General features: G+C 36.0%; 5 protein-coding genes, 1 long non-coding RNA gene and 1 pseudogene across 6 annotated transcripts; 2 read left to right on the top strand and 5 right to left on the bottom strand.

Moving 5' to 3' along the window:
* The window catches only part of LOC145064091 (uncharacterized), a 14,553-nt pseudogene extending 13,193 nt beyond the window's left edge, over positions 1–1,360 (top strand).
* Positions 1,361–7,947: 6,587 nt separating this feature from the next.
* On the bottom strand, positions 7,948–9,119 carry LOC145063548 (putative carboxylesterase 18). Its single transcript, XM_079011143.1, has 2 exons — positions 8,482–9,119; positions 7,948–8,364 (listed from the first exon to the last, which is right to left on the bottom strand). Exons 1-2 carry the CDS (start codon positions 9,082–9,084, stop codon positions 8,023–8,025), a joined length of 945 nt encoding a protein of 314 aa, XP_078867269.1. The 5' UTR covers positions 9,085–9,119; the 3' UTR covers positions 7,948–8,022.
* A 32,103-nt stretch (positions 9,120–41,222) lies between these two features.
* LOC145061998 (uncharacterized) lies at positions 41,223–112,415 on the top strand. The gene is made up of 3 exons (XR_013687364.1): positions 41,223–41,291; positions 41,914–41,979; positions 112,382–112,415. It is a non-coding gene; the product is annotated as an uncharacterized LOC145061998 (long non-coding RNA).
* On the bottom strand, positions 60,566–61,836 carry LOC145063380 (putative carboxylesterase 18). The gene is made up of 2 exons (XM_079010986.1): positions 61,195–61,836; positions 60,566–61,094 (listed from the first exon to the last, which is right to left on the bottom strand). The coding sequence occupies exons 1-2, from the start codon at positions 61,789–61,791 to the stop codon at positions 60,654–60,656; spliced, it is 1,038 nt and encodes a 345-aa protein (XP_078867112.1). The 5' UTR covers positions 61,792–61,836; the 3' UTR covers positions 60,566–60,653.
* On the bottom strand, positions 89,272–90,831 carry LOC145063337 (putative carboxylesterase 18). The gene is made up of 2 exons (XM_079010926.1): positions 90,141–90,831; positions 89,272–90,040 (listed from the first exon to the last, which is right to left on the bottom strand). Exons 1-2 carry the CDS (start codon positions 90,735–90,737, stop codon positions 89,600–89,602), a joined length of 1,038 nt encoding a protein of 345 aa, XP_078867052.1. The 5' UTR covers positions 90,738–90,831; the 3' UTR covers positions 89,272–89,599.
* Positions 112,416–117,815: 5,400 nt separating the features above from the next.
* LOC145063550 (putative carboxylesterase 18) lies at positions 117,816–119,178 on the bottom strand. The gene is made up of 2 exons (XM_079011146.1): positions 118,481–119,178; positions 117,816–118,364 (listed from the first exon to the last, which is right to left on the bottom strand). Exons 1-2 carry the CDS (start codon positions 119,078–119,080, stop codon positions 117,924–117,926), a joined length of 1,041 nt encoding a protein of 346 aa, XP_078867272.1. The 5' UTR covers positions 119,081–119,178; the 3' UTR covers positions 117,816–117,923.
* Positions 119,179–140,319: 21,141 nt separating this feature from the next.
* Positions 140,320–141,653, bottom strand: LOC145062805 (putative carboxylesterase 18). Its single transcript, XM_079010397.1, has 2 exons — positions 140,949–141,653; positions 140,320–140,860 (listed from the first exon to the last, which is right to left on the bottom strand). Exons 1-2 carry the CDS (start codon positions 141,549–141,551, stop codon positions 140,420–140,422), a joined length of 1,044 nt encoding a protein of 347 aa, XP_078866523.1. The 5' UTR covers positions 141,552–141,653; the 3' UTR covers positions 140,320–140,419.
* Between the last annotated feature and the right edge of the window lie 2,526 nt (positions 141,654–144,179).

The raw sequence follows: 144,179 nt of genomic DNA, 5'->3' as shown, positions 1-144,179 counted from the left end.
ATGAGATTCTGTTCCAATCAAGATTGTTTCTTGAAACAACTTGAATAACTATTGGTTTTTTTTAAATGGTGTAAAAAACAATCTTGATTTAAGCTTAATTGTGACATGCCAATGTAAGTTCGTCCAATTTATTACTTTCCTTTTTGACTTGTGAATGTACAATCTTTATACAAATCTTTATAAGTTTCTAGATCAAGCGGATGTATGAATTCTTTAATTTCTACTTCATATATTTTCACGGAGATATTATGTTCTTATGAATGGTTGAAACCATATTTGAGCAGGTGAAATTGTTGTGTTCAATATTGATGTAAGACTTCCAATTTCTTTTTGTTGCCCTATATTTTATAACTCTTATCACTTTTCTGTTTAATCTCTAAACTTTTTCATTTTTTTTTAAAATAAATTTCATTCAACATTGTGATATTCCCATTATTCATCATGTAATCAAGGCATTACATATTTATAACCCTTGATTTTCCACCAAGTAACATGGAGCTTCTTTTTATTCATTTGCTAATTTGAAGTGTATACATATTATTGGTTCTTTTTATAGGTTCATGAACGTAATGATACAACACATATTGATATTCTTACAAATGGTATTATTTTGTATAAATTTAGACCAATTCTCACATAAGTGCTCTTTGATGACAATATCTCTATATACGTCAGGTTATCAATGGCTTTAAAGGCACCATATCATGGGTAGAGCCGTTGGGTATGAGCAAAACATCTATGATATGCTTTAGATTCAGTAATATTTGGAAGTTACGCTACAAAGTCAACCAGTCAACTAACTTTTGGCTTTTTAAATTATTTCCAATATATCTATTTTTTTCAAGAGCTAAAAACACCATTTATTTATTTGTAGGTTTTTGCCTTATGTTGGTTATATTACAATCGTAATGACCGAAAAACCCATTATAAAGGTATGTTTACTTTTTGATTTTTGAAAGTATAAAGTTGTAATAATAAAAAATGAACTAATAATGCTATAAAACATAGAAAAAAGAAAGTACATTGCTATTTCTTGCATTTAGTCAATTCTGATTGATGTTGGAATCTTGTAGTATGTTCTTATTGGTGCTTTGGGTTTTCTGGCACTTACATCTAAAGATTGATAACCAAGATTCTAGAAGTTTCCAGTTCTATACACATATTTATCAGAGGTTATTTGGCAGTTGAAAATAGTGGTTCTCAATAGATTCAATCTTAACATCAAGAAATAAAACAGTCATTTGAGGTTGGATGTTATGTTATAGCTGCCCATTTTTTCATTCAAGTAGAAGAAAACAAACTTTGTTAGGTTTTAGGGGTCATTTATAAATGGCATATAAGATCTAATTACTTGCTTATTCAAGGGATTGGAGACATTGCTAAGTAGAATGTTACTCTCTCTTACTATAAAGATTTTTTTTTTAAGTTTTAGTTAATAATCAAATATTTTTATTCAAAAACAATTCCACTTGACATTATAGTTTGTTCAAAATACATGTAAGAAGCAAGGTTCTATATGCTAAAACTATTTTTAGTGGTAGCTTTTGGCAAAACTTTTTACTGTTTGAAAAAGTTCTAGATAGCTTTTAACCATTGAAAATTAAAGCTTTGTTTTTTAATAGGTCAGACCGTTTGGTAAAGTATACACACTTATTTCTCTTACTATAATTTTGTTTATTTTGGCTTTTACATATAATAACATTTCATTTTTCACCTTACTTATAACCCGATACTAAATTTTTTCTTAGTTAATCTATTTAAATAAATGTTAATGTTTGGACAAATTGTTTAATATAATTGAACTTGATGTTGCTATTTTTGGGAAGAAGGATTATCAGCAACGAGAGATTATCAAAATAAAATCTCAAAATATATATTTATTGGATTACTCGGTTTAACAAAAATTATAAAAGTTTAACCAAAACCAAACCAAACAAAGTTATTATTATTCGGCTAACCAAAACAAATTACCCAAAAACCAAATAATCCAAACATCATTTGTTTTTTTTTTCGTTTGTTTTCGGTTTTTATCTCACACCCCTAATTGTGTGAGTACAAACTTACGAACAAAACATCCGATGTTACATGAAAATGCCTGTTTGCAAACTTATGATTAATTATTAGTATTTTTATATTCTATATTCTATTATTTTTTGGTATCATCTTTTACTTTTAGTAAAAACACATCTCATTCATTATTTTAATTTATAATTTATTGTGTTATGTTTATGTATGGTTATTACATTGCTGTCATGTTTAATTTGCCACATATCATTGTCATTTGTATTATTTATTGTGTTTTTTTAACTATACGTAAATGTATATTTATAATGCCTATAGTCATACACTAAAAAATTACAATGATTCAGTCATAAAAAGTGAAATGGTGTATGTAATTAAGAGTTCTTACTATAAAAATTATAATGCCTATAATCCCAAGAATCATGTACCAAAAGTAAGGGTTTAAATACCAAATGGTCAATGGCCTAGCGGTAAGGAGTGATCATCTTATACAAGAGGTTATGATTTCAAGTCTGAGTGGAGATATCAGTGGTTATTAGGAGTATGTTAGTTGGTTTGTTGTTTCTAAAAAAAAATAAGAATAAATACTTTTTACAACCCACGTGCTTGTCTTGTGAGCGCATCACTACTTTCATGTATTTAATAGGAATAAAACTCCAAAAGTGATACTATGTTTTATTATACAAACTCATGATTTTTATAAAATATGTGGATTTACATATGTACTTAAATACTTACAAATTACAAAGTTATTAAAAAAATACAAAGTTACAATTCATAAGTTTTTCTAAATTAATCATATATTATTTTATTATATAATCAATTTTTTAATTTTATTTAAAATCAATACTCGTGAGTCCATGGGTTTTAACTTAGTTAGTTATATAAACCCTTCTTTTAGCATTACTTTTAATTTTTAAATCATATCATACTATATTATAAAGGAAGCATTTTTTCTTTCACCACATTCATTTGAAACTCTCATGTATTTTTCCTTTCACCACATTCATTTGAAACTCCCATGACTTTTCAATTTCTTTCTAATAATGATTATAAGTTGGTTAATAAGATTAAATAAATATCAGACCTAAAGTGTAATCATATATAAACTAAATTTCAATATTAAAAGAATATATTTACTTCTCCTTATAAAATTATGTTTTTAACTTTTTACAAATTATACTTAATTTATTAGTTTTAATATATTCTTGGATATAAACCATTATCATTTTAAAGCTACAACTTTTGAACAATTTGTATAAAATATTTAAATTATAAACTTAAATATAACATTATATGACCAACTTAAATATAAATTTTGGTTTAACTTAAACAACCCAAATAATATTTTGTAAATAGTTAAAAAGTGATTTATCGTAGTGTCTTTCTAATAATCATTATAAGTTGGTTAATAATGTTAAGTAAATATCAAACCTAAAGAGTAATCATAAATATACTAAATTTCAATTTTAAAATAATATCTTTACTTCTACTTATAAAGTTATGTCTTTAACTTTTAACATATTAGATTTAATATGTTGTTGTATGTAAACAATTATCAGTTTAAAGCTACAACTTTTGAATAGTTTGGACAAAATACATAAATTGTTAAATTAAATATAACATTACAATGTCAACTCAAATATGAATTTCAATTCCACTAAGAAAACAAAATAATATTTTATAAACAGTTAAAAGTGATAAATTGTTGTGATAAATGCAAAAACTAAATTGTAATCTCAATTTAACTAAAATATTTCCTAATGTTTTTTTATAATCTTTAAAAGTTTTCAAATAAGTAGTTTAAAATAATTTACATTAAAAATAGTTAAAAATAACTTAATATAAATGATTATATTGTTACCTTTAAAATCAAAAAAGAATGTTTATTGTTTTAGATAATTATAATGACAAAAATTAAAACATTAAGAAAATAAATTTTAAAAAATTAATTAACAATAACAACAACTATAAATAACATTAAGCCATATATTTTATTTAATTTTATTGATGTGTTACTTGCGGGTAGAAGTCATTCAAACGATTGAGATTATGCAGTTATTATATATATATATATATATATATATATATATATATATAATTCAAAATAATCATATATATATATATATATATATATATTATCATATAATTCAAAATAATCAATATATTATATCAATTTAGTATACGAATTATTATATCAAAAAAACATATATTTGTAAAGACTTCAACTATATAGATGTTTATGCGCAACGTGCGGGCATTCACCTAGTTTAAAATAAAAGGTGAATATATGATTAGGCATTACTTTTTAAATTTAGAAAATAAAACAAAAATTAAATTAGTTATAGACAAAACTGCACAAAAGGTCCCTGTGGTTAACTGAAAATTGCCACTTTGGTCCAAAAATGTTTGGACTAGCACCAGAGATCCAAACTTTTCAATTTGTTGCAATTTTAGTCCAAAATTTTCAAACATTTTATAATGACGGATTTGCCCTTTATTATTTTATTTTACATTTTTCTTTTATTATAGAAATTAAAAAACAATTAAAAATAAAGCAAAAATAAAATACCCCCCTCCCTCCCTCTCTCTCTCTCTCTACAAACTTCTTTTTGGGGGTGTTTTCATTTCTCATCGGAAAGCATAAACCCTTTGATTTTAAAAACCCTTCGATTTGATAGCCTTCGTCAACCAGAGAAGAATCAATGGAAAAGAACGAATATATGAAAGATCTAGGGTTTTCTGAGGAAGATAGAGAAGGAGAAAGAGATAGATTTTCCTTTGAGGGCTTTCACATTTGCGTTAGGGTTTCATGACAGTGATTGCAACACTTGTGGTTGAGGGTTTCTTAGTGGGGAAGATGAAGATGGTGCTAGGAACCGTTAGATCTAGGCAGATACATCAACGATATCGGTTGCCATATAGCGGAGTCGCCGAAGACATTCTAGTGCCAGACGTCAGAGTCGCCGGAGTCACCAATGTTTTTCTCTGTTCGTCTTCTCCAGTGTCCGTTTTTTGTTCTCCGATGGTTATTTCAAGTCAAGACTAGGCTTTATGTGGAAAATTGATGGATTTGAGAGAGAAAGAGAGAATTTTGTTCTCTGGTGGTTATTTCAAAAAATAATTGTTTTTGTTTTTTTAATTATTGTAATATAAAAGAAATAAGAAAAAAGTGAATATCAGGGGCAAATTCGTCATTATAAAAAAGTTAAAACCAAAATGGACCAAAGTCGCAACAAAATGAAAAGTTTGGACCTCTGGTGCTAGTCCAAGCTTTTTTGGACCAAATTGACAATTTTCAGCTAACGACAGGGACTATTTGTGCAGTTTTGTCTTAGTTATATAAACCCTTCTTTTAACATTACTTTTAGTTTTTAAATATATGATTAGCAAGAGAAATCTTTAGAAAAGTTTTATGATTTTAAGAAAAAACTAATGATTAATCTCAAATTTATATTTTTGAATAGAAACGCTCAAGAAACCGACAAATTTCTTTATTTTAATCTCGTTTGACCTATTCAACAGCTCATTAGACGAAATCGTTAATTTTCTCAAAATAATGAGACTTTTCTATAATTTTTAAAATTTTTTTTATATAATGTACAAACGTATTTTTATATATTTATGTATTTTTTAAGTGTGTGTGTATATATATATATATATATATATATATATATATATATATATATAACATAGTTATGTATTTTTGTAAGTACTTTAAGCTATTTAATAATTTTTTTCATGTTTTTATGTATTTTAAATGGGACGAGTATTTTAGGGTGTCTGAGCGTACAGTACGGGAATGTGTGTACAAGTTCTACAAAGCTATTACTTTAGTTTACAAGCAATGATATTTGCGCAAACCAATTATCAACAATGTCCACCAGTTGTACATGATATTTGCACAGTTCTTTTAGTGTTTATTTTATTTTATTTTCATTTTATGTTTAGTCTTGCTTATTTTAGTGTATCTTTTATGTAATTTTTAATTAATGAAGTGATTTGTATTTTTGAATTACTTTGATGTTTATTATTCATTTAAAAAAGTTATAAATCATCAAAATCAATTATTTTTCTTTTAAAAAGAAAAGAGTGAACGAAAGTGAATGAAATGATGACGACACGTACCCTCCGGTCTTAGTACCTTAGACTGCACGGTATGAACAAAGAAAAAAAAAACTATTGAAAGTCCACTTAGGCATAAAACCCTCTTCATCTTCCCACAACAATCAGGTGTGGTGTTCCGAGGCTAAAAACGCAGTTATGAGACAAATTAAAGAAGAAAAACAAAGGGATAACACGTTGCATTTCGTTACCACCACCACGCAGCATCACATAACGGTTAGGGGGCGGTGTTCCCCGTGTTCACGGCATGAAGGTGCAGACACGTAGGCAACAACAAGCCATAACGTGCCCACACCCAATGGTCTTAAGATAATGGTACGCCGTATCATATCAGTATTACGAAAATAAAACATAACTGACTTTTTAGTCTGATCCGAATAATTATTCCCAAAAAGGGAGATAAACCAAGGTCAAATTCTACAATATAATATGCTTTTGGTACAACTATTTATTCATATGTAATGGGACGACTTAGGGCTATTTGGTAGTCTCTTAATTGAAAAATTAAGAGGCAATCTCTTATTTTTTTCAGATTCAAACTGTTTGGTGGTATCTGAATTTATGCCTCTTTATTTAAAAGATACCTCTTAATTTTTCAGATGTGAGAGTGTCTCTGAAAATAAAAAAGAACACGCGTTACCTCTTTTGCCCTAATACTTCACCTCCTTTCATTCTTCTCTTTCTTCTTTACAAACAACGATCCTCTTACTCCAACTCCGATTGCAACTCTCCGTCATCCCCTCTGGCTATCGCCTCCACCATCGATGTCGTCTCCTCCATCGATGTCGTCCCCACCAGCGACGTCATCTCCGCCAGCTCCAACACACAATTTCTCTCGCCTCCATCGCACATAATCTCACCTCCCAATGTCGACTGTCGACACCATCTCCGACACTTCCCTTCGCTACCGTCGCCATCCTTTAGCCTTCCGCCAATGTCGTCGTCTCTCAACCTTCAGCCAACACTGTTGTCCCTGTTCGAATCTGGCAACAAACAGAGCCCTTCTTCTATTTCTTTTGATTGCAAGGTAAACAATCTTACATAAGCATATAAATCGTTTGATCATAATAATTTTTTTCTTTGAGCTTTTATCTTCTAGTAATGTATTGAATCGATCTTCACTATCATCTTACTTCTAATTGTTCATTTTTTTTCTTCAGATTTGCAGTTACATGGTGATGATACCTAATAGCCCCGGTTCCAATCTTCAAGCTTTGTCAATGTTTTCTTTAACTAGTTATAGCATCATGAAAGTTCTATGATGATGATCAATTTTACAGTGGATTTAGGAATAAAATGCTTAGTGATGGTATGTTACAGATTACTAGTCTTTCTCATATTTTACAAATGATTTTTGTGCAATTTTGGTTTATTGGAGTAAGTAGATTCTTAGAAATTCAAAAGTAAGGGAGGCAAAGAAATAGTATGATCTCAAGAAAAAATGTTGTATCATTGTTGAAGTAAATGGCATGTGGGCATGATTACCTTAACAGGTGTACTAGTATGAGAGCAACAATGGAACATATTTATTAGTTTTGATGTTGTTTTGGTTACTATTGGTGTTGGTTTTATGAATTTTGATGATGTTTTTATGAATTTTGATGTTTTTATGAGTTTTGATGCTATTTTCGTAAAGTTGATGGTGTTGAAAAAAATGGTTAAAAGATAAAATTGTCATTTTTATCATTATAACATTGTACTTTCTATTTCTATCCAATTAGAATAGTAGAATTGGTTATAGTTTTTAAAATAAGGAAAGGCTGGAATTATAATGTTGTATTTGAAAGAAATAATGGAGAATGGTAAAATGATCATTTTTATTATTCAACGTAATAATTCAAAGGTTTCAACCATACAACATGTTAAAATTCAGATCTAGAAAGCGTGACACACGTTTGGGTACTGCAACAAATAAACTTCTTTCCCGGACTTCTTCAGCCACTCATAGTATCTTTTTTGCCAGTCCTGTAGGACATCGAACCCGCCGACCACCAACATGATCGGCGGCAGTTTTATTTCCGATATGTCCACCGCCTGTGGGCCGCTAACGTTGATGATTGGGTGGTCCCGGTTGAACCCTTCTCCTTCTGGCAAAAATGCCTTCCACATCCAATCTGTTCGTTTAACTGAAACTATTGGTGTTCCAGCGAAGCGAGCCTCAGAGTCCGTTCGCTCCTCGCCGCCAAAGAATGGTTGAATTGCTACAACTCCGGTGACCTGCAAACATGATATAACAAGTGTATAAAAGCATTTACCAGTTACAATGAATGTGCAAGATATTATAATGAGGGTCTCGGAATCCGTTTCAGATAATTTCTCAAAAGATTAGTTTACTTTGAGTCGTCGAAAGTTGAATTCACAGGCTCGTTGAGCAACATGATGAGCTAAGTTTCCACCGGCGCTATCTCCAGCAATAAAGCAATGCAACAGATTCGCATTTTCCGGCAAAGATTTAGATCTATTCTCTTCATCATCAAGAAACTTCAGCACATCGAAGCAATCATCATGTTGGGCCGGATACCGATGCTCCGGCGCAAGGCGGTAGTTCACAGAAACAACAACAGCTGGTACTTTTCTCGCGAAGCGGCGGCACATGCCGTCGTAAGGAAAAACATCGGGGGAGAGCATGATAAATCCGCCTCCGTGAAAGTACACGATCACTGGGAGATCTTCACCGGCGTGTTGTGTAGGTATGTAGACTCGGAACCAAAGGTTACGAGTCTTATCAACAATGACATCGTGTGATGCGACGCCATTGATTGATTTTGACAATGATGGGATCCGGATGTGGATTAAGGTGAGAATAGGACGGTTGATTGTGCCGTTTTTCCGGCAAGCTGCGTCAATGACAGTGGAGAGGACGGAAAGAGTAATGCGTGGTTTCCATGGTAAGGAGAGTGACGACTGTGGAGGTTTACCGGTGGTCTCCATTGACATGAAATCAAAGGGAAATATGTGGGTACTTTAACGAATGTGTTATTTATAAGAATTGGAAATATATATTTGAAATTTGTGGCTTCGGGCCCATGCTTTCTATCTTTGGCCTATGGGTGTGTGACCATTTAATGTGATTGTAAATTAATTAATTAACTAATTATATTTTTTTTGTTTTTTATTTTTTTTGTATGATAAAGTAGTAACATATTTCATGATAAGACTATGTTTGTCGATAGAAAGTAAGAAAGGTCACCACCCAATCTTACATTAAAATGATAATTTTTTACTTTTCTATCCTTACAATCATCACCAACAACTAATCTTAACTTTTTACCATTTATCAACAACTTAAAAGGAGGAAATTATATTTTACATAAGAGTTTTAAATATATATAAAAATATATCAATATCATATTTTATTTTTAGGCAATTAAAAATCATTAATTTTGATATAATTTTTATAACTTTTAATATATAGCTTTTTTAATAAATAATTAACAAAACTAATAAGAAAAAGATAATAAAATTCATCCATTCCTAGGGTGGCATGTGGCTAGTGTGGGTTGTGATCTTGAAGTGTGATGAGTTTGGGTGGCAACCTTTTCTTTATTTATGGCTTGTGTGGATTTATTTATTATTATTATTTTGCAACAAAAGATCCAACGTGGCAATTGGAAATCACCGATAAACATGGTTTAAGGTTAGTTCGATTGTGAAAAACATTTTTAAAGTATTATGGGAAATGTTTTCAGAAAAAGAGGTTCTCTTCATTTTTTATTTTTAATAGATAATTTAAAAAATATGATTGGTTAACAATGATTGATTTCTTATTGTTATTTTAGAAAATTAAAATAATATGTATTTTTTTTTATAGTTTTTATTGTTTAATTTTCTTATTGCAATAATATATCATTTAACATATTTAACATAAAATGAAACAAAATTTTAATATAAGAATGAACGTGAAAATGAACGTATCTTTCAATTTTCACTACTTTTGGAAATGTCTCACAACGTTGTATATACCCTTTCCATAATATATCGGTAATTGAGTCTCTAACTTAATGCATTTTCTTGAGCCACATCAAACTTTCTTTGAGATCATAAGATTTTAATCATCGTGTGTAGTGAATAAAAAGTTTGATGAACAATCTTTGGATTGTAGGTTCTTAATAGACTTTATTATAATCATTTTAAAATATTTTAAGAGTTCAAAATGTAAAAAAGGTCCAAAATAGATTTTAAAATACTTTCTTAGAGTAGATGTAATGCCCCGATTCTCAAGTATTGATTATGTATGAATCCTCTTTGGTTTTTGGGTCTACTCGACGAGTTGGTCGCCCTACTCGTCGAGTAGTAGCGGGATGGTCCACGTGTTTTAGTGACCTACTCGTCGAGTCCAAGAATGGACTCGACGAGTAGGAGCTGGCAGATGAAACCCTAAATTTCGGGGCATTGCACCCTATTTAAAGGATCATTGGCCTCCCCCAGCCTCCCCTTTACAACCTCTTGTCTCTCTTTAACCCTAATTCGAGTATGTGTGTTCTTTTGGAGAGTTTAAGCTTGGAGGAAGGATTTTGGTGAAGGAAACACTTGGGGAAAACAAGCTAGTTGAAGCAAGACTTCGTGGGATTCAAGATTTGCATCAGTAAGCACTCTCTTGAAAGTACTAGACCGTTTTCTCTGGCTCATTTTCACCTAAACCCTCTTTTGCATGAGTTTAAAGAAAGGTTTCTTGTGCTTAAGCCAAGATCTGAAGTTGTAACTTCAGATCTAGACTCCCCTTGGCCTCTTGATTCATAAAGTCATCAGCTTTGCATAGTATGAGCCTTCCCCCAAGTGTGTGACTTCATTGCAAGCTTAGTTTTGCCATTTTAGGGTCTTAAACGCCTTGCATGCACGTAAAGTTCGTAACTTTTCGTGATAAGCATGCCTAAGGAAGTTGGATCTGCAATTTGGAGCCTTGGCATGGCTTAAAAAGTGTCTGTATGGTTAAAGGACTGAAGGAACTCGGCGAGTCGCATGGTCGACTCGGCGAGTCATATGAAGATGGCCATGAACCCGACGAGTTAGATGAATAACTCGGCGAGTCCGATGAAGGTTGTCGTAGACTCGACGATTTGGATGAACAACTCGGCGAGTCGGTTAAGGTTTCCCAATTGATGGATGCATGTGAACTTGTCGAGTTGCAAGAAGGAAAACTCGACGAGTGGCCTTAAAGCTTCGATCGTGAGCCTTAAGAACTCAACGAGTCATTCTGGTGACTCGACGAGTGGACGAGTACCTCAAGGAACTCAGCAGGTAGCTGAGGATACTTGACTAGTTAGGGTCAACATGGACTGTTGACCTTGACTGTTAACTTTGACTTTGACCAGGGGTTGACTAGTTGACTTATGGGGTACCTTGGAAGGTTGTGAACTTACGAGTATTGTTTTATTATGATAATAGGTGGTGGAGTTTGTGGCAGCGATCCGAGAGTTGGATTTTATCTACTGAGCCGACTTTTGCGAGGTGAGTTACCTCACTATACTAAGGGGTCTAAGGCACCAAGGCCGGCCCATGGGATATGTTATTCTAACAGTGTTAGTATGTTGAGTATGAAGTTAGTTTTGCACGCTAGTGGTTATGCCAGTTAGGTAGATCTGTAGGACTACCTATGTTGTTATATGATTATCTGCATGCTCAGTGGTTATGCTATATGTTCATATGTTATGTGGGATGGGTTGAGGTAGGACTGCTTCGTGCGTTAACCAACAAACCCGGGAGCATTCCAGTTATGGGCTAAGGGAGACTCGTACTGTGGGCTCGATGGCAAGCCAGATGTGAGTTGTGGGCCCGCAAGGCAATCCAGACTCACACTGTGGGCCCAGGGGGTAATCCAGTCTATAAAGTTGTGGGCCCATTACATGTTGTTCAGTTTGTTATGTTATGATATTGCTGACATGCTCACGTGGATTGTATGTGTATCGGTATTTTGGGGGAACTCACTAAACTTTCGGGCTTACAGTTTCAGTTTATTGTTTCAGGTACATCAGGGGATCGTGGTAAGGCGAAGGCGTGATACCGCTCTTCGTTTTGATAATTATGTTTCTGAGATACTCTGATATAATACATTTGAAAATGTGTTTGGTAATAACTATTGAATTTGGAATGCATTTTAAAAGTTTAAAATTTGTTTGATTTTAACGGGTGTTACAAGTTGGTATCAGAACCTTGGTTTGAGTGAATTGTAGGAACACTTGTGTGAATCCAGTCTCAAACCAAGGGAAGGAATTTCAAAATGATTTTTCAAAAGAAAAAAAGGGTTTTTAAAATATCAAAGGAAGATGTAGGGTGTACGATCATCCGGAGCCAGTAAATAAACCCCAAAATACCATATAGTAATTGATTATGTGATATGTTAGAACAACATGCTAGTGCTAGGCTAGGGATCTTCAGTAATCAGCCTTCAACTCGTCGAGTTGGGGCCTTCCAACTCGTCGATTGGGTCTTGAAAAGTACATGGCCATTAAAACTCAACACGACGAGTTGGCGCCTCCCAACTCGCCGAGTTGCCCTGGGAAAATACATATAAAGCTTAAAATTCATTCTTGAAAATTGGGATGTTACAACTCTCCCCCACTTAAATTCGATTTTCGTCCTCGAAATCATCCTTACGATCCTTGGTATGCCCGACATCCTGAGAGGGACCTCCATAACTTGAATTCACAACGACCTTCCCAAGTCGATCAAACCTAGCATAAAATTTCCACCTCGGAGAAACCTAATCCATAATAAGCCTTGTTTTATTAAACTGTCTGTTACTTTTAACTCCTCGTTCCGATAATAAGCCTTGTTTTATTAAACTGTCCGTTAACCTTTTGGACTGGTTAATTTATTTGGGACTTTTATAATGACTTGGTGAGGGTTGAAACAAATTAGAAACACCCTCATTAATCCCTTGGAAAAATGTTAGTTTCAACCAAGTCAAAATACGACCACTAAATCGGGTGCGACCAAAAGCCCCGTTTAACGGTAGTATCGGGTAGATTTCCACTGAGCCCCAACTCAAACCCTTATAAAAGGATGGGTGGAGTCCATTTGATACCTTTTCACTCTCTCTCCACTCTCTCTCTTTACAACTTGTTGTCGAGCCAAAAACGCCCGTTTTGAGCCCCAAATGAGTAAGCAATCTACCCTAACTTGTTATATAGCTCAGTTAACAGGCAAATTCGTGTTTAAGACATCAAATAGGGGCAAATTCATGTGTTTACGGCCCAAGAACACTCTTGGACCGTGAACACCCCTAAGTGGGGTTTTTAAGCCCCAAAACCCCTCTAAACTACCCCTAAGGCTTAGATATGACTTGTGGACTTACACATTCGAGCTTAGAACACCTTGAACTTAAATTTTGGGGAGTAAACTTGAGTTTACTGCTCAAGAACATACTTGGGCCGTAAACTCCCCTTCATGGGGAGTAAACTCAAAATCAAGTGTTAGAAATGCCCTCAAACACCTCCTATGGCCTTGAAAGATATCTAGAAGCAACCCCCATTGAACTAAAGGCTTTAAACTTCAATTAAACCAAGGAAATAGGAGTTTACGGCCGTAAACCTCCCTAGGAAAAGTCCATGGGGCGTAAACTCCCAAAAGGTGGCCAAATGATGCCCTAACACCCCCATTTGACTTGGAAAAACACATAGGATTTTATTCTCTAGCATTTAAGACCTCAAAACACAAAAAGAACATGCATATAGGAGCTTACGGCTGTAAACTTCTTGTTTAGGGCTGTAAACTCCTCAAATGGTCCATTTAATGCCTTAAATCCATTCATACACTCTGTATTTGGACCTAGCCTAATTCCTTGAGTGATATAAGCCCTTTTGGCATCCTAGAACACCCTCACCATGAGTTTACGGCCGTAAACTCATGGGGAGTTAGTCCCAGGGCCGTGAACTCTATAAAGAGTTTACTCTTGAAGATTAAACTCCCTATCTAGGCCATACACACCCTTAGATGTTACCCGGGACACTCCAAGCACTTAACCAAAGTGTTTTCCGCACTTTAGGATGCGTATACGTGTTTAATTAGTATTATATTTGCTAATTGTATGTAAACATATGTCATCATATGTTAATAGGTCACTAAGTTGTGTTCAAGTCTTTACTTGACACCGAGCACCCAACCGGCACCTCTGTCGGATCCACTTACAACAGGTGAGTTCATACCCCTAAATTAACCTTTTAAACGTTTTACATGTTTTATGGGGGGAATACAAGTTAAACATGCCAGTTATCATATCAATCACATGTGATTGATAACCCGCATGCACAAGGATTTATTACACTGTCAATTGTTTTACCAAGTATGATACTGTAAATGGTTTTTCTAAAACAAAGCTTTCCTCAAATTGACTCTTGCGCTGAATGTTTTTAATTAAGTTTCATTTAAAACTCGTTTACGAAAGGTTTTTAAAAGGTTTTCAAACTTATTTTACAAAAGAATACCAAGTCGTGAATTTCTTAAGTATAAAGGTTTTCCAAAGTTTTCATCAAAGTTTCTTCCATGTTTTTATACTCTTACTTGGTCAAGATACTACTGCTTCACTTATACTTAGTTAATGCTCCTACTTCGTGATACGCTTTTACTTTGTGAAACACTTCTACTTAGTGATACACTTTTACTTATTAACGCTTCTACTTCACAATACGCTTTTACTTCACGATACGCTTCTACTTCACGATACGCTTCTACTTCACGATACGTTTCTACTTCACTTATACTTGTTAACGCTTCTACTTCACTTATACTTGTTAACGCTTCCACTTAGTTAAAAGTATGTCTGTACTTGTATAGTTATATAAATAATGATTAAAGGACTTAGGAAGGCTAGTTTGCCCTATTTCCTTTTCTTCGTTGAGATGTGGTCTGGTGGGATCGGACCACATCAATCGGTTCAATTATGAGTCTCTACTGCTAGTCCAACACTTACATCAGAATCCACTATTCGGGATACATCTTCAGGACACGACCTTCTCCGTTGTCTAGTTGGTAACCAGAGTCTCTTGTAGGGAGAGCGGGCATTGTGTGTATAGATCTATACGGGATTAACACTCCCGCACCCTAACTGCTAGCTATAGTCCACGACCTACCAAGTCGAGGGGTGACAAATGTCACATATTTATTTTGACACTTGCAGGGCGTCGAGTTCTCTAGTGTCTATCAGTATGGTTACGAGTATCTCGGGGTTACCTTATAATTCATGGCCTTAAGGTAACGACGCTTAATATTGTATGCTGGGAATACACACCTAGAAAATACACACCTCGAATATACACACCTAGAATTACTTTGTTTTAGACCTTACTAGACGTATCATTCATTTGATCCTGTCTGGGGTCTGTGTCTCTTTGTTTTAGACCTTGCTAGACGTATCATTCATTTGATCCTGTCTGGGGTCTGTGTTTCTTTGTTTTTAGACCTTGCTAGACGTGTAATTCATTTGATCCTGTATGGGGTATGTGTCTCTCTGTTTTAGACCTTACCAGACCTATCATTCATTTGATACCATCTGGGGTCTGTATCTCCTCTTGTTAGACTGAGCCAGGCGTGTCGTTCATTCGATACTCTCCTGGAGTCTATGATCTCTTTCGCCTTAGTCAGCAGTCTTCACTGCTGAGGCATATGTTATTTTCCCTGATATTCTCCAACTTTCTTTAAAATCAAGCACCGTATTTTGGTAATGATTGTGTTTAAGGGAAAAATTACTTTTACAAACATAACTCTGTCAAGTCTTGGTAAAAGACTGCTTTTAATTAAGAAAATATAGGATTTTCTGGAAATGACTCTAATCCACTGTAGACTCTAAATTACCACTTTTATAAAGTTATTTTGAACTTACACAAATGACACTAAAGACTTATGAACTCACCAACATTTATAAAAATGCTGATACTCGCTTTCAAAATAACTTGTATTCTCAGGTCATCAATAGACAGGTACATTTCAAGAGCTTTTGGTGAAGACCGTTTAGTACCGAGCTGCGCCTACATTATTACTTGTATTACTTTAATGATTCTATACAATGTAAACCATGTAAAACTATTACTATTAATGCAATTGTTGTTGTGCTTTGATTACTATACTGCATATGTTGTGATACTTGACATGACGTCATCCACCCTAGAACGTTTCCGCCGTTCCGGTTTTGGGGTGTGACAAGTTTGTTATGTTATGATATAGCTGACATGCTCGTGTGGATTGTATGTGTATCGGTATTTTGGGGGAACTCACTAAACTTTCGGGCTTACAGTTTCAGTTTATTGTTTCAGGTACATCAGGGGATCGTGGTAAGGCGAAGGCGTGATACCGCTCTTCGTTTTGATAATTATGTTTCTGAGATACTCTGATATAATACATTTGAAAATGTGTTTGGTAATAACTATTGAATTTGGAATGCATTTTAAAAGTTTAAAATTGGTTTGATTTTAACGGGTGTTACAAGTTGGTATCAGAACCTTGGTTTGAGTGAATTGGAGGAACACTTGTGTGAATCCAGTCTCAAACCAAGGGAAGGAATTTCAAAATGATTTTTCAAAAGAAAAAAAGGGTTTTCAAAATATCAAAGGAGGATGTAGGGTGTACGATCATCCGGAGCCAGTAAATAAACCCCAAAATACCATATAGTAATTGATTATGCGATATGTTAGAACAACATGCTAGTGCTAGGCTAGGGATCTTCAGTAATCAGCCTTCAACTCGTCGAGTTGGGGCCTTCCAACTCGTCGAGTGGGTCTTGAAAAGTACATGGCCATTAAAACTCAACACGACGAGTTGGCGCCTCCCAACTCGCCGAGTTGCCCTGGGAAAATACATATAAAGCTTAAAATTCATTCTTGAAAATTGGGATGTTACAACTCTCCCCCACTTAAATTCGATTTTCGTCCTCGAAATCATCCTTACGATCCTTGGCATGCCCGACATCCTGAGAGGGACCTCCATAACTTGAATTCACAACGACCTTCCCAATTCGATCAAACCTAGCAGAAAATTTCCACCTCGGAGAAACCTAATCCATAATTCCATGTAGCGACCAATCCCACTTCACCTGAAATCTGAAGCTGGGAATCTCAAAACCGGTATGACTCTCTGACAGACCGCTCATACTGAACCATTGCTAATTTCATTCCACATATCCCCTAAACTGAGTATCCAACTTCTGATAACTTAAGGTTCCCACCAGAAAACGGAATCACAGATCACATGTTGTTGCGACAATTCAATGCCTCCTTTAACTCCCGAGTCAAGATGCACATCACTATTAGCTCATAAGCACAAACACTCGTGCCTGGCCCGATCAGCCTCGGGCTGGAATGCCATCATATCGGGTCCAATGAACCATCGGTTTGGAATACCCAGTGTTTGTTGGTCTAACACCTCAACCCTACCGCTCCTCCTGAGCCTCCATGCCTACGACTTACCGTTGGCCTGCACCGGGCCTTAACCCATCCAAACACAACATGTCATCAACTAGACAATCAGGATCAAGTATGCACATAATACCGACAAAACAACAATCATACTGCTCCCTATCGCCTACTAATTGCTCATAGTATACAATCCTGCAGGCGATTACCACAAAGCAACATGCTAAATACTAGTAGAAAGATCTAACTCAGTTCTAAACTCACAACTCGAGATCTAAGGATCTACCATTGCATTCCACCCAAAATCTTCTGATTCATCGCAACCTCTCACTAAACTTGGATGCAAATATTTTCTCCCCGCCGCAGAAACTACCAGTCCCACACCTGATCCAGCCATTAGGTTCCTAGAACCTGGAAGACAGTGACATTCTAACCCAACCAAACCTCCGATTACAACTGATGGGTTTAAGCCATAAGAATATCCTATGTTCTCATACAAACCCTAATGCTTGGATCTAGGTTTCTCTATTGTACATGCAAGTTATCCAAGACTATACACCCTAGATCTAGCATATGATAATCAATATAACATATAAATAAGGGTTTAGATCATACCTTGATTGTTATATTGCAATAAGAATCACAATTCCTTCTTGTAATGACTTTAGAAAGCTTAGAGTCACAAATGTCACTCCTCTAATGGTTCACAAACACCAAGAGCAAGAGGATGAAGAGGAGAAGAGAAGGAGGCTGCTCAAAATGTGTGGAAACCCTAACCAATTAGTTCACCACGTTTTTGGGGCTTTAGGGTCCTTTAAATAGTGAGGCTATTAGGGTTATCTAACAAGGAAACTCTAATTTGGATGCTTAAGCCCTAAGCAACCCATGGGCTCCTCCCTTAAAGGCCTTGGATGATTTCTAATGGGTTTCCCCATAGAATTCGTCCACTCCTTTAATATGGAGTCCATTAGCTCAATATTCAACTATCATACAATTGACAGTTCAAGTCCCTTAAGTTTAATTAATGTCTTTTAGTCACAAACTTAATTCTTATTAATTCCTGACTAATATTAATGAAACAATATGATTTCTTCTTTAATATATTATTCCCATAACATATTAATAAATCATATTTAATCCTTTCTCTCCATAATTCATCCTATCAAGTTGCTTTGGTGAAGGCAACCCAAAAGGACCATTTACCATCGGGTCAAGTTCATACCAAAATAGTTATGGACTTAGACACTAATCCAACAGTCTCCCACTTGGATAAGTCTAATAACTATTCGGCGTATGACTTCAGATCCTGATTTGCAATCGTAGCTTTCCAAAGCCGCTGTCAACTCTGATCTTATCAGATACGCGTGTCCTTTAGATAAGGGATCATATATTCCTCCGTTCTAGATATCGTGTAGACTGAGACATGGATCTAAATCATTCTCTCTGTCTATGTGCTATTTCCGGAATTCAGATTTATGACGACTGACAACAGACTACAATTTGAACACATCAAATTAGTCCCGGCTTGGCCAAGCACTTAGGTGCCATCACTAAATCATCGAGGGGCCCACAGTTATCGCTTTTATCCTACTTTGGATAAAAGGAACGGATAAACTTTGACTCAATGATCGCTTGCACTCACTCACCAAATCACACACAACAATATATTTTATAACACCAAGTTAGTGGTGCGTTTACATATTATCAATGTGCAACCGAATCGCAAGATACAACTCACACATCTTGGTTTCAAGAATATAAGATGTTATCGTCTCACCAATCACTCGTGATACAATCCATGAAGTGATCCAAATGAGCGTGGGTTTAATCCAATGCTCAAATCATATTCATAAGCACTCATGAACGTTGCAGCAAACATTTGCTTATGTCTAATGCTCTTTAGACAATCCACATACCAATTCACGACAGTCTTCATTGATATCTACTTCCAACATATGAACAGCTGTGGCTCGTTTGAATAATTAGACTGTTCTAAACCAATTATTCAGGAAGTCAAAACATGCAAAGTGAAACACAAGAATAATACTAATCCCATATGGCCTTAAACCTTTGAGTATAAATAAAACACCTTTTATTTATCACTATATCGATTACTCATTATTTGTTGTTTCGAGTAATCAACTTCTTACTTGAATTACAACACTTGTCCCATGTTATTAGCATGCACACAATGTTTACCTACGGTTCTTACTTTGTGAAATAGATCAAATGAACACATTTCCAATCATACTCATTTCACAACTCCTAATCCATTTTCATAAGTGAAAGAATATCAAATTCTTTCCACTTATAGAATATGTTAGATTCTAACATTTTATGCAATGATCCTTTTGTAATGTCACTGCACTAAAGTCACAATGACTATTGCCAATGAAATTACAAAGTCCTCTATCGGAGATTGTTAAAATACAATTACATAGATGTGATGTCTCTCACTCAAAGTACATTCCTTTGAACATCATTTTGCATAAAATTTCTAATCTAGACATTGATTCTCAATATCCAATTCCAAATATGGAAACCTTTCCATACTTACCATATGAAAACTCATTCTTAATAGAATCTTATCTATTCATAATAATGTCGATATGGTCCATCCAATATCATGCTTCCAACTACTCACAAGCGGCCAATCCTCGGCAAACTTTGGATTGTCCTTTGATAGTTGTCTAATTATCTTAATCAAAACCGATTCTTGTCCTTTTTCCTCTAAAAGCACTAGACATTTGGAAAATTTTAGAATGGTCAAATATTATAGCATTTTCCATCGATCCTATACCCGAAGCGTATGCGACACGATACATAATGTCTTACATAAAGATTCGATACTTTATCAAACTTCTGCCATAATATTTTATGTGCTACGTTCTCTCAATTCGAAATATAAAGAGGAATGTCGTAATCATAATCGAATTTTAAGAACGCATTATGTTTCATTGACTAAATTATTAACATTCCATAACCTAAGCCTTTAGATTTGAAATGAAGCATAATATTCTCTCCCTTAATTATAGCAAAACAACTTTACAACCATTGCGACTTTGCAAAGTATAACTCTTGTTTTCTATAATTAATATTGCCAACTTGCAATACGTGCCTTAATAATCATGCAATCATAACATTTATGCTCCCACTATCACGATGATTATTACAAACATAACACTTATGCTCCTACTATCTTTGACATGTATTCAGAAACAACTTAACTTTCAGAAAGACAATCCCTATTGAATTTCTTTAAGTTCATATTTCTAATACCCAATGCTTTGATAATCTTTTATCAAGGCTTCTTTATACACCTTTGTCTTAGATAGCTCGTATGTGTGTCCAAACAATTCAGACTAATTGCCAAATCTCATAATTCGAATCATGGAAAGGGATACCGTAACCATAATCGAATTCGAGAATCCAATTTTTACAATCACTGTCTTCTTAAAACTCTCTTAGTGAAAGCATTTCCTCACAGTCATTTCCATGAAGGAGGGAATCTTATGACACTTAGATTTTAATGGTGTATGTGTTCCTATCCATGTGAATTTGTTAAAACCAAAGTTTATGACAAATTCATACTCATATGGATCAAACTCTTAATCTTGATTTCTTGCCTTACGGTAACATGGCTACCCACCATGTCTTCCAAGTAGTCAAGCAGCTCATCCTTTCCTATCAATGTATATTTCATTGATCAAGGTGCTTGCCTTTTATGCGTTCAAATGAGAACTCATAGGGCTCACATGCATAATTAACTCAATTGGAACGACACAGAAACAAGGTAATGTCAACACGATAGGTTGTAAACTTCTACTCGTGTGCTAGTGAAGATTGATAAGGTTTATCCTTGATTAGTTCTTGAACTTTTCAAGACCATTAAGACTCCCACTGACTCCTTGACATATAAGATTCTTTTGTCAATAAACATTTCTTGACAAACCAATATTCAAGAGTTAGTGTAGCTTTTATCAAGACAAAACATTTCATAAAATTGGTCCTAGTTGTTCCTTGTCTTATCCAAGACATCACAACTTTCCAATTCCAAATGTGCAAGAATAAGAAAACCTTTTTCCAAATTCTACATTTGATGAATGTTATAAACCTTCTTAAGAGTTGTCACTTAATATAAAAATCTTAACTTTAAGACTTGTTTTGGAACGAAGTATGATTGACTTTCTGATTTAACCATTTCTTCAATTGTTAATTCCTCTTCTTAGACATACAATTGCACTAAGACTTACTTAGAGGATTAATTGAGTTATGGTTCTTAATCATTAAGACATATCATAAAGCATAAAAGATACTCTCCATTCTTCTTAGAATAGAGAAACTTTTATCTTTCTGCATACTTGATTCTTCTTATTCGTTCTGCTATTGATTTAAACCTTTCACTTAATCTTGTAAGTATAATCACATTTACTAAACTTTTAGTAAATCATGACGAATATCTTTGTTACTCTTGTGATGGATTTGATCAACACACAACTTTGTGTACTTGATCTCTTAGTCCTTCACTTGACACTTAGTCAATGAATTAGTCTAATTTACAAATGTGAAATTTCTCATTCATCGTGCAACCAAGTTGCATGGTTCCAAGTTTCTGTCCACTTGAACCTTGGGTGATCAGAAACTCTCCCTATTTGGTAAATTCTCGACGTTTTCACAATCAACATAATTAAGAATCACATCCACTTGTTGTAGAAATATATGAACATCAATTTTTCATAACGATTTCATTGCAAGGAAATTAAATAAATAAATGAGTCAAACCAAAATTTATTTTATTCATAAAAGCAGCGGAAAACATTTGTCCTTACAATGCAAAATTAACTGAAAAACTATGTAGTCAAGAAAAAATTCTAACAATTCTATCATAACTTTCTAAGCTCCAAATCTAATCTTCAAATCCATGCGATCGAGATCCATTTCTTCGTGATTAGACTCATCTTGCTCTTCCATCAAGCTTCCTCTCTTTTTCACTGATCATGCAAAACATTCAAATGCAATCTTATCACATTATGTATTAAGAATCGATGAATAGGAACTTAATGGAGTTAGATAGTGGATTTTACCTGAAGCACAGCCATACTTTTTGACTCTTCCATCTTCTGGACTCTTCAGGCTCTTAGGGCAGAGTTGTATCCAACACCCTTTCTCTTGACAGCAAATGCAGGTCGGTTATCCTAGAACGTCCTCGGAAGCATGGTTGGTTGACTTTCCTAACAAATATGCTCCATTTCTTTGCCAAATCATTTCTGATTCAGCAGCAATGAGAATGTAAGTTAAGTCAATGAGGTTTGCGTCATGATCCATCATATAATACTTTCTTTTGAACTCATTATATGATTCAGGGAGTGACTGTAGAACCCAGCCTATAGCGAACTCATCAGGGAATGACGCACCCAACATAATCAACCTATCGATGTGTGATTTCATTCCTAGAACGTGGGCACACACGGGTTTACCATCTTCATGTTTCATTTCCAATAGGGCTATAGTGACATTAAACCTTTCAATTCTTCGATCTTGTGGGTTAGGGAGAATAATTGGAGGAGGAGGAGGAAGTGAAGCATGATCTCTTGTTCCTCGATCGAATCGTGGAATATCATCTTCGTGTGGAATGCTTGTTCCACGGGATTTGGGAAGACCATAGTTGTCGGACTTTGACATCTACAAAACGGGAGAAAACAAATTCAAGTTAATTGATAGATTGAGTCCTTAATAAATCACCCAAATGAGATATTAAGGCTAGGACCCAACACAATATTCCACAACTCGGGAGAGGCATACCGTAACCCAAATTGCAGAACATTTGAAGGTAAGTGAATGACGATTCACTAATTTTCCACCATGAAAAACAAAAAAGAAATTTAAGTTTTAAATCCTTGAAAACTCCGAGATCCTATGAGATTCATTGAACATTTAAATGGCATGTTTAAATCTCGATATCCCCCTCTAGTTTGTGACTGGGATGCCGAGGATCACAAAGCGGGTGTGAATAACCATGCAAACTTACATGGTGTCCCCACATGTTATAGTCACCTATTCGATGTGCCGGTAAACCACACATGCTCCACCGAACTATGACAAACATTGAGTCACCCTTTGCTACCTTTGCTTAGAACCATTTAGTGTGTCGGTAAACCACACACGCTCTACTAACTTCTTCGCAAGGGCACAAAGTGTAATTTCATGGAATTGCATCAATTCAATTTTGCCTAAAGTAACTAAGATTGGGAATTTGTAAAACATTTTGTTACTTTTGTACTTCATTATACTTATAATGGAAGGTTTTGTCCTATCCTACCCGTTCGGCTAACGATCCTCCACTAGTCAAGAGTGCGGTGGGTAAGAGTGGATACCTATTCAATCGTCATTTTATAGGCAATTTCCTTAAACACCCTTATAGACTAGCTTCGTGAATGAGACCTACTAACGGTAAGACTGACTTTTACTCATACATATATATAATGTTAGACTTTTAATGTTATATATAGTATAGGGTGTATTTTACACTTTTAAAATACTAGGTGGTCAAGTTTAACAATTATAATTTTAATTCAATTAAATTGTAAACCAAAACTTTATGGATTTATTAAACCTCTTTTAATTATACACCTTAATTAATTAATAAAACCATAAGGGTGTGATTTGAACTTTTCAAAACAATACTAGTGTTTTAGAATTTAACATTCCTAAATTAAACTTTTAATCAACTTTTAAATTCCAAAACTTGAGGGCAAGTTTTGAAACATTTCAAAACATTAGGGTTTAGAATTTAAATATACATCAGAATTAAACTTTTAATTAAAATTTAAATTCCAAAACTTGAGGGCAAGTTTTGAAACCTTTTTCAAAACATTAGGGTTTCAACTATTTAAATTTTAAAACAAAACTTTTAAGTCCAAATTTAAACTATAAGACCTAAAGGGAGAAAATTGAAACTTTTCATACAAGATAATTCAAATCTAAATTACAAATAATCAAATTTTATCTAATAAAACAAAAGATTATCTAAATTTTGACAATTATCTTCTATTTAGGTAAGGATAATCACCAAATATTGATAAAATTCGGATTTTATAGCAAAAACATATTTATGGTAATTATCCAAAGCCAAAACAGGAAGAAAATCGCGAAAATTAGCTGTCAGACGTTTCGACTCGTCGAGTCTGGACTTGGACTCGTCGAGTACACCTGACTCGGCGAGTTCACCAAGTGACTCGGCGAGTCAAACACTCAGAACCCCAAAATTTCGATTTTCAGTGCTGATTTCGATCAAATATGCATCAATACAATAGAAACCAATCAAGGCTCTGATACCACTGATGGGTTTAAGCCATAAGAACATCCTACGTGCTCATACAAACCCTAATGCTTGGATCTAGGTTTCTCTATTGTACATGCAAGTTATCCAAGACTATAAACCCTAGATCTAGCATATGATAATCAATATAACATATAAATAAGGGTTTAGATCATACCTTGATTGTTATTGTCACACCCCAAAAACCGAAGGCGGAAACATTTCCGGGGTTGACTCCACGTTGAGTATCAAATCCAATGCACATACTAAGTAAAGTAAAGCAACCATTACATTACATATTGAAAAGTTTTACATTTTTTTTGAAAAGTAAAGTGTACATGTGATACATAGTATATTTATAAAGCTAAAGGAAACTGGTCTTCTGCGCACTCCATCTTTGGACAAAAGGATCTTCGGGTACCTGTTCTAACGCTGACCTGAGAACACAAGCGGTTTTGAAAATCAGCATAACGCTGGTGAGTTCATAAGCAATTTTGTTTTGTTAAAACGTATGGTTTCCTTTTCGTTTCTGAAAAATGTTACACACACACACCAAGAAAATCCCATATTTTCTTAAAAGTGTTGGTTATTTGTTGTTAAGATGTAAGTAAAGTTGTACACTGAAACACGTTTACCCTTGTGAAAATGTACAATTAGGTTATCTGGTTTGTTTTACTGTTCTGGTTATGTACAAGTGCGTTCCCAGTAAAGTCCCATACTTTCCTGAATGTTGGTTTCCAATGTGAAAGATGTGTACTGAAGCCTGGTTATCTTGTGAAATGTGTTAAGTTATTCATTATTACTATTAAGTAAATCTCTGTTATCCTAATTGCAAGTTCCATAACCATACAATAGACTAAATGTGGCAATAAGTAGTCCACATCACCTTATGACTTTCGTCACCCTTGAACCATTTCGGTTCGACTGTAGCTAGCAGCCAGGTGTGGGGTAGTCAGCCCCGTATAGATCTATACACTCAAGTCACGCTCCCTGTCCTAGAGATTCTGGTTACGGGTGCAGTCATCCACTCGCGTATCTCTGTGGAGTGTTCACCGAGGACGTGTCTCCAATCATATAGGACTAACAAATTTACTAGTAATAATATGACAATCCTCCACCTGCGTATCTCTGTGGAGTGTTACCGAGGACAAACAGTGTACAAGTTTTATGTTTCAAAAGTTCTAATGTCATGCTTTTAACTGATAAAATGTGGAAACCATTTGTGAAATATATAAAACATAACATTTTATAAACCCATTTCACAAATAATATGTTTACGTGATCTGCATGTTCAAATGGTTATCAGTTGTAACAATCAGTGTTAAAAGCATATAAAATGTGAAACACACACATGAAAACAAGTTTTTGAGTACAAGTAATCCCGTGTACTTTGCTTGTGTTCCCCCTGAAAACAGTGAAAATAGTGAAAAAGGGTAGGGGTATGAACTCACCAGACGAGGAAATGCGACGGTTTCGAACACTAAACGTTAGTTCGGGGCTTGATTACTCGCGATGTTCCTATGTAAAATGAAATAATGTCCAAATATATCTAATTAGATTTACAATTACTAATTAGATGGAACATTACACTCCAATGAGCTAGAACACTTCAAAACGAGTGTTTGGAGTGACCCGGGTGACATCTACGGACTTGTATTGATGCGAGGGACTTGGGATTTGAGTTTACTCCCCAAGAGTAAACTCCCTAATGAGTTTTCAGCCATAGAACCCATACATACATGAGTTCACGGCCGTGAACTCATGATTGGGTGATTTCAAGTGCTAAAATGGCTTAAATGGACAAGGGAATGTTGGAATGGATTTTTCAAATGCCTTGGAATGTATTGAGCCAACTTTTAGATGACTTATGGGAGTTCACGGCTGTAAACTTGGAGTTTACGGCCGTAAACTCTCCCATGCTCAAACTATATTTATTTTGTGGTACTTAGAGCAATCACATGTGATTCTAGTTAATTTTCCAAGGCTTGGTATGACTTTAGGGCATCAAATGACATATAATTAGGAGTTTATGGCCCTGGAGCGCATGCTATGGCCGTAAACTCTCAAATGTAGAGTTTTGTTATGTTTAAGGTCTCCAAACTATTTTTAGATGGTTCTAGGATTTACCACAAGGCTATTGGTTAAGTTACAAGGCATTCTAACATGTAAAAGTGAGTTTACTCCCCATGTTTGAGGGGTTTACGGCCCAAGCACATACCTTGGCCATAAACTCATACTAATCCCTCAAAATCCAAGTTTAAGGTGTTCTAAGTCCTGGTTTGTAAGCCTCAAGGTCGTATCTAAGTCCCTATGCTCCGAGCATGCTGGAGATGCTTAACCCTACTCAGTCCCTTCGTGAGGGGATCTGCTGGGTTCTCATCCGATGATACCCTCTTCGCCACAAGGAGTCCTTCTTCGATTCGATGTCTGATAAAATGGTATTTTCTGTCGATGTGTCTGGATCTCCCGTGATCCCTTGGTTCCTTGGCTAAGGCAACCGCACTATTGCTATCACAGAAAATCTCCATCGGCTCTTTTATAGCTGGTACAACTTTAAGGTCTCCGATGAAGTTCTTTAGCCATATAGCCTCCTTTGCTGCCTCGCTTGCCGCTATATACTCTGATTCACAAGTAGAATCAGCCACTGTCTCCTGCTTGGAACTCTTCCAAGTGATTGCTCCTCCGTTTAAGGTAAAGACCCAGCCCGACTGAGAGCGGAAATCATCCCTATCAGTCTGGAAGCTAGCATCACTATACCCTACAGCTCTCAAGTCATCACTCCCACCGAAGGTAAGGACCCAGTCCTTAGTCCTTCGCAGGTACTTGAGGATATTCTTTACCACATTCCAGTGTTCCTTGCCAGGGTTCTCCTGATACCTGCTAAACATGCTCAAAGCAAAGGCTACATCAGGTCGAGTACACGTCATAGCATACATGATCGATCCTACAGCTGAAGCATAAGGAAGTCGACTCATTTCTGCTATCTCAGCCTCAGTACTAGGGCTTTGTGACTTACTCAACCTGGCGTTACACTGAATGGGTAACTCACCTTTCTTGGAGTTATGCATGTTGAATCTTTTCAACACTTTGTCCAAGTAGGTACTTTGGCTAAGTCCAATTAGTCTTTTACTCCTGTTTCTCAAAATCTTTATCCCTAGGATATAGGCAGCTTCACCAAGGTCCTTCATAGCGAAACACTTCCCAAGCCAGGACTTTACTTCCTGAAGGGTTGGGATGTAATTTCCTATAAGTAGTATGTCATCCACATACAATACCAAAAAACTGACTATGCTCCCACTAGCCTTGATATAGACGCAAGATTCATCTTCACTCCTTGAAAAGCCAAATTCCTTGACTTTCTCATCAAAGCAAAGATTCCACCTGCGAGGTGCCTGTTTCAATCCATAAATGGATTTCTCGAGTTTACACACTTTATTGGGGTACTCTGTACTGACAAAACCCTCTGGCTGAACCATGTAAACATCCTCAGCCAACTTTCCATTAAGGAAAGCGGTTTTGACATCCATTTGCCATATTTCATAATCATGAAATGCAACAATGGCTAACAGAACCCTAATAGACTTTATCTTGGCCACTGGTGAAAAGGTTTCATCATAATCAACTCCCGGAGTTTGAGAATAACCTTTTGTAACCAGTCGTGCCTTATAAGTGTGTACATTACCATCCATGTCGGTCTTCTTCTTGAAGATCTATTTGCACCCTACAGTCTTACGACCAGGTACATTCTCAACCAAGTTCCAAACTTGATTGTCATACATGGATTGTATCTCGCTATCCATAGCCTCTTTCCATTTAGCAGCCTCAGGGCCTGCCATGGCTTCCGTGTAGCTGTTAGGTTCATCCAGACCTACTAGTGTCTCATCACTAATAAGTGTCTCACCTTCCGCAGTAATATGGAAACCATAATAATGCTCAGGTGCATTCCTAACTCTCGTGGAACGCCTCAGAGGTACAGGCACATCAACTGGCTCAACAGGAGTTTCCTCCTCAAGTTGAGGGCTAGGGTTTGAAGTTCCTTCACCACTTGACTCTTGAATTTCTTCAAGATCAATTTGCCTCCCACTGTTTCCTTGGATTATAAACTCTCTTTCTCGAAAAACTCCTCTTCTTGCTACAAAGACCACATTATCACTAGGTCTGTAGAAGAGGTAACCAAAGGATTGTCGTGGGTAGCCGATGAAAATACACCTCTCGCTTCGGGGTTCGAGCTTATCATGAGTCTCGCGTCTCACGAAAGCCTTGCAACCCCAAATCTTGATGTGGTCTAGTTTAGGTACTTTACCAGTCCACATCTCGTGAGGAGTTTTGGCAACTTTCTTTGTAGGGACCAGATTAAGAATATGGGCGGCAGTCTCTAAGGCATACCCCCAGAATGAGATTGGTAGCGTAGCTCGACTAATCATGGAACGAACCATATCTAACAAAGTTCGATTACGCCTCTCAGCTACACCATTCAACTGTGGTGTCCTGGGAGGTGTCAATTGTGAGACAATCCCACATTCCCTAAGATAGTCAAGGAACTCTGAACTAAGATACTCACCACCACGATCGGATCGAAGCATCTTAATGTTCCTGCCCAATTGATTCTCGACTTCCTGTTTAAATTCCTTAAACTTCTCGAAAGTCTCTGACTTATGCTTGATTAGGTAGACATATCCATATCTACTGTAATCATCAGTAAAAGTCAAATAATAACGATTAGCATCCCTTGTGGCATGTTTGAATGGTCCACACACATCCGTGTGTACAAGATCCAACAAACCTTCACCTCTCTCACACGAGCCTGTGAAGGGTGACTTTGTCATTTTTCCAAGTAAGCATGATTCGCAACTATCATCTGACTTTAGGTCAAATGACTCCAAGACTCCATCCTTTTGGAGTTGGCCTATGCGTTTCCTGCTTATATGTCCAAGCCGACAATGCCATAATGATGCTTTATCCAAGTTATTATTATTAATAGAATCAATACACAAAACATTATTTCCTAATTTATCTACAACAGATACAACTTCATACACACCATCACAAGGTAATGCTTTAAAATAAAGAACATTATTAAAGAAAGCATCAATAGAACCAACTTCATTATTCAACGAAAAGGTAAACCCTTGTTTGTACAAAGCATGAAAGGAAATAATATTTCTTGCCATTCTTGGCGAATAACAACATTTATTCAAATCTAAATTAAACCCACTACTTAGCGATAAAGTATAAACTCCAATCTTGGTGACAGGTGAAGCTTTCCTATTCCCCATGATCAAGTTTATTCTTCCTTGCTCCACATTCTCACTTCTTCTTAGTCCCTGCAAGTCACAACAAATATGAATACCACAACCGGTATCAAGGACCCAAGATTTAGAATGGGGTGACTTATTAGATAAGATAGTGTAAATACCTGCATGGTTGGGTTTAACTTTCCCATCCTTTACATCCTGCTGGTACTTTGGGCAGTTCCGCTTCCAATGAGCCTTTTCATGGCAAAAGAAGCATTCAGCCTCTTTTGGGTCAGAAGAAGGAGTGATGAAACCTTTCTTGGTTCCACTTGAAGAAGAGCCATCAAGGGTCCGACCCTTGGTACCCTTCGAAGATCTTTTTCTTTTCTTCCCTCGACTTTTCCTGATTGCCAAAACCGGAGTAGAGTTTGGAGTAGGAGTGTTAACAACCGACTTCCCCTTAAGACCTGTTTTTGCGGTCTTGAGAAGTCCCTGAAGTTTGCTGAGTGTGACCTCTTCCTTATTCATGTGATATGTCATGCAGAATTGATCATAGCACGATGGTAAGGAGTGCAAAATGATATCTATTGCAAGCTCCTCATGGAAGTTCACATTAAGCTTCAGCAAACGATCCACATACCTTTGCATTTTCTGCATGTGGCATGTGACGGATTCCCCGTCCTTCATCATGGCTGTTATCATGGAGCAGATGATTTCATACCTCTCTTGTCGTGCACTTTGATGGTATCTTTCCATCAAATCTTGGTGCATTTCATAAGGGTAGAAATCCTCATAAGACTTTTGGAGTTCCACTGTCATCATGGCCATCATGATGCATGCCACTTTCGTACCATCCCTTTCATGTGCCTGAAAGTCAGAGATCTCCTGAGGAGTTGCAGTGGTCTCATCAATCTCCTTAAGCTCCTTGTCAAGGACATATTCTTTGTCCTCGTAGCGGGTAATCATCCTGATGTTTCTGATCCACTCATTGAAGTTGGATCCATCAAAGGTGACTTTCCCACACAAGTTCATAAGGGTAAAGGAGCCATTAGGATTAGAGCCAGAAGCAGCATTGTTAGAAGACATCTGAAAGAAGAGAACAAGATTAGTTTAGATATTAAGAGAGTCCTTAATAAAACACCCAAATGTAATATTAAGGCTAGGATCCAATCACAATATATTATAACTTAGAAGAGGTATGTCGTAATCCAAGCTATAACATATTCGAAAGGTAGGTGAATGACGATTCACCAATTTCCACCACGAAAACCGAAACATTTAAATATTAGGTTTTGATTGGTTCTTAGAAATTCCTAGATTCTCTGAGATTCAATGAACTTTTCAAAGGCATGTTTCAATCTCAAGTGTGCCCTCCAAGTTTTGTGACCGGGATGCCGAGGATCACAAAACGAGGTGTGAAGTAACCATGCAAATCACTTGGTACCCTTAAAGTTTATCACTCAATCGATGTGCCGGTAAACCACACACGCTCCATCGATACTATAATAAACCCTAAGTCACCCTTTACCTACCTTGTTAAGTCCAAGTTAGTGTGTCGGTTAACCACACACGCTCCACCAACGACTTAATCAAAGTGTAAAGTGTGATTTCATGGATTAGCACCTTATTCACATTTTTCCTAAAGTAACTAAGATTGGGAATTTAATAAAACATTTAGTTACTTTATAATATTCATCATACTTTTAATGAGAATTTATAAGTCCTTGTCTTACCCGTTCGGCTAACGACCCTCCACCAGTCAAGCAAGCGGTGGGTGAGAGTGGACACCCATTAAGTCACCATTTTATAGGCAACAACCTTATACCCAACTTATAGACCGACTTTGTGAATGAGGCGTACTAGCGGTAAGACGACTTTGCTCTTATACATATATATAATTATTAAATCATAATAATATAAGTATAAGGGTTGAATTTTAACTTTTAAAATTCTAAGGGTTGGAACTAATGTTTTAACTTGACTTTACTTGTTCCAAAACTTGAGGGCAAGTTTTGTAAACTTTCAAAACTTTTCATTTCTTGTAACTTATGAGTTTAATAGAGTAATAAAATGAAGACTCTTCATTTTTCTAACTCTTGTGTTCTTTCAATGGTTTTTTAACTCAAGTGACTTTTGGTTTTCCATAACTTGAGGACAAGTTATGGACTCCATTAAAACACATTATGATCAAGAATTAAACTACCACATAGGTTAAAATAATTCCTATGATCATCTAAACATCATAAGATCAAGAACATGAACATAAGCACTTTCATGAATCAAAACTACACTTAAAACTTTGTAATTTTGATAACTAGTTGTTGTAAATGAATTAGCAAGACATTACACCAACTAAAACAAGTTTTCAAGTACCAAAACAGTTTAGGGTAATGTTTCTAATCCATTTCCAGCAACTAAAGTCGAAAATCTGGACTCTGTCGACCCTACTCGCCGAGTGCATGAACCTACTCGACGAGTAGGTTGAAGATACAAGTGAACTCGACGAGTCCCCCCATGGACTCGCCGAGTCCAGCAGTCAGACAGCAAGTTTTTCGACTTTTTCCATAATATTGCAACAAGTATCAAACAAACAAACCTAGGCTCTGATACCACTGATGGGTTTTGAGCATTCTAACACTTCCTAAGTGTACATGCAACCCTAATAAACCTTGGATCTATGTTTGTCTAAGATACATGCAAATAATTATTTTTCCAAGGTTCATATCCTAACTAGCATGGCATGGGGAACATGAATCAAATAAAGCTAGTAGAAATACTTACCTTGTAATTGTAGTTGATTTCTTGGAGTTTTAGAGCCTAGCACCAATAGTGTGGATGCCTCAAATGGAAATCACAGATCACCACAAACTTGGAACTTTGAGAGAATAGTCACTACTATCTTGAAATCGGCCCTCACCTCAACAAGTGTCAACTAGTAGTGATGTCAAGAACCAAAGCCTCCTTTATATAGTGTGATGGATTAGGGTTTCATCCATGTAAACCCTAATACCCATGTCTCTTCATTTCCATGAGATCCATGGGTTAAAGCTCCATGGAGTATCCATGGACTTTTCCCATGCAAGCCTAGCCCATTCCAAATAAGCGCTAGCCCACACTATATAAATATAGAAGCCCATATTTAATTAGTAATATCTTTGATCTCTAAATTAATCCTAGATTAATTATAGATCACTACTAATTAAATAATATGATCTTATATTATTATATTAGAACTTATAATATATTAATAAATCATAACTTGTACTATTCTCAAATATTATCCATAAATTGTTCGGGTGAAGTGCAACCTAAATGGACCATGCCGGGTCGGGTCAAGTACATACCAAATATAGTTATGGACTTAGACACTATATCCAACACCTTCTTACAATCCCGTTGCACATGCCCTCTTTCTCCACACTTGAAACACCCGAACTTGTGACAAGCAAATCCGTGAGTTCCCCCACACTTGCCACACACCTCATGATTCTCCTGACTTCCAGTTCCCTAGTCAGTAGCCTCAGACTCCTCGTCTTCTTCTGAAAGATCCCTCCTCCTCTTTCTTAGTTGTGTCCCCACATCCAACACTCCCCCAGTGGTCATCTCAATAGCAACACCTCTCGTAGTCTGCAAGGTTGCAATTTGCTTCTCGAGTTTGGCGATTACCCTGGCAGTAACCTGATCCACAAACAATTCTTCTTGCAAAATCTGAGAAATCTCCACGAAATCATCTCCCGTATTTGCTCAACGAACTGAACATAAACTCACCATCACGATACTGAACATAAACTAAGTAGGTATGAGTTGAAGCGCATAACATACCAGGGAAGCCAACTCCTAACAAATCCCTAAGGGTTGTGACTTCTCTGCTATGCGTACGGGTCCTGTGCTTTCAGTAGTACGAGCCCATACTACCTTCCATACCTACCCGTATTTGTCTCAGTGATCATCATAACGCCCTAACACTACTCATAAACATAGGCAAGTGCTCAATCTTCACTCCTAGAGGATGGCTAAATATCTCATAACTGGCTGACCGACCCTACATAATCCATCCTACCACTAACCGCCACACGACCCTCCATTGGTGCCAGATAGCTATTGCATGAACAACATCACATACCACATGAATTAAACAACCCTAGAATAAAAGATTCAATTCCACAACAGTTGGAATCTGACGGGAGCTGCACAGCAGGACCAAATCCCCTAACCTAAGACCGTTTAACCCATGTAGTACGTGACTTAATGTATTCATTTAATAACTAATTCACACAAGAAATAGTCACACAACAATCAATGAGGCACTCCACAAAAGATAAGGCATCAAAGATTAGGCAATTCTATCCTACGATTCCTAAGGATCCCTATCCTATCACTAGCATATTGTTCTAACGTATCACAATATCAAATAATAACATGGTATTTTGAGGTCTACTTACTGGCTCAGGATGATCATACACTTCGCATCCTCCTTTAGTATTTTGAAACCATTTGAAAATCATTTTAAAAATCTTTTCCTTAGTTTGAAACTGGATTCACACGAGTGTTCCTCTAATTCACTCAAACCAAGGCTCTGATACCAACTTGTAACATCCATAAAATTCAAGAAAAACTTAAACTTTTCAAACATTCCAAAACCATCCATTGTTTACAAATTGTTTTCAAAATAATCCAATATCAGTTTTTCCCAAAAATCACAACATGAAAAACGAGGAGGTGCATGATCAAGCCTTCGCCTTCCCATGATCATCCAAAGTACCTGAAACAAAATCCACAACTATAAGCCTGAAACTTAGTGAGTTCCCCCAAAATACCGATACATAAAAAATAGTACACATAATAACAACATGTAATGGGTCCAAAGCTTTACAGACTGGATTACCCCTAGCCCACAACATGAGTCTGACTTGCCTATTGGGCCCACAACTCATGTCTGGTTTACTCCCGAGCCCGCAACATAAGTCTAGCTTTCCCCTTGGGCCCAGAGCTTATGTATGGCTTGGTCCCTCAGTCCTTGGACTGGAATACAAAAGATTAGCCCACAGTACGAGTCTGGTATGCCCTGCCCGACCTTGAGCTCATATCTTAAATGCTCATGAGTCCTTAGTATGAGTCTGGTATGCCCTCCCTAGCCCTCAGCTCATATATGGCATACTCCAGGGTTCGTTGGCTATAACACTGAGCAGTACAACCTCAACCCAACCCACCCAACATATCGACATGTAACAAATAAATACACATACAGATAACTATATGGTATCACAGGTAGTCCTACAGATCTGCCAGATTAACATATAAAACTAGCATGCATCTCTAACTCATACTCATCATATCAATAACTACTAGGATATCAATCCAATGGGATGGCCTTGGTGCCTTCAACCCCTAAGTATAGTGAGGAAAACTCACCTCACAAGTAATGCTGAACCAGTAATATAAATCCCAACTCACAGCTCCAACTCAACTGCCTACAATCACCAATGACTACTTCATTAAAATCCCAGAATACCCTCAAAAGTCAAACTTGGTCAACAATGGTCAAAGTCAAAGTCAACAGTGAAGGTCAATAGTCTATGTTGACCCAACTCATCGAGTGCATCTTCTGACTCTCATGTTCCTTCATGTCTTAGAAAATCGTGAAAAGCTCGAGGCAACTCATCGAGTCGTTAAGACAACTCGTCGAGTTCATAAAGTGTCCATAAGATCGAGGAAACCTGGGCCAACTCACCGAGTTGGCAGAGTAACTTGTCGAGTTTTCCTTGTCTTAACTTATTCAGCCACCTCTCAAGCGAGTCTAATGCTCTAAACTACAGATCTAGTCCCCTAGGACTAAGATACCACATAAAGTTGCTAACTTTACGTCCATGCATGGCATCAAAGGGCTAAAACACTAAAACATAGCTTAATAATGGGTTTAGGGCATGGAGGAGGGCCAAGACTTGATAAAGATGGCAACTTTATGCCAAAAGAGGCCATGAAACGTCTAGATCTGAAGTCATAGATACATGACATGCTTAAATCCAAGAATGAATCCAATATAAGCTAATAATGACCATAAACTCTCAAATTAAGAGATCTAGCAAATAAATAACCAAGGTATCAACTTTATACCTCAAAATGCTTGCAACAATAGATTAAACACATAATCTACAACCTCTCCCTTCAGCTAACTTCTTCAAGCTTCTTGTTCCTTCCAAAAGAGCACCAAAACTCACTCTCCAATCTCTCTCTCTCTCTCTCTCATACACACACACAATGAGAGCAAAAGCACGAACTATGGTTTTCTATGGGCAAGGAGGTGATGAGGGAGGCCAAAAATGAGAGAAGCCCTTTAAATAGGGTACAAACCCTAAAAATTAGGGTTATCATATCCAGCCTTCAACTCGTCGAGTTGGAGCCTTCCAACTCGTCAAGTAGGTCTTGAAAAGTACACGACCATTACAACTCAACAGGATGAGTTGGCAGCTCCCAACTCGTCGAGTTACCCTGGGAAAATACATATAAAGCTTAAAATTCATTATTGAAAATTAGGATGTTACAAATATGAACTGATCACAACAACTTGACAGAGAGCTCAACACTATGTAGATTGCCAACTCTTCGTCAAAATTCAAATTGAGCTTGATTATCCTATCCACGTATCATTGCATTCTCGAAATGTGGTTGCTCACAGACTCTCCATCCCTCAGCTTGCTAGAAATGAGAGACTTTACCACCTCATACTTTTCTTGATGAGCTCGCTTATACTATTTCTCCATAAGGTTATTGTTCATCTCGTATGGCCAGTAATCCTCATAGTGCCTTTGTAGTTCTGGAGTCATTATTGCCACCATGATGCATGCAAATTTTGTGGAATCATTATAGTGTTTTCTATAGGCGACCATTTCTTCAGGAGGGGCCTTCGTTTCGTCAATTTCATCCAAATATTTTTCAAGGATATATTCCTTGTCTTTGAAGCGAAGAGCCATTTTGATGTTGCGCATCCAATCGTTGTAGTTGGTGCCGTCCAATTGCACTTTCAAGTAGATGTCCAACAAAGAGAAGTTGTTGTTGTTGTTGTTGTTGTTGGAGGAGGAGGAGGAGGAACCAGAAACATCAGTTGGAGTAGACATCTGAAAGAGTAGAAAAGAAAGTTTTAGTTAGATAAGACCAATCCCCAATATAACACCCAAAATGAAATATCAAGGCTAGGATCCAACTAAATAATTTACAACCTAGAAAAGGGATTTCATAATCTAATTGTAAATACATAAAGGTAGGTAAATGACGATTTACCAATTTCACCATAAAAAAACGACGAATATAGTTTTTACATGAAATTCCTAGATCTTTCAAGAATAATTGAACTTTTCAATGGCATGTTTAATCACGATTATGCGAACAATCATGAAAATTAACTTGATACACTCGATGTCATTTATCATCTCATTTTAGTGTGCCGGTTAGCGACACGCGCTCCATTAATCAATGATAATTTACGAGATGCCCATTGCTACTCTTTATATGTACCTATTAGTATGTCGGTTAACCACACACGCTCCACTAACGAATCATAAAGTGAAATGTGTAATTTCATTGGTTAGCATACAATTTCACATTTCTTCCTAAAGTAACTAAGATTGGGAATTTTTATAAAAAAATATGTTTAATTACTTTATAATTCATTATACTTATTAATGAGGTTTAGGCTGTCCTATCAAACCCGTTTGGCTAACGACCTTCCAAAAATCAAGGGAGCGGTGGGTAAGAGTGGATACCCAATTGCGGTCATTTTATAGGTCGCTTCCTTAAACTTCCTTTATAGATTAGCTACGTGAATGACGCGTATGAGCTGTTCGACTGACTTGTCTTTTATATATATATATATATATATATATATATATATATATATATATATATATATATATATATATATATATATATATATATATTAGACTTTTAATGTTACATATAATATATAGGTGTATTTTTAAAACTTTACCAAAAATACTAGGTTATATTTTAAGATTTCAAATTTAATATTTAATTAATTAATTTAAAAAATAAAAACAATCATGAATTCTAGATAAGGATATCAAATTACATTTTAAAAATATTCAGTTTTATACAATTAAAAAATATTATTAAAGGTAATTATCCCAATCAATTCACAAGATATCTTTAAAACCAAAATTTGAGGATCTGACAGTCCAACACGTCGTGGTAAAGAATCACCACACCGTGTTAGACGATTTCGAAAGCCAACACGCTGTGGTGGAAGAACACTACGCCGTGTTTGCAAAACAGAATGACGATTCTATTTGCTCCTTCTTGTTCAAGTTCAACCATTGTATCAATCCAATAGAAAACGAAACCTACTCTCTGATACCACTGATGGGTATTATGCAAAACATGTAATCCTATGTGTGCATGCAACCCTAAAAATTTTGATCAATGCTTTCTCTAATTGAACATACAACTTGAAAAACAAAATAGAAAACCATAGAATGCTAGTATATAATCGAAATACACAATAAGGTTTAGATGATTCATATCTTGATTGTTATATTGTAATAACAATCCAAATTCTTGTGTTGTTGAAGCCTTAAGAGCAAGCGTCACAAATGTCACACCTCTAGTGGTGCACACCAACACTAGCAAAGGATAATGATTGAGAAGGAGGAGAGAGGCTCAAATTTTTGGCTAGGTCTTCCAAAGAACAAGTGACCGAATATTGTAGGGGTTTAGGCTGTTTATATAGTGCAGTCAGGAAACCCTAGATAAACCCTAATCCAAGGTTATCTTAAACTGGGCGGTTATCTAGTTTCCTGTTTATCTACCACAGATCATTCTAGAAACCCTTAGGCCATAAGAAAACCATCCAAGGCCTATGGAGGGTTCTAGCTTGCCTCATGCTCAACTATTGAACAATTGCACTCCAGTCCCTATACTTTTAATTAATTCTTTTAATCCTAAAATTAATTCCAATTAATTTTTGATTAAATATTAATTAAATATTACTATTTCTAATTAATATATTATCTTCACAATATATAAATAAATTATTTATTTCAATCTATTAATCAAATAATAAATCAACGTCTTTCTCCAAAATCATTATGTCTAGTTGGTAGTCTTGAGGACAACCCAAAAGGATTGTCCTACTATCAATTTAGGTATATACCAATTATAGTTATGGGCTTAGACACCTAATCCAACATGCTTTGTGATTCAGATGAGTCTCCTCACTATACTATGGGTCAAAGGCACCAATGTTGGCCCATTAGCTTATGTTATTTAGGAAGACTAGGGGGTGGCCCTTGGCATTTGTTTGAAAGATCCGGAGGTGGCTCCCAGAAAATAGTATGCAAGACCAAGGATTGTACCTTGGCAGATTGGTGGATAGATATATACGTATAGATAGTATGCTAGTTATCTTTGTGATACTTGCATGGAAGACCAGGAAGTGGCTCTTGACACTTATCTGTAAGACCTAGGGTCTTGGCCCTAAGATTGGCAAGGAAAAACCATGATGTAGCTCATAGCATAATGGCAAGACTATGGTTGGCACATATAACTCTCTATTGTATGTATGGTATGTGTTATTTTAGGGAACTCACTAAGCTTTGTGATTATAGCTTATTGTTTATGGTTTTTGTAACGCCCGCAGATCCGGGCTAGTCAATTTAGAGGCAATAGGGGTCGAAAACGACTTTTTGACAAAAAGATTATTTAGAATAAATAATCTTAACCAATTTGTAGAATATGTCACAAGGTTTCCGTACATATAAAGAACGCTGAAATCCGAGTTATAACGAAGAAGTTATGATCCGTCGAAGTTTCGCGTCGGAACCGGCACGGCGCCGGGAAGCGTAAATAGTAAATTTATGATATATAGAGATTTAGCCTTAGAGCTCTAAACAAAAGTCGTAGAATATGTTAAACTAAGAACATCGATAAAAAGAACGCCCAAATCTGACTTCGTATGAAGAAGTTATGATTTTTCGAAGTTTCGGATTAGCGGTGTACAGCCCGAAATTCGAATTTTAGATCGATTGATTTTTAGCCGACACAACCTAAACAAGAATCGAAGATCTCGTTATTAGTAGCGTAACGATAAAAATACAGACGAAAATGGACATCGAATAAAGAAGTTATGAGATTTTAACGGACCAATCCTGTCCTGGCCTGTTAAAAATATAACTTTAAAAATAAAGTCAAAATTAACCAACGGAGTCTAAACGAAAGTTGTAGAGTATGTCTCCACCTACGCGTGGATATAAATAACGTCAAAAACGGAGTTCGTATGAGCGAGTTACAAATTATAGTAGTATATTTACGTATTAAAATAAAGTATAAATCATGTATACGTACACATATATATACATATGTATATATCATTAGAAAGGTATCGACGATGCGGTTATTATAAAACTAATGTTGAGTTCTTTCGACATTAGTTTAGTACAAAGATCATTAAATCCATTTAAAATAGTATTATAGAGGGGTGTTTAGTTGTTTATATAACTAAAAGGTCATTAAGTAATTATGGAGGGTAGTTTTTGAAAATTCAATTAGTATAAATAAGAGCCTTGGGCTCTCATATTTCTTGCACCATTCTCTTGATTCAAGAGTCTTTCTCTCCTTATCCCCCGAGCATTTCGGTCCCTCGTGATTCGACTTCTCTTTCTGTAGTTTTAGTATAGTAAGGTGAACGCTGAAGCGCTGCACGAATCTTTCTTAGAAAGATTCAGCGACGAAGTTCTGCCCCTGCAGAGCCCGACTCCTAGCTAAAATCCCCTTGAAAGTAAGTTATGTTTACCCTATTTTAAATATAGTTTATATTTAAAATTAGTATTGTTATTATAAATTTATAATAAATATTTGGGCTATTATTATGACTTATATAAGTGTCGTTATAATATCTTTTAACTACTCGCGGTACGGGGAATCTGGTTTAAAGGGCCGCATAGGGTTGTTGGATTTCAGAAGTGCTATACGCCAAAATGGTCCTGCCCTCCGGTGTTTTATGTCTGGCCCCTGTCTGTACATAGTAGTTGGAAAGTATTGTTTAAACGCTTATATAATAATAATAATAATAATAATAATAATAATAATAATAATAATAATAATAATAATAATAAGACTAATAATTAGTCACGGTAATATTAGACTAAAATCTAGTGGTGATAATACTAGGTTTCGTCAAAGGAAATTATTTTAAAGTAAACGAAGCGCTGTCCGAGTACCGAGTCACCACCTTCTCAGGTGAGTGCATAGTTACTTTCAGCTTACACATAGATATGAAGTATTTTATATAAATTACGTGCTGTGTGTGTATATTATCTGTATACTTGCTATCTATGCTGGATGAACGTTTTATACATGTTTTCAATGATTTAAACTGTATATGTATTTTATATCTACAAAATGTGTTGGGTAAAACATGGGTAGATGTATTAGTTGCTGTGTGATAAAATGAAATAATGAGATGCCTCGTTATAGATGTTCTTGATGATCTAGTCATCTAGCGGAGTATAGATGACGACCACGGACTATTCTAGACAGTCCAGTGGAACACTAACAGGCTCGCAACCTGTAGGTGTTTATTCGAACTTTGTGTTTAACCGAACAGTGTGTTTATTCGAACTGTGTGTTTATTCGAACTGTGTGAACTGTGTGCTCACCAGATATACTCCATCCCAATGATAGTCCTTTGACTAGGTCCCTTGTGTTAGATGTTTTAGGGACGTAATGTGAGGATAACGGGAATGGGTAATTGGGTTGATTGTTTGATGTTTAAAAATAATAATTATATTATTGTGGGTTGAAAACCCTATGTGCTCACCAGGTTTCCCAACCTGACCCACTCAGTTTATTTTTATCACAGGTGTTGATATGAAGTCACAATACACTGAGAGATTTAAAGAGATGTAGATCACTAGTGTAAATAATTGTAAGTTCTGTTTATGCTTATGTTTCTGTATTAACGATGACATCCCAAACGTTTTAAAATGAAATAAATACGTTTCATCGAAAATGTTTTAATAACGTATTTACCATGTTTTTCTGGGAACAAATTCCGCAACATTTTTATAAAATGAAGTACTCTGATTTTTATAAAGCATAAACAAAATCGGTCTTTTCTGGCCGTGAAAATGGGGATGTCACAGTTTTAGGTACTTTTGATAGAAAATGGAAGGGCACGACATGACTACACCGCATCCACCCATATTTTCACAACTTTATGATTTTAGGTTGTATTCTGATAACTTTTTTACTTTGATATACATTTAAATGATTGGAAATGCTAAATGGTGTTTATGGTTGAATTAAAAATGAAAATTTTACCTTCCAATTTTGGGACATTACAAGTTGGTATCAGAGCCTTGGTTTGAGGTATTCAGACATACTCTTGGGTGTGTATGAACTCAAATTGAGGGTTTGGTAAAAAAATTTCATAAAATAAATTTTTTAATAAAGGATTATCTTTTAAAAGAAAGGGGTAGTGCATGCGATCAGCTAAGCTCGAGTAAGTGATTCCCAGAAAACTGATACATGTTTGTTACATTAATTTTATGAGATTTGCATGCTAGATTAGGACTAAGGATCTGCTCAAGATATCAAGATTAGGAGAGATGCCTTTGTATGCCTGTTGTTTGAGCTTTAGTTGGTATGCTGGTTTGACTTTCTGATGTCCAAATGTTGCTTGCTTTGTGATTTGTGGGACTCATATTGATGTGAGATAGTTATTTCATGATTATGTTAAGTTGCATGATGCAAAGGTTAAATAATCTAAGAGTGACGGATTTTACCCGATTGTACAGCTCTTGATTTGACCCTATTTAACCTTTGCATGATGCAAAGGTTAAATAGTCTAAGCTTTGTTGCATGTGATTGTATTCATGAAGTAGTTAGCTGACGTTAGTGGGAGTCCTTCAGCAACTGATGGCAGAGTGAGGGTGAGGAACCTAGGAGAGCCTAGGAAGTTCAGTAATGGGTTCAAATGCGTTGTTTAGCGAGCATTAGGAGTACCGGTTTGAGAAGGTGACCTAGAGGATTTGGGATGATTCTTGAGGAAGGTATGGATAGGTGTGGAAGGCAGTATTGGGACCGTACTACTAAAACGATAGGATGCATACTTGAATCAAGGAGAGTCATAGAGAGTCTAGGAAGCATGTTGGATGAGGATTCTTGGGTATGTTTTGATCATTTGTATGATTGTTTTTAAGAATGATGATAAGCACACGTGGGGGAGATTTAGGTTCTGGTTCAGGCTCAGGTATAGGTGTTGAGCCGATTGATGAGCGGATGCGGGAGTTTATCTTGTCGGAGATCACCCGTGGTATTTTGGAGCAGACTCCTGTGATCTTCAATATGGTCAAGGGAGGGATTATAGAGATTTCAAATGAGCGTCTGGGCGCGTTCCGTACTGAGATTATGGTTATTGTGGGAGCTTTCACTCTTTCCTTCCGTGAGTTTCTTACTTGTGGAGATCTCGAGTTATTTGGGGAGAAGGAACCCATTGCTAGTAGGAGATGGTTAGTGGATATGGTGAATGCTTTTTGGATGAGTTTTTGCCCTGAGGAGTCTAAGGTTATATTTGCTTCCTATCTGTTGAAAGACAGATCTCGAGATTGGTGGGAGGAGGTAGAATTTGTTTTGCGAGGCAAAGCCCTAGAGATGATGACTCAGGATGAGTTTGTGACTCGGTTTAGGGCAGAGTTTGCACCAGGTATTGAGGTGTAGCAGTTGGTGAGGGAGTTTTAGGACCTTCGCTAGACCATTGAGACTATGACATATATTACTTACAAGTTTCGGGAGAGGGCTTTGTTGGTTCCGTAGTATGTAGCGGATGAGGGATGACATTAGGGAGTTTGTGAGTATGTTAGGTTGCAAGACCCTGAATGATATGATTGCTAGAGCCCCAGAATGGGAGATTGATTTGGAGCACCTGGGGATGAGGAAGCCAGAGCATGTGCATGCAGATGGGGGTTCTGCAAAGAGATCCATGACTTCAGACCAACGGTTGAGGGGTAGCATGGCCGGGGTCAGTGCATCATGATATGGTTTGCCGATATAGGGGTATGGATTGCTACAAGTGTGGTAGGGCTGATCATGTCATCATAGATTGTCCCCAGGGGACGAGCCTTTTATGTTTCCACTACAATCAAGTGGGCCGCAAAGGGCTGACTGTCCGGAGTTTATGAGAGGAGCGGTGAGGGAACCTGCTCCACGCACTTTGAGGTTTACCGATGGTCACGAGAGTCGAATGGAGGTTCTTGTGGTGAGGAGTCGAGCATTGCAGTCACATGTCGAGGGGATCCGAGTTCCATCAGTTGATGATGCAAGTATGTATTTTATTCCTTTCCTTGTTGCTCTTACTAATTGTGTTTATCATTGTATGTATGAGATGCTATGTGGGGTGTATCTAAGTCTCCGCTTATGGTTTTTTTCATGATGGTCTAGACAATTTCATCTTGAGAATCTTCATATACCATTTTACATGCCGAGAGCCATGTTTAAGGGATGTTTGGTTGAGACAGATTTGGATTTCGATGTGGGAGGCATCGGCCCTCATCGGAATAAGCTTAAAGTGAGAAAAGATTAGTAGTCGATTTGACCTTTGGTAGCTCAGCAAAAATTCAAGAAATTTGCGAGGTGGGCATGTTGGGTTCAGATATAGAATGTGTAGGGGTTCCTCGTGGTTTCGGGGCTAAAGAATGGGTTGATTATGGGTGTAAGATTGGTAGTTTTCAAGTTCATACCTTTTTATTATGGTCATCTATAGGTTCGCATGGGAACTGCTTTAAGTGCAAGTAGGTTGTGGAATCGGTTGGGTATCTGTTGCGATATTTGAGGTGTTGTTCTTCGTCATCCGGTAAGTCACCAAGGACTTGTAGTGAGGTCAACAGGAAGGATTCATCCGATTTTAGAGCACCTGTGAATGCAAAGATTGGCTAGTAATGGAATGCTTGTTCTTGTAGGTCGACGTTGTCGATAGTTTGAATAGTAAGGTTGTGAAATGGATTAGAAATCCATCAAATCCTATGGATTAGAAGAGCGCAGTCAGATCCAAGTGGGGGAGAATTGTTTGGTATAAAGGATTGAATAAGAATTGATATTTGGGTTTCATTGCACATCAGTAGTGACGCATGGCGGGTATGTGGATGGATCTAGGTCGAGGGTTGTGTTAGAGCCTCTCTGCATGTTCTTTTCTGATGGAGGATTTGGGGTTCGAAGCATAATGCAAACACCTAGTTGGGTATAGTCAGATGCGGGTTCGACTCAGGATGATTATGGTTGGAATGGTAGATGAGCGGCATGACCATAGGCGATGACCATGGTAGTATGGAAGTGCTGTAAAGCTGTGGGGTAGCCGTAACATTCACTAGAATGGAAAGTAGTGGTATAATTGCTATAAGAGTACGGGGTGGCCGTAGCATTTACTAGAATGGAAAGTAGTGGTAGAAGTGTTGTAAGACTACGAGGTGGTCGTAACATTCACCAGAATGGAAAGTAGTGGTAGAGGTGTTGTAATACTGCAGGGTGGCCATAGTGTTCTCTAAATTGGTGGATAGTATAGAAGTTTTGTAAGACTATAGGGGTGGTCGTAGCATTCACTAGGTTGGAAAATAGTATGTCTATGACAACATGGTAAGTCTATGATTGACCCGTAGTTCCTCTAGGAGGGATGAGACCATGTCAGGACAGGTCGTAAGACTGTAGGAAGGCCACAACATTCATGTAATTAAGAAAGGTCGTGGGTCGTATGAGGCCGGTTGTGATATAAGACTACAGTTAGTCATGTAGCATTTACTTATAGCGAAGTGCATTTTGTTGGATCAGGTTTGATGGTTGGTTATGCTCGGTTGGATCGGGAGGGCTATTAGAGCTATTATGGCAAGAAAGCTTGGACAACTTTTGACATATTAACACTCATTCAGGATTCATGTGGTGCGAATTTGTGAGGCTATTAACCTTATCAAAAGGTTGGAAATCTGGTGTATTAGTTAAATCGGTAGGTAAGTATGAGACCAAGGAGGTCTCGACTGCATCAGGAATGTAGTTATGGAGTAACAAGATGAACCTGAGATGGTAGTGATTGGGACTCATGTTGGGAGCTTCCTTGTTATTAAGTGAACATGTTAAGTCACTTGTTGCAAGGGTTAAATAATCTCAGAGTAATTGATTTGACCCTACTGTGTAGCTCTTGTCTGAGTCCAACCATTGTAGAGATGAGTCCTTTACTGGAAGGATTATCTAAGCCTTCTATAAAGTGGAAAGTTTTCGACAGCAAGGAATGGTCAATGATTCTTTTTCCCAGTGGAAACAACAAGATAATCAGTTGTTGGAAGTTTTATGACCAGTTTGAATACAAAGTGGAGTTGTATTGGCAGTGACTCATAGTTGGCTGTCAGTCGGGGAGTCAGATAAGGTTTTAGGATTTTAGATTTCGGGTAGAGTAGTAATGGTTATTCTCCAGTTGTTAGCGCTAGTAGGGTAAGTATCCGTTCGTCATAGGGATTTGAGAGCCTTGCTAAGGCTAGGTTCGGTTGTAGTTTTGAAATGTTGTTGTAAGCTTGAGTTGTTTCCTCAGTACGTACCGGGGTTATGGAAGAATTGTTCAAGTTGTCTGGCGTGGCTGAAAGATAGTAAGGAGTGATTTCGAGGATGAAATCTATTTTAAGTGGGGGGGGGGGGGGGAGTTGTAACACCCGTTTTCCTGGAAAAATCGAATTGGGGTTTCAAGGAGTCAAAAGTTTAAGTTTTGGAGAAAAAGAGCCTCATGATGTGAGACATAGAGGCTCATGACGTGAGATGGGTTGCATGAAGACTTTTTTCCGGGACCAAACTCACGATGCGAGTAATAAAAGCTCATGACGTGAGAGTTGTTGCAGCCCAAGCCCATGATCTTTTAGGGTTTCCTTCGTATTTAAGCATCTCTAACCTCATTTTAGGGTTTCTTATCAGCTTGAAACCCTCTTTCACATCAGAAAAACCCTAGTTCCCATCCTTGCTTGATATTTGGTGGTTTTAGAGCCTTTCTTGGTGTGGAAGAAGAAGAAGAAGAAGAAGAAGAAAACGAAGAAGAAGAAGAAGAAGAAGAAGAAGAAGAAAAAGGTATTGTGTTGTGGTTTGCAAGGAATCATCATCATCATCGCCTTCCTTTGCTTCTGGACCATTGTAAGTGTTGAAGCTCCTATCTTTATGGTTATATGAGGATAAATCTAAGTTTTGTCCAACTTTTCCTCTTGGATATGCATGTTTGAATGAACAGAAACCATAAAGTTGGCAACTTTATGGGTTACAAGGGCCTTAGGGATGTCTTGGAGTTCAGATCTAGAGAATGTTTGAGTTTTGGAGCCTTGCATAACAGTTGGATGCCTTTTTCTTCAACTTTTGACCTAAATGAGATCTAGACATGTATTGGACATATATGTCCTAAAAGCATCGACTTTCTAGTGTATTAAGAATTTATAAGACCTTCTGGAAACTTGGACTGCAAGGATTAATGGATTAAGGACTTAAAAAATGGACTTTTTGCTTCAGACTGTTCCCACGACGTGAGACATGGGGGTCTCACGACGTCAGGATAGTTCAGTTGACTTAAAAGATGGACTTTTTGGTTAGCTGCTTCGAGCTCACGGCGTGAGAGGAGGATTCTCACGACGTCAGGATAGTTCAGTTGACTTTTCAGAATTGAGTTGGCTAAGGTGAGTTGGAATTAGATCAAGTAAACTCTCACGATGTGACCAAGGACTGGTCATGACGTGAGAATGGACAAGTTGAATTTGGACTGTTGACTTTGACTTTCACCATTAACTTTTGGCTTGGTTTGACTTTTGGCCAAAATTCCATTTTTAGATGGTAAAGTTCAGGTTTACCTTGTGTAGATTGATAGGAGGTGTTGAACACCCATCATTTGGTAGGAGAACAGTTAGTTAAGGTCGGCTTTATGATTCAGGTGAGTCTCCTTACTATACTATGGTTTGAGGGCACCAATGTCGGCCCATTGGCTTATGTTATATAGGAAGACGAGGGAGTGGCCCTTGGCATTTGGATGAAAGACCCGGAGGTGGCTCCTGACAAACTGTATGCAAGACTAAGGATCAGACCCTGACAGATAGGTGGATAGATGTATGCATATAGATAGTATGCTAGTTGTCTTTGTGACACTTTCATGGAAGAGCAGGAGGTGGCCCTTGGCACTTGTCTGTAAGACCTAGGGTTTTGGCCCCGGGCCTGGCAATGAAAGACCATGATACGACTCATGGCATAATGACAATACTATGGTTGACACATAACATTCTCTATTGTATGTATGGTATGTGGTATTTTGGGGAACTCACTAAGCTTTGTGCTTATGGCTTATTGTTTATGGTTTCAGGTACTTCTGGTACAAAAGGGAAGGGTCCGGCGTGACTGCACCATATCCACCCATGTTTCCGCAACTTTATGATTTTGAGATTGTACTCTGACAACTGTTTTACTTTTATATACCTTTGAATGACTGGAAATGCTAAATGGTGTTTATAGTTGAATTAAAAATGAAATTTTTACCTTCTAATTTTTGGGACGTTACAAGTAGGGAGTAGATAATTACCAAATTTGAGATATTAATATAATATTCAAATTAGGGTTATCTAGGGTTTCCTAATTCAACTATAAAAGGACCCCATTGGATCCAATTTTTGGCTACTCCTCTTTTCCAAGGCATACTTGAAATTTTCATCTCCTCTATCCTCTCTCTTAAGCTCCTTGTTGCTACAGTTGTGTGTGAACCATCGGAGGCACAAGAACTCTGGCTTCCAAGTGATTACAAGAAGGATTTTTTTTTTGATTATCTACTAAGATAATCAAGAGGTACGTTTTTCTAAACCCTTCTGTTATTTTCAAAAATAGTAGGGTTCTTGTAGGGTTCTTGATGTTCAATTGATTATTGCATTCAATAGTGAAAACATAGATCCTTTAGGTTGCATGAAAACTTAGGGTTTAGGTTTTTCCGCCAAAATATAATTTTTGTAACCTATAAATCCCATCAAAAACCATCAACAAAGAAGGTACACATGCCATTACTTTCTTTGAAGTCTTTTTGTTATTTCTTGAAAATATGTTGTACATGTTTCAAAATCGGTCGTGAATGAAGCAAATGAGTCACATCCAAATCTTATGAAGCAAACACATTAGGCTATTTTAAGGTGGTCTTGATGATAGATAATTGGGATGAATTCTTGCAAATGTTGCTTAGTCACATAATGTACAATCTGAGTGTCAATTTTATTGCATAATGTACAAAATGTTTTGAACTTAATTGTTCTGAAATTTTGATTTAATATTTGGTTATTTCAGATGAGTATGAATGAAAATAATGATGACGTTACTAAAACCACTGATGTAGTCTTTTGAACTTCTGCAGTTTACTCAACATATCTTTTTCTTTGTAACTTTTCTTGTGATATTTGCCTTACTGATTCTGTTTTTCAATCATTGAAAATATTGATGTCAGCACATGACATAAGAGATGAATTTTACAGTGGTTGTTAAAGGGGGCAGGAATTTTTTTTTCGTTCTTTGGAAGTGAATGCAAAAAAAATCAAGAAAATACATTGTCATTTCTTGCATTCAACCATTTTTAGGGCAATATAAGAAATACCAATGTACTTTCAATTAGCTAAATCACAACCTGTGAGGTTATCTTAACCGAAGAATGTTATGAAAATAAATGTTTCAATTATTATGATTCCATAATTTACAGATATGAATCATTTCTTGATCGATTTGGTCGAAATTCATTCATTGGCTCGCAGGGTTACCACTATTTTGACATTAAATATAATGACTTTTGTTCATTTTACCTAAATAAAAAAGATATTTAATAAGTTAACAAGGAACTCATTCATAAAATTTTAAAATGTTAATTAAATATAAAAATAAATTTCACTTATATGAATCACCCAAATCACTAGTACAAAATCCATTTAATGGGGCGATGACGTTTTTTTTGTTATGCAGTTCAGTTACAAAACTATATCATTAAATAAGTATCACATCAATAAACAAAAAACCATGGTTCGGTTTCCATATAACGACATTAAAAGGAATTATAAATACATTTATTGGTGCCAAAGACCAAAACCGCACCATTAAAACACAACTTTTGGTTGGAATTTTTGGAAAACACACCATTAAATCATGGTTTTTTAAAGAAACCGCACCAATAAATTGGGTATTCCGTCTAAATTTGTGTTCCAATTTTTCATTCCCATAGATTCTGCCAGCTTATATCTCTCACTCCTAAAAAAAAAAACCCTTCACAATTCATTATCTTTGTCCCATAAAAATCTTTCACAAGTAAAACCTTCAATCCCCATCATCATTGCATCATCATTGTAACCTGCGTTGCAAGCATCGTTGTCGCGTCGTATCCTCTTAGACTCTATGCAAGAGGTAAAATCTTCAATCCTCCTAACTTAGTTAATCGGTTTCTCCACATTCCTAATCTTCTATGAATATAAACTAAATCCAAGTGTTTGTTGCAGGTACGTTTATTTATCGTCTTGGAACCCTAATTCATGAATTTGGGGGACTTATTTATATAAATATTTACATTTAAAATCATTATTTAGTTGCTCCTACAACTCTTAGTGTAGGAGATCTGTTGGGCTTGTAAACACTTTGAAGGTTGGTGATTGTAGTTTAAATATAAACATCGTTATATATAATCTATCATATCATATCATATCATACTATACTATAAAGGAAACATTTTTCCTTTCACCATATTCATTTGAAACTCTCATGCATTTTTCCTTTCTCTACATTCATTTGAAACTCCCATGACTTTTCAATTTCTTCCTAATAATGATTATAAGTTGGTTAATAAGGTTAAATAAATATCAAACCAAAAGTGTAATCCTATATAAACTAAATTTCAATATTAAAAAATATCTTTACTTCTACATATAAAGTTATGTTTTTTAACTTTTAACATATTATACTTAATTTAATAATTTTAATATACTGTTGGATGTAAACCATTATCATTTTAAAGCTATAAATTTTGAACAATTTGTATAAAATACTTAAATTATTAATTTAAATATCATATTACATGGTCAACTTAAAATATAAATTTTAGTTTAACTTAAACATCCCAAAAAATATTTTGTAAATAATTAAAAGTGATAAATTATCTTTCTAATAATGATTATAATTTGGGTAATAAAGTTAAATAAATATCAAACCTAAAGTGTAACCATAAATAAACTAAATTTCAATATTAAAATAGTATATTTACTTCTACTTATAAAGTTATAACTTTAATTTTTAACATATTATACTTAATTTATTAAATTTAATATTTTATTGTATGTAAACTATTATCAGTTTAAAACTACAACTTATGAACAGTTTGAACAAAATACTTAAATTATTAATTTAAATATAACATTACATTGTCAATTTAAATATAAATTTCAGTTCCACTTAAAAAACCTAATAAATATTTTGTGAATAGTTAAAAGTGATAAGTTTTAGTGTTAAATGCAAAAACTAAATTGTAATCTCAATTTAACTAAAATATTTCATAAAGATATTTTTATAATTGTTAAAAGTTTTTCAAATACATAACTTAAAATAAATTATAATAACAATAGTTAAAAAAAACTCTATATAAATGATTATATTGTTACCTTTAAAATAAAAAAACAATGTTTGATTTTTAAATAATTATAATGATAGAAACTAAAACGTTAAACAAATAAATTAGAAAACAAATTAATTAACAATAACAACAGTTATAAATAACTATTATATTTTATTTTTTTAATTAGTAACTCGCAGGTCGAACTCATTCAAACGATTAAGATTATGCAATTATAATAGATGTATATATTATCATATAATTCAAAATAGTCAATATATTAGATCAATTTAGTATACAAATTATTATATCAAATTTAACAACAACGTTATTGTTATATTTAGAAAAACATATATTTGTAAAGATTTCAACTATATATGTCATTATGCGCAACGCACGGGCATTCGCCTAGTATGTTGAATATATGTATGCGTTTTGGTTACAAATTTAGAATATATATATATATATATATATATATATATATATATATATATATATATATATATATATATGTTGGATTAGTGTCTAAGTCCATAACTGTTTTGGTATGTACTTGACCCGATGGTGCATGGTCCTTTTGGGTTGCCTTCACCAAAGCAACTTGATAGGATGAATTATGGAGAGAAAGGATTAAATATGATTTATTAATATATTATGAGAATAACATATTAAAGGAGAAATCATATTGTTTAATTAATATTAGTCAATAATTAATTGGTAATTACTTTTGTGACTAAAAGAGATTAATTAAACTTAAGGGACTAGAATTGTAATTATAAGATAATTGCAATTTCAGCCATTGATTGCCTTATATTAAGGAGTGGACGAATTCTATGGGGAAACCCATGGGGAAATCGTCCAAGGCCTTAATTAAAGGAGTCCATGGGTTGCTTAGGGCTTAAGCATCCAAATTAGGGTTTCCTTGTTAGATACCCCTAATAGCCTTACTATATATAGAACCCTTAAGACTCAAAAACATGGGGAACTTCTCTTCTAGGGTTAGAACACGTTTTGGGCAGCCTCCATCCTCTCTCCTCCTCATCCTCTTGCTCTTGGTGTTTGTGAACCATTAGAGGAGTGACATTTGTGACTCTAAGCTTTCTAAAGTCAATAGAAGAAGGATTTGGGATTGTTATTGCTACATAACAATCAAGGTAATATCTTAAACTCATTCTTATGTTAATATGATTACTTGTATGCTAGAATTAGGGTTTATAGTCTTGAATAACTTGCATGTACAATAGAGAAACCTAGATCCAAGCATTAGGGTTTGTATGAGCACAAAGGATGTTCTTAGGACCAAAACCCATCAGTGGTATCAGAGCCTTGATTGGTTTCTATTGTATTGATGCCTTGTATGTTGAAAAAATTCGTTTTTTGTGGATCTGCTTGTTGAACTCGCCGAGTCTCTAGATGAACTCGCCGAGTCCATGCTGACTCGATGAGTCGGCTAGTCAGAATGAGGGAAAACCGGGATTTCTTGCTATTTTTGCTTGAGGATACTTGCCTTATCATATTAGATCAATATAAATCCGATTTTTGATATATATGACTATATTCTTGATCTAATTGAAGATATTTATCAATTAATAAAATATTTGTTTCCTTATGTGATAATTGATTAATTATTTTGATTAAATTGGTAAATTGTTTTGCAAGAAATCATTAAATAAATCAAATATGGATAATTATGTGATTAATTTTTAATTAAGATTATTTGTTATTTGATCCGTGTGTTATGAAAAAGTTTCACATTTTCCCCTTTAGGTTTTATAGTTTAAATTTGACCTCAAAAGTTTTGTTGTTTTGAAATTTAAATAGTTGAAACCCTAATGTTTTGAAAAAGGTTTCAAAACTTGCCCTCAAGTTTTGGAATTTAAATTTTGATTAATTGTTTAATTTTGATGTATATTTAAATTCTAAACCCTAATGTTTTGAAATGTTTCCAAACTTGCCCTCAAGTTTTGGAATTTAAAAGTTGATTAAAGGTTTAATTTAGGAATGTTAAATTCTAAAACCCTAGTATTGTTTTTGAAAAGTTCAAATCACACCCTTATGGTTTTATTAATTAATTAAGGTGTATAATTAAAAGAGGTTTAATAAATCCATAAAAGTTTTGGTTTACAATTTAATTGAATTAAATGTATAATTATTAAATTTGACCACCTAGTATTTTAAAAGTGTAAAATATACCCTATACTATATATAACATTAAAAGTATAACATTATATATATGTATGAGTAAAAGTCAGTCTTACCGTTAGTAGGCCTCATTCACGAAGCTGGTCTATAAGGGGTGTTTAAGGAAATTGCCTATAAAATGGCGATTGAATGGGTATCCACTCTTACCCACCGCACTCTTGACTAGTGGAGGGTCGTTAGCCGAACGGGTAGGATAGGACGAAACCTTCCATTATAAGTATAATGAATTACTAAAGTAACTAAATATTTTTTTTTAAATTCCCAATCTTAGTTACTTAGGCAAAAGTGAATTGATGCAATTCCATGAAATTACACTTTGTGCCCTTGCGAAGATGTTAGTGGAGCGTGTGTGGTTTACCGGCACACTAAATGGTTCTAAGCAAAGGTAGCAAAGGGTGACTCAATGTTTGTCATAGTTCGGTGGAGCGTGTGTGGTTTACCGGCACATCGAATAGGTGACTGTAACATGTGGGGGCACCATGTAGTTTGCATGGTTATTCACACCCGCTTTGTGATCCTCGGCATCCCAGTCACAAACAAGAGGGGCATATCGAGATTTAAACATGTCATTGAAATGTTCAATGAATCTCAAAGGATCTAGGAGTTTACATAGATTTAAAACTTAAATTTCTTTTTTGTTTTTCATGGTGGAAATTAGCGAATCGTCATTCACTTACCTTCAAATGTTCTGTAATTTGGGTTACGGCATCCCTCTCCCGAGTTGTAGAATATTGTGTTGGGTCCTAGCCTTAGTATCTCATTTGGGTGATTTACTAAGGACTCAATCAATCAACTAACTTGAATTCGTTTTCTCCCGTTTTGTAGATGTCAAAGTTCGACAACTATGGTCTTCCCAAATCCCGTGGAACAAGCATTCCACATGAAGATGGTATTCCACGATTCGATCGAGGAACAAGAAATCATGCTTCACTTCCTCCACCTCCTCCAATTGTTCTCCCTAACCCACAAGATCGAAGAATTGAAAGGTTCAATATCACTAAATCCCTATTGGAAATGAAACATGAAGATGGTAAACCCGTGTGTGCCCACGTCCTAGGAATGAAATCATACATTGATAGGTTGATAATGTTGGGTGTGTCATTCCCGGATGAGTTGGCTGTGAATTGGGTTTTGCAGTCACTTCCTGAATCATATAATGAGTTCAAAAGAAAGTATTATATGATGGATCATGACGATAACCTCATTGACCTAAGTTACATGCTCATTGCTGCTGAATCAGAAGTGATTTGGCAAAGCAATGGAGAGTATTTGTTGGGAAAGTCAACCAACCATGCTTCCGAGGACGTTCTAGGAGAACCGACCTGCGTTTGCTGCCAAGACAAAGGGCGTTGGATAGAAGTCTGCCCTAAGAGCCTGAAGATTCCAGAAGATGGGAGAGTCAAAGAGTATGGTTATGCTTCAGGTAAAATACACTATCTAACTTCGTTAAGTTCCTATTCATTGATTCTTAATACATGATGTGATAAGATTGCATTTGAATGTTTTGCAGGATCGGTGAAAAGAAAGGAAGCTTGATGAAAGAGCAAGATGAATCTAATCACAAGAAATTGATATTGATCGCATGGACTTGAAGATTAGATTTTGAGCTTAGATAGTTATGATAGAGTTGTTAGAAATTTTCTTTTTGAAATACATAGTTTTCAATGGATTTTGCATTGTAAGGACAAATGTTTTCCGCTGCTTTTATAAATAGAATAAATTTTGGTTTGACTTATTTATTTATTTGTTTACTTCATTGCAATGAAATCGTTATGAAAATTGATGTTTGCATATTTCTACAACAAATGGATATGATTCTTATTTATGGTGTTTATGGAAAGGTCGAGAATTTACCAAATAAGGAGAGTTTCTCATCGCCCAAGTTTCAAATGGACAGAAATTTGGAATCACGCAACTTGGTTGCACGATGAATGAGAAATTTCATATTTGGAAATTAGACTAATTCATTGACAAAGTGTCAAGTGAAGGACTAGGAGATCGAGTACACAAAGTTGCGTGTTGATCAAGTCCACCATAAGAATAACAAAAATATTCATCATGATTTACTAAAGGTTTAGTAAATATGATTATACTTACAAGATTAAGTGTAATTCTGAATTGATTGAAAAAGTTTAAATCAATAGCAGAACGAATAAGGAGAATCAAGTAGGCAGAAAGATAAAAGTTTCTCCATTCTAAGAAGAAGGGAGAGTACCTTTTATGCTTTATGATAGGTCTTAATGATTAAGAACCATATCTAAATTGATCCTCTAAGAGAGTCTTAGTACAATTGTATGTCTAAGAAGAGGAATCAAGAATTGAAGAAATGGTTAAATCAAGAAGTCAATCATACTTCGTTCCAAAACAAGTCTTAGAGTTAAGATTGTGACAATAAGTGACAAGTATTAAAAGGTTTATAACATTCATCAAATGTGGAAAGTTGTGATGTCTTGGATAAGACAAAGACCAACTCGAACCAATTTATGAAGTGTTTTGATAAAAACTACACTAACTCTTGAATATTTGTTTGTCAAGAAATGGTTATTGACAAGAGAATCTTATATGTCAAGGAGTTAGTGGGAGTCTTAATGGTCTTGAAAGGTTTCAAGAACAAATCAAAATAGACCTTATCGATCATCACTAGCACGCAAGTTGAGGTTTACAACCTATCGTGTTGACATTATTTTGTTTCTGTGCTGTTCCAAATGAGTTAATTATGCGTGTAAGTCCTATGAGTTCTCATTTGAACGCATAAAAGGCAGGTACCTTGATCAATGAAAAGTACATTGATAGGAAAAGGTGAGCTGCTTAACTACTTGGAAGACATGGTGGGCAGCTGTGCTACCATAAGGCAAGAAATCGAGATTAAGAAAGTTCGATCCATATGAGTTTTAATTTGTTGTAAACTTTGGTTTTGACAAATTCATATGGATAGGAACAAATACACCATTTAAATCTAAGTGTCATAAGATTTCCTCCTTCATGAAAATGATTGTGAGGAAATACTTTCACTAAGAAAGATTTTAAGAAGATAGTGATTGTAAAATTGCATTCTCGAATTCGATTAGGGTTACGGTATCCCTTTCCATAATTTGAATTGTGAGGTTTGGCAATTAGTCTTAATTGTTTAGACACACATAAGAGCTATCTAAGGGAAAGGTGTATAAACTTGATAAAAGATTATCAAAGCACTAAGTATTAGAAACATGAACTTAAGAAATTCAATAAGCATTGTTTTTCTGAAAATTAGGCTGTTTCTGAATACATGTCAAAGCTAGTGGGAGCATAAGTGTTGTGTTTATAATAATCATCATGATAGTGGGAGAATAAATGTTATGATTGTATGATTATTAAGGCACTTATTGCAAGTTGGCAATATTAATTATAGAAAACAAGAGTTATACCTTGCAAAGTCGTAAGGGTTGTAAAGTTGTTTTACTATAATTAAGGGAGAGAATATTATGCTTCATTTCAAATCTAAAGGCTTAGGTTGTGGAATGTTAATAACTTAGTCAAAGAAACATAGTGTGATCTTAAAATTTCGATTATGATTACGACATTCCTCTTCATAATTCGAATTTTGAGAACATAGCAAATAAAACATTATGGCAGAAGATTGATGAAGTATCAAATATTTATGTAAGACATTTTGCATCGTGTCCCATACGCTTCGGGTATTGGATCGATTGCAAATGCTATAATATTTGACCATTCTAAAATTTTCCAAATGTATAGCACATTTAGAGGGAAAAAGGACAAGAATTGGTTTTGACTAAAATAATTAAACAACTATCAAAGGACAATCCAAAGTTCACCGAGGATTGGTCGCTTGTGAGTAGTTGGAAGTATAGTATTGGAAAATATGGAAATGTTTCCATATTGGATGAACCATATCGACATTATTATGAATAGATAAGATTCTATTAAGAATGAGCTGTCATATGGAAAATATGGAAACGTTTCCATATTGGGAATTGAATATTGAAAATCTATGTCTAGATTAGAAACTTTTATGCAAAAGGATGTTCAAAGGAATGTACTTTGAGTGAGAGACATCATATCTAAGGAATTGTATTGTAACAATATCCAATAGAGGACTTTGTGATATCATTGGCAATAGTCTTTGTGACTTTAGTGCAGTGAGATTACGAAAGGATCATTGCATAAAATGTTAGAATCTAATATATTCTATAAGTGGCAAGAATTTGATATTCTTTTACTTATAGAAAGGGATTAGGAGTTTCGAAATGAGAATGATTGGAAATGTGTTCAATTTGATCTATTTTACAAAGTAAGAACCATAGGTAAACATTGTGTGCATGCTAAGAGCATGGGACAAGTGTAATAATTCAAGTAAGAAGTTGATTACCCGAAACGACAAATAATGAGTAATCAATATGGTGATAAATAAAAGGTGTTTTATTTATACTCAAAGGTTTGAGGCCATATGGGATTAGTATTATTCTTGTGTTTCACTTTGCATGTTTTGAATTCCAGAATAATTTAATTGGTTGAGAACAGTCAAATTATTCGAACGGGCCACAGTCGTTCATATGTTGGAAGTAGGTATGAATGAAGACTGTCATGAATTGGTGTGTGGAATGTCTAAAAGAGTATTAGACATAAGCAAATGTTTGCTGCAACGTTCATGAGTGCTTATGAATATGAATTTGAGCATTGGATTAAACCCACGCTCACTTGAATCACTCCATGGATTGTATCACGGGTGATTGGTGAGACGATACCATCTTATATTCTTGAAACCGAGATGTGTGAGTTGTATCTTGCAAATCGGTTGCACATTGATAATATGTAAACGCACTAGTAACTTGGTGTTATAAAACATATTGTTGTGTGTGATTTGGTGAGTAAGTGCAAGCAAGCATTGTATCAAAGTTTATCCGTTCATTTTATCCAAAGTAGGATAAAAGCGATATCTTTGGGCCCCTCGATGATTTAGTGATGACAAACGTAAATGTTCGGCCGGGCTAGGGCTAATTTGATTTGTTCAATTAGTCAGTCGTTATAAATCAGAAGTCAAGATATAGTACAAAGAGAATGATTTGAAATCATGTCTCATATGATATCCAGAATGGAGGAATATATGATCCCTTATCTAAAGGACATGCGTATCTGATAAGATCAGAGTTGACATCGGCTTTGGAAAGCTACGATTGCAGATCAGGATCTGAAGTCATACACATAATAGTTATTAGACTTATCCAAGTGGGAGACTGTTGGATTAGTGTCTAAGTCCATAACTATTTTGGTATGTACTTGACCCGATGGTGCATGACCCTTTTGGGTTGCCTTCACCAAAGCAACTTGATAGGATGAATTATGGAGAGAAATGATTAAATATGATTTATTAATATATTATGAGAATAATATATGAAATGAGAAATCATATCGTTTAATTAATATTAGTCAATAATTAATTGGTAATTACTTTTGTGACTAAAAGAGATTAATTAAACTTAAGGGACTGGAATTGTAATTATAAGATAATTACAATTTGGGCCATGGATTGCCTTATATTAAGAAGTTGACGAATTCTATGGGGAAACCCATGGGGAAATCGTCTAAGGCCTTAATTAAAGGAGTCCATGGGTTGCTTAGGGCTTAAGCATCCAAATTAGGGTTTCCTTGTTAGATAACCCTAATAGCCTCATTATATATAGAACCCTTAAGACTCAAAAACGTGGGGAACTTCTCTTCTAGGGTTAGAACACGTTTTGGGCAGCCTCCATCCTCTCTCCTCCTCATCCTCTTGCTCTTGGTGTTTGTGAACCATTAGAGGAGTGACATTTGTGACTCTAAGCTTTCTAAAGTCAATAGAAGAAGGATTTGGGATTGTTATTGCTACATAACAATCAAGGTAATATCTTAAACCCATTCTTATGTTAATATGATTACTTGTATGCTAGAATTAGGGTTTATAGTCTTGGATAACTTGCATGTACAATAGAAAAACCTAGATCCAAGCATTAGAGTTTGTATGAGCACATAGGATGTTCTTGTGACCAAAACCCATCAATATATATATATATATATATATATATATATATATATATATATATATATATATATATATATATATATATATAAGTGTAATATCATGACATACGGTTGTAAAACTATGTTAAAATTCATGAGGTACAATGTGTGGTAAAGTCATTTGTAAATATATGTTGAAAATACATGTTGTGTATGTCTGTCGTTATTGTAGGTCATAAACGTTTGTCGTAAATTTTATGACTGGCCAAATGTCTGTCATTTTCATTTATGACAAGACATACAATGATGGACATTTGTCTGTCATGTATATACATTTACGACAGAGTGTCTTTCATTAAAAGCTTTTTTGCTAGTAGTGTCATTTGAGATACGAGGCATGCCATTTGAAAAAAAATAGAGAGAAAATTTGAATATGTGAATGATGTTTGTTCGAATTATCATTCATTTAATTAATAATCTGACTTAAACGATATTAAAGTTATAAATGTAATACATGTTAAGTGCAACAAAATCATGTTAACACATGTTAAGTGTCATTTTCAATAGCAACTTATACCAATTTTCTTGTTTGATTCATATATTCGTTCGAAAACTGGATCAATTTACGAAAACAACTAACACCAGTTTTCTTGTCTGATTCAAATAACGATTTGGCAGACAAGTTCAATATCACATAAACAACAAAAGACCAACTTTCTTATTTGATTCATATAATAATTTAGAAATGTAGATATATTTTACCAAAACAACCAACTCCGGCTTTCTTATTTGATTCGTACAATGTATACATTACTCGATATCTTTTCAATAAAGTCTTTCACTTGGGCAATAAGTTGTCCAGATTCAGGCAATTCTGGGAAGATATAGAATGCATGGCACATGTTTGGGTATTCAAACAAGTAAACTTCTTTCCCGGACTTTTTCAGCCACTCATAGTACCTTTTTTGCCAGTCATTTAGGGCATCGAACCCGCCGACTACCAACATGACCGGCGGCAATTTTACTTCCGATATGTCCACCGCCTGTGGGCCGCTAACGTTGATGATTGGGTGGTCCCTGTTGAACCCTTCCCCTTCTGGCAAAAATGCCTTCCACATCCAATCTGTTCGTTTAACTGAAACTACTGGTGTTCCGGCAAGGCGAGTCTCAGAATCCGTTCGCTCCTCGCCGCCAAAGAATGGTTGAATTGCTACAACTCCGGCGACCTGCAAACATGATAACAAGCGTTTAACAACATTTACAGTAAAGGACACTTGTTCCGACGTCAATGATAACGACAGAATTCTATAATAACAATTAATGTACCTTCAGCTGTCGGAAGTTGAATTCACATGCTCGTTGAGCAACATGATGAGCTAGGTTTCCACCGGCGCTATCTCCAGCAAGAAAGCAACGCAACAGATTCGCATTTTCCGGCAAAGATTTAGACCTATTCTCTTCATCATCAAGAAACTTCAGCACGTCGAAGCAATCATCATGTTGCGCTGGATACCGATGCTCAGGCGCGAGGCGATAGTTCACAGAAACAACGACGGCGGGGACTTTTCTCGCGAACCGCCGGCACACGGCATCGTAAGTAAAAGCATCGGGGGAGAGAAAGACAAATCCGCCTCCGTGAAAGAACACGATCACTGGGAGATCTTCACTGGCGTGTTGTGTAGGTACATAGACTCGGAACCAGAGCTTACGAGTCTCATCAACAACGACATCGTGTGACGCTACGCCGTTGATTGATTTTGACGTTGGTGGGCTCCGGAAGTCGATTAAGGTGAGAATACGACGGTTGATGGTGCCGTTTTTCCGGCAAGATGCGTCAGTGACAGCAGAGAGAATGGAAAGAGTAATGCGTGTTTTCCATGGTAAGGAGAGTGACGGCTGTGGAGGTTTACTGGTTGCTTCCATTGAGCATGAAATCAAAGGGAAATGGCGGGTATCCGTATGTGATAGTATTTGATCAAATATGTAATTTATAAGAATTAAAATTATCTATTATAAATTCGTGGCTTTGGGTCCACTCTAAACTAGTATATATATATATATATATATATATATATATATATATATATATATATATATATATATATATATATATATATATATATATATATATATATATATATATATATATATATATATATATATATATATACTAGTTTATAACCCGTGAGAACCACGGTTATAAAATTAATTAAACTTTCATATAAAAAGTCAAAATTATTAATTAATTATTTTAAATAAATTGTTATTTAAGAGAAATTTTTTTAATTATATAAAAATATAATCGTTGATTTAAATAAATACATGAAGTTATATCATCTTATAATATATATTAAATTTATTTTATTTTTCAATCTAATGTTATTAATTTAATATATATAGAGTGGAAAATTTTAAAATTTGAAATTTAAATTAAATAATCAATTATTAGGTTAATGTAATTAGAGTGAAAAATTTTAAAATTTGAAATTTGAAATTTGAAATGAATAATTAATAGATTGACAAGTGGCATGATAATAAATATATAACATTAATGAGATATTCTAATTGTATGACACTTGTCAATAGAAGATTAAACCTATTCTTTTATTAGAATAGTGATATATATATATATATATATATATATATATATATATATATATATATATATACTATCTTATAAAAGAAATCCCACTATTGCTAAAAATAGATTGAATATAATAATATTATTTTTTTAAAACGTTCAAATCATTAAGCTAATAGTACAAGTAGTCATCACTAAAATAATATTAAATTTTAACATGTGTTTTGAATCCTTATATTTCTCAACAAATTCTATCTCCTTCCCTGAATTTCGGATAATTCAAAATTTGAAACCATCAGAAAATACATGTTGATTCAAATATCCCTCCTGCAGATGACTCTTTCTTAACAGGTTTTTATTTTAATCCTTACTTGTAATTGATTTCATCATTTTTAACTTTTTGTATTTTTATCTTATAAATATATTGGGTGAAGGCTTTATTATATCAGTTTGTTCCTAAAAAGGTTTTTACTATGTTTCTTTAATGAGTTGGCTTTGCAGGTTCAAAGAACTCAACCAAGAGGGTCAGTTAGAGCATTATATTATCATTAGTTTGCATATTTTGGCATCTTACTTTTGCAATAAAGAACCGTTAAACACAAGATTTAACATGATTAAAGTAGTTTGTATATTTTTCATCTTGTTTAGTCTAAAAATGAAACATTTTTCATCATTGGTCCTTATACTATCAAGTTTCATCACATGAACTTCCTGATTACGGTGATTATTGTCCTTATTATAAGGTTCTATATAGATTTTGTTCAATATTTTAAGGTTTCGAGAATCTAAATCAATATGAATCCTTGAATTACATACCATCGTTGAAAATGTTTTAATTTGTGACTAAACTTGGTTTAAAATCACAATGAACAAGTTGACACCTGAGTATTTTGGCCTTCTTAAAGTCCTATTTATCGACTTTTGAATCATAACACCTGATATTCTAAAGGTTTATTTTTATAAACTATTATTTATATATTTTAGCATTTTACTTAGTAGGACATTAAATTAATAAAGGAATTAAGGAAAACGAAAAAAAAAAAAAAAAAAAAAAAAGAGGACGATAAACAGTATAAGTGGTTTGGGTATGTATAAATGGAAGTAATAACCATTTAGGGGGTGTTTGGCAAAAAAAACTTAATGTTTATTAGTTTATTAGCTTATAAGTTAATAAGTAAGTGTCGGGTAACTTATGAAAAAATGACGTATTAGAGGTTCCCTACCGGAATAAGTTATTTTAATCCAAACACTTTTTTAACTTATAGTGATGTGGAACATAATATGTTGTTTTAAAAAAGCTTAGCCAAACACCCCCTTAATATGATATGGTAATGCTTTTGAAAAATAGATGTCATTTAATATTCATTTTTCGAAGTGAACGCAAAATGGTTTTAACTCTAAAAAGATCAAATTATTCGCCGCCAGCCGTTTTGCGCGGGTAGACGGCTAGTATATATATATATATATATATATATATATATATATATATATATATATATATATATATATATATATATATATATATATTGTTTTCAGGTGTACTAATTGACAGTATTTTGTCTTGTAAGGTTTACTGATTTGTATTTTGATCTTGTAGTATAATCATTGTTAGCAACAAATTTTGTTGCGACAGGAGTATATATTTTCTTATATACAAGCTCCTCTCTCTTCAATCCTTCAAGAAACCGTATATGTTAATTTACATACTCTTTTATTGATCATATGGATTATTCCAACAAGATGTCAAGTGTTTTTTTTTTTTTTTTTTTTTTTTTTTTTTTTTTTTTTTTTTGTGCTGCGTGGGGTGATGGGAAATAAACAATGATATTACCAAATATGTAACTTTACAATGGTAAATTATATTATATACTTTCATTCGGGAATTAACATTTTTCCGATTGGTTGATTTGGTGACAAATAAGTTTAACAGATCACAAGATACATTTATTTTTCCAACCTTTTGAACTAAAATATGTTGCTGAGGTATGTAATTGACGAGAGTGATCGACTCCATAATAGATGTTCTTAGTGTCTAGTTAAAATTGACTTACTAAAGTAATTATTTTTTTGTTTTGTTTACGTATGATTATTTTTTTTTTTGTACAAATCTTACTAATGAACTTTTTTGAAGTTTTTATATTGAACATTTTCAACAAATTCGTTACCAAGATGTATAAAAAAAATTACCCAAATATGAATAAAACGAAAATGTAATTACCATGATAAATCAATTTTTTTTTTATTTTACCTTCTAATTTTGATTTGGTATAAAATTTAACCTAAGTGGTAAATATTTTTAAGACCATACAATTTTGGTAAATATCTTTTTAAAACACACTATTTTGGTAAAAAAAAAACTCTAAAATTTGATATGGAAAAAAACACATCGTCCTTTTATAGAATTTTATTGTTTAAAATATTTAATATAAAAATTAAAATTTACTAGAGACTAAAAGTAACATAGATGGAGACCAATAACATGAAGAACACTATCTTCAATGAAGTTTGCTCCATGTATTATACGAATTTAAACTACAAAAAATAAAAAATAGAAGTAGCTTTTATCTACATCGATAGCATTGCTCTTGTCTCATATATATATATATATATATATATATATATATATATATATATATATATATATATATATATATACACACACACACACATACAGATACACACACACACACGATGGTTCAAATGATAACTTATATGTTTAATATTCACATTATAATCACTACTATATAATATATAGTTAATTCATAGTAGAATAATAACATAAAAGTAATGTTCTCACCTTATTTATTGTTCTCATTATATATATATATATATATACATATTTGATAATTCTGCTACAAAAAATGGCTCTCAACATATCGTGATCAATTTAAATGGTTATAAATATTGTTTTAAGGAAATTCAACTGAATGTATTAATATTACAATCATTATAATCGACTACCTTAATAAAAATAAAAATTGACTTATCAGGGTAGTTACATTTCCATTTTGTTCATATTTGGATAACTTTTTTTTTTGTAAATATCTAGGTAACAAACTTGTTGAAAGTGTTCACATATGACCATTATGACTGGATGTAACCTGCTACAGTCGGTCATAATAGACACATGTGAACACTTCTAACAAGTTCATTACCTAAATGTGTAGAAAAAAAGTTATTCAGATGTGACCAAATTGAAAAGATAATTACCTTAATAAGTTAATTTTTCTTATTTTAACACTATCTATTGTCGATGGTGTTCAGAAAGCTTGACAAAAGGTCCTTGTAACTCGACTGATAGTTAGAATTCGATTGACGCATAAAAAGGAACCAGTGGAAATGGATTAGGTGCAAATCTATCGAGTTCTAGAAATTACGCTTGATGGTGTGTATCATACACTCGAAACAAGATATTTTAATTATGTTCCTAGCGGCAGAAATCAAGTAGGTAATTCTTCATTATTATTGTCACTCTTGTCGTGCATTTATATGTTTAGGTCATTATCTTAATATATTTAGATATAAATATGATATTTAAGGATAAAAGATACTAAAAACACTTTGAATTGGATGATAATAGGAAATTTTGTGGTTTTGAGATTGAAGCTGATTTGAGCTGCTAAGGATGAAAAAACGAAGAGTTTCCAGAAACTGACCGAGCCGAGCCGCGCCCCGCCACGCCCTTCTAATGGAATAGACTCAAATGCAGAATTTTCGACCTTACGAAGCAGATTCGTTGAATCCCTTTAATACTCGATTTTTATACCATAATTGTTGTAAAGCCTTAGGGCGAACTTTTAAAACATCCCTACGAAAATTATTTTCGTCCAAAAACCCTTTTGGTTCGATTTCAAGGTTGGAGAAACATTTTGGAGCAAAGACTTGATGAATTAAAAGGTATGAGCATTAGGAATACAAATCATTTTGCTTAATGATCGTGTTTAGTAAATCCTTTTTGATGTTTTTCTATTTTTACCAAATAATTATGGGGTAAAACCCATATGTCTTCACTAGATTAGATGTAACCTAATGACTTTGTCTGATTCCATTTTTTGAACATTTAGTTTAATTTAATTTGTTATGTTTGTTTGATCGAAAACTTTGTGTGTTAATTTTTTTTTTATAATCTATTGCTGACTTAGTAAATTTTAGATGACCATTCTGATTTTATTAGCTTGGATCATAATTTTCCAACACGATTTGGAGATTGTGACTAGTAAATTAAATAAATCATAGGGTTAGGTTATACAATATTAAACTTAAATGTGCAAGAGAACACGTGAGAACCACCTATGCTTGTAATTGACTTCCATGACCACTGAAGTCAATTCTTAGATTGAATCTCTCGTAATACAATGTAACGCTCGCAAATTCAGACTAACCATTTAATATATAATAAATAATCTTAGCTAAAGATGTAGAAGTCGTAATGATTATATCATAGATATAAAGAGCACTTAAATACTGCTTTGTATGAAGAAGTTATGATTCTTCGAAGTTTTGTGATCAAATTGACACAACTATACGCGTCATAAAAAGTGAATCGGAGCTAGGTTGCTTATTAACCTAAGTAATTTAAATGAATGTCCTAGTAATCGTAAAAGCAAATTTGTTCATATAAAAAACGTCCAAATCTAACTTCATATGAGAAAGTAATGATTTTTCGAAGTTTCAGTGCATCTGTGTTAGAATATAAATCGAAATTAAAATCGTTTAATTGTTAGGCAAAACAATCTGAACGAGAGTTGAAGATCTCGTGATTAGGAGTCCATCGATATAAAGACAGTCGAGAACGAATATCGTATGACAGAGTTATGGTTTTTGCACGGACTTAAAAGTCTAAGTCTTTAAACATACAGCTTTAAAATTAAATTAAGAATTAGCCGAAAGAGTCTAAATGAAAGTTGTAGTACTCGGCGATAGCTATGTTTAGATATAAAGAACATCAAAAACAGAGCTAGTATGAGAAAGATACAAACTTTTGAAAAAAATTAATGTTTCGCGTGCGCCAATACTGTGCGCGGTGCGCAATAACAAGCAAACGCGACCCATGCCACCAGTTTTCGAATACATGGCACACGAAGGGAATAGGAATGTCGACTTATAGGCATGACGTGCCCAGGAGGCATGCCGCGGCCTATTTTCGTCACCAATTCTCACCCAAATCCTCTGGAATCCTTTCGCACCCCTAGCCCTTATACTCCCTATGTAACATCCCAATAACTAGGGCTAAATTTTACACTTTTAAAATAATATACCGTCCATTTTTAGTAAAGATACATCTATTTGTTAAAAAACAATTATTATGAAATCATAGTTGCTAAGAAGAACATCGTGGGAGAAAAACGCCAAAATAGTTGGACATCCCCAGTCGCCACGCCGTGGAACTGGGTCTCAATAGCTTAATGCTTTAAACTATTTTCCTTCAACCTCAAGAGCTCCAAAGCTTAGATCTAGTCCCTCCCAAGGCCTTGATGGATAAAGTTTCAAACTTTACCCATTAAGACATCCCAATGAGTCTAGATCCCTAAACCTAGATCCTTAATGACAACTTAAATCATGGACTCAACCTTTAAGCTATTAATAACCAAAGCCACAAATCCATAACTTCCATAAGGACTTCTTACTTCTATTCCAACATGGTGCAAAAAGACCAAAATCTCATACATGGATCTCAAAACACAATCAAACTTCAGATCCAAAAGACATATTGACCAAGGGACCAAGATGAGCTATAAAGTTGGAAAATTTATCTCTTCAAACCAACCCAAACATTAATATGAACCAATAAATGATAGAAATCTTAGATCTATGAAAAGAGAACCAAAAGGGCGGAAGCTTTATACCTTCTAAAGCTCCACAAGATGCATGAGGTGCACGATCTGAAGTGATGCATTTTTCCAACTAGCAAGCATAACACTCCATCCTCCGAAAATGCAATCCAAAGCTTCAAACTTCAAGAATCACCACTAATACAACAAGATTCACTCCAAGGAGGCTAGGGTTTCATTTGAAAGGGTTGGAGGCTGAAAAGGATGACCCTAATCCTTGAGATTAGGTGCTTAAATATGGAGAAAATCCCAAAAATCATGGGCTTAGGTTGCCATGCCATGGCCTTCCTTGCCACACAGTGGCAACCAACTAAACACACGATCATGCATAAGATACTCCACGTTGTGGTGCTCCAATCACCACATCATGGCGGTTAGTTTTTCCCAAAAACCAGATCTATGATTCCTCCAAGCCTTCACATGATCCATTCTGGTAACGGGTGTTACACCCTAGTTCCCAACTACTTTAGCAAGGCTCTGGAGTGTTTGAGAGCCCAGAGAAATAGATCTCTCGGTTTCAGAGTTCTGTCCGTGCAATTACCCGGCTTTCACTAAAGTTAAGATGCACTTACTATACTTCATGTGTAACTTATATTTATATTCATAGCCGTTGTTTAGAAAATTTATAAATAATATTTATCAGTGATTCCAAGTCAAAATACTAATTGATCTACTTACGGAATGATGCCTTGGCTAGATTGTATGACAAGCTTAAAGTGGGATTTACAAACAATATACTCTTTATACCAAACAAACCCTACATTCGATATGATCTTACCTAATTAATCCTTATTTGATAGATCTTGATGTAGATATTGAGATTGTTAAGGATTCTAGACTATCATTATTATAGTCGCAACAGATGTAAGGCTAAGTGTAGCATCCTAAATATACTCATAAAAATTTTCATTTGTAATCATCAAATTCACACAATATTTGTACCCAAAATCAGGCATAGCAAAATGTATCACAATCATTAGAGTAAAATAACAATCACCAGTGTGGAAATCATCAGGGGATGTTTTGCAATCAAGTCGAGCACTTCCTTTTAGAACTCGATGTATTTGAAAATGTTTAAACCACAAAACCGTAAGCACGACCAAAGTCTTATAGTTACTCCTAAATTATAGTCTAGTTGTAACCTTTCTGACATGATCCAACCATGTTCTTCCATGAAAGTCACAAAGACAAACAAGTGTTATGATCCAACCATAGTCTTTCATACAAGTGTTGTGATCTAACCACAATCATTCATACATGTGTTGTGATCCAACCACAATCTTCATATGGGTGCTGTGATCCAACCACAGTATTTCATGAAAGAGTCACAGAGACAATCTAGCAACCTACATACTATAGTGAGAAGACTCACCTGTCTCACGAAGTCAGATAAACCACAACTCAATGCCATGCAACCGGTGCTACAACACACCAATCGAATCAATCAAGGTCCAACCTCATTCTATACTCTAGAACTAGCAATTTGACCAAAAATCAACCCAGGTCAACAAGTTAATGGTCAAGGTCAAGTAAACTGTCAGCATCACCATCGCTGACCCTCATGTCGTGACCAGTCCATGATCACGTCGTGAGAAACCCACACAGCCTAATCCTAAAAATCGATCACAATCCAACTAAGTCAGCTCAATCTCAATCCAAGCTACTATCACGTCATGATAGAATCCGTCCAAAATAATCAGTAAATCCCCAGTTATCACGCCTTGACAAGGAATATGTCACATCGTGAAACCGGGTTCACCACAACTTAATGGATTCTGTCCTCCAATCATTAATCCATTCACTCATTCCTTCCAGAAGGGTTCCTAACGTCCAATACATCCTAAAGATTGATGCTTTTTAGCCATGCATGTCTAGAGTCTAAAGCTCAAACTAGGTCAAAATGGAGAAACATCACCAAAAGTATCATGCATGGATTCAATACACTAGCAAATTCTAGATCTGAACCATATGATATACAAAGGACCTCAAGGATCCATATAGTTTCCAAATTTATGGAATCCCACCATTTCAACCTTCTCAAACTTGAAGATAAAGGGAGAAAAGCTTACATTTAGCAACCTAGAGCAATAAAGTTTGGGTTTTGAACACTTACAAAGGTCCAAAGATGCCCAACTGAAGTCCCAAAGCTTGCCAATACGCTCACGACACTACCAACGCCTTCTTTTTCCTTCAAAAACAACCAAAAACATCAAGGTGAGCTCAAAAATAGAGGATGGGGATTAGTGTTTCTTCAAGAGGGTTTAGGAGGTAATGGAGGCTAAGGGTGAAGGAAAACTTAGCCCCTCACTTCCTTTAAATAGGGTCCAAGTCCAAGTTTCAGTTTGCCCCTGATCAGGTTTCATGTCGTGACTAACATAGCGTCACGTCGTGACACTTAAAAAAGACTCCTATCTCTTGTGGCCATGTCACCACGTAATGATGCTTACCTAACGTCGTGTAACATCCCAAAACTCATAGGAAAATATTTTGATTTTCAAAACCATTTTCATAAAACCTCAAGTCAAATAAACATTGTTTTCCAAAATATCAAAAAATCAAAGTATCAACAAATCTCTCAAAATATCACAATCCATGGAATGATGTGCACGATCACACATTCGTCTTTCTCCAATCCTTTGAAGTATCTGAAACATTGAAATCCACAACTGTAAGCTAACACTTAGTGAGTTTCCCAAAAAAAAAACCAAAAATATTTTATTTCTAGTTATTTTAGTGTTTATTTTTTGCATAAAAAATGAAAAAAAAATTATGAAAAAAAAGTTACATGATATGATTACATTCTTGCATTCGATAGCTCTATATAAATGGAAAATGAAAGTCTGAAGCGATCATATCAATAGTGGTAAGTTCAATAATAGTTCTCATAACTAGGAGTCTCAAAACACCATGATCTGGGACATCAGTTGTAAACACTAAAAAGAATGGCTTATCGAAACACTGTGTGGGCGATAATAACAATTCAGAATTATTCGCTTCAGAATGATTAAAAAGAACCTTGCTTGACAAATCTAGACCAATAGAATATTGACGTATTTTTTGTCACACGTTACATTCACGGTAACAGAGAGCCCTAATATCCAATCCACACAGTCAAAGAAAATACGGGTAGATGTAACAACCCGTCATTCTCAATTCAGTAAGACTCTCAAACTACATTTCAATCCTTGTGTATACATATCCTCTATTGCCTTAAGGGTATGTTTATAAGCTAATAACTAAATATAGCTTAAGTCTTAAGTTGAATTATGATATTATAACTTAACATAAGTGATAGACTAAGGTTTAAATCATAAAATAAACCCCCAAATTTGAGATTTCGGTCCAAAGTATCCAACCAAAATAGTTTTCGGCCAAGGAAAGTCATAACAAAGGAGTTCACGGCCTAGAGTTCTAGAATCAAGGTAGTTTTCGGCCACTTTTAGCAAATCAAAGGAGTTTTCGATCTTGGTATGACCGAAAACACAAAGTCAAGGTCCATTAAGGACCGAAAACCCAAAGCCAAGGCCCTTTTAGGCCAAAAACCCTTTCTACATATAAGTGTTTTGGTAGTAAACTCAATTCATTTCTCACTTTTCCAACCATGAACTACTTCCAAATTGCTCTCAACTATCATCCGTAAACAGCTTACATTCAAGAGTTTTCTACCCAGATCTTCTTATTTACACCTAGAACACCAAGAATACCAAGAACATTCATCCAAATCTTCAAGCATTTATCAAGATCCAACCGAAGACACACTAGCCTCCACCGAAAACCCCATTTGTCCAACAGAAAACCCCTTTCAACACTTCAAATAATTCCAAATAAATTTGAAGTATTCTTTACATAATTAAAGTGTTGTCTAACACTCTAATTATTATTTAAATCATTATTTGATCCATCATTTAAATTAATATCTTATTAATTTAATTACGACGTTGAATATAATTATTTTAGGATAATGTTATTCGCATGTATGCTAGTCTAAGGATCGTTATTATAGCTTGCAACTCAAACACGAACTCATATACGAGGTAAGTTCATACCCCTACGTTTTCAATATTTTCCAAGTTTTAAGGTGGGGGGGGGGGGGGGGGGGGAATACAACCAAAACACAATTAAATTTGTGTAAACATTCAAATGATTTCAAACATTTTCAAATTACTTTAGACTGTTTCAGCCAATTTCAACCATTGATTTTACCAAAACATATTTACATACATACATACATACATACATACATACATACATACATATATATATATATATATATATATATATATATATATATATATGTCCTATATGTATGAGTACAAATCTTTAATCATTTGTAGCACGCTGAGCAAAGGAAAATTTTCAGAATAATTACATTGCAAGCGGAACCCACTTATAAACTATAATAAGTATAGTTTATGGAACATCTTTACTATTCTACGAATTCATGAAACGATATAAGAACATACTTATAAACAATAATAGGTATAGTTTATGGAACATCGATATCATTATTACTATATATAGAGATACAATACAAATGAACATATAAACTACTTTGGGTATAGTTTATGGAACATCGATATCATTATTACTAAATACGTACAGAGATACAATACAAACGAACATATAAACTATTTTGGGTATAGTTTATGGAAGATTGATATCATTATTACTAAATACAGAGATACAATACAAACGAACATATAAACTATTTTGGGTATAGTTTATAGAACATCGATGTCATTATTACTAAATGCATAGATACAATACAAACCAACATATAAACTATTTTGGGTATAATTTATGAAACATAGGAAAAGTTATTCATTACAAAGGATTTTCAATTATTCTACATGTAACCGTCAGTATAGCTTTGTGAGACACACTTCAAGTACTTACCTAAGTACCAACAAAGCCCTGAAATTATAACCAGAGTTTCCTGGAGGGAGAGTTTGAATTTGTGTATAGATCTATACGGGACTGACAATCCCGCACCTAAGTTGTTTGCAACAGCTAGGCTGACAGGTCTGAGGTGACAAATGTCATATCGATTCCGACGCCTGAAGAACGTCGTTTCAGACCATCCTAGGTCATCAAGTATGGTTATAATAACTCACAATTTTGTATTGAACAATACGATTAGTGTATGAATAAGTAAACAACTTCACATAGTTTTATTATAAAACTATAATACAACATTTTACAAGTACAACCGGTGAATCCAGACACTTACAATTACACAGTTTTTACACAAGTATAAATACAAAAAAACTACTCCAGTTCAGAGAAAACATACTTTTCATGGTTTTATGCGAATTAAAACTACCTTATACTATCTCAGAGTTCAATAACATTCAAACACTTTGGTCTTAGGGTATTAAGACTACAACACATTTACAACAGAAAATATAGGACTTTCTGGGAAAACATACTTACATTTTTCAAGGAACCAATGATAGATTTCAACTAAAAACATGCTTATGAACTCACAAACTTAAATGTTGATACACTTTCAAAGCTACTTGTATTCTTAGGGATCCAGTAAGACAGGTACACCCACAGGTTTTGCGAAGACGAAGCTTTATAGAGTCACGTCTTTTATACTTTTGCTATACGCTTTTGATGTCATACAAACTATGTATTGAACAGATGTAAATACTTTACTTTATCAATGTAATGGTTGTGTTTCTTTGATTCCTATTATACAATTGTTGTGATACTGTACATGACGTCCTCCGCCCCCGAACGTTTCTGTCGTTCCGGTTTGGGGGTGTGACATACGAACTGTAATATCTGATACCCAAGTGAAAGTTCAAGCACTTAATTGAATAAATCTCAAGAGAATCAAAAAGAAGATTGAAGACTCAAAGTCGAAGGCAAAAGTACAAAAACTCAAGTTCAATCAATTAAATAGTCATCTCAAAGTCAAATCTAGCACGAATTAAGAACTGTGTGATATGATATTTGTTACTCTCAGAAAAGTGAAAGCATAGGAGTTGGGACCCTACGAATGTGGCCCACTGCTTCAGCGAAAACTGATTTAACATGATGAAAGGTATTGTGATGATTGTGTAGGTAGTGATTCCATTGGAGCTTTCCCTCGATATTAAGTCTAATCATGTGAAAAAAAAAAGAGTGAAGTATTTTTAGTTCAAGTTTTTAGTTTCCTTCTTTATATTTTGATTTCTTTTTATGTCATCTACATCTTTCCATTTCAGTTATAATGTTTAATCTTTTTTATTACTTGAGGGCAAGTAAGATTCAAGCTTGAGAAAATTTGATAGATGCCATTTTATGCATCTTTTAGGATAATTTTACTAGCATTTAGCATCATATTTTACATATTTTCATGTCATTAGTTTAAATAATGTTCAGATCATGTTTTTTGTCAGAATTCTCGTACTGCTAACATTTTTATGTGGTTTTCAAATAATTCAAATGGAGCAATACTTTGGGAGCAACTTTGGATGAGTTTAATGGAGAATTGGAGTTAACTGGAGCTTGGAGCAGAAAGATGTTGAGTGCCTAAGGTTTTATGTGTTCTACTGTGATGTTGTAATCTGCTATGTGTTATATATCCATGACTGTATGCTAAAATGTGAAATTGCTTAATTATTAATATTATTCGCATTTTTGATACATGAAAATTTTGCTCAAAAGAGCATACATAAGTGGTGCAATTTCGGCAGCATAACGGCTCTATGAGTAGTGTAATCACTTAAACATAGAGTCGGGGTACATAGCATAGATCCTAATAACATAATATTAAATACGGGTACGACTAGTCCTAGTCATGGTGGGATGCGCCAGGGAGTGGTACTGAGGAAGTGGATGCTCCCTGAAAATGAGCCACCTGTGATTCCCCATCTCGGAGTCGAGCCTCCCACCTCACCTGTCTCATGTGGAACTCTCAGATAACCTCTCGCGTTTCCTGCTCTGCATGCTCGACCCTAGTCCGCATCTGGTGCATCAGATCGGCAGTGCTCTGAGCTAGGTCGCGAGTGTTCCGCAATCGTCTCACCATGACTGGAAGAGTGTCACACCCCAAAACCAAGAACGACGGAAACGTTCTGGGGCGGAGGACGTCATGTATAATATCAACAACAATGTAAAGTAGTAAACAAGCAACAACATCATCCATTGCATTAATAATATAATTATTATACAAATATGTTCTGTCAAATTTTGATAAACACTAAAGCATAAATCAAAATGAAAGATAAGTCTTGAACAAGCTCCATCTTCCTTTCTCCTTGCATCGGTACCTGTCTATGATGACCTGAGGATACAAGTAATTTTGAAAGCGAGTATCAGCTTTGAAGCTAGTGAGATCATAAGTATTTAGTGTCTTAATTTGTATGTAAGTATTTGTATGTAAGAATTTGTAAGTCTATGTATTGTAAGTATTGAAAGTGTATATGAACTGTAAGTGTTTGAAAAACCCTAGAATCCCTATGACTCCTACTAGTATATGAAGGTGTCTTCTACAAAGACCTAACTGTTCTGTATGTGTGTCTCTTGTAAGAGTATGTATTTTCCAAAGTATAACTATCATTATCCAAAAATATAGTTTGTACATTAATGTTTTAAGTGAGGTTATCACTAAAAATATGTAATGGGAAAATTAATGTAGTACTAAAACGTAGCTCTAAAAGGACTACTACCGTACTAACTACCTTAAACCGGATTTTAGGCTAAGGCATTATGTGATAAATTGCACCATACTATCGACTAGTAACAAAGACATAATGAATGGTCGTAATAACGAAATGACGTTCGGCACCCTCAAACCTGCAGGTCCCACTGTAGCTAGCAGCGAGGTGTAGGATTGTCAATCCAGTATAGTTCTATACGCAAACTCACTCTCTCCCTCCAAGAGACTCTGCCCACAACTCGAGTCATGAGGTTTAAGTCATGCTCCGATTTAAATCACAATAATTATCGTATTCTAGTATATGTAATGTAATGAACTGTTCTAGTTGTAATGTACGTGCTCTCTACCTAGCAAGTATAGTAATGTAATCATTCTAGTATAGTTGTATATGTAATGTACAGTAATATTCTAGAAAGTATTAACTCATGAATGAACTGACTCATTGTATGATATCGCGTTCTAGTAATGGTTCTAGTATCTTCCTAAACTACCCATATGGTAGTTTACTAGTAATCTATCTTGTACGTATGGTCATGGATGTATACCCTTGCTACCCAAGGGCATGGGATGAACTGGAAGGACCTTTTATGACTATATATGTACACATAATATATAACTAATATTTAAACGACCTTCGGACGAGTACCCGATATCCCACCAGACCACATCTCAAGCGCGAAAAGGAAATAGGGTGGATATCCTTCTTAAGTCTTTTAAACATTTCTTATATAACTATACATATAGAGGCATGCAATTTATAATAATATAAAAGCATAACTAAGTTTTGTAAGACATTTGAAACACAAATATTAGTTTAAGAAAAGATCGACTTGATGTCAATCTATAAAACAATTTGAAGGCATAAGTATGATAAAACAGTTTTGAGTATAAGCAAACATTTGTTTGAAACACAGTTGTAAATAAGTTTGAAAGGTAATGTACAGAGTAAGATGTACAGTGTAATAAGTAGTTTAAAACATATAAAATGTTTATAAAAAATCATTTGAAGGAAACCGTTTGGTAAAACGGCTAATGAGTAGCCAAATCTTTTGAATGTTGTATATTAATCACATGTGATTGATATAATAACTAGCGTAATTCTACTTATTAATCGCATGTGATTGATATACTAACTAGCATGATTCTACTTGTATCCCCCCCATAAAACATTTAAAATAGTTTAAAACATTAGTTAAGGGGTATGAACTCACCTGCAGTAAGTGACTGGAATTGAACGGACTGTTATCGTACGGAAGGATCGGACAAGTGCTTGGTGTCAAGTGAAGACTTAGACACACACAATGATCCTAATTTCATATGAAGACATATGTATATAAATAATTAGAGATTAAATCACTAATTATACAAGTATAAACATTTAAACGCGAGGAAAACACCTTTGGTCAAGTGCTAGGAGGCTAATGGGTTGCAACAAAGGAGTGCAATGCCCCTAATGTGAGTTTAAGGTCTAATGACCATAATCATTGGAGTTTACGGCCCAGGGGAGTAAGCTCCTGGCCGTAAACTCTCAACCAAGGCCTAAATGGAGCTTAGAGTTATCACAACTCTAGTGGGGAATTGTTTCAAGGCTTAAACAAGTTTTTGGGTACCATATTGACTCCTTTAGGGAGTTTACGGCCCATAGACCATATTCCCTTGGAGTTTACGGCCGTAAACTCCCTTGGGAGGGTTCTTATGGTGTTTTCAAGTCTCAAACATTTCTAGGAACTAAACTAGGCTTTGGTACTTGTCTTTAGAAGAGTTTATGGCACATTTGGCACCATTTTTATGGAGTTTACGGCCCTAGAACCTTTTGGGCCGTAAAATCCCTCACTCATGGGGTTCTAAATGTTTTGAATAGTCCATAACTTATTTAGGTACAAGCCCAAATTGTTTCTTGGCTCAAGGAAGGTGTTAGGGTGTCCTTTGACCCCTTTATAGGAGTTTACGGCCCAAGAACCACTCTTGGCCGTAAACTCTTCAACACTTGTGTTTTCCTTATGTTTTCTAGGTACTAAACACTTTAGGGTATTAGTCTAAAATAGTGTCCAAGCCTTAGGTGCCTTAAAAGCACCATTTGAGTAATTTACATGGGAGTTTACGGCCTAAGCTATTCTTGGGCCGTGAACTCCTAACTTGGGTGTTTCTTGGTTGATTTCTTGTCTCAAATGTACATACATATTATCCTTAACTAGTTGCCTAACAAGGAAATGGGACTAGGTGGCCTTTAAGCTTGATTTTGGAGTTTACTCCCTAAGAACGTTCTTGGGCGGTAAACTCCCGGATCTCATGTATTTGACATACAATCTATGTTAATAAGCATAAAACAAGCATTAAAACACAACTAGAGAAGTGTACTCACGATTTGGGATGAAAACCCGAAGATCCGTGAGAGGGAATTTGGCTTTTCTCTAATTGGAATTCAACTAATGAACCAATTTGGTTCAGAATTCTATTTATAGTCCTGAGATTTTTGGCAGAAAATATTTCTATTCTCGGAATGGATTCTAATGTCCTAGAGTATTGAATTTACAGTGTTGTACAAAACCCTAGTGCATCCACTCTCCTAATATCTCCTTAGATGTAAAATCCTGAAAACTGCCAAACTTATACTCGAAATTTGAATTTTCACTGTAACTGCTCTACTTCTATTGGCTTGATATGGTTTGTTCAGAATGGAAATTTCGGGTTGTCACAAAGAGCACGATCGGTCGGTCCTCCATCCCTCAGGTCATAGAACTCGCGTGACATGCCGAACGGGGGTCGCTGTCCTTACTGCCTGCTCCACCTCCAAAGGTCGATACCCTAGGGGGGGTGTAGGACTAGTGGGGCCTACCCGATAAGCGGGCACCCTAACCGGATAAGGGGGTTGATGACTTCGGACTCTACGTCCGAATCACCATCTTCGTCTTCGTTGGGTTCCTCCTCAAGACCTCCTTCGACTTCCTCCTCCTCCTGGTCCACCACTGGCTCGGCGGGTCCGCCTTCGGCTTCCGCCTCAGGTTCCCCTTCGGATTCCTCCTCGGGGTCCTCCTCAGGTTCCTCCTCGGATTCTTCCAACCATCCGTTATTCCCCTGATTAGGGAAATAAGGATCTCCAGGGTGGTAGAAACCAACCATGCTGTCTGCGAGGGTGTATAAACATGCTAATATCATTCCTAAAACATATAGATTGAGTTGTTGTTATCTTTTTGGTGATAAAGGGGTATGTTTTTAGGTTTTTCTACCATCGCGATTTCCTCGGGACACGTGATAGTTGTACCTTGGAGGAAATGTAGTTGATCAGGCTACATCCTCTCCTTGATACAACCGTGTACAGTCCCGGCTTACCCGAGGTGATAGCATTATCTTGTTTGGTTTGGTATTATATTCTGTTTGCTAATTCACACAGACAAAGATGTTTTATAGTTGTGTTTTTATTTGTTTTGTTTTGTTCAGAGTTGGGTTAGTCCCTTTTTCGTTTATAGTTGCATATCAATGCGTGGTTAGATATGCTAGTTCACTATAAACAATGCTCTGATACCAACCTGTCACGCCTCCGAACTAGACGGCGGAAACGTCCGAGGGCTCGCGTGACTTTAACTGAATATCATCACAATGAATATACATGAATCATAACATAAATGTCACCATGCATCAATATATTACAACTGGGATTGTTTACATCAAGTACATTATTTTAACATTACACATTTATAACATAAATAGTTTGAGTGCTTTTAACAACATAACATCCTAACATTACTTCATATTACTCTTCCGCTTACCTGTTACCTGAGAATACAAGTCATTTTGGAAAAATGTCAACATATGAAATGTTGGTGAGTTCATAAGCAATGTTGTGATAAAATGATTTGTGTAGTTTGTAAAACCCAGAAAATCCGATATTTTCTGAAAAGACTTTTGTTTATCAAAGTGTGAAGATCCATAAGTTGATGCATGAATGATTTCAAAAACATATATATGAAGGGTATTTTGTATTATAGTTATAAAATTTCGAGCGGGTAGTATTGATTTCCCCGGAAAACCCGATGTTTTCCGATGTTGAAATGTATTTGTGATTACTGATTTTTGTATTGTCTTAACAAATGAATATTGATAAATCCACATTGTATATCGTCCTAATTTCGTCTACTTTGATTTCTCGTAAGCCTTAGCGAACGAAGAGAAGAGGAGCATTATGTCCCACTACTATCGTAAGTACCTTAGGCTGTCGTGGATGCGAAAGACACGATGGTCCAACTCGCATTTGATTACTATGACCTTACTAGGTTTTCCAACGGGACACTTTGGCCCACTAGCACATAAAAGCTATTGAAAGTCCTTTTATAAAATATTGGGTCATTAAAGACCCAATAACATATAAGCGTTATCCATTTGGGCCCAAAGATCATGTTGGTGGGCTTGCAAGGCCCAACAAGCATGATTTGAAACTCATAAGCCCAAAGTTTGTAGATTTACTCATTGTAGTCATCACGTATCTATTGAATTGTTTTGATTTAACGATTGTTGTTTTCTATTGATTCGAGACCGAATCAATTCGTTTATAACGGTATTTGGTGTTGAATGTGTATTCGTTTTCCGTTTTGTCGGTTGTTGTGGATCTTGTATTTTGACTTAATGAATTAATTTGTTTAAAAGTAGAATTTGACCTTTTCACTACCTTTCTTGTATAAAAATAACACTTTTAGTCCTTTATATAAAAGAATTTCATTTTTAGTACTTAAAACATTTTCTTGACACTTTGGTATCATAAACTTGTTCAAAAGACAGTTTTTAACCCAAAATTTATTTTGTTAACAGCTTTATCCCTTCCAGAATGGTGTTTCTCGGTTAGAACCCCGTTTTTTGCAACTTTTACAGTTTTGGCCCAAAATCTAAAAAGTTTACATTTTTTTATCCTTTTTGGAATTGAAAAGAATTTTTGACCTTTGAAAAAGCTTTATTACACTTCTTATCCCCTGTTTTGCAGAAAGTTTCATTTCAGCCCCTTTAAACTTTATTTTTTGCAATTATGGGCTTATTGGGCCAAAAAGCCCAAATGTAGCCCATTAAGCTAAAAATTTGCATTTCAAGTCCTTTGAAAATTCTAATATTCAGAAAAATGATTATAGAAACTGTTTTGACCCTTTTGACCCTCAAGAAACCTTGACTTGACAGTTTTTAACCCAAGTTTTGTATTTTTGACAATTTGAGCCCTAAAATGGGTTTTATGTTAGAATATGTTCCTCATAACCTTATAAGATATTTTTCTTGACTTGTTTAGTGTAAAATAGCTTAGATTATGTGTATTTACTTTATCATGTCATGGATCTCGAGTTAACAACCCTTTTGGTTACATATTTATCACAAAAACACATAAAATCACACACATACATGCATAAAATCACACATAGCATACACATACACATAGATCTACACATTTTCTTGTATTCTCCCCCATAAAACATATGAAAACCAAAAAGAGAGGGGTATGAAGCTCACCTTGAGTTGTGGTTTCGGTTTTGAAGAGAGGAGTGGAGAAAATTTCGTTCCTAGTAAGCTCTCTTGGATGATCTCGAATTTAGAGGCTTCTAAGATGCAAGATCACAAGATTGAATGGATTTAGAAGCAATTTTTGGATGAAATGAAGTAGCTAGATCATGGATTAGTCATCAACTTACCTTAGATGATGAATTACTTGATGAAAATCCTTAGACTTCAAGCCAAATTTTCAAGATTTTGGATGAAGAAGAGTGGATGATTCTTGAGTGATTTAGAGAGAGTTTTTGTGAGGTGTGTGTGTTTATTCTCTTGCTCTCGGCCGAAGGAAAAAGAGAGAGGGGAGGGTGCATGGAAACATGAGTGAGGGCTTGGATGTATGATGAATAAATGGCCTAGTTATCCACAAAATAAAAATGAGGTGGCTAGCAAAAGTCAACTCTTCTTCTTGGGTTTGTAGTTTGGGCCGAGAGAGAGGAGAAAAGAGAAAGAAATTTTGGGCTTTTTGCCCTTAAGCCCATATTATAGTTAAGTTAGATGATGCTTGGCCCAAATAAATCAAAGTATGATTTTTATGACCTATTAGGGCTAAAATAAATTGGTTGTGACCCATTAAGGCCCAAAATATTATGTTTCATGTATATGGGTCCAATTAGGGCCCATTAGAGAGTTCTAGATTCAAGATGGATAAATTGGAAGCTTATTAGTCCATTAGGCCCAATAAGGAAATCCTAGTCCAAAATGGACTTAAACCGGGATTTCAAAGGTTTCCAATTATTTATTGACCATTTGTAGTGCTAGAATGAAGTATTTGATGAAGTTTTGTTGTTATAGAATCAGCATCATGCATGATTTCATGTTATTGATTTATAGGTGTTGTAGTTACAAGGCACCAAAATTCCTAGTTGTGACACTAAACAATACAATTACTATGAAATATTATAATGTTGGTCATCAAATTTGAACTCATTGATTGAGAAACAAACAAACATATAAACAGTCTAAGTAACTAAACGTATATACATTGTAAATAAAAAAAATAACCAATCATTTACAAATAATTTTTACAAACAACTATCTTAACAAGAAATTACAAACTAAAATAACATAACAAATTAACTATTGACTACATACTTATTACTTTGACAATTTCTTCTTTTTCTACTACACAAAATAATACTTATTATTTTGACTTGAAAATTACTTATGTTTTTAACTTTCTAGTTTCCACAATACAGAATAATAAAACCAATATAATAATAGTTAATGGTGAGACAATGAAGTGACACAAAAGTTAGGATCACAGTAAAAACAATGAGAGTACATGGTATTTTGCATTTCATAATTAAATAACACAGTGATGTAAAATTATATTTTATTAAAATAGTTTCAGTCAAAGTAAAAAAAGGTAGAACTCATTACAGATAGTCAAGGAAAAGACTCAAAGGGGAAACAGAGAGAGCAATTAACATTGAGAGAGCGGAGGAAATGTTGTCTAGGCGGATGCCAGTGATCTAAATGTCGAGAGGAGAGCCTCAGGATGGTTCCAGCAACTCATCGAGAAGTTGAGACCAGAGAGCAAACAAAGAGACAACTAACGAGTGATAGGGAGAAGAACGACACCAGCTATGTACGGACGGCCGACGTGTGATACAGTAGGGTAACTGCATCAATTTTTGAGAGACTTTAAACCGCTTACATTGTGAAAGTAGGTTTTTAGTTTTGATATTTTGAAAAATTTTAAATCTTATTTATTTTCGAATAATGGTTTTAATTTTCAAATAATTTATAGTTCTCCCAATTTTCTTTACCCCCATCATTTTGATTGTGTGAGATATATCTTTTTTTTTCCTTTTATCTTTACTTGAAAGTTGAAATGATATTCAACATAAAAATAACGATATAATTTATTGAAAGGTATTTTCTTAATGGATTTGTCCATTAGTATGCCAAAAAGCAGGGAGGCCATGGCCCCCTAGGCCCCTATAGGGTTCCGTCACTGCCTGCCAAACATAACTAGGTGCTCGACCTACCCTGCAGTTTATCTCAACCGGATACGGGGACTATTTCACCCTTACCCCTACCACATAATACATAGTATAAACATAACGTCAAGCATATCTGGGTGCCCGACCTACCCTCTGGTTTATCTCAACCGGCTACAGGGTCTAACCTACCCCTCCTACCACTATCACATAATATCATAGCATATTAGCAAATAGAGCATAACAGATAGTGGCATACCAGAAATGTAACACCCAGAATCAGAAAGACCAAGAAAAGAAAAGAAAGGCTCTAAGTCATTAGTCAACTCGTCGAGTCCAGGGAGGAACTCGACGAGTCGGAGCAGGATCCGGGGCATAAAGTAAGTGACCGACTCGGCGAGTCGACTAGTGGACTCGGCAAGTCTGGTCTGGATGAGGAAAACCCTAATCCCGGGGGTTGTGCCTTATTTAAAGAACATCACATCCCTTACCTAACCTCTCTACTTCCCTTTTGAGATCCATAAACCCTAAATCGTGAGTGAGAGTCCTTGGGAGCAATTTGGAGCTTAGATAAGGGAGTTTTGTGAAGAGATATTGAAGATCAAGAAGCTTGGAGCAAAGGGCTTTGTAGAGAGTTGGATTATTCTTCAGTGGGAGGTCATCCTTGAGGTAATAAGCTATTGCTTTGGCTTTATTGCAATTAGATCTATTCTTGAATGAGATTTTGGGGCTATTTTGGTAAGATTGAGATCTATTTCGGGTTTGGGACTTAGATCTGAGGTCGCTACTTCAGATCTAGGGTTGTGATGGTCCAGAATGTCTTAAAGCTGAAGTCAATAAGTTATTGGTGAAGCCCCTTTGTCTTAAACCCTAGCCTTAGAGTGTTTTGGGCCTTTAGCTCCTTGGTTTCGCGTAAAGGTTGCAACTTTATGTGGGGGATAGACTGTAGAAGAGTGGATCTATGGATTGGAGCCCCTGGATGGCTCGAAAAGCCATTGTATGGATTGAGAACTAGAGAGAACCAGTGAGTCACATGGGTGTACTTGACGAGTTGTATGAACTTGTGCACGGACTCGACGAGTTGGAAGAACAACTCGGCGAGTCTGTTGACGATTGCCTAGGACTCGGCGAGTCTGTTCTTGGACTCGACGAGTCAGATCGTAGAACCCCCAACCTCTTCTGGTTAAGACGCATATCAGTGAGTTGAGTGGTGATTCAGTGAGTTGGTCAGGATGGGACTTAGAGATCGTTGAACTCGACGAGTCTTGGGGTGACTCAGCGAGTTGGGTCGTATTTTGAGAGCTTCTGAGTTTAAGGACTCGGCGAGTCAAGTCAACTGGAAGGTTGACTTTGACCAGAGTTGACTTAGTTTGACTTCTAGAGTTCAGTTTGAAACTAAGTGTTATATTGATATTAGTAGCTTGAGGAGCTACTGGGGCAGCGGTTCAGAGAGTTGTCAGACAGCAGCCAGAGGTTTATCAGCAAAGTTCAGCAATGCGAGGTGAGTCTCCTCATTGTTTGTATGGGTCTACGGCCACAATGTCGGCCCATGTAGTTATGTATGATAGGGAGACTCGGGGGTTAGCCCTAGGCATTATGCACGAAAGACCAGGAGGCGGCTCCTGGCACACAGTATGTTATAATGTAAGATAAGAAGACCTAGGGGTTAGCCCTAGGCAATATGTAAGAAAGACCAGGAGGTAGCTCCTGGCGCACTGTATGCTATCGTGTATGGAAGACCTGGAGGTGGCTCCTGGCACACTATATATGGAGTAGCCTAGTAGAGTAGTATGTATAGTTGTCTTTGTGATACTTACATGAAAGACCAGGGAGTGGCCCTTGGCACTTGTCTGTAAGACCCAGGGAGTAGCCCCAAGCTTGACCAAGAAGACCACGTGCAGCTCGTGGCATAACCACAAGACTATGTTTGGCACATAGCACCTTACTTGATTATGGATATGTTGGTTATGTACGGCTCTTGGCTATGCATGGCATGTATGGATCAGTTGGTTTGTATGGTATGTGGTATCTGGGGAACTCACTAAGCTTCGTGCTTACGGTTTTCAGTTTTGGTTTCAGGTATTTTGTTTTCAAGGAAAGGAGTCGGCTCGATCGCAGCGCATCACACTATGTTTTCCGCACATGAGATCTTTGGGATTACACTCTGATATGGTTTTATGATAATATGTTTTGATTACTGACACTTTGGGTTGTCATGAGATATTATAATGAGTGTTTTGTACTAATGGTTTGATGTAATACCTTATATAAAAATGAAATTTTTAGACTTAAATTTTGGGATGTTACAAGAAAATTATCACGAAGACAATCATCTCAACCATACTCAACTACTAGTGGGCCGAAATTGGTGCCTTCGACCCACTTCTCCTGGAAGGTAACTCACCTCGATGCTGTAGAGTAGCTGAACTGTCATCGGCTTTGAAATCAACCTCAGTCAAACTTCTATACATATAAGATCTCCTTTAATTACCCTTTCATACTCATACCCCCTTAAGGTTCAACTTTGGTCAAGGTCAAGGTCAAAGTCAACATTCTGGTCAAAGTCAACATTCTGGGTTGACTTAACTCGCCGAGTCCCATAAATCATAAAATCTTGTAATCGCGATCCAAATCGTCGAGTTCTTTCACAACTTGTCGAGTTCCTCCTATCAACAGAATCAAGACTTTCCCACTCAGCTCGTCCAATCCTTCTTTTTACATAATCGAGACACTTCGACCCAACTTGTCGAGTTCCTCTATGAACTCGTCGGGTTGTTCAGTCTGCTTAGCTTTCTTAATGGATTAAGTCACTAATCTTCAGATCTAAGCTCCATACTTCAGATATAGACTGGAAATGTCCTTCGAAGGGTAAAGTTTCCAACTTTACCCGTTAATACCCTTCTCCAAGATATTTAGCTCAAACCATAACTCTAAAAGATCTAGATCTTGATCCAAAAGCCATCAATACTTCAAGATAGGGTGTACAAACAGAGATCTCGACCTTAGAGACTAGATGAACATGTAAAGCCTTCAACTTTCTCTTCATGCATGGCCCTTTGGATCTTAAAAGGAAAAAATGGTAGTCTAAAGGTTGCCTGGGGCTTCTATGGCTATAAAGTTTGCACCTTTATGCCATGAAAGCCCTTCAAAACCCTAGATCTAAAAGCGTATTCACTTGGGACGTCCATTTCCCAAGGATCAAGATATTTGGACCAAAAACCCCATAAAAGTGTTAAGAAAGAGATCTAAGCAATCATTTGGAAAGTTTGAGACTTACTTACCAAAAAGTGACGAGGATGGGGTAAAGTTTCTGGATCTACAAACTCCTTCTTGAGTCCTCAAGCTTCTTCTACTTCCACAAGCTTTAAATACACATAACTATCTCAAGGATGGCTCACAAACTCACACAAGGCATTAGGGTTTCGAGATTTAGGGTTTGGGACTTAGAGGCTGTAAATGAGGCTAGTCTATGGAGGTTAACATGTTTAAATAGGGTGCAAAACCCCTGAAATTAGGGTTTCATTCCGCCAGTCCTACTCGTAGAGTTGAGGCTCTCAACTTGTCGAGTAGACTTCACAACCCACGTCCAACTCCATTCCTACTCGACGAGTTTGGGGCCTCCAACTCGTTGAGTTTTTATACAAAATGAATAAATTTGAATTAAATACATACCAGGATCGGACGTTACAGTAAAAAGTTAAGGTTAACTGAAGAGTTTGTTTTAGTTAATTTAACTATGTAAATGATAATATTAGAGTCTATTAGTTTTTCTCAGTACCAACTTAGACAGAACGCATTCCGAATAACCAAATGTGGGTTGAGTGCATAAATAGGAAAGTCGCAGCATAACTAAATTCATTTTTATTACTGATTTCATTTAGTTTATTTCACTGTAATTTTTAGTTTTAGTTTTAAATCAAAACCCCTTTATATATATATATATATATATATATATATATATATATATATATATATATATATATATATATATATATATATATTTCTGTTTTAATGAGTAGTATGTGCCTTACGCAAAGAGGCATTAATCATTAGGCTGTATTCATGAGGATTCTACTCTGCCTTCGTGTGCTATCCTTTAGTGCAACCAAACAATGAAAATATTATTTGCTTAAATCGTGCCCGATAACGATTTAACTTACATCATCATCAACAGTTCACACAACTGAAATTTTTATTTGTTTTCAAGCAGCATGACCTCAATATCCTCTTCACCATTTTGATTGAATTAAAAGTATATTAATATTTGATAGAGTCATATAATTAGCCATATAATATGGAGATTCTGATGAAGTTTCATTCATAACATAGTTTTCTGAAAAGTTTAGAGAATGTAAGTCATTTATGGTCTACCAGTGGCACATTCGTGTCCGTACGACGAACCCACACACAACAATTCAATGAATTGAAGCCATTTGAGTTTATATTTGCACTCCATGTGCAGTTGTGCACTAGAGAGTAGGTCTTGATGCTATAATTTTTACAACATTAACAAACCTTTTTACTTTTTACTTATGTATCAACTTCTTTTTTCATTCTCCCTTATATGAGATAACATAAACCCAACATACCTTTTTTTTTTCTATTCATTAAACTACCTCACTTTAAAAATAATTTTTTAATTCTTTTATGTTTATTTTGCCTGTATAACATAAAAAACATAATGTATTTCGAATGAGAGCACATATGCATACTCGGTAATCCATTTCCATAATAAACGATGTTCTGAATTTGTGTTTAAAACTGGAAAAACTCCACTACAAGAAAATGGTTAAACCCAAATTTTCCAGCAACAGAGATATCCATCGTTGAAGTAGAAGAGTCGGTTGCTAAAATTCGGTCACTAAAATTTAACCACCATACAATACATGACTGATTTCTTTTCAAATTGCAAATCCATCGCAAAATGATTCACACACGAATTAGAGACGGATTTAACCCGTGGTAGTGAATAATTTGTTATGTGATAATGAAAATTATAAGATTAAAACATGTTTGAGTGCATATTTTCGACATCAATATAGACATTCCAATTGGTATACCAAATAAGTTATGTGAAAACAATGTCAATTTTATGAAAAAAACGTAAACCGGTTTTTTTGGCAGATTTCCGTACCAATCGGTTGTGCGAAAACAACTAGACCAAAATTGTAGTTTGATCCATAAAATGGTTTGACATACCAAATCAATTTTATTGTCATCTTTAGGTACTCCAAATACTTGCTATCTTGCATGTGCCACAAGGAATACTCACAATTTAATAAGTTTGCGTGATTAGGAGTGTCAAATCCAACATTTTCAACCATGGTATAAGTTATCAAATTTTCTAGACACAATTATATAGTGGTCCCTGTATTTTACCAAAAATCATAAACTCGGTTCTTACTTTTTTTTTTTTGACAAACATGGTTCCTATAGTTTCCAAAACTTGCATGAATAGTTCTTTTTGTTAACATTATTTGTTTTAGTCGGTTAGTATGAGGGTAATTTCGTCTTTTCAAGTTGAATGGAATGAGTTTGTGATCATCAGTAAACCATAAAGATAATTTATGTAGTTTTGACTATATCTGATGTTAATGAGTTTATGGCTTTTCCATAATTTACTTTTTAAAATGTTACGTGGACCCCTTCACTTTGAACTTTATAAAATGTTATTTTCTATCATTTTATTTTCTAAATTTTCATGTTTACCGCTATAGTTTATATAGTTTTATAAAGTTCAAAGTAACGAGTCACATTGACCTAAAAATATGGAAAATCACAACCTCATAAACATAAAAATTGACAAAACTATATAAATTGTCATATGGGTTATTCATGATGACAAACTCAATCCGTACAATTTGAAAAGACGAAATTACTCTCATACCTATTGACCAAAACTAACGTTGTTAGCAAAAAGCCAAAAACGATTACTCATACAAGTTTTTATAATTGTAGGGAAAATATTTGCTAAAAAAATTAGCAATGACTGAATTTGTGATATCTGATAAACCATATGGACTATTTACGTAACTTTTTCTATTTTCTAAAACAGCAAAACCATAAACACAAAATTCAACATTTTTGTTCGAAAAAAAAACCAACATCAATCTAAAGATTGTACGCTCAAATCGTACAATATAATGTCCATTTGGTACAACTATTTATGCATATGTAATAAAACGAATTATTAATCAAAGTTTTAATTTGTGAATTTAGTGGCATCATTACTCGATATCTTTTGAATGAAGTCTTTCACTTGGGTAATAAGCTGTACAGATTCAGACAATTCTGGGGAGATATAGAAAGCATGGCACATGTTTGGGTACTCAAACAAATACACTTCTTTCCCTGACTTTTTCAGCCACTCATAGTACCTTTTTTGCCAGTCCTGTAGGGCATCGCAACCGCCAACCACCAGCATGACCGGCGGCAATTTTAATTCCGATATGTTCACCGCCTTTGGGCCGCTAACGTTGATGATTGGGTGGTCCCGATTGAACCCTTCTCCTTCTGGCAAAAACGCCTTCCAAACCCAATCGTTTCGCTCTATGGAAACTAGTGGTGTTCCGGCTAGGCGGATCTCTGAATCTGTTCGCTCCTCGCCGCCAAAGAACGGTTGAATCGCTACAACTCCGATCACCTTCAAGAAAAAAGGGAAAAACAACGATCAACAGAAGATCGCTTTATGAAATTGCAAATAATGACAGTATATATAGTACATCGATAATTGATTAATATACCTTAAATCTTTGGAAGTTGAATTCACAGGCTCGTTGAGCAACATGATGAGCTATATTCCCACCGGCGCTATCTCCAACAATAAAGCAACGCAACAGATTCGCATTTTCCGGCAGCGATTTAGACTTGTTTTCTTCATCATCGAGAAACTTAAGCACATCGAAGCAATCATCATGTTGTGATGGATACCGATGCTCAGGCGCAAGCCGGTAGTTTACAGAAACAATAACAGCTGGTACTTTTGTCGCTAACCGACGGCACATGGTGTCGTAAGGAAGAGCATCGGGGGAGAGGAAGACAAATCCGCCTCCATGAAAATACACAATCACAGGGAGTTCTTCACCGGCGAGTTCTGTAGGTACGTAGACTCGGAACCAGAGATTACGAGCTTTATCTACAACGACGTCGTGTGACGCTACGCCGTTGATTGGTTGTAATGTCGGTGGATTCCGGAAGTCGATTAAGTTAAGAAGACGACGGTTGATGGTGCCGTTTTTTCGGAGAAATGCGTTAGTGACAGTGAAGTGGAGGGAAAGAGCAATACGTGTTTTCCATGGTAAGGAGAGTGACGGCTGTGGAGATTGAGTGGTGGCTTCCATTGACAATGATAGCTGCTATTGGCGAAGTTATTTGTTTTTATTTCAAAATCGATCACAACTATCGGTGTTTAATTTTGAAAAAATAGTATTATTTTATTGTGGTGTTTAAAATGAGAATATTTTTAGCAGTATATTAATATAACTACATGAGGCCCCAGGGCCTTTGGTAGTATCCTTTATGTTTTGTCCACTATTGTCGGAACTTCAAACCACCCAACAATGGTAAAAGTGAAATATGAGAATGGAAAAGAGAAACAAGAGACATAGATTGCATTGAGGCTAGTGGCCATGGCCACATGAACCCACAAGCTATCCCCTCGCCTCAATGGGAATGGTTCCTTGGTGCCACATCATTAGAATGCTACTTGTGTACGAGAAAATACCCAAAGACTTAAAACCATTATGCATTTAATTTTATAAAGTTCAGTGGATTGTCACGTCATCTTTCTACAATCCATACAATTCTATCAATTTTTTCTTACAATGTAATGAACTCTACAAAGTTCAATAGAATATTAGAAATTGTAATATATAGTAAATATTTAAAAATTAAAAACTTTCTTTTTTCTCATTGAAGAGTATAATGACCGTTGAACTATTTATTAAATACCAAGATGACATCTCACACTGATAAAATTTCATCCATTGATAGATACATAGACATAACTAGGGATGAGAATTTGGCCCAAAAACCCAAACCGAACCGAAAACCGAACCGCACCGAACCGAATTAGACCCGAATAAGCAATTCTATTCGATTTTCGGGTAATTAAATATGCTTATTCGGTTTTCGGGTTATTCGGTACGGGTTACCCGAATAAGGGCTTATTCGGTCCAAATGGACCGAACCGAATATGAAAAGTCACATTTTTTTTTCCACCTGCATGATTGCTTATTCGGTCTTATGTTCTATCAATCGTTACCCAAAATACCCACGTAATGTTTAATGTTTAACTTATATACTTATAGATAGTTTTTTAGGTGTTTTGGATGTTTAATGTTTAGTTTTTAATATGTTGCTTAATAACTATATCTTAAGATTGTGGTGGTTGGATTTTACATTTTATATATCAAGAATAGTTAATATGTGTTATTCGTGTTTATCATAAGCTACAAAAGTCATACAAAATACAATATTTATAATCACATTGTAAATGTTATTTGGGTTATTCGGGTCGGAACCGAATAATACCCAAACCGAACCAAACTCGTATTGCTTATTTGGTTCGGTTTTCGGTTCATACAATTACCCTTATTCGGTTTTCGGTTTATTCGGGTTCGGGTCGGTTCGGTTCGGTTCCGACACGAATAATATCCCTAGACATAACATCTCATTCAACTCTCTTATTGAACTCCTCGCTATTGATACTCTAAAGGAGTAGCATCATAGTGTTGGTATCATCTTCTCACCCATACAAAACCACTTTCAATTTAATTATAATATTCATTTATCCAAAAAAAAATATATGGCAAGAATAATATTATATTTTAATAAAAATAACTTTATATATATATATATATATATATATATATATATATATAGAGAGAGAGAGAGAGAGAGAGGAAGAGAGAGAGAGAGAGGGATAGTTCAAATAAAAGCAATAAATAGTGTAAAAACATTATTTTTATGTTATTATTCTGTAATAAATTTTGTATCTACAGTTATATGTTATTATTCAGCAATTATTAAATGAATAGTCACTCGTTAAAACTAAAATTAAAATTTACTATAAAAATGCATATATATATATATATATATATATATATATATATATATATATATATATATATATATAAATTTATAATATAATAATAACATTCAAATGAATATATGAATAATCAAACGTTAATATTCATATTAGAATTACTTCAACAATACGCATATACAACATTCATTACATAATAACAAAATATATACATAATGTTTTTACGTTCCCACACTATTTATTGTTTTTATTTGAACTTTTATATATATATATATATATATATATATATATATATATATATATATATATATATATATGAAAGCTATTGAGCTTAACAATAGTAACCTTTAGTGTCTTTAGGTTTTTGCTACAATTCTTTAGCTACTTTGACACTTTTGGACCTTACAGTCAAAACTTTTATATTTTGGCATAAAAAAACAAAAAACGTCCCGGGGCGAAGCCCGCGCTTTCCTCCTAGTTCAAATTAAAGAAACCAAAATTACATAATGACTAAGGGCATGTTTGACACGAAGCGTTTGGGAGTTTTACAAAACGCTCCGTTTTGAACAAAAAAACATCTTTTATCACTATAAGTTTTTACCATTTAGTTTAAACAAAACGCTCTAAATGTAAAAGATATCTCACGTAGCTTTTATAAAAATGTTAGTTACTACCATCTACCCGCTTCCTGCTACCCGTTACCAGCTAGTTTTGCGAAACATACCCTAATTAAAATAATCGAACATAGAAAAAATTAATACCCTAATGCTAGCGAAATGTATCTAAATCATGGCCTTCGAAATTGCCCGTCGTCATCTCTACAACACAGATTATATGTTATCCCATCACTCACTAATGCTAGCGACAAGTGATCGAAAAAAAAAAATTCATATCGCTTAATGTTTGTTGTTGAAGCTATGTTTTTTAATATCTTGTTTGACTTCCTCCATGATCTCCACTTTGTGCTCTTGAAGTTGGACATAAAGGTTATATTTATCTCCAAAAATCCATATTTTTTGGGTTTGAATTTCATTGAACCAATCCCGACCTTGAAGTCAATATCTTTGTTTTATTCCTTCCTACAACACATAGGTTTTTCTACTTTAAGGTTCTCCGGCTCATCGCTGAAGTCAATAAATTTCCTCCCATCTAATTGTTGTGTATAACAATGTCATTCGGAAGTTCTAGATCGCTCTTTCGAATTGGAAGTGGCATTTTTGAACTTTCTTCAAATCATACCAAGCACTGGTGTAGGGAAAAGGTTTATATGTCGTTGAGATTCTTGCTATTGCACAAGCACCACTATAGATACATCAGAGTCGTACTCCTAGTTTTATGTGGGTTCTTGAGATTGTTGTAAATTCCGTCGAATTCAGTTATTTTCAAGTTCATATCGCGTCATTTTGACGAAATTTGGTTGGTATTCATATAAACTCATTTGCCTATATTCCATGGAAGATGTTTAGAATAGATTCCTAAAAGATATATCCCATTTGAGCATTTACTTTGACCAGGTCTCGGGAAACTAAAATCCAAGCCTTAGTTAAAATGGTTTCTTCTTTTTCCTCCCAAGTCTTTAGGGCTATTTGACCAGTTTTTGTTTTACCCTTTTTTTTTCTTTGATGGTCTTGGTTCACCAAATTGTGTTTCAGATACTACATCATGAGATTCCGATGTTAGTTGATGGAAAAAAATTATTGTCGGAAAGGTTGTTGAAAAATATTGTGTAGTGAGATATGGGAGCTTTGTAGCAAGTTCAAAAAGCCACATTTGTGGTGAATCTAAACTCGAAAATTGACTGGGAGGTAGTGTCTTAAGGAAAACAGACCATCAAGATTTTGGTTTCACTTCATTGGTGGAGTATTGTGATTTTGTTCTATACTGAGAGAGTAAGTAGGTAAGTTGGTAAATATATATCTTGGTGTGTAGTAGTGGGAGAAAATACTGGCATAAAAAAATTAAATGAAGTGGCAGTATTTATAAGTAAATTGGTTAAAAAGTTTAAGTTAATTTTTTAACCCTTCTTGGCATGCTTTTTTCCTCGGAAAACTTACTCTTCTTCTTATATTTGTCTGTTGTTGATATTGACATGGCCACACCAAGAAAGGAGCATTGCTCCATGCCAACTAGGGGTTGGTATGAACAATGTGGCCTTCGTCCCACGTCACTCGTGTTGTATGTATACTGAGATCAAGGTTGTCAATATCGGGATTTTACGTAGGAATGTTTTTGGGTTCGCAAGATCGGGACCGGGATCCTAAGATCCCACAAAGTGAAACATAATTATAACTTCTAATTTTAAAACATGAAAAATATATTAAACATTCAATTTTTTGTTCAAAAGTCATAAAAACTTCAAAAAATTAGTCACAACTCACAACACAAAATTATAAAAGATAAATAGGTAAAGGTTCAAATACATAAAGTGGTAAAATAATGTTTTTCAAAAAAAATAAAAATAAAAGGAAGGTAGGATCAGATCGGATCCCGATTCTACGATCATAACTACGATCCTACGATCTTACCAACGATCCTACCCTAAATACAATTCGCATACGATCTGGTTCATTTTTCATAGCTACAATCGTACGATCCTACAATCAAGATCATAATTTTGAAAACCTTGACTGAGATGTTTAAATGAATACACTATGTGTAACATCCCAAAAATTTCAAAAAATTTGAACTTTTCAAAAAAAAAAACCCTGATTCACTTAAGAGGTATTTAAAAAAAAAACAATTGTTTCTTAAACATTATTCAAAATCGGAATCGTTTATCAAAACATTTTCATTATCAGAGTTTCCCAGAAATCATAAGTTCCAAAAACACGAGGATGTGTACGGCCATGCTTTCGTCTTGCCACGGTCCACTGAAATACTTGAAACCATAAACCAAAATACCAACACACAACAGATAACATATATAACAAATAATATGCATACAAAGCCTTCATCATGACTGGACCTCCTCACCGTGCCTTCAGACTATCTGGACCGCTCACAGAACCTTAAGCATTACTGGACCGCCTCACTTGGCTTTCAGACTATCTGGACCATTCTCTGGGCCTTCGGCCTGACTGGTACGCTCTATTGGCCTTCGGTCAAGGGGGTGAATCGTTATTCTTGAAAGTGTTAGAATTGGTGTTTTTTTTGTGATGGGGTTAAAGTGTTGTTGTAAGAAATGTTTAGGGATAAAGATTGTAAATAAGACTATAACTTCAACAATGAATTAAATGTACGTAATGTTTTCTTCCGTTTGGTTCCATTACGTCCGTTTCTTCCGTTTCTTCTGTCGCTTCCTTATTCCTTGTCGATGGTTACAACTCCTTTACCTAAAACTTAATTAAACAGTCGAGCCGACCTCCCTTGGTGAGGGGTGTGTACGATGAGTGATTTGAGTGGTCAAGATTGTTAGTGGGGGAAGTGAGAAGGTGGTGTGATTTTCCGGCAAAGGTAAAACTCCGACGAAGAGCCATGTTTTCCAACGACAAATTGCTACTCCGATTTCCATCCTTTTCCTGAACAGTGCTTGCGAATCGGTCCAGCGAAGCTGTGAGAAATCGAAGAATCAACGAGAGGAGAGTATGAAAAAAAACATATGTATGTTACTGGTTTTACATAGAGAAATACGGGAAGGTGTCGGCTTCCTTTTTCTTACACCAGTGGCATGCATGTTGTGGGCTTTATCCACTAGACATCTCCGGCGAGATTCAGAGTAAATGGAATCTCCTGCAACGAAGGGCGTAGTGGAATATATAACTTCACGATTGCGTGTGGATAGAATGAAACAAACAAGGATTCGATGATACATTGTTTAATTACCTTAATATTGTAGTAGATATGGTGCGATGCAATAGTAAGCATACGGATATAGCTACCTTGGTGGATTTCATGCCATGTTCATTTACTGTGAGTAAAATCCCTTATCCATACTTGTTTTACTACAAGGTAAACATAATATTTTAGATAAAATATGAGGTATAAATATATCCGCATCATATATTAAAATATTTGTTCATTAGAAAGGAGTTTCACTAGTCGAAATATAGTGATAACAACAATTTTCAGAGTCGATTGATTTGTTCTGTTGTAGCTCGGTATGGGATTTTAATTAGTAACTTTTTTTTTTGGAACCGGCAAAATGTGATATATAAAAATGAAAATAACTCCACTAGCAAGCACCTAGTAGAGAATATAGTTATAATACATCAATAGAATAAAGGGGAGGAGTTTCATACTCTCCAATCTATACTATTATTTGCTCCCCTATGTTTAATCCACACATATGTCAAAGATTTTTTACAGCCCCCACTATTCTCTCTGAATTTAAGACAATTTTTTTAAAGATCCTATCATTCCGGGCTCTCCATAAACACCATATGGTACCAAATAAGATCGCAGTTAATCTACTTCTCTTCTTAGGACAGTTTCCCCATCTAGATGCATAATCAATTATGTCCGACACTGAATAAAAATCTGTCTCCAGTAAACTACATCAATGAAGGATCATCCGTAATACATCCATCGCCAACATGCATGTTGCAAGAATATGATCACCTGTTTCATCTGTCATATTACAGGCACCACAGATAGTTGAGTCCATTGTAACTCCCCTGGTTTTGAGTGCTTCAGCTGAGGGTATTCGACTTTGTTTCGCTCTCCAAATAAAGCCCAATACTTTTAATGGAACCGGTTTAATCCACGGGAAGATTCTGTCACATACCGGAAATGATGCTCTTTCAATTCTTTCCCGTAGAGCTGCCACACAGAACCGTCCATCTCTAGCAAAAGAAGATACCCATGTGCCACTAGCCTCCTCCTGATGCATTACATCGTCGAATGAAATATTAATTTTTTCTAACTTTTTTATGCTTTTTACTATATTGTTCCATACACTGCTCCAAGGATGTTTTGCTCCAAACCTATTATTTGCACCCACCAATTTATGAAGACCATTGATAATTTGGACCCAAAAAGAGTTGGGTTCATTTTTCAGCCGCCATAACCACTTAGTTAGCAATGCTAAATTAAGGGAACGAATAGAGCCAATACCCAAACCTCCAACAATTTTTGGAGCAATAACCTTTTCCCAGGCCACCCATTTTATGCTATTCTTGCAAGTAGACCCTCCCCAAGTAAACTGGTTACGAATTTTCTCCAATGATCTAATGACTCCTTCCGAGGCGCCAAAGATAGATAGGAAGAATGTGGGAATGCTTCCTAGTACCGTTTTGGCGAGGGTGATTCTGTTGGAATAGTGTCTAAGGCTGCAACTATATTAGACAAGTATTTGACCCGGTTGTGCATGATCATTTTGGGTTGCCTTCACCATAGCAACTTGACTGGATGATTTATAATGAGAGAAAAATATTATTAATATATTATGAGAAAAATATAAGGAATAATAATATTATTATTTGATTAATATAAGTCATAAATTAATTAGGAATTAATTTGGTGACTTAAAGAGATTAATTAAATATAAGAGCATAAACTGTCAATTGTATGATAGTTGTACTTTGGGCTATAATCTCTTAAGGATAAGGGGTGGACGAATTTAGGGTTTAGAAGAGCCTAGAATTCGTCCAAGGGCTTATCATAAAGGGATTGGATTGCTTAGGGCTTAAGTTATCCAATTAGGGTTTAAGGGTGAAACCTTAGGAGCCTCACTAGTATAAATAGACCCTAGGGGTTAAGGAAAATCGACATCCTTGTCTCTAAAGAAACCCTGGCCGATTTCTTCCTCCTCTCTCCTCTCTTTATAATCATCCTCTTGCTAGTTGGTGTTTGTAAGCCATTAGAGGAGTGACACTTGTGACTCTAAAGCTCCAAGGACAAGAAGATTCAAGCAAGTGATTCAAGGTAATCATCCAAATCTGATTTCTTATGTTATTATACTAGAATTATCATTAGAAGTCTTGGATTCAATGCATGTTTAATTAGAGAAACCTAGATCCAAGCATTAGGGTTTGTATGTGCACATAGGAATGTTCATATGGCTAAAACCCATCAGTGGTATCAGAGCCTTGATTGGTTTTTATTGAATTGATGCATTGGTTGGTTGTTTGTTGCTTGCAAAATTCGAATTTTGTCATTCTGCCTGATGAACTCGGCGAGTTCCATAGTGGACTCGGCGAGTAGGCCTCAACTTGGCGAGTCCATTGTGGTACTCGGCGAGTTCGAGCGTCAGAAAGAGCTAATTTCGAGATTTCTTGTTGTTTATCTTTTGGAAAGTTACCTTAATCTTAATGGGTCAATATAAATCTGATTTTGAGATATATTTGAGTGTATTCTTGACCTAATTGAAGATATTTATCAATTAATTGAATATTAATTTCCTTATGTGATAATTGATTAATTATTTTAATTAAATTGGTAAATTGTTTTGCAAGAAATAATTAAATAAATCAAATATGGATAATTATGTGAATAAATGTTAATTTGGATTATTTGTTATTTGATCCCCTATCTTTTGAAAAGTTTAAAACTTGCCCTCAAGTTTTGAAATTTATGTTTTGTGATTAAAAGTTTAATTTAGACAATTTAAATTTCAATCCCTAGAATTTTACAAGTTTAAAATTCAACCCTATACTAATATGATATTACAAGATTAATATATATATATATATATATATATATATATATATATATATATATATGTATGTATAATTAAAATGCTAGTCTTACCGTTAGTAGGCCTCATTCACGAAGTCGGTTTATAAGGTGGGTATAAGGTTGCGACCTATAAAATGGCGCTTAATGGGTGTACACTCACACTCACCGCTTGCTTGATCGGTGGAGGGTCGTTAGCCGAACGGGTAGGATAGGGCAACCTCATCTCCTCATTAAAAGTATAATATGAAATAAAAAGTAACTACATGTTTTTCAAAAAATTCCCAATCCTAGTTACTTTAGGAAAAGTGAATTGATGCAATCCTATGAAATTACACTTTGCACCGTTGCTAAGAAGTTAGTGGAGCGTGTGTGGTTTACCGGCACACTAATTGGTTCTAAGCAAAGGTGGCAAAGGGTGATTCATTGTTTATCATAGTTCGATGGAGCGTGTGTGGTTTACCGGCACATTGAATATGTGATTGTTACAATGAAGGCACCATGTGAATTTGCATGGTAATTCACACCCACTTTGTGATCCTCGGTATCCCAGTCACAAACGAGAGGGGCATATCGAGATTTAAACATGCTATTGAAAAGTTCAATGAATCTCATCGAAACCTAGGAATTCTCAATACATTTAGAACTTAAAGTTATGTTTTCATGGTGGAGAATTAGTGAATCGTCATTCACTTACCTTCAAATTGTTTGCATGTTAGATTACGGCATCCTTTTCTAATATGTAAATATTGTTGTTGGATCCTAGCCCTAATTTTTCTTATTGGGTGATAATTAGGGATTCAAATTCTAATATATCTTTGTCCTTTCTATTTATAGATGTCGAACGCGAACAACGCTACTGCTAGCTCGTTCATATTGATGAGCCTTTGCCAAAAGGTAACTTTCGATGGGACGAACTTTAGCGAATGGATAAGATACATTCGCACGATTGCTCACTACGAGGACAAGGAGTATGTCCTCGATGAGAAGCTCGAGAAGATCAACCCAGAAGTCGCTACTCCGGCTGAAATGACTGCTTTTGAGACTCATGAACGTGATGCAACGAAGGTTCATTGCATCATGATAGCCACAATGAACGTTGAATTCCAAAAGTCCTATAAGGACATGTATCCGTACGAAATGCACCAAGACTTTTTGGAGAGATACCACCAAAAAGTGAGGCAGGAACGTTACGAGATCTTCACCAACATGATCTCCGCTAAAATGGGTCATGGAGAATCTCTAACCGTGCACCTGCAAAAGATGCAAAGGTATGTCGATCGTCTTCGCAAGTTGAATGTTGACTTTGGGGAAGACTTGGCTATCGACATGGTGCTTCACTCCTTGCCTCCATGTTACAATCAATTTAGGATGACCTGGCACATGAACAAAGAGGAGGTGACCCTAAGTAAGCTCCAAGGTCTCCTTAGGGTTGCTGAGAGCAACCTCAAGGACAAGTCTGTTGCACCAACTCCCAATCCACCAGTTGCTCATGTTTTAGCAATCGACAGAAAATATCACTTTATTAGACATCGAGTAGAAGAAGGACAACTCGTGGTTAAGAGGATATCATCAGAAGATAACCCAGCAGATCCGCTTACGAAGGGACTGAGCAGGGTTAAGCACTTGCAGCACGCTAGGAGTATTGGGCTGAAGGATAATATTAGTATAGATTAGATAGTATTAGAAATGTGTAATAGATAAATGTAATTAACATTTGATGATTAAATAAAGGAGTATTATTTATGAGTAATGTTACTGTCTTATGTTAATTGTTTAACTATTGTTTCACTTTGCATGTTTTGACTTCCAGAATAATTGAGTTTATTAAGAATAATCGAATTATTCAAATTGTCCACAATCGTTCATATGTTGGAAGTAGGTATGAAAGAAGATTGTCATTAATTGGTGTGTAGATTGTCTAAATGGTATTAGACATAGCAAAAGTTTGTTGCAACGTTCATGAGTGCTTATGAACTAGTTTTGAGCATTGGAACAAACCCGCGCTTGCTGGAATCACCTTATGGAATGTGATAAAAGGGGTGATCGCAAGACGATAATATCATATGGTCTTAAAACCTAGATATATGGTTTGTTATTTGTTAATTGGTTGTACATTGATAATGCGAAACCGCATCAGTAACTTGATGTTATAAAACGCATTGTTGTGTATAGTTGATTAATGAATAAGTAAATGCATATAAGTCGAAGTTTATCTGTTACTTTTATCCGAAGAGGGTAAAAGCGATATCTCGGCCGCTCGATGATTTGATTTGACTTATGTGCCGGGCCCGATCAGAACTGAATTGATGTGTTCGATTAAGTTCTATGTCGAATAAATATGAGATCGAGAAACCAATTGCTAGACAAATTGGTTCCATAGAATTGTCAGCATGATATCTAAACAGAGGACTGTACGATCCCTTATCTAAAGGACAGGATTGATAAGATCAAAGTTTGACAGCGTCTTTGAGAGCTACGATTGCTAATCAGATTATACTTGTATATAGTTACTAGACTTATCCAAGTGGGAGACTGTTGGAATAATGTCTAAGGCTGCAACTATATTAGACAAGTATTTGACCCGGTTATGCATGGTCCTTTTGGGTTGCCTTCACCATAGCAACTTGACAGGATGATAATATATTATGAGAATAATATAAGGAATAATAATATTATTATTTGATTAATATAAGTCATAAATTAATTAGGAATTAATTTGGTGACTTAAAGAGACTAATTAAATAGAAGGGCGTAAACTGTCAATTGTATGATAGTTGTACTTTGGGCTATAATCTCTTAAGGATAAGGGGTGGACGAATTTAGGGTTTAGAAGAGCCTAGAATTCGTCCAAGGGCTTATCATAAAGGGATTGGATTGCTTAGGGCTTAAGTTATCCAATTAGGGTTTAAGGGTGAAACCTAGGAGCCTCACTAGTATAAATAGACCCTAGGGGTTAAGGAAAATCGACATCCTTGTCTCTAAAGAAACCCTAGCCGATTTCTTCCTCCTCTCTCCTCTCTCTATAATCATCCTCTTGCTAGTTGGTGTTTGTAAGCCATTAGAGGAGTGACACTTGTGACTCTAAAGCTCTAAGGACAAGAAGATTCAAGCAAGTGATTCAAGGTAATCATCCAAATCTGATTTCTTATGTTATTATACTAGAATTATCATTAGAAGTCTTGGATTTAATGCATGTTTAATTAGTGAAACCTAGATCCAAGCATTAGGGTTTGTATGTGCACATAGGAATGTTCATATGGCTAAAACCCATCAGATTCTTCCACCGAAACTGAGGGTTTTAGCTTTCCAAGTTGAAAGTTTTGACCTAAAATTTTCTATTATAGTGTTCCACGAGGCCTTTCGATTCATATTTAAACCTACCGGGACACCAAGGTAGGTGAAGGGTAGCACCGCAGGTTCACATCCAAGAGGGGTTGCCCAGTTAACAACCTCCTGCGACGGGACCCCAATACCATAACTTTAGACTTGGAGAAATTGACATTTAAACCAGATGAGACATAGAAACATCTAAGGATTCTGGCAAGGTTTGCAACATTCCTTTGTGACCAATCCCCCAGAAATAGAGTGTCATCTGCGTACAAGAGGTGAGATAGACATACATTAGCATTAGGGATATGGATACCATCAAATATACCTTTGGAAGTCGTAGTCTTCATTACAACATTTAGTCCCTCCATCGCGATGATGAACAAAAAAGGAGATAGAGGATCTCCTTGTCTCACACCTTTAGTCATTAAGAATTCGGCAGTGGGGCTCCCGTTAATAATGATAGAAGCCCTAGCCGATTCAAGGCAACCCCTAATCCACGATCTCCATTTACAACCAAAGTTCATTTGAGTCATTATGGACTCAAGGAATCCCCAATTGATCGAATCAAAAGCCTTGTTAAAATCTGCCTTGAATAATAAGATTTCCCTTCCACTTGACTTAGCCCAAGAGCAAATTTCGTTTACTATTAGGGGGCCCTCTAATATGTCTCTTCCCTCAACGAAGGCAGATTGAACTTCATCAATCACACTGCCAATCACCTTTTTCATACGTAAGGCAAGGATTTTTGTGATGACCTTATACATCGAACCAATCAGGCTGATTGGTCGATAATCCTCAATCCGAATCGGGTCTTTTATCTTTGCTACCAACATGATGAAGGAGGCATTGCATCCTCTTGAGAATTTGCCCCATCTTTCGAAATGTTTTACTGCAGCTAATACATCATCTTTAATTGTTTCCCAGAATTTTTTAAAGAATTTCATGGTGAACCTGTCCGGTTCCGGGGCTTTCTCATTGCCACAAGACCATATGGCATTTTTTATTTCAGCAATCGATATAGGGGCCTCTAGAAATTCAGCATCGGATGGGGATAGTTTCCTGAATAAATCACTCCGACAGTTTGGTCTATTCACCCACTTCTCATGGAATTTGTGGGAGAAGAATGTTATTGCTGCGTTCTTCATCTCCTCAGGATGAGAGGTCCATTCTCTATTTATCACAAATCCATGTATTTGGTTTCGTCTTGCCCTGTTGTTTACATACCCATGAAAGAAACTAGTATTCTCATCACCATCTACCACCCATTTCAATCTTGCTTTCTGCCTTAGGTCGAAAGAGGCAAATCTTTCCAGTTCCAAAATTCGACTGTAGCTCCTTGCCCTTTCTACAATTTCGATTTCAGATAATTGCCTCGATTCTGCCACTGAGTCAATTTCTTCCACTCTTTTTTTTCGAATCCAGGAGATCCTTATTCTCCTTTTGATATCCAGTCGCCCTCCATTTTTTGAGTTCACCGTTCAGATGTTTAAATTTGCAGGCTAAATAAATATCAGCAGCCCCAAACCCATTGAAATCTTCCCAAGCCTTAATCACAATCTGATCGAAGCCATCGCGCAACATCCATGAATTGAACAATTTGAAAAGTGGTGGGCCGAAGTCTTCAACCTCCGTCTTAAGGATCACCGGTGAATGATCTGAGAGTTCTTTTGGGAGAGAAATGGAAAAGGCCAAAGGGAATTTCATCATGAAATTTCCACAGACTAAGAATCAGTCTAACTTACTCAGCTTAGCGCCAAACTGTTGAAAGTAAGTGAACCTAAATCCCCCCACCATAATAATATGGACATATCTTGGTTTGAGGAGATTAATAGTCAGTTTTGAATTAACTGTCACAATAAGTTAATTATATATTATTAATTAGCAAATCAAAGTAAGAGTGTCGACTTTCCTCACTTATGTGCTTATGAAGCCATACTCGAGAAACACGGCATGCGATAAATGAAAAAGAAAGTCATTATATATATATATATATATATATATATATATATATATATATATATATATATATATATATATATACTAGTTTATAACCCGTGGAAACCACGGTTACAAAATTAATTAAATTTTCTTAGTGAGAGTTCAAAATTTATTAATTAATTATTTTAAATAAATTACTAATTAAAAGATATTTTTTTAGTTATATAAAATTATAATCGCTAATTTAAATAAATATATGAAATATTATATCAACTATAATTTGTATTAATTTTATTTTAATTTTATTCTAATGTTATTAATTTAATTTAATTAGAGTGAGAAATTTAAAATTTGAAATTTAAAATGGAGAATTAATAGATTGACAAGTGTTATGCATTAATTAGTGACCTAATATGGTGACACATGACAAAAAATGAATAAAATATGTATTAATTAAGAGGCCTAATATGATGACAAATGTCAAAAGGATATTAAAACTATTCTTTTATTAGAATAATATATATATATATATATATATATATATATATATATATATAGCGCATGGACAACAAAAATATTCTTTCCTATTTCTGACTTTTGCCACATCTTTTCTACATTTTAGTGTTGAAACTTCTCATCTTCATAATTTGACCACTTTATTTTACTTCTTTATAATTTTACCACTAAAATTTCGACAAACTTTTCATTTTTATAATTTTGCCACTTTATTTTTACTTTTTGATATTTTTGCCACTAAACTTTCACTTTTACTTCTTTACAACCATGTTTTTTTATTCTTTATCATTTTCGTCTATTGTATTCTTCTATCCTTTATTTTTTTTTATTCTTTGGAATTTCTGTCAAACATATTCTTCTATCTTTCATTTTTTTCTAAAAAGAATGACTCGTGCAAAGCACGGGCCTTTTCCTATTTTACATTAATATCCAAGAAGTTAAGAGATAATTAAATCTAATTATTTATCTATTTAGGTTTCATTAAAACGTCTAATAGCTTATGATTACCATAATAAGGTAATTTTATTAGTTAAAATCAAAAGTGTTTAAACTCGAACTAAATGCCATAAAAATTATATTTAGGTCGTTTTGACAATTCTTTTGGAGCTTGGGAGTCGAAGTCAAAGAGAAAACCTCTAATACTTAGTTTGGAAAGCCACGAAAATGCCTTAATTGAGATTGTTAAAATCTATTTTTTCAATTGGGGGGAGCATGACACCTCAAGTACTTACAAGATCTGAAGTGAAGAAAAACGCTTACGTGTTAAAGGTGAGTCAAATTTGTGGTTTTTAAGTACATTGTTAGGAGTATCTCATATCTTAGATGGATTGGGATGAACTTAGTTATCTAGGATGCATGTGCCCCTTTTGATGATTGATTGTTATGCCATTATTGTTGAAATGTTTTATGTGTAATGATATCTAAGGTGTTGCATGCTAGACTCTTCTTTGTTTGGTGTGAGATGTGAGTTAGGGTCATGCTAGATCAAGTGAAGTGTATGAACATTATGTGATGTGAGAATGTTAATTCTTGTTTGAAAATATTTGTTTAAAATGTTTTAGGACAAGAATGTTAGTGTTGTATCAAATTAATAGATGTGTTGTGTATGAAAGTGGTGTGAGGTGTAAAATGTAATAACTTCATAAAATTACATGTTTGCATTAAAATAACCCTTAAAGAAGTAATATGTTAATAAAAGAATATTACTTGAAAGGGTAAAAGTGTAAGTCCTTATTTAATTAATTATTATTAAATTAAAAAGGAGGAACACACTAGCGGGGCGAAGGGTAGTAACCTAGACATAGGTATATACCCAATCTGGATATTATGATGACCTAGTGGGTTGAAAGATACCTATAGGAAAAAGAGCTTAAGCCAACTTTGATGCCGACTGGTTTTTCTAGACAACCACTCGGAACATGGTCTTGGTACACCTTAGTATACCGGGACTGGAGTGATGTTGGTCAAGCGGTTGGACCAGCATAAACATCACGTGGGATTTGGGAGGTGTATCTGTTGGTATTGGCACCGCTCGTACCAATCCTGAACGACAACGCATGTATACATATGTGCAAAGTTGGAGTAGCGAACACAGCGCACCGGGAGCAATGATTACCGGTGAGAGTCGCGTCTCACTTAGTGCATTGGGTTGTGCCGATCACGTTAGTAGCGGGGGTCTTGCTTTGGGGGTTTTTTGCGGTGAATAAATAGACCCTAAATAAGAGGTAATACTTTAATAATTATAACGATGAGCGGTGAGTAATTATTAATGTAAAGCGGAGAAGCAAAATATTATATAATAATAATCAAGCGGTGAATTGATAAGATTAAATTAGTTACAACGGTGTTGAGGAGAGTAACTAATAAAATAAGCTCTAACTGAAGAACTAAAATAAATTGAGCTAAACGTGTGTTTGTTATGTGGTGTGATTTGTATGTCTTGATAGTGAGTCTTTGACTGAGTGTGGATATTTAGTGTGAATCCAGCTATGATATGTGTGTTCTCTTAACACTGTACTATCTTGACTCACTTAGCTTATGCTAACACTTGTTCTTTGCTTGTTGGTTTTCCTTGTGTGTTGGAACAGGTAGCTTTTCATGATGCTTTGATGAGGATGGGAACTTTTAGGTAGTTTTAGTTAGTATCTTTAGTTATGATACCATTTGGACATGTGGAGTTTCATCATTATGTTTTTTGTGAACTTTAAATATTGTATGGGTGTGTTTTGACACGAAAATAACTTTGGTGATGTTTTTGAAATAAACCTAATAAACCTTCCACAACGTATTCTGATAAATAAATGTTTTAAATAAAAAAAATTGGGTGAAAAATCAAGATGTTACACTGGGCATTCCAACCCGGTGGTTGTGGGCCGTGAGTATTCCATCCCGAGGGTGATTGGACTCGTAGTATGTGGGCATTCCAACCTGATGGTTGTGGGCCTGTGGTATTCCATCCTGAGGATGACTGGACTCATAGTATGTTGGCATTCCAACCCGATGGTTGAGGATCTGGGGTATTCCAACCCGATGGTTGACTGGACCTATAGCATGATATTTATGATTATATGTATATTGTTGTGTGTATGGGTATTTTGGGGGAACTCATTAAGCTTCGGGCTTACAGTTTCAGTTTTGGTTTTAGGTACATCAAATGATTGCGGGAAGGCGAATGCATGATCGTACAGCTCCTCACATTTTATTATTTTGATATCTGGGATACTCTATGTTGTTTGTGATTATATGTATACTGTTGTGTGTATGGGTATTTTGGGGGAACTCACTAAGCTTCGGGGTTATAGTTTCAGTTTTGGTTTCAGGTACATCAAATGATCGTGGGAAGGCGAAGGCGTGATCGTACCGCTCCTCACATTTTATGGTTTCGATTTTTGGGATACTCTGACATGAAATATTTTGAAAACACTTGTAATAATTAATGGTTTTAATTGGTTGAAAAAGTTTAAAAATGGCTTGATTTTTATGGGTGTTACAAACAGACTTAACTTAAGAGATGATCTTTACTTCGATTATCATGACAGACCAATGGGTCATGTTCGAATGACCTCATATCGTATGATGCAATGCTTAGGCTCAGGTCTTTTATAGTCATATTCCAAAATGGAATATATCTTCCTTTGTATTCTAATGTGATCTAATCACATTCTAGCATGTAACACTTGTAGCTACAAGCTTCTTAGCTTAACAACGGTTGCGATGCTTCTATTGATCCCTTTGATTATCTTTCACTTCAATCTTCTAGCTTAAGTCAGATACTACATCAAACTTGGTTCTCTCATCCACGTAATATACTCATCTTAGTCGGACTCGATTTGACATGACTACTAGGGTCGGAATAACATTCATCTTCTTACTCATTATCAAAACGATGGTAACGACAGACATGAACAAAATGGGATCAATTATTAGTGCCTTGTTAACCTTCTAACTTTCCCTGTTTCAAGTGTGAGTCATGTGCTTCCGTAGTATAGGCCTCTACTACCATTCACACCTACTTATACTTGTCCCAAGTATTGTCTCGCAGTTCTCCAAGTTCTTATTTCCTAAAATCACAAAATGATTTAACACATACGAATGTGTCCAAATAATCATAAATATTTCCCTAGACTCTCTAGGACTTCTTCCATGTGTATCTTCAATCATCAATTCCACCTCAACTCGGTTGGTGGTTGAAACGCAAGACGATGGGATAACTTAATGGATTATACCAAAAGTTCTTTCTTTCTACTAATTGAAAGTGTACTTCTCCCATACTAGACATATTATTTATTAAACGTGTTCTAAAGGCAAGATACCTCTCATACGGTATCTTCCGATAGGTATCATTCACTATCATCAGCTTTCTTATTTCCTCTATTTGCTACGTCTGGTATGAGTCCTTATCATGACGTTCCATATACCGTAATAGTTCTTAAAGATGAGAAATTTAAGATACAAAAGGTTTAGACTTGTAATCCTCTTTATTACTCCGAAAAGTTACATGTCAGTTCTAATATCGTAACTAAACGTTTAGAAATTTGAACACATAAAATTTTCAGATCCGGTCGGCAATAGATCATGGATCTGATCAAATAATAGCATCATAAAGCATATAAGTCTATAACATAAATCATTTAGCACATAAAAGCAATTTAGGCATCTAATCCTAAAGTAAGATAGTGCCTATGTCAATTCAGGTGCACGACCTAAAATATAATAGACACACTCTTCACGATCATCACTTAGCATTCTAGGTTTAAGTCCAGAAATAAATCCTTACTCCTAGTTCTCTTAAACTAATGCTTTGATACCAACTGTGACATCCCCAAATTTACGGTCATTTTAAAAATTTTATATATGCTTATTTGAAAATTATTGTATTCATTTTTTAAAGAGTAATATTGTCGAATTTGTTCCCAGAAAACATGATAAATATATTATCAAAGCATTTCCAAAGAAATGTATTTTGTTTATATTAAAATTTTGGGATGTCATCGTCAATACAGAAACATAAGCATAAACATACCTTACATTCATTTACACTAGTGATTTACATCTCCTTTAATCTCCCAGTGTAATGTAGCTTCATATCGACACATGTGATACAAATAAACTGAGTGGATCAGGTTAGAAAACCTGGTGAGTACATAGGATTTTCAACCCACAATAATAAAGTTATTATGTTTTGTCATCAAACAATTAAATCAACTTCCCATCCCCATTATCTTCTTAATTCTTAAGGATCTACCCTAAGAATCATCTATTTATCATTCATTGATTCCTAAGGATTGTCCTAAGGAATAGGCACGAAGTCCATCGCTGCCATGTTTAATCTAACAGACACTAAGTCCATAGTGGCCGATGTTATCTGTTAGGCACTAAATCAATAGCTGCCAATATCCATTTATACAACACTAAATCCATAGCTGCCAACGTTCATTTGTAAGGGACTAAGTCCATAGCTGTCAATGTTCATTTGTAAGGAACTAAGTCCATAGTTGTGAGGGTTTATCTAGTTGGCACTAAGTCCATAGCTTCCAGGGTTTATCTATCAGACACTAAGTCCATAGCTACCAATGTTCATCAATTTCATCTTTCATCTCTCATCATTCATCTATCCATCTTTACCTAATATCTTTATAGGTATAAAATACATATACAGTTTAAATAAAATAAAACATGTATATTTTGTTCATCCAGCATAGATATCAAGAACACAAATAATATGCACACATATCACATAATTTATATTAAATACTTCATATCTATGTGTAAGATGAAAGTAACTATGCATTCACTTGTTATAGTGATAATTATGAACTCGGGAAGCGCTTCGTTTCTCTCAATTCTATTTTCCTTCGAAGAAACCTAGTATCATTATCGCTAGATTTTAATCTAATATTTATCGCGACTATTTACGAGCTATATTGCTTTCTAAGTGTTAAACAATACTTTTCAACCACTATGTACAGACAGGGGCCAAACATGAAACACAAGAGGGTAGGACCATTTTGGCACTATAACACTTCTGAAATCCAACAACCTTATGTAACCCTTCAAACCAAATTCCCTGTACCGTTAGTAGTTAAAAGATATTATAATAACACTTTGTATATTATATTTTATAATATATTTATTTTTTATAAGTTCATAATAACGATATTGAACTTAAACATAAGCTATACTTAAAGTAGGGTAAGCATAACTCACTTACTAAGAGGTTTGGCTAGGAACCGGGCTCTACGGGGGAAGAACTTCCGATCTGAAAGCTCTTCTTCTCGGAGCCTTCTGGCACTCTGGGACTCGCCTCTTATCACTTGTGAAGTACTAAGGGTTGGGAGAGGTTTAGAGAGAAGTTAGAGAGAGAGAGATAGAAGGGTTAAGGTGTGAGGAAAATAAGTGAACCTTGCATGCTATTTATAGGAGGTTGATCCTCGGTACGTTCGGGGGTTCCTCGGAGGTATGTTGCGCATTCCCAGTACGCTGCATGTACGAGGGCTACGCTGCGCGTAGAAGGGGGCACATGTTTCAATCAGAAGCGAGGTCTTGGGGAGCAAGTAAAGGTCCAGATTGTACCACGTCACCCTACTCGCAACAAATCACTCCCGACTTCTAAATTCCATAACTTTTGCATACAAGCTCTGTTTTGACGTTATTTATATCCACCCATAGCTGGAGACCTACTCTACGAATTTCGTTTAGACTCCGTTGGCTAATTTTGAATTTATTTTTAAAGTTATATTTTAACAGACATAGACAAGTAAAGTCCGTAAAAAAAATCATAACTTTGTCATCCGACATCCGTTTTTGTCTGTCTTTTTATGGTTGAGTTCCTATTAATGAGATATTCGATTCTCTTTTAGGTTGTGTCGGCTAAAAATCGGTTGATCTAAAATTCGAATTTTGGGTTGTGCACTCCTGTGATAAATCTTAGAAAAATCATAAGTTCTTCATACGAAGTCAGATTTGGACGTTCTTTTTATGTAAATTCTCAGTTTAACATATAATACGACTTTTGTTTAGATCACTAAGGCTAAACAGTAATTTATCAAAAATTCACTTTTTATGTTATCCGGAGTCATGCCGGTTTTGTCGCAAAACTTCAAAAGGTCATAACTTCTTCGCTATAACTCGGATTTCAGTGTTCTTTATATGTACGGAACCCTTGTGACGTATATTATAACTTAGTTAATATTATTTATTCTAAATAATCTACTATCAAAAAGTCATTTTTAATGTTTGTTGTCTCTAAATTGACTAGCCCGAAGTTGCAGGTGTTACACATAGTTACTTTCATCTTACACATAGATATGAAGTATTAATATAAATTCCGTGATATGTGTGCATATTATCTGTGTTTTTGATATCCCTACTGGATGAACAAAATATACACGTTTTGCTTGATTTAAACTGTATATCTATTTTTATACCTATAAATATATTGGGTAAAGATGGGTAGATGAAAGATGAGATGAATGATGAGAGATGAAAGATGATATATATGATGAGAGGTGAAAGATGATGAGAAGCCTTGACCCTAGCGATGATCCAGTCATCTAGTAGAGTCTAGATAACGACGACGAACTATTCTACACAATCCAATGGAACGCTAGCAGACTCGCAACCCGTAGGTTTTTTTGAACTACGTGTTCACCAGATGTACTTTAAAAACCCTGGCAACTATGAACTTAGTGTCTTATAAGTGAATGTTTGCAGCTATGGATTTAGTGCCCTATAGATGGATATTGGCAGCTATGAACTTAGTGCCTAACATATGACATCGGCAGCTATGGACTTAGTGCATGTTGATTAGATCCTGGCAGTGATGGCTTCGTGCCTATTCCTTAGGACAATCCTTAGGAATAAATGAATGAAGAATAGATGATTCTTAGGGTAGATCCTTAAGAATAAAGAAGATAATGGGGATGGGCGTTGGGTTAATTGTTTGATGATTAAACATAATAACTATATTATTGTGAGTTGAAAACTCTATGTACTCACCAGCTTTCCGAACCTGACCCACTCAGTTTATTTGTGTCACAGGCATCGATACGAAGACACATTACACTGAGAGATTAAGGGAGATGTAAATTATTAGTGTAAATGAATGTAAGGTATGTTTATGCTTATGTTTATGTATTGACGATGACCTCCCAACGTTTTAATATAAATAAAATACATTTCTTCGGAAATGTTATTATCATGTTTTTTTGGTAACAAATTCTGCAATATTATTATTTAAAATGGATACTCTGATTTTTTAAATAAGCATAAATAAAACTTTTAAAATGATTATGAAATTTGGAATGTCACATACCCCTTGTATGGTGTTCATATGATGGTTCATGAATACCTAGCCTATGATGTGGACTAGAGACATGTTTGTTTGGAATACATTCCTTCTTATATCCTCCCCATTAGTTGCGTTTGGAATATGCACATTCATGTAACGTCCCAAAAACCATGAAAAAAGTTTATAATTTTTAAAAGAGAATTAATAGTCATTTTTATAAAAGTCAACACCGCAAAACAATTGTTTCACAAGACTTCATCAATCAGAGTATGATAACATAACATCTCTCAAATCATAAAATGTGCAGGATATTGTGTACAATCATTCCTTTACTTTGCCTCAATCCCAGAAGTACTTGAAACATTTTAATCCACAATTGTAAGCCAAAGCTTAGCGAGTTCCCCAAAATACCCCACACCCACTCCATAATACACATACAATGCATGCACACACAAGGCCTACAATGGAAGGTTGGTCCGCCACATGGGCATTCAATAGAATGTTGGAACACCCTCCCTTTGGCCTACAACATAAAGTTGGACTGCCCTCTTTGGGCCTATAGCATAAAGTTGGACCGTCCAGGTATCTTTGCCTTCAACACACAACTGGACTGCCTCAACCCATCCACAATCTGTCGACATATGCATATAACAACAAACTATCAAACAAAAAAGCACACGTAATTATAACAAATCTTCATGCCTAACAAAATCATATAACATACTAATATCCTAACATATAGAGGATCCATATTATAGTTCAAAATATAGTGAGAAGACTCACCTCACAGACGAAAGCAGACATCCCTACAATTCGTCACACTCAATAAACTGGTGCAACACCTACCTAGACATTTTATAAGGTTCAATCATCAATCTATAACCTAACCCTAAAGTTTAACCTAAAGTTAAACCTGATCAAAAGCCAAAGTCATCGTCTGAGTCACGATGTCGTGGCCAACACCATGGCTGCGTCGCGGTGGCTACAAGACAATTCAATTGCGAATGAACCCGCTATCGCGTCGTGGTATGCATACCACTGTGTTGTTACCATACTTTAAAATAACTTAATCGATTAAACACTTAACTGTTCATTTCCAAAGCTCAAAAGCTCATATCTGATGCTCCTAATGTTCTTAATGGATAAAATTTATAACTTTTTCCATTCCTAAGTCTCATGATCACCCACACTAAAAACCTAGCGTCCAAGTGAGCTAAGATGCATTTATGACCTCATGGTAGATCATGAAAGCACACCTTTCTTCCAACTCATAAGTACATTAATCATTTTAGTCACTTAGTTGGTCCAGGAGTTGCTCAACTCCAAAGATCTCTAAGAACGGAACTTAAAACCACCAAAAAGGTGTACAAACTTGGATCTAAACAAATAAAAGTCAAGATCCAAACTTTATACCTCAAGTGACTCAAATTTCTAAAGTAGATGGTGGATCTAAGTTCACTCTTTGCTTCCTTGCATCATAATGGACTTCCTTCTTCCTCAAGCTTCACAAAAAACACAAAACAAGCTCAAGAATCAAGCTTGGAGGCTAGGGTTTGGGAGGGTAAGGATCTCAGAGAGCGGAGACCACCAAATAAGGAAACCTTTGAGGTTAGTGCCCTTAACTAGAGCTTCAATCCCGAGATATAGGGTTTTAAACCCTCAACCGCTACTGCGTCGTGGCCATACATATGTTGCATCGCGGTCAAGCAAGATAACACATCCAATTTTAATCACGTGGCCGCACCACGATAATTCTCCATCACCACACCACGACCAGTCAACTCTTAAAAATTAAGTTTTAAGCAATAATCTGAAAAGAAAATATACCTGAAAAACAAATGTTACAATTCATGAGGATATCTTCACTGCAAGTCATTAGGGCTGCTTTTTCCCATGCCATGAATAAGAGTGAGTCAAGTCCATCTTCCTTCCTTAGATATGTTGTCTCATCTACATTCGCTTCGTCCTCCGCCTATAATATCCATGGATTCAGTGTTTAATAAGGCTTCATATAATTCAGAAAACATTGATTTTCTTGAAGCTTCTCATCAAAATGAGCTATTTTATAATGTTTGTCTAGCAAACCACCAGCTATCCCATTAGTCACGGTGTTCACTCTTTCCCATAAAAATAAGAATAAGAACAAAATTCTTATATCGGTCCAAATCGCCTTACCAATAGGATGCCCAATGCAATACAAAATTTTGATTTATCCAATGATCCAATCAAAGACATAATTGGAATAATAATCCCAAACTTCTTAATATCATTTTCAATTATAAATGCATTTTCTAGCTGTGTTTGAAATATATGATTAAAAATATGAGGATTTTCTCACAGTAGGAAGTTTAAACCATTTTATATATGGCGACATCCTCTCTAATAAATGAAGGTTTTTTTTGCCACTTGTCATTCTCCCATTCAATTGGCCACATGTCATTTTGTCATAATTTTGAGATATATTTATTTTCCACTTGTCATTTACTTCATTTTTCATTTCCAATATATCATTAATTTAGTTTCCATAAATTAAACCTATTAATTTCAAATTTCAAATTCTAAATTTTAATTTCAATTTCAAATAAATTTACAGTTTAAACCTTTGTGCTTAACATTTTGTTATAATTTATCTATTTAGTACACAAATCTGATAACTAAACACATAATTTTAATTTATTTATTTTTTGCATGTTTTTTTCTCATAATTTTCAATTATTTTAAATTTCAAATTCAAATAAAATTTTCATTTAATTGTTTATATTACCATTTTGTTTTAATTAACCCGTATAATATACGGGTCTCACAACTAGTTAAATATATGTTTGAATTAAATAAACTTAGTGTCATTCTCTAGTAGTTAAACAGACGTCACAAATAATTGCCGGATTCTTCGGTTTTTATCAAGTGCCATGACATATATAGACCTTATATGGATTTTATTTACATAATAATGATTTTTTTTGTAATGCTTTCTATTGTTTTAAGTATATGGATATATGTCGATCATAATTAGAATTAATGTTTTTTGTATGTAAGAGAATTAATACTCTAAATGGAAAAGAAGAATGAAAAAAAAGATACAAAAATCTTTGACAACAAATAATGACACAATCATAATGATTTTTAACTCAATAAAAGAACAAATCTTATAAACGAACAAATCTTACATTATAAGGCTTTGGGGGTGGTCACACCCACCCCACCGAAAAAGTGTCGCCACATGTACGTCACGTCAGCTTCACACCCAACTCATCACTAACCCACTAAATATTATAAATTGTTACCACTCCACAAATTCCGTTTTTTTTAACATTATATTAAATAAAAAACAAAATACAAACCATAATTTAAATAAAAAAACACACATTACATTAAAATTAAAAACACATTACATTAATATAAAAAACATAAATTAAAATTCTTAAATTCTTAAAAAGAACATAAAAAAATTAAAATCCTAAATTACTTAAAACCATAAATAAAATTATAAATTACTTAAAATCATAAATATTAGAACCTAAATTCCATATTTCTCCCGAACTTGTCCTTGAATTTTAAGAAAGGTTGCAAGATTTTCCGGGTCGCGATCCGATTGGGGCTTTGTGTTTATGATTTGAAGATCGGTAAGAGCTATTTTTTGGCAAAGAGCTGTCTCCGACGATTCGTATTCTTTTTTCTATAGAAACTAGAACTTTATCTATGGATGCCGCAAGCTCGCATTCACTAGTTGTCGGTGCTTTTCCGCTTGAAGACGCTCCCTTTCTCGCTTTGTCCCTTCCCGGTGGTCGACGAAGTTGGACGTCCGGTGGGGCCTCCCCTTGGTGGCGTCGAAGTCATCGTTGAGGTCGAGTCCAAAACCCACGTCCGACTCGGACATTCTTTCCCTTTTGGTGGAACCGGTTGTAGATCCCAAATGGGTCATTTCCGGATATAGAACTCATTTTGGACCGTTACGACAAACTTCTCACGCTTTTTGGTGGCCGAACGGTTTACCATTGGTGGTCATTTTGTATTCGTAGGCCGCGGTCGCTAAAATGTTGAAGTCGTTGCTACCACTTCTATGCATGTTTTTAAGCTTGTCAAATATGTCATTGAATTTGGTGCAAACCGCTCGTAAATCACGCCATTTTGCATTGATCGAGTCGTACATCCGCTCCGTTTTCTTTCCTGATAACACGTGAAAATGATCTAAAATATGACACAAAAAACTTTGACCCGTTTGCGAGTTGGCGACATCCCCGTCTTGTGATATGAAAATCCAAGCTTTTGCTAAAGCTTCCTCCTCGTCTTCGTTCCATACGGTAGTTTTTTCTTAGATCTTTTGTTTTTTTTTCCTTCAACGAGTTGGTTGTTGTGTTTCTTGGACCCTTCGTCGTCATCGTCATTGTCGAGATTTATAGGTTGGGATTGAGATAATGAGAGTTGAGATGATTGAAATTGTTGAGGTGTAAAAGAAGTTTGTTGAAATTGTTGAGAAGATTGTTGTTGAAAGGCTTGGAATTGGGGTTGATTGAATTATTATGGTTGTTGTTGGTAGAAGTTTTGAGGGTATGAAGTGGTGAATAGAGGTTATTGTTGGATTGGGGAGGTTATCAATTACATGTAGCTAATATTTGCATTTGGAGTATTTAGGGTGTTTTGATTTGAATTCATGTAGAGAGAAAAAAAAATATGAAAGATGAGTTTTTTTTTGTAGAAGGTAATAAAATATAGAGAATGTTTTTTAAATTATAAATTGTAAATAGAATAGTGGATAATTTATAGGTGTAAATGGTTGTGTTTAAATTGTAAAAAGTAATTTTTTTATGTATAAACGGTCATATAGCCGTTTCCTCAAAAATAAAAAAATCCGAACATTAGAAATGAAGCAATCTCATTCGTCGTCTCATCCCGTTTCTGGAGCCACGTCACGCACATTGGCTACTTTTTTTTTCCTATACTGCTTCACGCAAATGAAGCAAACGAGGTAGACTGATGTGTTTGTATTTACTCAAATAATGGTCAGGCTAATCAAATCAATTTTACGAAAACAGCATATTGGCTACTTTTTTTTTCCTATACTGACTTGAGGGGTCGGGTAACTATATTGATATGCATGTACTAACTAAACCTTTACAAATAGTCGGTAATTTAGATACGTTGGCAATTGGTGATACGTCCGAATTAAATCTTTTCAACCATTTTATAAACTACCACATTCTAAAAAATCCCAGACTTTTATTTATTTATTTGTAGAATCACCTATAAACCACCGAGCCAAAAATTATACAACATAATACGAGTTTCCCACAACTAATTTGTCAATAAAGTAGCAACATTGCTCGATACCTTGTCAATGAAATCTTTCACTTGGCCAAAAAGTTGTCCAGATTCAGGCAATTCCGGGAAGAGATAGAAAGCATGACACATGTTTGGATATTCAAACAAGTACACTTCTTTCCCTGACTCTTTCAGCCACTTATAGTACCTTTTTTGCCAGTCATACAAAGGGTCAAATCCCGCCACCACCACCATGGTCGCCGGAAAATCTACTTTTGATATGTCCACCGCGTTTGGTCCGCTAACGTTGCTGATTGGGTGGTCCCGATTGAACCCTTCTCCTTTCGGCAAAAACACCTTCCAAAACCAATCTGTTCGCCTTTTGGAAACAATAGGTGTTCCGTCGAGTCGGGTCTCGGAATCCGTCTGCTCCTCGCCACCAAAGAATGGTTGGATTGCTACAACTCCGATCACCTTCAAAACATGCAATGCAAGTTGTTCTTACCAATAATTATGATTAAAGAAACTGATAAAGACACTTGTTTTAGCTCTAGTCATTAATGTCAATATACAATGTCAGTACTATATACCTTGAGTCGTCGGAAGTTGAATTCACAGGCTCGTTGAGCAACATGATGAGCTAAGTTTCCACCGGCGCTATCTCCGGCAATAAAGCAGCGCAACATATTCGCATTTTCCGGCAAAGATTTAGACCTATTCTCTTCATCATCAAGAAACTTCAGCACATCGAAGCAATCATCATGTTGGGCCGGATACCGATGCTCCGGCGAAAGGCGGTAGTTCACAGACACAACAACAGCCGGTACTTTCCTCGCGAAGCGGCGGCACACCACATCGTACATTTCGACATCAGGGGAGAGGAAAGCGAATCCACCTCCGTGAAAGAACACGATCACCGGGAGATCTTCACCGGCGTGTTGTGTAGGTACGTAGACACGGAACCAGAGGTTACGAGTCTCGTCTACAACCACGTCGTGTGATGCTACGCCGTTGACTGATTTTGAGGTTGGCGGAGTCCGGAAGTCGAGTAAGTACTTAAGAAGACCACGGTTGACAGTGCCGTTTTTCCGGGAACATGCTTCGGTGACGGCGGAGAAAAGGGAAATATGAATGCGTGTTTTCCATGGTAAGGAGAGTGACGGTTGTGGAGGTTTGGTTGTTGCCACCATTGACAAGAAATCAAAGAGAATTTAGTGTGATAAATGTGTACAACCTTTTGAGGAATAGGTGAAAGGTTTTATAATAGATGTATGATGCAATTGAGATGAAAATAATGATAAGTATATGTCTTCTATTATATATTACAATTTGCAAACATAAAAACATATATTGGGTACATAATTTAGACAGATTATTATTTTAAATAAGTTCAAACAAGGTGGTTTCTATCGTACTATTTAACATATTTCAATTTTGGATCACTGTGGAATCTTTCGTTTTTGTATACCTTTGCTAAGATGAGAACCTTTAATTAGAATTCTTCTTTTGCTTATAATATTATTATAAAATACAACTCTTTTGGTTCGTGAATTGTTTGTAACATTACATACCGTCGTTTATTGAAAATATTCTCCATGCTCGACAACAACGTATTTTGTTTTTATCTATTGTATATAATCCTGCCTATTGAAAAAAACAAAGACAGGTTAGTTGTTTACAAAAGAAAGAATAAACTAAAAAATTGGTCTATTTGGTCTATGTATTTAACTTCCAGTTATTTGGACCCGTTAACCTAAACATGTGTCCTTCAAGGTATTTTTGTTATTTCATGTCCTTTCCTATTACCTTCCTTTTAGTTAATTACATGTATTTGTAATTATCATCCCTACCACCACCATTCTTTATATATATTAAAAGATGACTTAACATGTTTCTATTGATCAAATTTTTAATTTTATTCTTTATATATATATTAAAAGAGGACTTAACATGTTTCTATTGGTTAATTTTTTTAATTTTTTTATAATGGCAGTCACAATCTGCTATCTTTTTAAATATTTTATTTTTCCTTTTATTTATTTATTTTTTTTATCTTTTCTATCATTTAATCATCTCCTTGGTTGGAGAGCTCATTGTGCACGTGCTCACGTCGGGATATTGATCTTAATAGCATTAAATTAAACGTGTACATTGTTTTTTATTTAGTCTTTTAGTCAAATAGTCATAACAGATATGTCTACTTTAGTTGTATTTTCCTTTGTATTTAAACTTATGTATCTCTTGTGTCTAAAACACGATTCAATACATAGTTCAATTCAATACCTTTGATATGGTATCAAAGCTAAAAACACTTTAATCTTGTTTTCTTTCTCTTGATTCTTCTCTATAGCATCTCCATCCCAAAGTATTCTCAATCTGGCTACTACCACAACCCCTATTTTGAACTTTCAAATACCATCAATCACTGTCAAATTTGATCGCACTAACTATCCTCTTTGGCGCACAACAATTATCACACCTCTTGAAGCTTTCGATCTGGAGGATTCTGTTTTGAATCCTCAACCACCGACTGAAACAATTATTGTTCCTGCTGTTGCAGCCGTTCCGACCACTGATACCACTCCAACTATTGTTGTTACTCCTGCTACCATAGCACCGAATCCAGATTATGTAGTCTGGAAGAAACGTGATCGGTTTGTTTTACTATGGCAAATTTCCACAATGACGGATCAAGCTCATGCTCTCGTTGCCCGCTCACACTCTTCTTACATAATGTGACAAACCATCCGGACTTTGTTTCAAGCTCAAACTAGGGCTTGTCGTTGATGGGTTTTAGTCATAAAACATCCTATGTGCTCATACAAACCCTAATGCTTAGATCTAGGTTTCTCTATTGTACATGCAAGTTATCAAAGACTAAAAGCCCTAATTCTAGCATACAAGTAATCATATTAACATGAGAATAGGTTTATAATATTACCTTGATTGTTATGTAGCAATAACAATCCCAAATCTCCTTGTATTGACTTTGGAAGGCTTAGAGTCACAAGTGTCACTCCTCTAATGGTTCACAAACACGATAAGCAAGAGGATGAAGAGGAGAGAGGATGGATGCTGCCCTAAAACGTGTGAAACCCTAGAAGGTTGCTTGTCCACGTTTTTGGTCCTTAAGGGAAGTATATATAGTTAGGCAATTACAGTTATCTAACAAGGAAACCCTAATTTAGATGCTTAAGCCCTAAGCAACCCATGGAGCCCTTTCCTTAAGGCCTTGGACGATTTCATATGGGCTCCCCCCATAGAATTCGTCCACCTTATAATAAAAAGCAATCCATGGCCCAAATTGCAATTATCTTATAATTAGAATTCGAGTCCCTTAAGTTTAATTAATCTCTTTTAGTCACAAAACTAATTACCAATTAATTATTGACTAATATTAATTAAACAATATGATTTCTCCTTTAATATATTATTCCCATAATATATTAATAAATCATATTTAATCCTTTCTCTCCATAATTCATCCTATCAAGTTGCTTTGGTGAAGGCAACCCAAAAGGACCATGCACCATCGGGTCAAGTACATACCAAAATAGTTATGGACTTAGACACTAATCCAACAGTCGTATGCAACTCAAAAATCAACTTCAGACTCTTACAAAAGGGTCTATCACCATGATAGAATACACTTAAAGAAAAAGATCGCTTGTTGATTCCTTGGTAGAAAACTTACATCCAGTTCATGAAGAAGACCTAATCAGCCACATCCTTGTCGGCCTTGATTCGTCAAATGGCAGTTTCATTACTGCTTTTATGATGAAATCTAAAAATCTAACAGTTGATGATCTCATAAGTCTTTTGTTACAGGAAGAAGCTAGTCTTGAACAAGAACATATTCGCTTTGCGTCTGTGTCATAGGCCCCTACTGCTGATGTAACAATGAATCGTTCAAATCACCGCTCTTCTCACTCATTCACTCGTCACAGATCAAACACCTCATCAAATTCATATGTTTGTCAAAGGTCAAATTCCTCCACTACAAATCACAGCTCTGACCAGAGGAGACGATACCCAATTTGTCAATTTTGTACTAAACCTGGTCACGAAGCTATTGATTGCTGGCAATGGGGAAATCAAACAGATTTTCCATCTAGAAGGCCCAATCCTAAAGCAAACCATTATCAGGCTCTTTTAGCCCATCATCCATTGATCCAGCTTGGTACTTCGATACCGGTGCTACTGACCATGTTTCTACCGACATCACAAAGCTCAACATAGCTGATTCATACACGGGGGATGAAAAGCTACAGGTAGGAAATGGCAATCACTTGTCTATTTCTCATGTTGGCTCCTCTTCTTTATCTCATCTCAAATTGCCAAATGTTCTAATTGTTCCTAAACCCACTAAAAATCTTTTTAGTGTTTCCAAATAGACAGAAGATAATGATGTTTACATGGAATTTTGGCCTAAAACATGTTTTGTTAAGACATTTTAGGGACAAACAATCCTTCAAGGGGATAAACATGAAGGCATGTATCAACTACTCCCTCTTATACTCATAAAGCTTTTACTGGTAGTCACACTTCACTTCATGGATGGCACAGACGACTTGCACATCCACGTGGACCGCTTCTTCGACATTTAGTTTCTACATTTAATCTTCTCGTGTCCACAAATAAATTTCCTACTGTTTGTAAGTCGTGTCAGCTAGGAAAAAGTCATAGACTTTATTTTCCAAGTTCTTATGTTACATCTTCAAAACCGTTTGAAATAGTTTATTCTGATGTTTGGGGACCATCCCCCATTTTCTCTTTAAACAGAAGTCGCTATTTTGTCTTATTTATTGATGATTGTACTAAATTTGTAAGGGTTTATTTCTTATCACAAAAATCTCAAGTCTTTGAAACTTTCTTACAGTTTTAACAATGATAAAAACCCAATTTCAGTGTTATATTAAAAGCCTACAAACTGACTGGGGATGAGAATATCGAAATGTTTCTAAGTTTCTTCATCACCACGATATTTTACATCACATCTCTTGTCCTCATACTCAAGAAAAAATGAGGTTGTTGAACGTCGAAATCAAGTCATTGTTGAAAAAGTTCTCACACTTCTAGCTCAATCCTCACTTCCTCAAATTTTTTAGGAACATGCTTTTAAAACTGCTATCTATCTACATAATACAACCATCACTCCTAATCTAAATTATGAATCACCATATCAACGTTTATATCACAAGACACCCAATTATGATTTTTTAAAAACCTTTGGCTGTCTTTGTTATCTATATTTAAGACCATATAATCCTCATAAAATTGACTTTCGTTTAAAACCTTGTATTTGTCTTGGATATAGTGTCTCCCATAAAGGTTATATATGCTTTCATCCACAAACCTCTCGTATATATATTTCACGCCATGTCATATTTAATGAAGATTTCTTTCCTTGCCAACATTTAAACACAAATCAAGATCACACCACATCCATTTCTCCTGACCCCTCACCTACGGTTGTCATTGACAATCAAACCCGGATTTCTAATCCACTAAGCTCAACTCCTTTTATTAGTCCCACGAGTCCACCAGACCCAACTATCATGCATGGCCCACATATTACTCCTTCTACCCTATCTATACTCCATTCTACGAACCCTTCGTCACCTGTCACTCCGTCATCGCAACACATGTCTTCTCTTATCCCCTCCCAACCTCCGTCAATACATCTATTATTCGACCAAATGAAAACAATCAACACCTGATGGTAACCCTAGCACGCACAAACTCTCTCAAATCTAAGTTATTCAATGTCGATCTTTCTATTAGCTTTACTATCGAACCTTGCCTTTTTTCACAGACAATTAAGCACTAATGTTGGCAAGATGCGATGCGAGCAGAATATGATGCTCTCATGAAAAATAACGCGTGGTCACTTGTTACTTGTCCTACTAATGCCAATGCTGTTGGTTCTAAGTGGATATACAGGGTCAAGAAACGGTCGTATGGTACAATTGACTGATACAAAGTACGACTCATTGCTCAAGGTTTTACTCAAGAAGGAGTCGACTACTTTGATACTTTCAGTCCAGTTATTAAACCAACAACAATCAGATTGGTACTTTCAATTGCTCTATCCCAAGGCTGGCACATTCGATGTGACATCCCCATTTTCACGGCCAGAAAAGACCGATTTTGTTTATGCTTTATAAAAGCCAGAGTACTTCTTTTAATAAAAATGTTGTGGAATTTGTTCCCAGAAAAACATGACAAATACATTATCAAAGCATTTTCGAAGAAATGTATTTTTATTCATTTAAAACATTTGGAATGTCATCGTCAATACAGAAACATAAGCATAAACAGAACTTACATTCATTTACACTAGTCATCTACATCTCTTTTAAATCTCTCAGTGCAAAGTAGCTTCGTATTGACACCTGTGATACAAATAAGTTGGAGTGGGTCAGGTTGGGAAACCTGGTGAGTACATAGGGTTTTCAACCCACAATAATATAATTATTATATTTAAACATCAAACAATCAACCCGATTACCCATCCCCGTTATCTTCTTTGATATTCCTTAAAGAATTATCGTAAGGGTCATCTCCTATATCATATTTACCTCACATCTTTTTACCTCACATTTCCTTATATGCTCGCTCCTAAGGCATGAATACGTAGTTACAACGTCGCCTGAACTCGTAATTCATAGTAAGGGTTAGAGTATCATCACATGAATATACAGTCACAACATCACCTGGACTCGTAATTCATCACCTACAGGTTATAAGTCTGCTGGTGTTTCCACGGGTTTTCTAGAATAGACTGTGGTCGCCATCTATACTCTAGTAGATGACTACATCTCCAAATTTTCGGACAAGGTTATAGTATCTTTTATCCTACATCACCGATTCATCATCACCTATCCATCACCTAATTATCATCACCTTCCTACCATCACCTATCTCTCATTATTTTGTTTCATCACACACCAACTATTTCATCTACCCATGTTTTATCCCAACATATTTGTAGATATAAAATAAATATATATATTTAAATCATTTAAAACATGTATAAAATCATTGAGCCATCATAGACAACAAGTATTCAAATAATATGCACACATAGCACGTAATTTATATAAAATACTTCATATCTATGTGTAAGATGAAAGGGACCATGCACTCACTTGAAAACGTGGTGAATCCGAACTCAGACAACGCTTTGTTTCTTAAAAATAATTTCCTTTGACGAAACCTAGTATTATTACCACTAGAGTTTAGTCTATTATTCGCCGAGACTAATTAATAGTCTAGCTATTATTACTATTATATAAGCGTTAAACAATACTTATATAACCCATAATAATAGCCCAAGAACTTATTATAAGTTCCTAATAACGTTACTATAATTAAATAAAAGTTATATTAAAAATAGGGTAGGCATAGCTCACTTACAACGGGTTTTATAGAAAACCGGGCTTTGCTTGGAGCAGCGTTCCCGAGCCGAAAATCTCTTCTTCTCAGAGCCGTCGAGCACTTCGGGGCTTTTGCCTCGTGCTAGGGAGGTTCCCTAGGCTTTTCGGGGGGTTTCGGGGCTAGAGAGAGGTTCTAGAGAGAGAGTAAAGAGAAGAAAGAATGGGAAATATGTGAAGAAAATGAGGGTGGGAGAGGTTCTATTTATAGGGTGAAAATGGCTGAACTTGGTGCCACATGTCACCATCTAATGGCAAGACTTGGGGAGAAAGCAATGGCCAAGATTGTGCCACATCACCCATTTTCGCACAGCACACTTCCGACTTCTAAAATCCATAACTTTCACATACGAGCTCTGTTTTTGACGTTCTTTATATCCAGGTGTAGGTAAAAATAAGATCTACAACTTTCATTGTGACTCCGTCAGCTAATTTTCGACCGATCTTAAATTTAACAGTACAAGGAGATTATATTGTTAAATGTCCGCGTAAAATTCATAACTTCTACATACGGACTTTGTTTTCATCTATCTTTTTACCGTTGAGTTCCTATTAATGATATCTTCAATTCTCATTTAGGTCGCGTAGGCCAAAAACCGCTCGAACTAAAATTCGAGTTTTGGGTCGTGCACTGCTATGCCAAATCTTAGAAAATTCATAACTTCCTCATACGAAGTCAGATTTGGGCGTTCTTTTTTTTTTGTATGTTCTCGGTTTAAAGTATACTACAACTTTTATTTAGATCATTAAGGCTAAAAATTCATTTATCAAAAATTCACTATTTACGTCTCCCGGTGTCCTGCCGGTTTTGCCATAAAACTTCGACGGGCCATAACTTCTTCGTTATAACTCGGATTTCGGCGTTCTTTATATGTACGGAACCCTTGAGACATATTCTACAACTTGGTTAAGATTATTTATTCTAAATAATCTTTTGTATTATCTCTAAATTGACTAGCCCAGATCTACGGGCGTTACATTCGACAACTCGACATCAATAACGCTTTTCTTAATGGCAATCTATATGAAGTGGTGTATATGAAACAACCCAGGGGCTTTGAAGATCGAAATCACCCTCATCATGTATGTCGGTTGAATAAGGCTCGTTATGGCCTTAAATAGGCACCAAGAGCTTGATTTACAAAGCTCAAAAATTACCTAGTCTAACATGGTTTTCGAACGTTTCAATCTGAAACATTACTATTTATTCATATTACTCCTTCATCCACACTTTATCTTTTAGTCTATGTGGATGATTTGATTACCACCCAGGTAAAGCGAACGTGGTTGCGGACGCTCTGAGGCACAAGTCAGCTGGATCTTCTACTCCAATGACATGTATGAGGATATTAATGGATTCTCCACTTGTGAGCTTGATTAGGGAAGCTCAGGCTGAGGGTATGCGACATGAGAATTGAAAGCTTGAGAGGATTAGGGGTGAGAACACCTGATTTGTGCAGGATAGCCGGGGATTATTGACCCGTTGCGGTCGGGTCTGGGTTCCGATCTCTGGTGGGGTCAGACAGATTGTTTTGGAGGAGGCTCAAAAGTCTCGCTTCTCTATTCACCCGGGGGTCACCAAGATGTATCGGGATTTGCGACCGAGTTACTGGTGGCCATGCATGAAGAGGGAGATTGCATGGTTTTTGGAGAGGTGCTTGACCTGTCGGATGATCAAGACCGAGCATCAGAGGCCGCACGGTCAACTGCAGCCTCTGAAGATTCCCATGTGGAAATGGGAGCAGATCACGATGGATTTTATCACCAAGTTGTCGAGGACGGCGAAGGGATATGATGTTATATGGGTCATCGTGGATCGATTGACTAAGAGTGCCCAGTTCTTAGAGATACGGAAGAGTTCATCGGCCAAGAAGTTGTCCGACTTGTATATCCGCGAGATCGTTGCTCACCGTGGGGTGCTGGTCTCTATTTTCTCAGACTGCAATGTTCGATTCACCTCCCATTTATGGCAGAAGTTCCACGAGGAACTGGGTACACGGCTGCACTTCAGTATGGCTTACCATCCACAGAAAGATGGACAAACTAAGCGGACCATACAAACTCTCGAGGATATGTTGAGAGCTTGCTTTATTGACTTCGGTGGGAGCTGGGACTCCTACCTACCCCTTACAGAGTTCTCCCACAACAACATTCATTGTAGTATTGGTGCTCCACAATATGAGTTGTTTTATGGACAGAGATGTCGCACCCCAGTCTGTTGGGGTGAGATTGGTCACAGGGTGATGGGACGGACAAAGGTAGTTCTGCAGACTACCGAGAGGATTCAACAGATTAGACAGCGATTGCAAACCGCTCAGAGTCGGCAAAAGAGTTATGCCGACAGGCACCGATCTGAGCTGGAATTCCAGGTGGGAGACATGGTATTATTGAAGGTCTTACCCTGGAAGGGTGTGATTCGCTTCTGGAAGAGGGGGAAATTAGGTCCCCGATATATTAGGTCATTCAAGATCATTGTCAGGGTTGGCAAGATGGCGTATAGACTGGATCCCCAGGAGGAGCTTAGTTAGGTCCATAACACTTTCCATATGTCACAGTTGCGAAATTTCATATAGATGAGGGGGCAGTTGTATCATTGGACGATATACAGGTCGATGAGCACCTGAATTACGTGGAGAGGCCATTGGCTGTTGTAACACCAAAATTTTCAAAACAAAATTTTCATTTAAAATAGTTTATCTCTTTAACACTTTTCATAAAAATCTCCTTTTGTTTTAATTACAATACATGACTCTTTTTTTCAATCAATTAGTAAACCAGGATCCTCAAAACAAACTCTTCCTCTGGTGTGTACAACAAGCCGGTGCCGTCCCGTGATCCTGAGAAAAACCTGAAACATATAACACAAAACACTGTAAGCACGAAGCTTAGTAAGTTCCCCAAAATACCACACACAACACATACACCACTCAAGGCTACAATATGACCCTCCGGTCGGTGTGTCTCAACGGAACCCTCCAGTTCCGTATCGTTAGACCCTCCGGTCTGGTCTGCATCGTTGGACCCTCCGATCCGATCTATATCGTTGGACCCTCTGGTTCGGTCTATAAACTCCGCATAGCATAAATCACAAAGACATGATGCATAGCATATCACATATAACATAATACTCAATGTAAGCACATAAGACCCTCTGGTCACACATAACTACCACCCAAGGTAACGTATAGTGAGAAGACTCACCTCGGGAATGTCTCAGAAAATCACAACTCGGTATCTTTGAACCTAGAAACAAAGACCTAGCCCCGCCTAATCACATAAAGTAATTATTTCAATCATTAACGACTCTCAAGGCTAGACTACACCCCTTTCTATAATCCCACAAAAGGGTAAAAGACCATTTTACCCCTTCCTGATCCAAAAGTACAATTTTTAACCAAAACCCTAAAAGTCAATGAAGTCAACGGTCAACCTTGACCAGACTCGTCGAGTTGTCTCAATGACTCGGCGAGTCCAGTCGTGAACTCTACTCCTCTGATTCTCTTTTGACTCACTGAGTCACTCACTTAACTCGGCGAGTCACTCTCTAGACTCACAGTCTCGGGACAACTCGACTCGACGCGTCGAGTCTGTTCATGGACTCGGCGAGTCCAATCCATGCTCAACTTCAAATGGCTTCCTGAGGTCAGATCTGATGCTCTACTCAATAGATCTATCCTTTCTAGTCCCAACAATCACGAAAAGTTCGAAGCTTGATGCCCATGCAAAGGCTCCAAGGTTCTATTTGAAGAAATGACCTCTAATATGGAATCCTAAGTTCATATTCACCAACAATCCTCATAAAGCTCAAGGGAGTAAGGTCTCTGGACCTCTATGGATCCAGATCCAAGACCATAATACGAAAAGGAACCATATACTCAACAAAACCATCTACCAAAGGGTCTAGAAAACCCTAACTCTATAAACAATCACCAAAAAAGAAGATGGATCGAGATTATACCTCAAATAAAAACTCCTGAGCTCAGATTTCCTCCAAATAGCACCTCCTTCAGCCTCCTCTTGATCTTGATCACCTTCTTCTTGCTAAACCAATGATAGAGAGATCAAATATGGCCTCTCCTTCCTCACAAACGATTTAGCTCACTTAGGGTTTCTCTCAAGGGACTGGTAGCCGCAATGTGAGGCTATTAGAGCCCTTAAATAAGCTCCAAAACCCGGGAATTAGGGTTCCAATTGCCAGCACAGACTCGACGAGTCATATGCCCGACTCGTCAAGTCTGGTCGCGAAGCTTTGCGGAAACTTCCTCACCTACTCGACGAGTCGTGGCACCAACTCGTCGAGTCCCTCCTTTTTCTTGAATAAATAATTAAAATCAAATCATACCTGAAACTCTGGATGTTACAATTCTCCCCCACTAGAATCAGACTTTGCCCTCGAAGTCTTGCGCTGGAAACAGCTCGGGGTACTGCTCAATCATCTCCGACTCCACTTCCCACATCGGCTCGGATCCTTATCTGTGCTGCCACTGGACCTGAACCAGAGGCACTTCCTTGTTCCTCAGAACCTTGATCTTCCGATCCCTAATCACCACCGGTCTCTCAACATAATTCAGGATCGCATCCACCTGAATATCCTCTAATGGTACCACTACCGACTCGTCGGCTATACACTTTCTCAGCTGCGACACGCGGAAGGTGTCATGAATCTTGGCCCAACTCTGCAAGTAACTCTAACCGGTTGGCTACCCGTCCTACCCTCGCAATCACTAGGAATGGACCAACATAACGGGGCCCCAGCTTGCCCCTCTTCCTGAACCGGATCACTCCTTTCCAAGGAGATACCTTCAGGAGTACGAAGTCACCGACCTGGAACTCGAGCTCTGACCGCCGTCTATCAGTATAACTCTTCTGACAGCTCTGGGCCGTCAGTAACCTCTGTCTGACCTGCTAAAACTGCTCGGTCGTCTGAAACGCAATCTCTGTACTACCCATCACACGTTGCCCTACTTCTCCCCAGCAAATGGGGGTCCGACACCTCCTCCCATACAACAACTCAAAGGGTGGCATACCGATGCTCAAATGATGGCTGATGTTATAGGAAAACTCATAGAACCTCAACCCCATAGTTGAACTTCCATGGTTACCCATGACATGATCCAAAATGTCTCACTAACTTCCTCTTCGCATCAACTATCTCAGCCCTGTGACACGCAAGTCACAAAATTTTCAAATGAAAACTACAATCCAACCGAAGATCGAATTAGCCCCGATCGCTGATGTCTATTGCACATATCTCCGTGCATCTCGCGGTATCTCCCGCACCCGTGTACTGAACTATACAGGTTAAGACATCCAATGACGAAAATACCCCTCATCCAAAAATTCACCTCAAAATTCCAGAATTTCATCTCGTTTACCCATGCACCATCAATGCCAAACTCAACTCGAGAGTTTGGTCTGACCGAAAGTTGGAACCTCGCTTCCTAATAAGATACTCTTCTCATGACTCGGCCTGCGCCCCGAGCAATACCACTTTTCCAACTTCCTCATGTTGCGACAATCACAACTCAAAACAAAATATAATGATTCCGACAGAGACGGAGACCCCAGTCTCACCCCTGGTTCAACCACCAGGCTCCAAAAACACAATACTTGGGCTACTTAAGCCTAAAACTCTTCTGCATCATACACTGATCGAAGAACACTCCATCGTCACACTCTCTTGCCGTCTAGTGAATACTATGGCTCCCCGCAGCATCACGATAACCTCTCGATGACTAATGAGTACTACGGATCCCCGTAGTATCACAACACCCTCTGACCAGTGAGTACTACGGCTCCCCGTAGTATCACCACACCACACTACGTCCACTAACTCATGCTCCGCAGACTATCATAGATAGATACACATACTCAACCCAAATATGCATCCCAGACTCTGGCGGCAACCGGCATAACAAAATACCTACCTCTGCGGAGATCCACTTTCTTAAATAATCCCTCTTGATGTCAATACTCGAAGGGCTCCCACTGGAACCGTAGATACATGATACACCACTAGTCGTCTCAAACTCAAGATTCCAAATAACTTCGAAATCGAAACATTATACCCAGGTACCACGGAACACTGTTACAGACATCACAATGTCCTGCCTCAACAACTGATCTCCTAATCCCAACACCATACAGGTACAACAATACATTTCCTCTGAAGTCCATAAACAATTCTTTATTTTACCCAATGCCCAACTTTAGTGTATCCAAACACTCAATTAGAATATAAAGAAAGCGCTAACGCTTTAGAACACGCTGATGATCCTCCGAAACCCTTTCCTCTACTTCTCAAAATCCAAGCAAGAATTCACATACCGGCCCAGGAGTTGGCCGCTCGATCATCTTCTATCTACCCCTAAAGGGCATATACAAGCCATACTTCGACTCAGAAGTTCTTAATTGTCCATACCATCATTACGAGCCTTCCGCTTGAAACGGCCCTAACCACCACCAGATTCCTGACCATTGGCCACCTGCTGTAGAGACACCCATCCTTTCACAAACACATACCACATGCATTATCTCGCTCTGCACTTTTCCTTGATCACCAATGACCTTGGTCTCATGAATTCGAGCCGCAGGTTTCTGCATCCAATCCCTAACCGCTCTTGCACAAATCTCTGGATCCCTAAAAAAAAATACCCGGTTCTCCCCCACTTGGGGTTTGAAACATCACCAATTGACGCATCAACAATCTACCCCACAGACGGTTCCCACCAGGAACATCGCACCTACGCTTGGAAAGTGCCCAATGATCTCCCCACGTAGAGATCAAGAAACCTCAAATACCCTAAATCTCCGAAGAAATCCTCAGGAACTTCTCATCACGGCTGCCTCTAGCCATTCGAAGTCTCATACCATCCCAATACCGAGCATTCTAATTGTCCAGTACTATCACTGACTCTTAGACTAAAACAAGTCATCGTACTCCTCATCTTCGACTTCTCAACCCCCGTTCCAACACGTGAATCATCACGAGAATGGGGATTCCACTACCATACTCAATACCCATCATAGAAGAGCCACCACTCTGATATACTTGTCTGGATTACCCATTGATATCGCTACCACACGCCCTAATATACTCAATTAGGGTGTAATGTGGTCCTTGACCATCTCAGTCCCCACTGACTACCTGCTCAAGGTAGATCATTTCCTCGCGGCAGACATGCTGCCTGATACATTGGTGGAAAAAAATCGACATCAATGTCAACCCGTAGGGTTTACTCCCAAACCCAGAATTGAAATCTCACGTTTCTCTTGTTTCCAACAGGAAACATAAATAGCACCCATCAGGTCACAGAAGGTGACAACTCCTACATCGACTGATTGCTCACTCAGACCGCAATCACCCATAAATGCCTTCTCTACTAATCCCTGAGTCTTGCGACTACATCTGACAGCTTACCAATAATACTCTGAAATGCTCTCGACCTCCCTCTCAAGGGATGCCTCTTCGGACTCAATCATGGCCCTTAGGCCTAAAACCCCATCATGTCCAGACTCCACCAATAAATCCTGACCGGAAAACCGGAGAATCACAAGCATCATTTGCTAAGAACCATGGTACTCATCCCATGACATATCTCCTCAATCTGCTACAATATATGATACTCGAACTATGACATCACCTCTCAATCTGCTAAGATGCATGGTACTTGAACCATGGCATCACTTCCCAATCTGCTCCGATGTATGGTACTCGAACCATAACATCACTACTCAATCTGCTCTCGAACCATAACATTATTCCTCAATCTTCCCCGATGTATGGTACCCGAACCATAACATCACTCCTCAATATGCTCCGATGTATGGTACTCAAACCATAACATCACTCCTCAATCTGCTCCGATGTATGGTACTCGAACCATAACATCACTCCTCAATATGCTCCGATGTATGGTACTCGAACCATAACATCACTCCTCAATATGCTCCGATGTATGGTACTCGAACCATAACATCACTCCTCAATCTACTTCGATGTATGGTACTCGAACCATAACATCACTCCTCAATCCACTTCGATGTATGGTACTCGAACCATAACATCACTACTCAATTTGCTCCGATGTATGGTACTCGAACCATAACATCACTCCTCAATATGCTTCGATGTATGGTACTCGAACCATAACATCACTCCTTAATCTGCTCCTTAGAACCTTCAGAATACTCCCTGTATCGAGTATAGGTCCTCTGCTTTCGGTAGTACGGGCCCATACTACCTGCCACATCTACCCATACTTTCCACACGGACCATCCCAGAGCTCCTAAGTAGCTGCTCAACCTTCTCGTTCACCAATTTCGTCACGTGTGCTCGCTCCTCAGCGAAATGCTCTACTCCGCCAGCGTACTCATCTGGCTAAAGTTACTCCCTAGGCTCTTCCTTGGTCCTCCCACTTCTCCGCCATCAGTTGCTGAAGAGCTCCTAATGGTGCCAGCCATCTACCTCCTGAATATCGTCATATTCACTTGGTAGCTGACTCACATCATCGGGAGTTCCACAAAGCACGAAGCAAGCAGCATTCAGGCATCGAAGAGTACATAGAACTCACTCTGGGTGATAACTCCGCTTGCTTTGCTCATTCTCAAAAATACCACCGAACTCTACAACTCTACCCCTCGCAGGTTCTAGCTATTCCTTCGATAAGCACCACAATACTCATCTAGGCATCTCTCATAGATTACTTCTCTACTCAAATCCCCTAAAAGTATTCCAACTGAATACTCTCACTCATCACATACTCAGAAGAACAACACATATAACAACAACTCCTATGCTAAGGTATCACAAATCAGGCCACTTTAGTCCTAAGATATGAAATACCTAGCATGTCTCTAGCATGCATAACATCTCATAAAATGTATCATAAACATCTCATAACACAAAAGTAAGGGTATTTTGGGAAATCACCGTTCGGGCTCTGGCTGATTGTACACACTGCTCTTTCTCATTTTCCCTATTAACTCTTATTCACTTTTAGAAAATCATTTCTTTGAAAACTTTTCTTACTTCCTCAGTTTGAGTCCAAATTTACCCGAAGGTGCATCCGAATCCCTCAAACCAAGGCTCTAATACCAACTTGTAACACCGAAATTTTCAAAACAAAATTTTCATTTAAAATAGTTTATCTCTTTGACACTTTTCATAAAAATCTCCTTTTGTTTTAATTACAATACATGACTCTTTTTTTCAATCAATTAATAAACCAGGATCCTCAAAACAAACTCTTCCTCTGGTGTGTACAATCAAGTCGGTGTCGTCCCGCGATCCTGAGAAAAACCTGAAACATATAACACAAAACACTGTAAGCACGAAGCTTAGTGAGTTCCCCAAAATACCACATACAACACATACGCCACTCAAGGCTACAATATGACCCTCCAGTCGGTGTGTCTCAACGGAACCCTCCAATTCCGTATCGTTGGACCCTCCGGTCCGGTCTGTATCGTTGGACCCTCCGGTCCGGTCTATATTATTGGACCCTCCGGTCCGGTCTATAAACTCCGCATAGCATAAATCACAAAAACATGATGCATAGCATATCACATATAACATAATACTCAATGTAAGCACATAAGACCCTCCGGTTACACATAACTACCACTCAAGGTAACGTATAGTGAGAAGACTCACCTCGGGAATGTCTTAGAAAATCACAACTCGGTATCTCTGAACCTCGAAACAACGACCTAGCCCTGCCTAATCACATAAAGTAATTATTTTAATCATTAACGGCTCTCAAGGCTAGACTACACCCCTTTCTACAATCCCATAGAAGGGTAAAAGACCATTTTTACCCCTTCCTGATCCAAAAGTACAATTGTCGACCAAAACCCTAAAAGTCAACGAAGTCAACGGTCAACCTTGACCAGACTCGTCGAGTTGTGTCAACGACTCGGCGAGTCCATTCGTGAACTCTACTCCTCTGATTCTCTTTTGACTCACTGAGTTACTCACTTAACTCGGCGAGTCACTCTCTAGACTCATAGTCTCGGGACAACTCGACTCGACTCGTCGAGTCTGTTCATGGACTCGGCGAGTCCAATCCATGCTCAACTTCAAATGGCTTCCTGAGGTCAGATCTGATGCTCTACTCAATAGATCTATCCTTTCTAGTCCCAACAATCACGAAAAGTTCGAAGCTTGATGCCCATGCAAAGGCTCCAAGGTTCTATTTGAAGAAATGACCTCTAATATGGAATCCTAAGTTCATATTCACCAACAATCCTCATAAAGCTCAAGGGAGTAAGGTCTCTGGACCTCTATGGATCCAGATCCAAGACTATAATACGAAAAGGAACCATATACTCAACAAAACCATCTACCAAAGGGTCTAGAAAACCCTAACTCTATAAACAATCACCAAAACAGAAGATGGATCGAGATTATACCTCAAATAAAAACTCCTGAGCTCAGATTTCCTCCAAATAGCACCTCCTTCAGCCTCCTCTTGATATTGATCACCTTCTTCTTGCTAAACCAATGATAGAGAGATCAAATATGGCCTCTCCTTCCTCACAAACGATTTAGCTCACTTAGGGTTTCTCTCAAGGGACTGGTGGTCACAATGTGAGTGTATGAGAGCCCTTAAATAAGCTCCAAAACCCGGAAATTAGGGTTCCAATTGCCAGCGCAGACTCGACGAGTCATATGCTCAACTCGTCGAGTCTGGTCGCAGAGATTCGCGGAAACTTCCTCACCTACTCGACGAGTCGTGGCCCCAACTCGTCGAGTCCCTCCTTTTTCTTGAATAAATAATTAAAATCAAATCATACCCGAAACTCTGGATGTTACAGTTGTTCTTGAGAGGAAAGTGAAGGTTCTACAGAACAAGAAAGTACCTTTATTAAAGGTACAGTGGCAGCACCAGAGGGGATCCGGGTGGACTTGGGAGCCGGAGGCAGAGATGCAGGAGGATTACCCTGGGTTATTTACCGCAACAGACTTCAAGGATGAAGTCTAGTTCAAGTAAGGGAGAATTGTAACACCCCGACTCCCAGGTATAAAATTTAAAGCTTATTAGTCACATTATTGGACCTACTCGATGAGTTGGATGCCCCAACTTGTCGTGTAGAAGCGGATCAGGCCGCGTGATTTTATGAGGTCTACTCGACGAGTTGGAGGACCCCAACTCGATGAGTAGGAGCTGAATGGGAAAACCCTAATTTTTAAGGTTTTCACCCTATTTAAAGGACTTAACCCACCTCCCTTGGCCTCCCTTATCACCTCATTACCCATAGAAGGAAACCTTTTCCACTCTTTACTACTTCCTTGTGCTTTTGTGGCTAAGAGAGTGTTTTTGGTGCATTTATTGAAAAAGTTTGAAGGTTGAGAAGCTTGGAACGGGAAAGAGCTTGTAAATCCAGCATCTACATCATTTTGGCTTCCATTTGAAGGTAACAAGTTGTTACCTTGATCACTCTAGTGTTAGATATCCTTATTATTGGGTTTAAGGCCATTTTTCGCATATTTATGGATCATTTCGGGTATTGGGCATGATCTGAAATTGTAGCTTTAGATCTCGACTCCTCTAAGTCCCTATAGTTATAAAGTTATTGAATTTATCAAGCTTTGGGCCCTTCTCTTTGGTTTAAACCTCTCCCTTAGCTTGGTTTTGGCATTTAAGATCTTGCATGCACGTAAAGTTTGCAACTTTACGTGGAATCCATGCCCTAGGAGGCTAGATCTGCAATTTGTAGTTGTGGGGTAGCTTAAAAATGTATGAATGAGAAATGGACTGAAGGGACTCAACGAGTTGCATGCCCAACTCGACGAGTCAAATGAAGATTGGTCGTTGTTGGTTTTTGCATGGACTTAGAGAGTCAATAAGACAAATCGACTAGTCAGTTAGGGTTTTCCCGAATTTTGGACACTGCATGGACTCGACGAGTTGTCTCGAAACTCGGTGAGTCAACTAGGGTTTTCAGGATTTCTCGAGTTCTGGAAGGACTCGACGAGTCAGTGAGCTACACTCAACGAGTTGGGTCAACATGGATTGTTGACCTTGACCGTTGACTTTGACCTTGACCAAGGGTGACTGGTTTGACTTATGGGTGTATTTTAGTAATTTATGGATTTATGAAAGTGGATCATTGGTGAATGTAGGTGATTGAGTTTGGAGCTGTATTTGGGGAGTTTGACATTTATCATCCCGAGCTACTTGCGAGGTTAGTTGTACTCACTATACTTAGGGGTCGAAGGCACCAAAGCCGGCCCATTAGATCTCATATCCTAGTAGTTGATGATATGTTGAGTATGAGATAGTTATGCATGTTAGTTTCCAGGTTAGTTTGGTAGATCTATAAGACTACCTGCATTACTGTTTGGTTATCTGTAGGTGCCTTTAGCTGTTATATGTCGACATGTTGTGTTAGATGGGTTGAGGTTGTATTACACCGTGCGGTAGCCAACAAACCCTGGAGTACGCCAGATATAAGCTGAGGGTCGGGCAAGGCATGCCAGATTCATACTGAGGACTCCTAAGCATTCCAGATACAAGCTGAGGGCCAGGTAGGGCATGTCAGACTCGTACTATGGGCTAATCTTTTGTATTCCAGTCCAATGACTGAGGGAGAAAACCAATCATAAGTTGTGGGCTCGAGAGCAATCCAGACTTATGATGTGGGCTCGGGGGCAAGCCAAATGTGAGCTGTGGGCCCGAAAGGCAAGCCAGACTCATACTGTGAGCTCAGGGGTAATCCAGTCTGTAGAGTTGTGGACCCATTACATGTTGTTATTTCTATATGTTCTATTTGTTATGTATCGGTATTTTGGGGGAACTCACAAAACTTTGAGCTTACAGTTTTGTATTTTGTTTCAGGTACTTTGGATGATCGCGACAAGGTGAAGGCGTGATCGTGCACCTCCTCGCATTTTATGACTTTGTTTCTGGGATATTCTGAGATGGAACTATTTTGAAAACAAATTTGTAATAATTGTTGGTTTTTGAATGATTTAAAAAGTTTTAAATTGGCATGATTTTTATGAATGTTACGTATATAAAGATTTTTTATTTGTTAATACTCATTCACATGGATCACTAATTTTTTAATCTATACCATTAAAAATTAATTGAATGGCTCATATTTCTTTTCCTTGTTTTTAAGACTTTGATCTTAAAAGTGATGGACTCCACAAATATTTATGCATTATAAAGTAGTAATATATATATATATATATATATATATATATATATATATATATATATATATATGCACTCTAAATTTAAACAAACACACTTTTAAACATAAATATGAATAATTTTACTGGTTCGATTTCTTCTTCACCTAATGATGATGACGACTCTGATGATGACTTGGTGTTGCACACGTTGTTGTCTGCGGCACACGAAAGGGTGAGACAAAGAGGCGAAAGTTCAAATGTTGAGAAGAAGCATAGAATTTCGATAAATCGGGATCGTATCGTGGCACATGAACTTTTGGTACATGATTACTTTGTCTCTGATAGTTTGTACGACCTATCAAAATTTGAAGAACGATTGCATATTAGTAGAAGTTTATTTTTACGTATAGCTAGAGATTTGGAAAACAATTATGAGTTTTTCCAATTGAGATGGGATGCTAGAGGAAAACGTAGTTTTAGTATAATACAAAAATGCACAACAGCTCTTAGACAATTGGCATACGGCATAGTCGTAGACGCGTCAAATGAGTATTTGAAAATGTCTGAGAGGACTGGTCGAGAATGTGCTTATCTTTTTATGATTATGTTTTAGAGCTTTATGGTAACATATACTTGCGACATCCAACTAGAAATGATGTTGAACAGTTGTATGCCGCACATGAAGCTAAACATGGCTTTCCAAGAATGCTTGGCAGCATTGATTGTACACATTAGGAGTGGGCAAATTGTCTCAATGCATGGCGAGGTCAATTCACACGAGGTGATCATGGTGTGCTGACTATTATACTAGAGGCTGTTGTTTAACATGCCATTTGGTTTTTGCATGCATTCTTTAGTATGACGGGGTCAAACAACGACCTGAATGTGTTTGGAGCGTCTCCGATATTTAACGATATTTTGTAGGGTAAAGCACCAAACATGTCGTTCGTTGTGAATGAACATCAATATAACTATGGGTATTATCTTGGTGATGAGATATATATATCCAAACTAAGCTACGTTTGTCAAGTCATACTCATTTTTAGGCGATGAAAACGAAAATTGTTCAAGTTAGCATAAGAATCGGCAAGGAAGGATGTGGAAAGGGCGTTTGGGGTCCTCAAACAAAAGTGACACATTATCAAACATCCAACATGGTCATGAGATAGACAAAATTGACGAAGGTATTAACTACTTGTGTTATTTTACATAACATGATAATAGAAGAAGAGTGTAGGGCTATTTGTATGTATACTCCGGCCAATATACTTAATCTACCTGCAGTAATCCAAGTCGGAAGCCCGACATACTTTACAAGACTTTTGGAAATACAAAACAGTAAAACACATCACAATCTTCGTTATGATTTGACCGAGCGTATATGATAAAGACAATTCCAACAACACGATGGCAATGACGACGACGGGGATGAGGACACGGATGACGAAAACGGGGTCGGTGGCGACGCGGACGACAACTACGACAAGTAATAGTTTCTATGTTTTTTTAGTAATTTAGGTTTTAAATGTTTATGTTTTTTAAGTAATTTAGATTTTAAAATTTGTTTTTTTAATTAATGTAAAATGTGTTTATTTAATATTTATGTTTTTATTTTTGTTTAATAATTATTTTTTAATTTAATCTAATAATGTCAAAAAAAAAAAAATAAATAAATAAAAAAATAAAAAAAAAAAATAAAAAATGACGTGAAATGATAATCATTTCCAAAAGCAGTTGTTTGATAGTGAATTTATAATGAAACTAACATGTGGTTGATATGACTGTCAGTTTTTGAATAGGTTGCATCTGACCATACCCATTCATCTTATTACGCAACGTCTGTAGGATGTTTCTACTTCCCCGGGCCAAAATCATTCGATATAATACGAGTTTGGTACAACAAATAATACATAATACATACGTAACAAAACGAATTATTAGCCAAGGTTTTAATTTGTGAATTTAGTGGCAACATTACTCGACACCGTGTGAACGAAATCTTTCACTTGGTCAAGAACTTGTCCAGATTCAGGCAATTCGGGATACAGATAGAAAGCATGACACATGTTTGGATATTCAAACAAATACACTTCTTTCCCTGATTTTTTCAGCCAATCATAGTACCTTTTTTGCCAGTCATATAAGGCGTCGAATCCCGCCACCACCACCATAGTCGCCGGAAAGTCTAGTTTTGATATATCCACCGCGTTTGGGCCGCTAACGTTGCTGATTGGGTGGTCCCGATTGAACCCTTCTCCTTCTGGCAAAAACGCCTTCCAAAACCAATCTGTTCTCTTTTTGGAAATAATCGGCGTTCCATCGAGTCGGGTCTCGGAATCCGTCCCCTCCTCGCCACCAAAGAATGGTTGAATTGCTACAACTCCGATCACCTTCAAACATTATGCAAGTTTTTCTTACACCAATAATTATGATTACAGAAACTTGTTGTGGCTGTAGTTATTAATGATCGATATATACCTTGAGTCGTCGGAAGTTGAATTCACAGGCTCGTTGAGCTACATGATGAGCTAAGTTTCCACCGGCGCTATCTCCGGCAACAAAGCAACGCAACATATTCGCATTTTCCGGCAAAGATTTAGACTTGGTATCTTCATCATCGAGAAAGTTGAGCACATCGAAGCAGTCGTCATGTTGCGCCGGATACCGATGCTCAGGCGTAAGCCGGTAGTTTACAGACACAACAATGGCCGGAACCGTTCTCGCGAATCGATGACACACAGCATCGTATGGCATGACATCAGGGGAGAGAAAGGCGAATCCACCACCGTGAAAGAAGACGATCACCGGGAGATCTTCACCGGCGTGTTGTGTAGGTGCGTATACACGGAACCAGAGGTTACGAGTCTCATCTACAACCACGTCGTGTGATGCTACGCCGTTGACTGGTTCTGAGGTTGGTGGAATCCGGAAGTCGAGTAGGTTAAGAAGACGACGGTTGACAGTGCAATTTTTCCGGCAACATGCGTCCGTGACGATGGAGAAAAAGGAAAGATGAATGCGTGTTTTCCATGGTAAGGAGAGTGACGGTTGTGGTGGTTTGGTGGTTGCCTCCATTGACATTTGACAAGATATCAAAGAGGATTTAGTGTGATAAATAAGCACAAGCTTTTGAGAATAGGTGAGAGGTTGATAGATGTACGACTCAATTGAGATATAATGATAATAAAGTATATGCCGTTTATTATATATATATATATATATATATATATATATATATATATATATATATATATATATATATATATATATATATATATATATATATATATATATATATATATATATATTGCAACTTGCAAACATAAAAACATATATTGGGTATAAAAAATTATTATTTTAAATAATTATAAATTTCAAACAACGTGGTTTCTATGTATTATAAACATACTTTAATTTTTTATATTTTATATTTTTTTTTCTACATTTGCTAAAGTGAGAACCTTTACAATTTGTTTTGCTTAAAATATTATTGATAAAATAAAACTTTTTTATTAGTAAATTGTTTTAACTACCTTTGGTTTGTTCGTTTGTTGAGAATATTCACAATGGCAAAAACATTTTTTTGGCATGCAGGTGCCTTACCACCGTGAAGTTACTCGATGGACGTGAATTATTTATATAAAACCCTATAAGCAAGTTTTCTAGATAATTGGATTGATGAATCAAAAATCAATTTTTTATGTATTCAATTTGAAGACCCAAATAAATTTTTGTTTTATTAAGATCATTAGAATTTTTCTTTGAAACAAGAAGTAGCATTTTCAACTCTTTAGGAGTTCCAATAATATTCAAATCATCTACATAAATAGTAATTATGACAAATTTTGATTAGAATCTTCTTATGAATACACATGGTGTTGTAAGATCATTTTTATAACCTTCTTTCAACAAGAATGTACTTAAGAAATTGAACCACAATAGGCTAGATCAATCCATACAAAAATTTATTGACTTTTACCGAATATACTTTTCAAGAATTAGAACTTTATGCTTCTGGAACCTTAAACACTTTTGGGATTTTCATATAAATATCATTTTTATGTGAACTATATAAATAGACGGTAACTACATCTATTAGATGCATCTCCAATTTTGCATGTGTTGCATATTTCTTAAATTATATAATGTAATTGCATAAATCATACGAGAGTACGTTACTTCATAATCAATTATGTATCTTTGGGTAAAACTTTGTTGTAGGATCCCAATGAAGATGACAAATACTGAATTGAAGAATCAATGCGTAATCGATAAGACTCGATCTAAAGTTTAAGCACAAACTTGTATAGATATTTGAGAAAGTAAAAAAAAAATATAGAAGCATATGTTAGCTTACTATATTACTCTCTCTTTCTCTCTCTCTCTCTCTCTAGAATTACTCTACAAATCTATACAATGGAAACTCTCTCAAACCTATACAATGGAAACTCTCTCAAACCTATATATGAAAACTATACAAGTATATATAGGAAAGCTCTACCAAAAAAAAAACCCATATCACAAAGGGTAAGCCAAGACATTATCCAATGAAGAGCTTTTCACCCTAACACCCCCCCCCCCCCCATTTTCAAAGTTTGGAATGGATGACCCAACTTCAATCTCCAAAAATGAGCAACTTCATGAATAAGTGTCACACTAGTGGCCGAGGTGATAGAATATGTCGAGTTGTGCAACTTAGTTCATGGATCACAAGAAAATTGAATATGCATCACAAGTTACAACAATAACAACACATCAGTAACATTCCACTTTAAGGTTTGAATACAAGGTTCATACAAATAATGATAAGAAGTTCATGAATTTGCCTTAACAAGTAGGCCGATATAACAAAAGCTAGATAAAACTAGGTTGCCAGAAATCCATGAACATAAATTCTACTAAAAGTAGGTTTAATGATCTCCTGAAAATACATGTAGTTTAAGAGTAAACACAAAGGTTGGTGAGAATTACATGTTTTCTGCTAATCGTAGTAATATTTTTAAAAAGTCTAAAAAGCATTTCCCTTATAATTAAAACCATGTTTGATAAAGAGATAAATTAAAAGTAAATTCATACTTGAAATGTTTGATAAAGAGAGAAATCATAAGTAATTTCATACTTAAACATGTTTGACACATAGATAAATCATAAGTAAATCTATACTTAAAATGTTTAATAATTAGAGAAACCGAATCTGTGGTTTCTAGATAAATGATCCGATTAATGCTTATAGTGAGTCCTATAACTGAGTTATATGACTAGATATAACCCCTTACGACGCTTCATTGGACGTCGTGGATTAATGAAAAAAGATAATTATCACCCGCTTCGATTGATCTGTTATGGTTATAGTTAGCAATAACATGTGAGGGTGTCAACCCGTATAGATCTATACATACGTATCTTGCTCCAGGGATTAACGGTTATAGCCGAGAGGGTATACTAAGTAGTCAAACTTAGGTACCGAATAGTGTCTCACTATAAAAGTCAATAACTAATGTATACGATATAGTTGTTCTATAAAAGCCAAATAAATTCGATGTATTTGTAAAAGTGTATATTACTCGCTTAAATAAATAGTAAGTTCCTAAAGTGCATAAAAAAATTCCAAGATATAAGTGTTATAATTTATACATATCTATTTAACATACGTTACCCATATTTTTTTTGATACACATTACTTCGTAAAATCATAATATTCTTATGATT

The sequence above is a fragment of the Lactuca serriola genome, chromosome 7, assembly GCF_051521515.1.
Source record: "Lactuca serriola cultivar US96UC23 chromosome 7, Lser_US96UC23_V15, whole genome shotgun sequence".
Taxonomy (NCBI): domain Eukaryota; kingdom Viridiplantae; phylum Streptophyta; class Magnoliopsida; order Asterales; family Asteraceae; genus Lactuca; species Lactuca serriola.
Note: the sequence above shows the minus strand (reverse complement) of the source record. Positions and strands in the feature narration are given on the sequence as shown.

Excerpts from the sequence above, each read along its gene's own strand:
- LOC145063337 (XM_079010926.1), bottom strand. The coding sequence starts at position 90,737 with ATGGAAGCCACCACTCAATCTCCACAGCCGTCACTCTCCTTACCATGG. Across the intron at positions 90,041-90,140 it reads TCAACTTCCAAAGATTTAAG|GTGATCGGAGTTGTAGCGAT; the intron begins GTATATTAATCA and ends TTTTTCTTGAAG.
- LOC145062805 (XM_079010397.1), bottom strand. The coding sequence starts at position 141,551 with ATGTCAATGGAGGCAACCACCAAACCACCACAACCGTCACTCTCCTTA. Across the intron at positions 140,861-140,948 it reads TCAACTTCCGACGACTCAAG|GTGATCGGAGTTGTAGCAAT; the intron begins GTATATATCGAT and ends TAATGTTTGAAG.
- LOC145063380 (XM_079010986.1), bottom strand. The coding sequence starts at position 61,791 with ATGGAAGCAACCAGTAAACCTCCACAGCCGTCACTCTCCTTACCATGG. Across the intron at positions 61,095-61,194 it reads TCAACTTCCGACAGCTGAAG|GTCGCCGGAGTTGTAGCAAT; the intron begins GTACATTAATTG and ends TCATGTTTGCAG.
- LOC145063550 (XM_079011146.1), bottom strand. The coding sequence starts at position 119,080 with ATGGTGGCAACAACCAAACCTCCACAACCGTCACTCTCCTTACCATGG. Across the intron at positions 118,365-118,480 it reads TCAACTTCCGACGACTCAAG|GTGATCGGAGTTGTAGCAAT; the intron begins GTATATAGTACT and ends CATGTTTTGAAG.
- LOC145063548 (XM_079011143.1), bottom strand. The coding sequence starts at position 9,084 with ATGTCAATGGAGACCACCGGTAAACCTCCACAGTCGTCACTCTCCTTA. Across the intron at positions 8,365-8,481 it reads TCAACTTTCGACGACTCAAA|GTCACCGGAGTTGTAGCAAT; the intron begins GTAAACTAATCT and ends TCATGTTTGCAG.